The sequence below is a fragment of the Medicago sativa genome, chromosome 8, assembly GCF_051527215.1.
Source record: "Medicago sativa cultivar Bolivia chromosome 8, Bolivia_mono, whole genome shotgun sequence".
In the NCBI taxonomy this organism is placed as follows: domain Eukaryota; kingdom Viridiplantae; phylum Streptophyta; class Magnoliopsida; order Fabales; family Fabaceae; genus Medicago; species Medicago sativa.
This window is the reverse complement of record NC_140756.1, coordinates 66,944,215-67,088,393: the sequence shown is the minus strand read 5'-3', so window position 1 is coordinate 67,088,393 and position 144,179 is coordinate 66,944,215. Positions and strand designations below refer to the sequence as shown.

The 144,179-nt window shown below is 32.3% G+C and overlaps 11 protein-coding genes, 2 long non-coding RNA genes and 1 pseudogene across 16 annotated transcripts; 7 read left to right on the top strand and 7 right to left on the bottom strand.

The window, feature by feature from the left end:
* The first annotated feature begins 12,022 nt into the window (after nucleotides 1-12,022).
* LOC146900738 (uncharacterized) lies at nucleotides 12,023-17,257 on the top strand. 2 transcript variants are annotated; one of them, XM_085739047.1, is made up of 8 exons: nucleotides 12,023-12,269; nucleotides 12,923-14,377; nucleotides 14,556-14,645; nucleotides 14,734-14,788; nucleotides 15,341-15,489; nucleotides 16,040-16,129; nucleotides 16,607-16,735; nucleotides 16,847-17,257. In XM_085739047.1, exons 1-8 carry the CDS (start codon nucleotides 12,186-12,188, stop codon nucleotides 16,937-16,939), a joined length of 2,145 nt encoding a protein of 714 aa, XP_085595173.1. In that variant the 5' UTR covers nucleotides 12,023-12,185; the 3' UTR covers nucleotides 16,940-17,257. The 2 variants fall into 2 exon arrangements, with proteins under 2 accessions (XP_085595173.1, XP_085595172.1); XM_085739046.1 differs by having other exon boundaries at nucleotides 14,457-14,645.
* Nucleotides 17,258-23,604: 6,347 nt separating this feature from the next.
* On the top strand, nucleotides 23,605-24,814 carry LOC146900737 (uncharacterized). The gene has a single exon (XM_085736319.1). The coding sequence runs from the start codon at nucleotides 23,605-23,607 to the stop codon at nucleotides 24,724-24,726; it is 1,122 nt and encodes a 373-aa protein (XP_085592445.1). The 3' UTR covers nucleotides 24,727-24,814.
* A 2,933-nt stretch (nucleotides 24,815-27,747) lies between these two features.
* Nucleotides 27,748-29,423, top strand: LOC146900736 (GATA transcription factor 5-like). The gene is made up of 3 exons (XM_085739044.1): nucleotides 27,748-27,921; nucleotides 28,023-28,352; nucleotides 28,627-29,423. The coding sequence occupies exons 1-3, from the start codon at nucleotides 27,796-27,798 to the stop codon at nucleotides 29,176-29,178; spliced, it is 1,008 nt and encodes a 335-aa protein (XP_085595170.1). The 5' UTR covers nucleotides 27,748-27,795; the 3' UTR covers nucleotides 29,179-29,423.
* Nucleotides 29,424-32,380: 2,957 nt separating this feature from the next.
* On the bottom strand, nucleotides 32,381-32,920 carry LOC146900735 (uncharacterized). The gene has a single exon (XM_085736972.1). It carries the CDS (start codon nucleotides 32,918-32,920, stop codon nucleotides 32,381-32,383), a length of 540 nt encoding a protein of 179 aa, XP_085593098.1.
* A 1,260-nt stretch (nucleotides 32,921-34,180) lies between these two features.
* Nucleotides 34,181-35,111, top strand: LOC146900734 (uncharacterized). The gene is made up of 2 exons (XR_015023173.1): nucleotides 34,181-34,462; nucleotides 34,600-35,111. It is a non-coding gene; the product is annotated as an uncharacterized LOC146900734 (long non-coding RNA).
* A 17,733-nt stretch (nucleotides 35,112-52,844) lies between these two features.
* LOC146900733 (uncharacterized) lies at nucleotides 52,845-54,567 on the bottom strand. Its single transcript, XM_085737378.1, has one exon. It carries the CDS (start codon nucleotides 53,981-53,983, stop codon nucleotides 53,138-53,140), a length of 846 nt encoding a protein of 281 aa, XP_085593504.1. The 5' UTR covers nucleotides 53,984-54,567; the 3' UTR covers nucleotides 52,845-53,137.
* Nucleotides 54,568-70,077: 15,510 nt separating this feature from the next.
* On the top strand, nucleotides 70,078-74,731 carry LOC146900732 (cytochrome P450 84A1-like). Its single transcript, XM_085739043.1, has 2 exons — nucleotides 70,078-71,172; nucleotides 73,852-74,731. The coding sequence occupies exons 1-2, from the start codon at nucleotides 70,231-70,233 to the stop codon at nucleotides 74,470-74,472; spliced, it is 1,563 nt and encodes a 520-aa protein (XP_085595169.1). The 5' UTR covers nucleotides 70,078-70,230; the 3' UTR covers nucleotides 74,473-74,731.
* Nucleotides 74,732-87,468: 12,737 nt separating this feature from the next.
* LOC146900731 (protein FMP32, mitochondrial-like) lies at nucleotides 87,469-92,582 on the bottom strand. Its single transcript, XM_085733090.1, has 7 exons — nucleotides 92,181-92,582; nucleotides 91,866-91,997; nucleotides 90,988-91,047; nucleotides 88,826-88,902; nucleotides 88,669-88,725; nucleotides 88,506-88,572; nucleotides 87,469-87,971 (listed from the first exon to the last, which is right to left on the bottom strand). Exons 1-7 carry the CDS (start codon nucleotides 92,391-92,393, stop codon nucleotides 87,852-87,854), a joined length of 726 nt encoding a protein of 241 aa, XP_085589216.1. The 5' UTR covers nucleotides 92,394-92,582; the 3' UTR covers nucleotides 87,469-87,851.
* A 1,234-nt stretch (nucleotides 92,583-93,816) lies between these two features.
* On the bottom strand, nucleotides 93,817-101,301 carry LOC146900730 (transmembrane and coiled-coil domain-containing protein STS1-like). Its single transcript, XM_085739042.1, has 15 exons — nucleotides 100,930-101,301; nucleotides 100,739-100,820; nucleotides 99,551-100,069; nucleotides 99,230-99,398; nucleotides 98,973-99,125; nucleotides 98,233-98,330; nucleotides 97,961-98,052; nucleotides 97,618-97,688; nucleotides 97,378-97,513; nucleotides 96,062-96,121; nucleotides 95,906-95,988; nucleotides 95,616-95,692; nucleotides 95,454-95,524; nucleotides 94,325-94,382; nucleotides 93,817-94,182 (listed from the first exon to the last, which is right to left on the bottom strand). The coding sequence occupies exons 1-15, from the start codon at nucleotides 101,196-101,198 to the stop codon at nucleotides 94,009-94,011; spliced, it is 2,112 nt and encodes a 703-aa protein (XP_085595168.1). The 5' UTR covers nucleotides 101,199-101,301; the 3' UTR covers nucleotides 93,817-94,008.
* Nucleotides 101,302-103,130: 1,829 nt separating this feature from the next.
* Nucleotides 103,131-107,230, top strand: LOC146900729 (DnaJ (DUF3353)). The gene is made up of 5 exons (XM_085739041.1): nucleotides 103,131-103,257; nucleotides 104,038-104,254; nucleotides 104,361-104,464; nucleotides 105,792-106,236; nucleotides 106,802-107,230. The coding sequence occupies exons 2-5, from the start codon at nucleotides 104,112-104,114 to the stop codon at nucleotides 106,956-106,958; spliced, it is 849 nt and encodes a 282-aa protein (XP_085595167.1). The 5' UTR covers nucleotides 103,131-103,257; nucleotides 104,038-104,111; the 3' UTR covers nucleotides 106,959-107,230.
* Nucleotides 107,231-107,982: 752 nt separating this feature from the next.
* Nucleotides 107,983-114,302, bottom strand: LOC146900728 (putative serine protease EDA2). The gene is made up of 12 exons (XM_085739040.1): nucleotides 114,002-114,302; nucleotides 113,596-113,721; nucleotides 112,846-113,001; nucleotides 111,928-112,110; nucleotides 111,727-111,843; nucleotides 111,533-111,586; nucleotides 111,362-111,433; nucleotides 111,014-111,219; nucleotides 110,773-110,867; nucleotides 110,060-110,134; nucleotides 108,813-108,896; nucleotides 107,983-108,313 (listed from the first exon to the last, which is right to left on the bottom strand). The coding sequence occupies exons 1-12, from the start codon at nucleotides 114,173-114,175 to the stop codon at nucleotides 108,198-108,200; spliced, it is 1,458 nt and encodes a 485-aa protein (XP_085595166.1). The 5' UTR covers nucleotides 114,176-114,302; the 3' UTR covers nucleotides 107,983-108,197.
* Nucleotides 114,303-127,079: 12,777 nt separating this feature from the next.
* On the bottom strand, nucleotides 127,080-134,902 carry LOC146900727 (kinesin-like protein KIN-7F). Of its 2 annotated transcripts, XM_085739039.1 has the most exons (14): nucleotides 134,743-134,902; nucleotides 133,530-133,916; nucleotides 132,895-132,984; nucleotides 132,675-132,775; nucleotides 132,486-132,599; nucleotides 132,333-132,414; nucleotides 132,124-132,191; nucleotides 131,972-132,037; nucleotides 131,756-131,880; nucleotides 130,903-131,239; nucleotides 129,842-129,946; nucleotides 128,338-129,762; nucleotides 127,786-128,084; nucleotides 127,080-127,667 (listed from the first exon to the last, which is right to left on the bottom strand). In XM_085739039.1, exons 2-14 carry the CDS (start codon nucleotides 133,738-133,740, stop codon nucleotides 127,346-127,348), a joined length of 3,345 nt encoding a protein of 1,114 aa, XP_085595165.1. In that variant the 5' UTR covers nucleotides 133,741-133,916; nucleotides 134,743-134,902; the 3' UTR covers nucleotides 127,080-127,345. The 2 variants fall into 2 exon arrangements, with proteins under 2 accessions (XP_085595165.1, XP_085595164.1); XM_085739038.1 differs by having other exon boundaries at nucleotides 132,486-132,775.
* A 3,749-nt stretch (nucleotides 134,903-138,651) lies between these two features.
* LOC146900726 (protein FAR1-RELATED SEQUENCE 5-like) lies at nucleotides 138,652-141,996 on the top strand (annotated as a pseudogene). The gene is made up of 3 exons (XR_015023230.1): nucleotides 138,652-138,693; nucleotides 139,607-141,762; nucleotides 141,870-141,996. The product of XR_015023230.1 is annotated as a protein FAR1-RELATED SEQUENCE 5-like (transcript).
* A 910-nt stretch (nucleotides 141,997-142,906) lies between these two features.
* Nucleotides 142,907-143,687, bottom strand: LOC146900725 (uncharacterized). The gene is made up of 2 exons (XR_015022711.1): nucleotides 143,500-143,687; nucleotides 142,907-143,215 (listed from the first exon to the last, which is right to left on the bottom strand). It is a non-coding gene; the product is annotated as an uncharacterized LOC146900725 (long non-coding RNA).
* Nucleotides 143,688-144,179: the final 492 nt, after the last annotated feature.

Below are 144,179 nucleotides of genomic sequence, written 5' to 3'. Positions count from 1 at the left end.
AACTCGATTTATAGACTTAAATGAAGTTCATTTATAAGTGTTTTATTTTGTTTACGCCAAAAAAATTAGTAGTCAGATCATATACTTCCCACTAGTCTGAAGTGGAATGATTTGGCTATTATATGCATCTATCACTTGGCTGCAATATAAATTTGACCAAGTCCAAAGGTTATACAACCACTTTCTTGCATGACAAAGGAAGCGGTTAAATAGAGAAAAGGCGATAAAATTGACCCCATATTAAGTTTAAATAGCAAAACGTCGTCAAATATCTACTACCTCATAAATTGGAAGGTGGAGAGCATGGATAGATGTCAGCTGAATAGGCATAACAAATACAAAATGCTACAATTGTTTCCTTTGTCATTGGCAGCGATTGCTTTGTACTAGTATTCATCTTTGTCGCCTAATTTAGTGGTAAAATGGGAAGACATGAAAATGTGCTTCCATGATCGGTTTTATAAGCTTTGACATGAAGTTAGACAACTGACTTAAGGAATTTGAAACAACACGAAAATGAGACGGTTGGTGACTTCATAGAAACATTCAGAAAACTAAGTTGCAGGAGCACAAAACAACTTCCAGAGTAGGAGTATGTTTCCTTGGTTATGGGTAACATACTCCCATATAAAAGAAGAGTTGGTTGCCCACGAGTTTTTAAACTCTAGTCAGCTGGTGACCAAAGCATATAGGATTGAAACTTTCATCCAAGAGGGTGAACTGGAAAGATCCAACTATACAACAATCTCTAGTGATGATTATGATATATCTGATGACACATCCGATTATCATAGTCATTAGGCAGCTAATAACACGGAAACCATTAATATGGCAGCCGAGGTCGATCAGAGAAATGTTGAAAATGATATGTAGTTAGAAGAAAGACTGACGCACATTGATTCTTAGCTCCATTTTCTAAAAGAATTTGGTGTCTGACTATCCATTTACAACATCAAAGGTAAATGGAAACAACCAATGTGAAACAATGGAAATAAAAAGGCTCGCCAAGTTAAGGAGATCAAGTGGGAAGACATTTCGTTGTGCCAAACTGATAGCGTACGATTACTATATGTAAACCACCAATATTTGTGATGTTGGCACTACTACAAAATACCCCATTTAATAGCACTCATTTTAGCGTTTAATAGCGCTTGTGAAGCGCTAAGAAAGCCCCCGCTATTAAAGGTTAGAATTCTATAATAGCGCTTTCTAAGCGCTATTAAATTGAAACGTTTCAATAGCGCTTTCAAGAAAGCGCTAATAAAGCCTCATTTTTGTTTAACTGTTGTTTCTTAGCGTTTTACGGAAAGCGCTATTACATAGCAACGTTTTCAATAGCGCTTTCAGAAAAGCGCTAATATAGCCTTATTTTTGTGCTATTTTTAACTGATGTTTCTTAGCGTTTTACATGAAGCGCTAATAAAAGTCCCTATTTTTATTTTAATTATTTAAATGAAATCTACAACCAAAAGCATTATAATAAAATGCTGATCAGACAATACAACAAGATACTGATTAGAAACACTAGTAATCCATTAATCCATTGATAGAAATAAACACTAGTAATTTGTTGATCATAAACTTAATTACAAATGTCATAAATATTAATCAATCCTAAATGACATCTAATGTACACTTGCATAAAAATGGAAAGTTCGTGCACAATACATATATATATGAAAAGCAACCACAACCACAAAAAAAACACCAAACATTGAGAGGACTCGTGACAAGCGATCCAAATTACTCAATAGATCGACCTCGAGCATATTTTTCTGTGTCGTATGGAATGAAAAATTAATCAAGTATCATTATATTTCTAGCATAGCCAACAGTTTAAAATAACTCAAAGGATACTAAAGTGCATATAGAATCCACTTAAAAGTGCATATAGAATCCACTTAAAATCAAAAGAATCTCAGTTGACAAACAATACAATACAATACATCCAGACATTGTGTAATTCATTGTTTGTCTATTAACCTGTCAAACTATCCAGTTCCAATACAAAAATTCCAACAGCCTAATCTTGTGAAATCTAACTTAATTTTTAACATCCAAGCATAACAACTATTTCAAATTATATTAAAAACGAAAATGATGAAAAATAAAAAGAAACTCACTTATATAGTTGGCCATGAAGGAACAAGGAACAAGTATATAAAATCAAAGAGACATAAGGCCATTAGGCCTAGTGATTTCAAAGAATTCGGACAGGTGATGTTTTATAGTAATATAGGCAGCTAGTACATGTGTTTTATCTAACACATCTGCCTCTAACACACCTGTCCACTACCAAGTGTACTGCAGTACATTAAATTGGTGGGCCAGATAAATTAGTCTAAATTTTTACATTGTTTGTTGGTGATTGTACGGTTCTCTGGTACTCACTTTTCAGTGAAATTCATGTGTGAATTATCACGTACCAATATGAAAACGAAATGTGATTCGGTTAGAAAGAGAATTAAGAATGTATACCTTTAAAAATACATTCACCAAAAGCGCGGTAGGGTGGGATAAGTCGAACATCAACCAGTAAACCGATTCAAGGTGATCTTTTTTGTGACCAATTTGCTGCTCTGTAAATGATGAAACAAGTAACAATCAAATCTGGGTTAATATACACCTATAACCACAAGTAACATACACTCAAATCTGGGACAAAAAGAAGAATGCAAATGGAAAAATATATAAGCTTGAGTATCAATCAATGGTAACAAACATGAAAGCACACAAATGAAATGCATTCCTGAAAACCGGTATCTAGTGCCACATTTCAGTGTTATTAAACTTATTAGAAATAATTCAAGCACTGCACAAGTGCTTATGTCCGTAGATACACTTAAATAAGTCAATAAAATCAGGTCAGGTCCTGAATAATATAAGTTAAGCAGCACATTGTCGAGTCGAATCGAGCCGAGCTAAACCAAGTTCAACTCAACTCGACTCATTGCTGCAACTTTCCTAGGTTAATATACACCTTTATGTTAGTATCTGAATGTTAGTTATGGTCAACTGATATTATCGTATACTACATGGTGCTTGTCAAATATTACACTATGTAGTAGTATCATATATATTAGCAGATACTATGATAAATTGCAAAGAAATGTGAGCATTATAATGAAGATTTGAAATCAAAGAAATACAATAAAAATCAAAGAAATATAGCATGGAAGTATACCTCAGACTTTTCAATAATCAAAGGATTTAAATCAGTAGTCTATCACCTAGTTGTGAAAGGGGCCAGCATATCATGTTCAGATTTAGGCATTTAAGCAATAACAGAACTCGACATGTCAAAATTTCAAATATAGGAATTAATCAGTGTCATGAACTTGAAAAATAAACATTGTGTCAGAAACAGCCATATTTTCAACTGAGATCACATGTGATCACATTCAATCAAATCATTTTATTTTCAAATATTTACCCTTGTTGACATGTTCGGTGTCCATGTTTGTGTCCGTACTTCATATACTAAAACTTTTCTAGGTTGATGGCAATTAAAAAATTAGAATGCAACTACAAAAATACAAAAATATTCAATCTTGTGATGTTCCACTTACCCATTTTCACTCTAACCAAGCACATGCTAACACACACCCATGAAGCCATTTTTAAGAAGACAATAGGCACACTTTATGAGACCAAAACAGGGCAAACATTTTAGCAATTTTTCATCATTTGAGTATAGTATATTCTTACATGTACACATAATCAATTGATATAGGTATAGTACTGTTATGCTTATGAGAAAGTCAAAGTCAAATTTAGGTATTCACACCTATAAAATCCAAGTCAAGGATGGGAGCCATCTTTCAAACATTCACCTATTTGAAGTTTTTCAAGTTTTTAAGTTTCAAATAGGTCCTTAAAATGGTAACGGTGTATTGAATTAACAATTTAAAGGACCTATTTGAAACTTAAAAAACTAAAGGACTAACCCGTTATTTTTGTCAAACTTAAATGACTAAAAATGTATTTGGCCTATAATATATTATAATTGTCTCCTTAATGTTCAATATTTGCTAATGAATAAATCTCTTGTAGTAACTAGTATAGTGGGGATGAATCTCCTACCACTAATCTCTTTAATCTACTTAGTAAACAACTTCAAAGAAATTAAATAAATGATCCTAACTTAATTTGAGACAAATTTGGTATTTTGGAGGATCTAAACGCCACTTCAAAGGTCATTTCTTCATATTGTAGATTCCTTCCAATTCATACAATTCCCCTGAATGTTTCTTAGTTGATAACAAACTTAGTTAACTACATTTTTATGTAAAAAAAACTAGCGGCCACCTCATAGGGCATATAAATGAATCATGTGAAATATTTAGTAAGATGAATTTCTCAGCTCATGTATATATTATAAAGGAAGCATCCGGTTCTTGCAGCATTCATTCAAAAGTAAATATTTTGGATACCGTAAGTTACATGAGAAAAGTGTGTCGAGTCTCTTCTGTCTCATTCAACAAAGTTTAGTAAGAACACATGTTATACCCTAACAAAAATCAAACCCCACATCAACAGAATCATTTGGCCCTATATATCAAAAACATGGAAATATAACAAACAAACTATATCAAAAAGAAAAAATGTGAGTGAGACTCATTCAGACATTTAAACAAACACTTTATATACATCAAAATAAAAACAAAAAACAATGCATAATTTCATTATTTGACCAATATATCTCTATTTTCCCTCTTATAGGTTTGAGATTCATTGAGACTTTTGAACAAACAGCAGATATACATCAAAATAAATAACAAAAAAGATTGCTTAAATACATGATTTCACTGATAAAACCCCTATGACAGTATCACATAATTGAGAGCTATTGACTATAATGGATACCAAACCAATGTTACTTACAATTTTCCCAATTCTGAAACCCATATCCACACAGCAATTTTCCAAACGTGAATAAATTCTGAAATCTAAACTAATCCCCAATTTGAAACTCTACAACAAGCAATCAAATAAGGAAGATGAAATTGGTGAATCAATTGGCTTACCTCTTCCAAAAGGCGCAACATCTCTCCGTTCTCGACGTCTCCGACGACTCCTTCCAACGCAACGACGACCGTTTCGAACTCTTCAAAATCTTATCAGTTTTTGTAAACAGCATCATCACTTTTGGAAAACCCTGCAGAATTCAGAAGATGTGTATCTCTTCTACTCAATCTCACGTCGATGATAAGTTTTGTACCTATTCGGTTAATACATGGTTCATGTTGTTGGGCCCCACCTCAAGGAATTGGATCTCAGGCTCTTTTCCAATGATGCTTATTGCTTTGAACCTCCCATTAATCTCTCCGCTTGCATCAATCTAGTCTCCCTCAGGCATAGAGTGAGTCAGATCTGAAAGTGACTGAGTTTGAAGAGGAAAGTGGAAGAGAGCTGAGTTAGAGACATCAAAAGAGTGAAGAGAAGAAGATAGAATTGTTGAACGTGTTTGGAGAATCGATTGGTTGTTGTTTTGTTTGAGAAGAGAGAAGAAGAGATTAGCGATTTCTGATGTGGGAAGAAGAGAGTTGTATGGAGCTTGAGGGAGAGAAGTGAAGACAGGCAACGTGTGTGTCTCTGTTATTTATTTATTTATTATTATTATTATTATTTCAGAATAATGGCCTACAAGCCTTTATTAAAGGGCTAACAAAGGGTAGTTGATCAATAGCGTTTCCAAGAAAGCGCTAACTAAGGGATTCACAATAATAGCGTTTTCTAAGAAGCGCTATGCAACCCTCTTTTATGACAGCCTATAATAGCACTCGACACAGAACGCTATTATAGGTCCGTGTTTTGCATTTTTAATAGCATTTTTCAGAAAACGCTATTAAAGGTCCGTGTTTTGCATTTTTAATAGCATTTTTCAGAAAACGCTATTAAAGTGGTGCTATTAAAGGTCAAAATTGTAGTAGTGTGGAGTTTCCCAGACCGGTTGGTTCATATAACAGTTGGAGGAACTTAGAAATCTCATTCATGCATTGCAAGTCTACTATATGTAAACCTAGTTGATCTAGAAGATCAATTTTCCATTTACAGTTAAGTCATATTAGTTGAGAGTCAAGACAACAAGCATGAACAATTTATCTGGCATGTTGCATCTCTCAACTTTCTCTTGATGTCGTCAGCTAAAAGATGCAGAGGGCATATGTTTACACCAAAAAATGTTGAATCAGGTGAGAACTGGATCACTTGACAGCTAACGTTAAATCGACTGACAACTGAATCAACTATCGACTGAAGACTGAGCATGGCTACCAAGTCAAATGGTCTTTAAGGCTATTATTATTAGCTCTTATCAGGGTTGTGGTGATATTTAATGTGAGCCCAAGAGACTGTAACATAAATTTGACCAAGTCCGAAGGCTATACAACCACTTTCTTGCATGATAAATGGAGTGGTTAAAAGAGAGAAAATGAGATAAATATGACCCAATGGTCAGTTTGAATGGCAAAACACGATCATATATCCACTACCTCAAAAATGGGAAGGTGAATAATATGGGTATATGTCATCCAAGAACTCAGTCGCACTAGTATAATTTTGCCCCCAACTCAGCTGTATGAGCAAGATACATGTTGATTAAGTTCAGATCGCGCATGAAGAATTATCCCCTTAATAATAGGCTGATGGGGGACATGGATAGTTGATATAACTTTTTCAACAAAGCATTTTATGGTTGTAACTTAGCCTATGAGGCAGTTACTTACATTAGTGATGTTAGTCATGACTGTACATGATGTAATATGGTAGATAGTGGGCGAAAAACTTGTCAATCAATGTTAGTTTAACTTGCTTAGTTATTCTTAGTCTATAAATACTCCATAGTAAAGATTATTCAACATACACACACATCAAATCAAACAAATATTTATAGATATTTTATCTTTCCTTTAGCACTTTCACTTACTTTTTCCCAGTAGTTCACCCTCTAACACTCACACTCTTTAGAGTTGTATATGAACCCACAACTAAGAAATAGAGTCCCTTTCTCAGCATAATCGCTCGATCTAAAAATGGGATCATGGTCTAAAATGAAAAATCAGCCTACATGTCATCTTATTAGCTGATAAATCCATAAATCAACCAAGTTGTCATGAACTCGACTGATCACACGTCCACTCGACTCAGCACTAGATTTTGCACCACGACAACAAATTCTAATTGCCCATGTTGGAAAATAAAGTCGAAAATCATAAAATACATTAAATAGTGCACATGACTTACATTTTATTAAAATTAGTATTTGTTTGTTGATTTGAAATTAGGGTAACAAATTAGGGTTCTGAGTCGCAAAAAAGCATTAGACGAGAAGAAGGCGACTAGGAGAAAAACGAAGACGACATGAAACAATGGTCGTTCATGGTGAAGGAAGGTGGAAAGTTGTTCAATAATTGTTCCTCTCAAAACACGGTCTCTTCATTTCACTATCAATCGATATATTAGAAACATGGGATGAGTTTGAAAAAGAAATTCTTCCATTTTTTGTGTTTCAAAAGTAGGAAACAATAACAAGAATCAGAAGAAAATTAGGGTTCTTTGTCAACAACTTATATATGAAACTTAAGAAAACTAGATTAATTGGACGATGAATTTAATGGAGACGATGGCGCATTATAGAAAGAATGATGTAAAAAAAACTAAAAGAAAAAAAGAGAAGAATAAATGTGTTTTAATGAAGATGGAGAACAAGACTTTCCAATCATTAGAGAAGATTTTGGAGGGCGTTTAGACTTTGGTTTTGGGAGATGACTTTGTGGTTTTGAGGTTTTAGTTTTTATTGGTTTCGGGGGCCCTCAGTGGAGGGTGTTTTTGGTTTGTTTGTATAAGTTTGTATTTGATGTATGAATGTTTGTTTGAGTGTTACGCGTATATACGACACACTTTTTCTTTGTATGTTGCTATTTAAGTCTCCTAGCATAGCATTCCTCATGCTAAGCTAGGATTCTTTGCGTTTTGAATAAATTTCATTTTAACTTCTTAAAAAAAAATTCTTATATTTTTTTAAACATTTTTTAATTTTAAAATCCACGTAAGTGTTTTTCACTTGTTATGATGCTAACAAATGAAAAAAAAAAAAAAAGGTAAGATTGGGGGGCTGAAATTGAGCAATTGAATCTTGGTGCTAAAATTGAACAATTAAAACATGTGGGTTCAAATCAAACAATTCTAAAGCTTGTGGGGGCAAAATTGTACTTAAATTGTTTAATTATTGAAAAAAGAATAACATATATAACTTTTTTATTTATGAGAAGTAATTAATTTGGTTCAATTAAAGGAGAAAATATTTCTTGACCAAAAAAAAGAGAAAATATTTATAGAGATAGGATCCGCTGACACCAAATCTTAGCCCTCCGTTTCATTTTAATCAAAGGCTCATAATTACTCACATTAAGTAACGGTGAACTCTTTTGGTGTGCTTTAATTTTGCTCTTTAATTTTATTTTATTTTTGGTAAAAAAATCTCGTTCTTCTTTTTTTTGACAATAAAAAAATCTCGTTCTTTATAATATTATTAAGTGCAATTTATTTGTATGGATGCCAATAACATATTATTGTAAAATTCATATTCAAAGTAGTTATTATTTTATGAAAAATTGACATAAACTTGTTGAAAAGGGGATCACAATGATGTTGGATTGCCTTTTGATTCTTGATAGATAAATTCTACGCTTAGTAAAATATACATCAATCCTTTTCATCCTTTTTCTAATTGAATTTCTGGAAATTTTATTTTTTGCAAATTATCATTTGTATTAAATTTCTGGAAATTTCAATCGACACTCTTTAAAAGTTTCTCTCTTATGTTTCTCTTTCTCTCTATCATGCCCAGATTATGTTTATGTTAAGTGTTCAATTTTCTACAAAATCTCTTTCAAATGAATTACTTAATCTACTTTATAATGATTAACAATTTAACGTAGTAACAATTCAGATTCTTCTATACCAATGGTGTGGTGCATTAGCCGCAATCAGTTATTAATATTCGATTGTAAAAAATGATAATTTGTATTATTACTATTATTATTGTCCTGAGATCCACCATTCGATTCAATTGAATAGTTAAATTCAAGTTTTATTGGGATGCCAAGAAACATGGGATATACAAAATTGGGATCAAATATTGGATTTGAATAGGTAGAAACAATTCATAAAATGATTTTAGTTGATAAGTCAAATTTGCAGAGATCCAAAAAGTTGTTTTGCTATAAAAAAGAAGAGAAAAGAAGAGTATTTTAATTTTGCAGACAAGAGAATAAGGAGGATCATGATATGATCATATTTCCAATTTGAGTTTTTTAATCATTGAATACAATAATAGTGTGTGATTGCAAGAAAGAATACACAATAAAGAGAAATATGGCACTAAAATTAGCCTTTGATTAAATAGAATAAATGGTTGAGATTTGGTGTCAACGAATCCGTTGACACCTGGTGTCAACGGATCCTGACTCATATTTATATTAGCTATAGCGTTAAAATTGATAATATCATTAAAATTGATTTTGGAATTATTTTTTTTTTGAATTGTTTGGAAAGAAAATTATGTTATATTCAAAATTGTTATTAACATAATTATTGGTTTGACAGAATCAAATGATAAAATTTGCAAGAATAAATTTATTCAAGTTAACATAATAGTGTATATCATGCAATATGCAATGAAATTGGCTCAATTTTATTTTTGATAATATCATTATTTATATGATAAATCATTAAAAGTACTTATTTTGGATAGAAAATTATATTATACTATCTATGTTTTTATCCAAAAGCATTTGAATTAGATGATAATTGATCTCTTTTAATTTTATTAAAGGTTATGAGCAGACATGACAATGGGATGGGGTGAGGACGAGTTTTACCTACCCATTTTTCATCCCCAACTCTCATATACTTACCAATTACCCTGCCTATACTTAAGGAAAATAAGAAAGTGAATCTCATCTTTGTCCCCAACGGGTTTCGGTATCCCCGCTCGATCCTCATCCTCACAAGGAATCATTTTTTTATTAATTTTTTTCAGCCTCGAGGGCAATGTTGTAGTGCATTATACAACAATATGCTCATTTTAATATTTCGTTGACTATATGATTTGGTTGGTTCTTTAAATATCAATTGCAAATTTGATGACATGACAAATATCAATGAGTAATAAAGTAATTTTTAACATTCGAGACGGGTTTTATTATGTGTCCAGGATGGGTACATATATCCTTATTACCCGTCCCATACTCGTGATTTGAAATCGAGAAAAATCCAAACCCATACTAAAACCCACTTAAACCAGGGAAAACCCATCAAATCGGGATGGGTTCGGGCAGGTAACTGCATGTATAAGTTTTGCTGCCATGCCTAGTTGTGAGTCAAACTCAACAATGTTAAATCTCTTCAGAAAGAGCTTTGCAATCCGTTAACCAAAATTTGAAAAATTAGTCTATATAGTTGCGGAAAAAAAAAATACAATCTAAGTTTTTCTTTGATCCTTATAAAAAAGAAGTTTTTTTTCATCAGCAAATACTATCTAATTTTACAAAGATAGTTACAAAACAGTAGTCAATAGTGATACTTTATTTAATCACGAGAAATGATAAATACACTCTATTTTCAACACTCATTCTCTTATTCGATGAAATCAATTTGTGACCAACTCATTCCAAAGTGTGAGCCTCATCTTGATTTAAGACATTAAAAAGGTGAGTATTGAAGAATGTTGCTAGCACCACTCTTAATCTCTGAAGCCCATATACTTTATAATTGATGAAGTTTCTTGTCTGACACGTATCTGATACGGACACATCGAGGAAATATCGGGAAATTAATTTTTATTTTTTGGAAAAAAAACGTTCGATACTTTTTTGATACGGCTGTCTTGTACTTCCGATACGGCTTACTAGTCTGATTCATACTCCCGATACATTTTTGTATCCTTTTCCTCTTTCGTTTTTTTAATGCATAGCAACGCTCAAGCACACATATAAAATCAAAACCTTGAGTTTGTCCACATCATATTTATCAATTTTAGCTATGTTTATATATTGTGCATTTATATATGTAATTTTAAATTTATCTTTTTTAATAATGTATCCTAGACCTATGGTATCTTGAATTTTAAAATTTTCATGTATCGCTGTATCGGTATCATATCATATCCATATCGTGTCAAATACGTGAGTATCATAGCTCTTAATCATAATTTTCCTCCTCAATTTTTTTGTTAATGTTTTCCCATAGGTTTCCTAATTTTTTTTATAAGCACCGTTCATATAAAAAAAATAGTAATTTTTGTTAATAATAATATACAGACTTAATTATAATTTTGGTCCCATATTTTTACTCATTCGTGTAATTAGTCTCTATATTTTAAAATTACTTAGTTTTGGTCACTTTTTCATATTTTTCAACAATTGGTGATATGACATATTTTAAAAGACATATCATATGATCTGATGATGGAGAATTATCACAACCATGACATTTAGAAAGAAAAAAAAACCTAGAATAACATCAATTTAAATATGATATATCACAAATTTTTTTTTTTGGTCAATGATATATCATAATTTTTAAGTTCAAAAATCTGACAGATGACCAAAATCATGTGATTTTAAAATTGGAAGACCACTTCGTAAATCAGCGAAAATAAGATGACCAAAACCGTAATTAAGCCTATAATATATAATAATGATATATAATTAAATTCCCAAGGAAATAATTTCTTTTTAGACAAAAAAAAATTCCCAAAGAAATAATATGAAAATATAAACAAAAATGAATATAAAGTAGTCAAATGAATTTACAATTAAATTTGTCCAAATACATTTTATTCTTTCTTCTTTTTTTTTGGTCAAACATTTTACTCTTTCTAGAATTCATTAAAAAGGAATCAGTTAATAAAATAAATCACAAAATTAATAAAAAAAAAGTTAGTCAAAAAAAAAAAATCCAAAAAATACACAAAAACTAGATTATAAAAGAGAGAAACATGTACACCCATTTTTTTGTCACAAACCAAAATGAAATGAAAATGTTACCTCTCTTCCCCACTTCCTTTGTCATGCAGTTCACTGGTTAGAGAATCATTTCATTTCATTCCTCCGAATATTCCTTAAACTGACAGTGGTGTGGTTTGGAAGTTTCTGGAAACAGATCCTTCTTTTCCAGTCATGGGTAGCTCTCTTCCCTCTCCTCCTCCTCCTCCTCCTCCGTGGAATTCCGATGACGATTTTGTCCTCAAGAGCGCCGTTGAGGTATAACTACTCTCGTTACTTTTCAGTAATTTCACTTTTTTTTATGCTACAATTGAAACCCTAGACTCAATTATGCTCTGCGGCGGATGCATGTAGAGTGTTGTTGCCCCAACTGAAGAAAAAATATTTTTAATTTTTTTTTTTTTTTGCCTCAATAAATCAAGTTGTGAAGTAAATGTATGAAGTATAGTAAATTGTATTAATTTTAATCATTTATTTATTTTTCCAGTTTTTATAATCAATCATATAGTAACATTTTTAAATTGTGTATAAATTTTTTTGAACGTATTTTAGTGTACTTTGTGGATTCTGTTCAGTTTTTTTTTTTGTTGTACAAATTTATCATTTTTCTTTTATGAACATATTTTTGTGTAGTTTGGGTGTTTTGATCATGCAATTGCATATTTGTTTTGTAAAAAAACAACATTTTTCTTTTATGAACATATTTTCGTGTAGTTTGGTTGTTTTGTTCATATAATTGTGTATTTTTGCAATTTTTTTTTATGAACATATTTGTATAGTTTTTGTTAAAAAAATGTGTATTTTGTAAAAGATCAATATTTTTCTTTTATGAACACATTTTAGACTATTATTTTACCCTCAGTTTGAAATGTTTCTGGATCTGCCACTGATGATGCTTAATTGCTGTGTAGGGTGGAGCTTCACTGGAATCGTTGGCCAAAGGTGTTGTTTCCTTCTCCCAAAGGTATTCCGTTACGGAATTGACTGAGCGCTGGCGTTCTCTTCTCTACCATTATGACATTTCGGATGAAGCTTCCGTTGCCATGAACAATATGGAGGTTGCCAAGCCTAACGGTGATGGAATCAAGGAAGCAGTCTCTGTGGACCTTGGAATCAAGGAAGCAGCCTCTGTGGATGTTACTGCCCGGAAGAGGAAAACTCAGACCCTTCGCAAGAAGTACTACGCGATGCGGAAGAGACTTCGCACAGAGGTTTTTTTTAATACTTTTGATATGGCTTTACATGATGAGATGTGCATTGAAAATAACACCACTGAAAAAGAAATCGTTGGGTCTGGTAATATTAATGATTGTTTAAATAAGGATGTGAATAATAATTTGCTTGTCAATAGTTTAGTTAATTATGGGAATCAATTGGGGTTAGTGGGAGCTAGGGCGGGGTCATCTCATTCAATGAGTGAAGATCCACTTTGGAAGACAATGGAAGATGTCTCTGCACCTAACATGCCGGTCCATGCTAGTCTTGAAAATGGAGGTTCCGAGTCGAAAGAGACGATTCCCCATGTTTCTGACGCTCTCTTCAAATTGCCGAATGAAGACGAGCTTATGTTTGTGAATATAGACGAGAAAGACGTGACTGCAGTGAATAAACAGTCTGATGCGAATGTTGATTCAATTCTTTTGCGTTCTCCTTGTGACATTCAAGGCGAGGATATGTCTGTTGTTGGTGAGTCTCAGAAGTTGGTTGCAGAAACACGACTTGCTATGGCAAATGGTCCGTCTGCTGAGTTAGAGGTTGTTGCTGACTCGCCGGCTAGCAGTCATGGTGATTCCGGTTTTGTTGCTGATCGTGGAAATGAAGTCCAATCATCTGGTGCTGCGCATGGTTCTCACCCTAAGCCTGCTAATGAATTTAGGGTCTGTTCATTGAACACTGAAGATAGTGTCCCGTCCCCGACCGATGGCATTGAGGATGTAAACGAATCCACTGTAGTTCCTAATTCTGTGAACGTATCTGCTGTAGTAGTTCCTAATTCTGTGACTCCGAAACCCATATCAATTGTTAAAGAGGTGGGTTATCCAGATTCCTCCATCAGTAATCAAAAAAGAAATGAACCAGGTAGAAGTTTGAAATCAAGCAAGGATCATGTTGCTGCTGTAACGAAAAGAAAAGACATTCCTTCGAACTCTTCCTTGGCTTTGCAGTCAGTTCAACCAGGATTAGTGCCTAATATAAGCAAGGAAAACCCTGCTGCTGCTGTACCGAAAACTGAAAATCCCGCAAAGAACTCGATTTGTGCAGTTTCTAGACAGAGTAACAATTTCATTGTCAATACCAATCAAAGTCAAAGCAAATTAGTTCATGCAACCATGAAGCATGCCTCATATGGACAACCGACACAAGAGGTTAGATGTGTCCCTTGCTGGATACACAATTATACTTTTATTAAGAAAAAAGTTTATTGAAGTTATATGTTATTTACAGGTAATTCTTGCTCTGCCTTCACCTGTTAATACACATCCAAAGGAAGAGGAACATAAGACTTTACCTGATTCAGAAGCAAAACTATTATACATCAATCAGGAAATAGGCGATGACGATGATGAGAGTGATGATGATGATGAGAGTGATGATGAGCAAGAAATTCCGTACTTTTCTGATGTTGAGGGAATGGTAAGTATACTATGTTGCATTGAATAGTAATAATTCCCCATATTCATTTGTGTTTGTTTATCTCATATTCTTGATGTTGCTTGCTCAGATTCTTGAAATGGACTTAGGTCCAACCGATCAAGATACCAAGGCAACTACCGAAGGTATGTCACCTGGCACTAGATACAATACAAATATTACAGTTCTATTTAAAGTTCTTAATTTTTGAAAGGGCCTCCTGTTGCATAAGGCTGTTGTCATGTGGGATCTAGGAAGCACCAAATCTACACAACTTACCATGTAAATGGATGGTTTAATTCTGTTTCCAGAAATGGACGGTTTAGTTCTGTGTCCATAACTTATGGCCACCTTGTCATTAGATAGCCAACCTTACTCTTGTGCCTTAGCTCACCCTCTGCATAGGATTTTAAATTTTACTTCTAAGGTTGTTAAAAATTTGAAAATAAAGGTTTAAATTTTTGAATGAAAATGGAAATTCATTGCTTGGTTCTGCGTTTTTTCTTTGTTCCTGTGTGGTTTCTTATAATCGAATAAACACTCCTTATATTAGTAATATGCTGGTCAGCCTTCATAAATGTTTATGAAAACAATTACGGTTAAAATATTACTAATATTGCTCGTCATTGAGTTTGGCCATTTCTAGGTATTATAGTAATGGTTGTTTGTCTACTAATATTATATTCTTTTTACTCCAGTTTCAAGATTCCAAAACGAAGAAACTAAGAGGACCATCATAAGATTGGAGCAATCTTCTCAGGCCATGACACGAAGAGCCATGGATTCTCGCGGTGCACTTGCAGTATTGTATGGGCGCACTATGAAGGAATATATTATACAACCCGAGGTGCATTTATGAATTTGGAGCTCTTGTTTTCCTTTAAAATATGGGGAGAGGAACTTTTACCCATATTGCCTTCCACCTCATATCATCATAATGAATCATGTCATCCTGAGGTGCATGTTTGCATGTCGTCATGATTTATTGTCTTGCATAGTACTGGTCTAGTATCATTGCATTACAACTAATGCCCTAGCCTTGCCAATCGGGAAACAAATTTTGAACAGCTACCTTTCATTTCTTTCGTGACTACGTCTGTTAGATTTTGATATCTTCCTAGGAGTTTCAATGGTTGTTGAGGATAGTACTTTTCTTATCTTTGCGTTCCTTTTATATCTATGATAGTTATATTTAAATTTTGACGAAATCCACAAAAAGATTGACCTTTATTAGGATGAACATTAATGCAATGATGTCCTTTGTGTGTGCCTAGATCTACATTTAAATTTCTGATTTTGGTGTTTGCCTAATTTGGCGCTGCTCCAGAAGTTTGTCGTGTTTGTTCCCAGTTTAAATATTTTTTCTCATACTTTTACAATCTTTTTCTATTTCGTAGGTGATACTTGGCAGATTAACAGATGACGTACATGTTGATATTGACTTGGCTAAAGAAGGGCAATATGCTCACAACATATCAAGAAGACAAGTAAGATAGCTCGGAAACTGTTTCTACCAATTCCTTGCATGGTTGATTTTACTGATGAATTTAATGTCCTTTAAAGTTCATACATATCTATTTTCGGGGGAGGCAGGGTAGAATTGGGAAGGATTTGGTATTATTGTTTGAAAAGTAATGCATGAAATGATCTTTATCCATTCTAGCAAGTAGTAGCAGAATCACTACTACATTTTTGGTGTACTTCTAGAGCTTGTCAGATGACAAATTTTTATAAAGCTTTTATTTACCTATTTGGAGTGTGGTGGTGTTGTGAGTGTTTTTGGTGATTTAACTTAATGGGGTTATTTTGATGTTTCGTTATGCATGAGTGCAACACATAACGTAGACCAGAATAATATTTTGTTGATAATGAAAATCCAGAAATTTTTAATTGAATTTTCTCTTAAATTTCCTCTGCTGAATTTATATTAGAATGAAATGTAAACTACTACTTATTATCTATAGGCTTTAATAAAGATGGCGGCAGATGGTTCTTTCCGCATAAAGAATCTTGGCAAGAGGTCTATATTCTTGAATGGCAAAGAAGTTCCTACAGGACAGATGCGGGGTCTGAGATCTGGTAGTTTGATCCAGGTAACTGCATTTCCTTTTCCCTACGTAACTCCTATATTACAGTAGTGTGGTGATGTTGTTCTTTTTACCTTGAGTGCGTATTGATTTGGTAAATAAATGGCTTACATGCAGATTAGGGCGTTGGCATTCATCTTTGATGTCAATAAGAAATGCGTGGAGAAGTTTATAGAAAATGAGAAGGAACCTAGAGAGATAGAAGGATGACACCGAACAAAGACAAATGACATCAAAGGGTTGTAGAATAGCATTATGAAGCCAGCCAAAAATAGAAGTTATAATAGTTTATTATATCATATTAATGTGTTGTCGATCTAAAGTCAGATCTGTACAAATAGATAGAAGATAGAGAAACTATAGAGATATATGTATAAATGGCTGCTGCTCAATGGGGGGAACTTATCTTGATGTCATTGTCATCAATGTTCTTATTGTTGTTTTAAATAGTTTTGTTTTGGGATCTTACATTTCGAACAATCATCAATAAATTATTCAATGAATAAAGTTGTGTTATGGTTTCCAACATTTCTAACATGTCTCTGTCCCTCTCTCTCACCATGATTTTGGATGGTTGCTTTTAATTTATTGCATGGCTTTTTCCATTAGCCAAAACATTCCAATTCAGGAGCATGTGTCAACTGTCAATAGTACAGCCCTCATGGTCAGTGCCTGTCTCAGGCATCTCGATTACAGAATGAGTTAATTAAGTACTATAGTATTAAATATACCTGTATAAAACTAATTTGAGTCCTAAATCTATCAAACCCTCAATTTTTAAACAAGTGGGACGTTATTATGTCTTAAAATTGGTTTGGTTTGTGAAAGAAATAAAGTGGGTCATATCCAATCCACCACTTGTTTAGTGGTGCATGGATGGTCATAAGGGTAAAATGTACCTCTTGGCCTCTGGCTCTAGATCTGTGACTGTGAAGCATGTTCTGTCGTTGTAAGATGAAAACTAACCACAAAAGAGGAACGTAAATGCCATTCTGAATGGATGTTGGAATCAATTAATTCAGATTTTCATGTATAAAATATTTCGAGCTCAAGTCCGTTGTGGGTCATGTCTAAATTTGATGGTTTTGTCCGTAGTTGACACCTTGGTGGGTAGAGAAGTGTGATTGTTTATAAACTATCTCTAGCCTCGAATTTCATATAGTGTGTGAATTTTTGGTGTATCGTAACTAGTTCTCAGTCGAGGTTAAGTGGCTAAAAGGGTCTATCAACCCTTGATTTTGATAGACAACATCAATGATCAAAGGAGGGCCTCGAGCAGTGATCGAAAGTGATGGAGGGCAGCTAAGGACAATGGTTCTACATTTTCGACGATTGGAGAATGGGCATATCTGCAAACACCTAGAGCTGCTTTGTTCCATATAGGGTCAAAAATGTTATGTTGGACTCAGCTGGTTGATTCAAACATCACTTTGGACAATTGAGGTTAAACTAAGTAGTGATTTTCTTTAATTAGACTATACATATATTCTAATTATCATTTCATTGAATATTAAGCCTAACCGATTTAATATTTGTGTAAGCATGGTTGAAAATTTAAGGAGGCACACAACGCTGACCGAGTATCCTTTTTCCAGATTAAGATTCCAATCCCAAGTATCATCTACACAATCCTTCAAGAAAGTGTTAAATAACAATACACGACACTCTTCTACATGTTTTTCCTCCCAAATTAGTAACTTAAGCTGTCACTTCCGCGCCTCCCCAGCAACACCCTAACCTAAAGAGCACATCTCGACAACAAAAATCATTTAATTTCCAGCTAAGTCTAACAAACGTCTGAACCAAATATTTCCAGCTAAGATGATTTGGTAAAAAAAAACTGATAATTATATCGATAATTATCTCTTATTTCTATCTCTATTTCATGCTCGATACGAGAGAAAATCTTTGATGCCACAAATGAGAATCTAATAGCAATGAGATGAGAGCACAAACAATATTATGTACAAAAAAACTCTAAACACTAAATGCAAAATTGAACTCAACACACAGACCATCCTCGTGAGCTTAGCTGAGTTGGTAGGGACACTGCATAAAATATGCAAGGTCTGAGGTTCAAACCTTGTCCACCACCAAAAGAACGCGACACACGGAGATTTAGGGCGTGTCTACTTCATGAAAGTATTTAAAGTTTTCATTTTTCGACAATAGTTCACAGTTTCAAGTTTTCAAAATTTTAAAAATCTGTTTAAATTCTGTTTCCTGTTTTGAAACTAAACCTCACACATGAAATGTTTGTTTTAAACATATCCAATACTAGTATTTAACTAAACTTTGCACTGAGCCTCTGGTCCTCTATAAGAAATTCACACAAGTAATTTTTTATTTTTTATCAACAATCCTTCCCCTAGGGGACAAAAACCGTTGCGAAAGGTAAAGACAACACCTCCGTTTACCATAGCTGGAAAATCGATCTTGTATCTCACGACACTATTTTTTATTTTTGCTTTAGTCATAGGAATAAGAGATTTCTCGTGAGATACAAGATCGAAGATAAAAATTTACCTTTCACATTGCAATCATCAAGGACATCACCGAAGAAGTTGATATGAAGAATTGGTAGACTCCGGTATCTAATCAACGAGGCAATTATATTGTTTTGGTGCTCTCTTTTGACTTAAGAAAAGATGAAAAATCAAAATTTCCCCTGACCTAGTTGTTGGTACCTTGATTAGATTTTAACAACTCCAAAGGTGGAACATTGTCACTAAGACAGATAATCATCGTTGAATGAAATGCTTAGATCATTAGCTTAAATAATTATATTGTTTATTCAATTGAGAAATGTAAGGGTATAGGCACTCTTCCCTGATTTGATGAACTTCAAAGTTCATTAACAGAACATGAACAAAAGTTTAACAATGTTCATAAAGAAGAGATTGCAGGCACTAATGGTGAGCTCCGATAGAAGATTTGGAGGAAGAAGTGGATAGGAAAAGGAAGATGAGAACATTAATTGAGCAACAAGAGAGTGTTTCAAGTATTATAAACTAGGCCACTATTATAAATGTCTAGATTGGGAAAGGGAACACTAATTATGCACAAAATGAGGAGGAAGAAGAACTCATCTTGGTCGTTCATATGGAGGTGTGTAATTAGGGGTGGAATAGGTCAGGCTTCGAGCCGGACTTTCAAGGTCTAGTCTAACATTTTTAAAGATATGTCAAGTCTGAAAGCCTTTTTAAAAGTCTACTTTTATAAGTTTTGGAAACAATTTTTGTCAAATAAACAAGAAGAATGTTGTAAACATGAAATTGGTGCAGAACATAGTAGTTCAAATGAATATGGTCATATTTAAAGGAGCATAGAGGAAAAATGAATTGTAGATAGAATTTCTAAGCAATGCAACTGTCTTCTAAAATTTACGAATATTTAAAGTATTTTATTTTAATATAATAAATATGAATGTATTATTATGGCAACATAAAATTTCATTGTTATTGAAAATATTGCTGCACCATGGTCTCCATATGTTGCCTTTGTAACAGGTCTGATGAGTCCTCTATGCACCTTTTTCTCCGGTGTCCTGTGTCTTTTCAGTTGTGGGACTGGCTTCTGAAAGGGACTGAATTGTTTCTGGATCTGTCTACCATTACTTCTCTCTTCCTGAGCATCCTTGCTTTGCCTAGTAAGCTGGTGCGTTCTGTTATAAGCTCTGCGGCTGTGCACATCATTTGGTGCATCTGGATTGAGAGAAATGGCAGGCGTTTCTCCAGCAAAGTCACCCCCATGAGTACTCTTTTTAATAACGTGATTGCTGAAGTTAGACTAAGTTTTGTGCTGGATATTTTTAAAGGCTCTTCTGATATGGTAAATTTCAAAGTGGCCCGTCTCTTTGGTATTCCTTTAAAAGCTAAAAGAGTTAATCATATTCAAGATGTTGTTTGGGTTGCTCTTTCATCCGGCTGCACCAAAATCAACTGCGATGGCTCAACTTTCGGGAGTCCCTCAACTGGTGCCATTGGTGTGATTTTTCGTGATTTCTCCGGCAGGTTCCTTGGTGCCTTTTCACAAAATATTGGTATTGCATCCCCCATTGAAACTGAATTTGCAGCTTGTCTTTTTGCTATGGAAAAGGCTATGGATCTTCATCTTTGTGATATTTGGATTGAAACAGATTCTATTAGTGTAGTTAATGCTTTCCATAAACAAGGGAGTGTACCTTGGAGGATGCAAACTAGATGGCATAATTGCCTTCATTTTTGTTCTCAGATTCGTTGTCGCTGCACTCATGTACATAGAGAGGGAAATTTGGTGGCTGATGCATTAGCCAAAAATGGTCAAAGTCTCGCCCCTCAGTCTTCTCAGTGGTGGACGACGCCACCGGCTTTTACTTTACATTTACTGTATAGGGATGCTTTAGGATTACCAAACTCAAGGGTCTCTATGACCTAATTTTTGTATGTGGTTCAGGCTGCTCCTGATTTCATTTTAATGCATTTCTAGCTTTATCCAAAAAAAAAAAAATTAATCGCATAGAGGTATTGAAAATATTACTATTAATTTTTAATTATATATATAAACTACCCTCTTTTTTTTGACAGAATATATAAACTAGCCTCGACATTATGTCCAAATTTATTATAGATGATGTCAACTATAGAAAACTTGTATTGAAGTAAGCATGACATGGCAACGGGTGAACTAAACCATAGTGTGAATCAACTATATCCAACCTCGAAAAAAAGACTCAAGCATTGAAATCATTGATAAAAAACCATAAGCATTAATTTTTTTTAGGGGTCGGTGAAACCATAAAAATTAAATATATTATTAGTATTATTTTATATCATTATTTGTGTATTATCATTTATATGTTGGTTAAAATGTCATTTGTTATTTATTGTTATGTATTACTCCCTCCGTTTTAAAATGAGTGTCGCTTTAGCCAAAAAAATTTGTTTCAAAATGAATGTCACTTTCAGTTTCCAATACAATAATAACTTTTTCTTTTCAATTGTACCCTCCAATTAATACTCTGCACACTACTTTCAAAGTATTACTTTTAAAACTAACCAATAGTTAATAAGGATAATTTGGTAAAATAACCATTCTCTTTCTTTTAATCATTGCATTTCTTAATATGTGTGCAAACACCTAAAACGACACTCATTTTAAAACGGAGGGAGTATTTTGTATTCCATTGACAATATATTTTTTATGTATTTTGTATCATTTTTAATTGTATTAGTATTTAAAATTTGTTTAGGTAAAATTTATTAAAATATTTTTTTACAACTTTAATAATTAATTTTTTATGCATTTTAATCAAAATAGTTAAATTAATATTAATTTTGAATCATAACTAATTATAAATAAAAAATATAAACATTTGAGGTCAAGTTTGAGTTCTTTATAAACAGTCGCTGTTACAGTAAAAACAACTTTTGTTTTTAAACAAAAAAGGAGCATAGTGCTTCCTTTTATATCAATAAAAGCAGAGATACAAAGGAAGAGGGGGCTATGCCAAAATCCTTTAAGCTAATTAAATCTAAAGTTAGGTAATCCTAATTGTTTCTAGTAAAATTTGGCATAATCTCGAAAGGGACTTTATCCAACCAAGTTAAAGTTTGAACATTAAATCCTAGATTTGTCATTTTATCAACACAATGGTTTCTTTCTCTAAAGATATGAGAATCAATGAAGTTCATATTTCTTGTAAGATCCATACGGTCTAACCAACGGTTCCTTAGGTACCAAGAAACTGTGTTTATAGAAGAAATCGTTAGACTTATCAGTTTGGAATCGGTTCCCAGACAGAGATTGTGCCACCCTATATACAATGCAATTTCCAATTGCAAGCATAGAAATTACTAGCTCAGCTCTAAAAGCATTTGCTATGCCTGAGTTGTCAGCAAAACTTCCCATATGACCAGCTTGACTAGATCTAAACATGCCTCCACAAGCTGTTCTTCCAAGCACTCCAGAAGATGCACCATCTGAATTACATTTTATCCAATTAGGAGGAAGAATCTTCACATCAAAGGCTTTTAGCACATCAAAATAACATAGTTTACCCACTTGAGTCATAATGAAAACTTGAGTTTGGTTGATTTGTTAGACCCTCCAATTTCTTTATCCTTGTTGTTTGCTGATAACTGTAGAAGGACCTCCTTCCTTCGTCTTGATCCTTATCTTTTATTGTCATTTCCTCTTGTTATAAATTTAACCTAAATTTATTTTATGGTATAAATTTTCTCTTATATATTTATATACACAATCTATCTTTTTTACTCATACACAATCTTACTAAAATTGGGATTTTATACATACTTTGAGTAAATATTTCTCCGTGTCATCTCACACAAGTATTATGTTATTAATATATTTTTTGTAACCCGTATTAAATATTATTGTACGACAAAATATAAACAAAGAGAAATTTTATGCAAGGAAAACAACGTATTTTGTTAAAGGAAAACATAGAGCTTTTTTTTATAAAATAAATAAATAAAGTTTTTTTTTTTTGGGTTTTTGTTAGTTGTTACCAACTAATAATTACAAGTATGCCAAAAAAAAAATTACCAATCTGTCTATAAGTTATTTTTAGTTCCCTCAAAAAAAAAAAAAGTTATTTTTAGTGTTCGTGATTTCAAGAGATGACAGTACCATACACGGATTTCATACGTTTTTCTAAATTTAGTTAGTTGAAGTTTAATTGAATATCGTGTCACAAAAAACGTTATAACAAAAATGATGCAAGTAAAAACAAATGGTAAAAAAGGCTGGTCACACCTGCTTATAGTTCAAACGTAACTTATAACTTATCACCCGATCACTATAAATACAAATGCAAAATTCATTTTCTAAGTACCAACAATACAAATTTCAATTTCAAAAGCAAAATCTACAAAATGGAAACGCACACATTATACACCAAATCCTTCTTGCTACCCTTATTCTTCCTTCTCCTCACATCACTCATCTCACATTCTAAAGCTTGTAATGCAATAGACAAAGACGCGTTACTACAATTCAAGAACAAAATAACCTCTGACCCATCACAACTATTGAATTCTTGGACATCTTCCTCTGATTGTTGCAAAGGTTGGAATGGAGTTAAATGTGATTCCACCACAGGAAGAGTTGTTAGTCTCACTCTTTCCGGAACCGTCGACGACGGCATTAATTTACCTTTTGATACATATTTGTCTGGAACATTATCACCTTATCTTGGAAACTTAAGCAATCTCAAAATTTTAAGCCTCATTGGTTTAATGCAATTGAATGGTCCAATTCCTGTGGAGTTCAATAAACTTATCAAACTTGAGAAACTTTACCTTAATGATAATAAATTATCTGGTGATCTACCTTCTGAGATTGGATCTTTGGTCTCCTTATTAGAACTTGGTCTTTCAGGAAATAATCTTTCAGGAATAATTCCATCTTCAATTGGAAACTTGAAGCTTCTAACTAGTCTTGATCTTAAAAAAAACAATCTTAGCGGCGGCGTTCCAGAGTGCATTGGAAATCTTAAAAATCTAGGATTTTTAGATTTGTCTGGAAATAAAATTGGTGGAAAAATTCCAGAATCAATTGGTGGTCTTAAAAAATTAAATACACTTGATATGATGCAAAACAAGATTGAAGGAAATGTTCCTATTTCTATTGGTGGACTTGGTTCTTTAACATTTTTAAGGATATCGGATAATTTGTTAAGTGGTGTTTTACCTTCTGAGATTGGGAATCTCAAGAATTTGAAAAATTTGAATCTTCAGAACAACATGCTTAATGGGAATTTGCCTGCTTCTATTGGGAATTTAAGCGGTTTGAGGGAATTATCTCTTGGCAATAATAAGTTTTCTGGAAAAATTCCAGCAACATTTGGAAATTTGAAGGATTTACAAAATGTGGATTTTTCAGGAAATAGGCTCAGAGGGAGAATTCCTAAAAATATGGCTAAAATGTCTAAATCATCTTTTTTGGGTAATCGTAGATTGTGTGGGTCACCACTTCCTCCTTGTAAACCTTTTTAGTGCATGTTTGGAGAGACGGAGCATGATGAAATCACTGTAACATTGTGATTTTGTTAAATACAGAAAGTGTAATCTTTGTAAAATTTATTGTGACATATGATGATTCTATCAAGCTTATTGTGAATTGAGACATGCAGTTAATATATACAATATTATAGTTTTGGATAGTATCCCAAAATTGTATTACAAACTAAAGATTGATCGTTGGTGCATATATGATCATGTGTCTCTCCCTCCGGTCTCTATTATGTGTAACAAATCCACTTTTTAAATTATTTAATATAATATTAAATACTTTAATTATTTAATGAATCTAAAATGTGGATTTTTATTTTTTTTTATAATAAAGATCGAATGAAGTATTTCTTCCCCCTAGCTTCTCTTTCTCACGTCTCTAATCTATATTGTATTTCTCTATTTATGTTACTCATCTATTCTCTCTATTATTTCTCTCGAATATAGTGTATAGACATATCAAATAAGGTGTAATATAAAATTACTAGTCTTGCGGATCAGTGTAAGCGGTTCAGACAAAATTGGAAATCTAATAAAAAAAAGTATCAAACCTTGTCTGTTTAAGTTTGAAACCGAACCAAACTAACATAATTTGATTCAGTTCTCTGTTTTTAAGATCTTAAGAACCAATATACCAAACAAATGCTAACTCCATCGACTATTTTACTAATAGCATCTCGTCATACGCACTTAAGGTTAGGCCAAAATTAAAAAATGAGAGCTAGAATCTCATAGTTAATCACAAATTAACTTTCTCATTAACACTTTTAATACGCAAATACATTCCTATAAATCTCGCATCCTCGTCAAAACGATTTCTCTTCTTCATCTCATTTCCTTTTTTTTTCTTCAAATTCTCAATATTTTCCACCCAAACCAATTGCTCCCAATCCAAAAAAAACCTCTGCCATTGTTCAAAATATTCTTTAAGTGAAAAGCAGCCCATTTCACTTATTTCTCGCCTTGTTAGCCGCTTGCTTTCAACTGTGTTGTTGTCGTAATCCATCTCCGAAGCTTAATTAGAGGGACTTCACATGCTCATTGATTCCAGATTTCTCACCACCACAACCATCATCATCATCATCATATTCAGATTAATCAATTTTTTGTGTCTTTTGAGAAGAAGTAGATAATACATTCGTTTCAAAATGAGTGTCACTTTAGCAATAAAAATTTGTTTCAAAATGAATGTCACTTGCACTTTTCAATGTAGAATTATTACTTTACTTTCAATTGTACTCTCTAATTAATTGAGTGTACACTACTTCTAAAACATTACACCCATAATAAATAAGATTAGTTTAGTAAAATAGACATGTCTTTTAACACCATCATTTTATTTCTTAATATGTGTATAAAAACATTAAACGACACTCATTTTGAAACATATGAAGTATTTGATAGTTAGTTTTTGTGTTAGAAGAATGAAGAATGTTGCGAAATAATTGGAGGTGTGATTGATACATCATTTTATTTCCGATCTATCGTTAATTATTGTGTTTTAGTTTCTTTCTGATTTATGAGTTAGTTTCAAAAAACTTTCTCTAAGATTTCTGGTATGGGGATCAATTTTGGAAAACATCTCATCTATGTTCAATTTTGAAAACACATGATGGGTGGAATATGACTTTGATTTTCAAAAGGGTTAAAACTGATATTTTTTTGTTGTTTGTAGGATATGGGATAGTTGGGGTGTGATAAATGTTTCTTTCTTCCATCATCATCATCTCCCAAAAAAGTAACTCTAACCGTCAGCCACATGCAACCTATTATTTGATGAAGTTGTTTCAATTTGAGTATGAAATGTTTGATTATGCATGGAATACAAATTTGTTTAAAAAATAGAGAGCATGAAAAACAAAATATGTAATACAAAGTTTTTACAAAATATGATCTTAAAGACACTTGTTAGCATTTTCCTTTTAAAAATAATGAAAATCAAACTGAACTAACGAAGATTTTATCGATTCAAACTTTTTTTTTGGTACAAGATTCAAACATTTTTTTAATTGAAATTAATCTAAACCGAACCGTCACACCCCTAGCATCAACCATCAAACACAGTGAAATACAAAAACTTATCCACTACTCATTGTTTTGTGAATGTAACAACATTGCTAAATTGAATTTGGAGAAGTGAAATTAGGGTTTAAAAAAAAAGAGAGAAAGAGAAAAGAACAAATGAAATGAATTTTTAATTTGGCTTAATTGCACTTTTGCCCCCTATATTTTGCCAATTGTGCGATTTTGCACCCCATTGTTTCAAACGAGCGATTTTGGACCCTATATTTTGCCAATTGTGCGATTTTGCACCCCATTGTTTCAAACGAGCGATTTTGCACCCTATAGTTTTCCCCCTTTCTGATTTTGCACCCCAAAAAATAAAAAAAATATTTAGTTTTTTTCCAAAAAATTTAAAAAATCGAAAAAAATTTAATAAAATAGAAAAAAAATCAGAAAATATAATCAGATTTTTTTTAAAATTCTGGAATTTAATTTTCAAAATACAAAAAAAAGTAAATTTTCAAAATTTTAAAAAAAGGTCAGATTTTTTTAAAAAAATTCTGGAAAAAAATTAAATTTTTAAAAATCTGGATACCAATTTAAAAAAAGGTCAGATTTTTTTAAAAAATTCTGGAAAAAATTTAATTTTTAAAAATCTGGATACCAATTTAAAAAAAGGTCAGATTTTTTTAAAATTTTGAATATTTACTTTTTTTGTATTTTGAAAATTAAATTCCAGAATTTTAAAAAAATCTGATTATATTTTCTGATTTTTTTCTAATTTTTAATTTTTTTCGATTTTTTAAATTTTTTGGAAAAAAAACTGAATATTTTTATGATTTTTTGGGGTGCAAAATCGCTCGTTTGAAACAATGGAGTGCAAAATCGCACAATTGGCAAAATATAGGGTGCAAAATCACTCGTTTGAAACAATGTGGTGCAAAATCGCACAATTGGCAAAATATAGGGGGCAAAAGTGCAATTAAGCCTTTTAATTTATTTCTATGAGTAAAGAAACAGGCGCATTGTATAGTAGTAATCCCCCATTCAATGCTTTACCAAACTCACCCATCCACTTCTCTTTCAATTTCACCCCTTCACTTCTTTCACTACTCCTCACTTCTCAACTACACCCTCCTCTCAACTTTCTGTTCACCCTCTCTCTCTCTCTCTCAGGTAAACTGTTCTATCCTACTTTCACCTCAACTTCAATTTCTCTTTTACTTTCCATAAAAAAATAAATAAATTAGAGGACTTATCTTCTTTTAATTTTACAGGCTGAATTAGCAATGGAGTGTGTGAAAGCAGAAGCAGCTTTGAAAAGCAGTTTTAACATAAACACAACGGTGAAACTCAGTCCACAAACGTTGTTAGAAGATTTATCTTCTTTTAATGTCCAAGACATAGCTCCTGTAGATGATTTCTTTGTCGATGATTTTCTTAACTTTTCCAACGAAGAACAAGAACATGAACATGAACAAGATTTTCTCGAAGAAAAACAACAAAACCATACCCCTCAAAACAACACCCAAAACCAAAACGAAATTTCACACTCCATACTCAACAACCAGTTTGTTTCATTACCTACTTCCGAACTCACCGTTCCGGTACTCTCTCTATTCCTCTTACATTAAAAAAAGAAAGATTTTTTTAGTTTGTTTTGTTAAGATTGTTTTTTTAAGGTTGTTGTTTTTTATGTGACATTTTCATACTGGAAACAAATTAGTCGTATGTTATACCGTTCGGGACGAATTTGGATATGAAAATGTCAGAGACTACGTTGGTTTTGTTTTTCTTCGGACACTAAAATTGCTGACATGAAAATTATGAAGGACCAAACTTAGTTTTTGATGAATTTAACCAAAGTTGCAATTTTTGTAGGTAGAAGAAGCTGCTGATTTAGAATGGTTATCATATTTCGTTGAAGATTCCTTCTCAGAATTTCCCAAAACAGAAAATCTCCAACTTCTACAAAAAGCTCATGAACCAAAACCCACGTTTTCAACACCATGTTTCAAAACTCCGGTACCGGCAAAAGCAAGAAGCAAGAGAACTAGAACCGGTATTCGTGTATGGCCAATTTCATTAGCCAATTCATCTTCAAGCTCAACTACACTTTCTTCCTCAAACCTCGAGGAATGTTCAAAGCCACCGGAGAAAAAAGCGAAGAGGATGATTTCACCGGACGGAGAAGCAAGAGGCGTGCTGCGGCGGTGTAGTCATTGTGGTGTGCAGAAGACTCCTCAATGGCGAGCCGGACCAGGTGGGCCGAAAACACTTTGTAATGCTTGTGGGGTTCGTTATAAATCGGGTCGGTTGTTACCGGAATATAGACCCGCTTGTAGCCCTACATTTTCGAGTGAATTGCATTCAAATCATCACCGGAAAGTTATTGAGATGCGGCGGAAGAAGGAGGTTGTTCCTGGTTTTTGATTGTTAGTATTTAACTTACTTTTAGTTTGAAAAAAAAATTAGGTTGTAGAACAAGTTAAATTAATGAGTCTTTTTCTTTTTAGTGGGTACATAGTTGTTGTTTTTAACGTTTGTTGAGTGAGTGAGGTAGGCCTCACTATTAGGTGATAGTGTTACTACTATAACATAAGTTACATTATTATGTAACTTACTAGGATAGGATGTAGGAGACTTTAATATTGAAAAATTTGAAACCTTTAGTTTTATTTTGTTGTTAGTTTTTCTTCTTCTATTTTCTTTTAAAGCAGCGTCGTTTATAGTGAATTTGACAAAATTATGATGATTAATCAATTGGATTTCAACAAAAATTACATTTTAAAGATTCAACAAAATTAGGGTTTTGTTAAATTCATAGTAATTCAAAACATGAACAAAATATCATCCAACTAAAAAAATTAATTTGTGTGCATCCAATTTACACAAAAAAAGAAAAGAATTCTTCATTCTATCTTAGTTAAATATTAACAAAGATCAAAGTACACATATTTAGTTCAATTACAAAACTTGGTTTAATACGGTTAGGTATTATGTGACCGTTTGCATCCTAAAAAACAAAATTATCGACTTAGTTCTAGATCATCGAATCTCAATTGGATGGTCAAGGATCCTTACGAGAAACCCAATTCTATACTCACAATACTTATTTTTACTTATATTTAGGGTATGACATGGTTTTGGACAGGTGGGTGAGTGAGTTTGAAAATGTTTTCAACTTTTGATTTGAGGTAGGGTATATGGTATGGCCGTTGGAAAGCATGTACTTTATGAATGATAAAAGGCAACGCATAAGTGGTTAAGTGCATTTGTTGTGGCGTAATATGGACGTACTTTACACATTGGGAAACCGAAGCATATGGTGGTTACACAACATGATGAAACGGTTCCCATGATTTGAACCTTTCACCATCACTCCCAACTAAAGAAAATGTACCAATGGCTAGGAATTCGAAACCTTGATTTGGACTTTTAGTTTTTGGAGCTACGTAATCGACAGGGCATAAGCATTGATCGGAGAAAGGAGTTTTGGATTTTTTTTAAATATTTTAATGCTCATGTCCGTTCTTATTGATACTATATCCTTTCAATACATCGAAAAGATATTCTCTATTTAACATTATTTTACTTTATTATGGGACCTATAGGGTAAAAAAGTAAATAGCAAATGATTAAATGGGGGAACAAGGTATTTGAATTTTGAATGTTTCATTGCCATGTTTGGAGGCTTATTAGGAAAAAAAGGAAAGTCATAATCTTTGTAATGGGAGTGGCATGCTAAACTAGATTTTAGACTTATTGATTATATATAATTCTAAAAGTCATATTGCAACTTTAATTATCACACTTATGCGAAGAATAAGAAACCTACTACCATATAAAGCACGTCAAGCTTAGAAAGGTAATCATCAAATAAATTAATTTAACTTCTATTTCACAAAATGTGACAAAAGTTCGCATAATAATCCGGTTATAAAGGAAGGCATCTCCGCGTGCAATTACGAAAATTAATTTATGAGTAAAGTTTTAATATAGATTATAACAAAAAAAAAATGAGATTTGTCATCGTTATTTTAACTCAGTTGGCAAAGACATTGCGGTATAAAAGGATCGGAGTTCGAACTTCAGATTCTCCCATTATTCATCTTCTTAAGAGTGGAATTATAACCACTAAGTTACTTAAAAAAATTGACATCTAATTTGTTTCTTCACAATAACAAAATTCAATTTTTTGTTCTTCACAAAAATAAATTGAGACACTTTAATTCCTAGTTATAAAAGTTTGATATGTTGTTGTTAATGTGTATTATTTATTTATTTTCATCCATGTTGTCAACCGACTACGTTGTCTACGTGTTATGTGATCAAATTAAATGACAATATGACCCCTAACAACAATTATTGAAAAAGGTAGGAGTACAATTTAGTCTTCATACCTGCCTGATTTAAATGGTTAACTTATCTTCTTAAAAAATGCATGAAACTATATTAAAGCACTTTAACATGGTCTATTTCATTCTTTTAAAAAAATGGTCTGTTTCATCACTTCTATTTTAAACCCAGTGAAATTTATTATTTTCTGCTTCCATATTCCTCATTGCATTTTCGTTTTGCTACTCACCAACAGTTCAATGTTTTGAAATCTTACTTACCTCGTGTGTAATGTCAATCGTGAATGCTAATCAACCATTTCAATCTTGTTAGGATATTCTTTTAAAAAAGAAACTTGATATATAGCACTTAATTATGAATACATAGAAAATGAATCACTTGATAGATGTTTGCTTCATGAAAAAGTTAGGGCCTTAGTTGTATTTTTATTGTAAAGAACCAAACTATGTCTCAATATTTTTTTATTAAACACTAAAATAATTATCACTCTTAACTTTCGAGATAGTCGAGATCTATTTAAGAGACCGACATCTTTTAACATGTTTTTTTCATACATATTGATCAAATGGTTAAGTAACCTAATTATCTGTCACTTGTGTCACTCTACATTGGTCAAGAAAAAGAACAATTTTTTTACTATTAAATATTTTACCATGGATTCAAAATATTATAGTGAATCTAACAAAATATTTAATAATGAACGGTTAGGAGTCTTTATTAACGTGTATCACCATAAAAAGGTGGAGGGCTGCACATTGTTTTCGATTTTTTTTAATAGCAAAATAAACCTAGTTGATACTTCTGCATTGGTTTAAGTTGAGTGTACGTTAGGATAGGGTTTGGGTAATTAGATAAGCATATGTATTTTGTAACAAAAAAAGAAAGATAAGTATATGTATTTGGTAGCTTTAGTCAAAGTAGGTGATCTTTCAAATTTTGAAATTCAATGCAAAGAACGATTAGTTATTTTGTCATTTATTTAGGCTTTGATTAAAAAGACGTTATTATATAAATAATATTTTTGATCAGGCTATCTTTACCTCCCGACCGTACTCCAGATTATAATACCACTTTCTTTTGGAAATTGGAAGGTTAAGACAAAAAAAAAATGTTATCTAAGTAGCAGGGTAGCATCATTAAAAAAAAAAAGACGTAGCAGGGTAGTGTCTCCTCTAAAAAAGTAGCTACATACAACATAGTGATCTCTGTAATGGATTTCGATCCTCTCAAACACATTATCTTATGTTATCTTTTTTTTTTTTTAGCATAGACAAAATTAAGCCATTTCATTCATAATCAACGAATACAAAGTTGTTGGTAGAATATTGAAAATATAGGGGCTAGTGTGATATAGAGATGCTCTAGCTATATTATGAGCAACACTATTTGCTTGCCTCTGAATATTCGACACTACAAAGTCGGGACTGGTAAGTAAGAGACTTCTACACTGGGAGATGTGGTCATCAAATTCATCAGGATGGTTGGAGTTTGTGGCGAGTGCATCAGCCAAAGATTTACAATCAGCTGTTTCATAAAAGACAGCAGTCATTCCATTCAGGATGGCCGTTTTTATAGCTTCCAACAAGCCTATGGTTTCAGCTTCTAGGATTGTGGTGGAAGAATAAAGATAATCAGATTTGCCAAACAAAAACGATCCTGAGGAATCTCTAAAACAAATACCATACCCCATAATTGAATTATTGTTGAAAGACGCGACATCAACATTGCATTTGATTGTCACTTGGGAGGTCTGCTCCAAGCATGAGGAATATTGGTAGCTTGGATAGACAACTTTGTTCTTTACATACAACTCCATTCGTTGAGAGTGTCCTTAGCTCGGGTAACTATGTAGGCCAGTGAGTTATCTGTGTTATCCCAGTGTTTTGAATTGCGTTTTTTCCACAAACTACAAAGAACCATAGCTGCTAGATATCTTTGATGTGTGGGCAACCTGTCAAACAGATAAAAAACCATGGAAGCAAAGTCATTAGCTGTCACCAGTAGATCGAGTAAAATGTTTTGGATGCCTATATGTTCCCAACATTTGACCGCTTTTGAGCAAACAAAGAAGAGATGCACATGCGTTTCATCCAAGAGGTCACAGCAAACACAAGAATCAACACAAGGGATGCCCCAACTAATGAGATTTGCACGGGTAGGTAAACATTGATGAGCTAACCGCCAGATAAAGGAACGTACTCGAGGAGGAATTTGCATCTGTCATATAGAGTTCTTGCAAAAATTGTTACAGACAGGTGCAACATCAAGTAAAAGATCGGAGCAGAGACGATAAGCTGTTTTGACGGTATAAGCTCCATCCACCATTGACTTCCAAATTCGAGAATCAGTTCTTGATAGAGCAAATAGTGGAACAGACAAAATTGCGGTTACATCAGTAACATCAAACATATTTTGTATTGCAGGAATGTTCCAAGAATTCAGACTCGGGTTTAGCAAAGCGTTTACCATAAGATCTTCATAGTGGAGAGGAGGCGAGGTAGAGGGTTTGTGAGAAGGAAGGTTGCGGATCCACGACATTTTCCACACATTAATATTGGTGCCATCTCCAATTTTCCATATATGACCCTGTGAAAGTAAAGATTGAATGCTCCATAGACTCCTCCAAGTATAGCTTGGATTATGGCCAAGGGTTGCATCCAAAAAAATCCCTTCACGAGAAGTATTTAGCTTTGAGGATCCGGATGAGTAGAGAGGTGGAGTCGGATAAGAGTTTCCAACTTATGTTATCTATTACATGCCTTAATATCAATCATTCATTTATTTTACAATGAATCGGTTGTTAAAGTTTAAGGACGGTTTCTTTAATAAAAAAAAGGTTGCTTAACGATAAAAAAAAAAAGAAAACTTAATTATTAAATCTCAACTAAAGTGAAGTAATAAGCTATTTTGGCTTTTAATTTACTGTTCGTACTATTAGAGTGAAAATTGGGCGAAACTCTGGTATCAAAGATTTCTTGTTGACTCAAATATAAGAAAAAAAGATTTCTTTCTGATAGGTCAAGACAATTAGATGACTAAAATTTTGAGTATTTGTCAGTTCAAAATCTATAACCACAGTAGATCTACCCTTCAAATCCAAACTCTCCTCTCCGATGTAGCTTCTAGTGATGGTGGTGCGACGAGCTTCAGCCTCCGCACCACCGTCGATCCTCTTCTCTATCAGGCGGTCCTCCTGTTGCTGATCTAGTTTTCACAGGTTGTGTTTTCGTTACGCAGCCGTGATCTTGGTCGTGACGGATCTGGCTCTCGCCTACGCTGAAGGGATGAGGGTCGATTTTGTGTTGCCGGTTTTTGTGTCACCGGATCCTTGCCGCCGGCAGGCTTCTTGTCCTCTTGGGTATTTGGTTCTGTTTTTGCTTTTCTTTTCGTTTGTTTTTACTTTTGTTGTTGTTACAGGAAGATGAAGATGGCTGGTGGTATAGTTGTGATCCTATGTTTCTGTTTGATAATCTTAAATTTGGTTTCTAAATTTAGGATCTGGTTCTATAGTCTAACTCTGCTCGAAAGAGCTAGGTGCGTAGATACTCCGTGTTGACGGTAGTTATCGTTTATCGTACCTTTAGACTTTATCTGCCGCGGTTGCTTTTCGCGCCATTGGTGGACTGTGATGACTTTTCGTCGGTTGTTCATCCCATGATCTGGACTTCGACTAAAGTTTCAAGACCTATGCGACTCCGTCTTTGGTTCGTGTTTGGTTGGATTGGCCTGAAAGGGCGTTTAACTTGCTTCATCTAGAAGGGAGTTGTGGACCTTGGATCGTTTCTGTGTTGGCAGACGATTCATACGCCTTCTCAAAAGCTCTGAATGCTCACTCTGCGTGTTTTTTGCAATTCGGTTTCGTGCTCACACGTGGGTTCGCTGGATTGTCCGTGGTTGTGATTGTTTAGGGTTGTTTCTTTTATACCACTTTTGTACCTTATTGTTGTATCACCTGTTTCAGGTTGTTTTGTGGTTTATTGGGTCAGGTACACACCCCCAATCTTGTACTTCCTGGTTTCTCTTTTTAATTTAATTTCCTTTTGGCTTAAAAAAAAAAAATCTATAACATTTTTTCTTGTCCGATATGCTAATTCACTTTAACTTATCCTTCCAATTATTATTATTTTTTAAATATTTTCTACACGCGAAAAGTCAATTTCATATTTGATATATATCAACATTCTTATGATTATTGTTAATTTTACAAATAAAAATGGATGAGATAGTCATATTTGGGCCAAGTTTTATCATAAAAAATAAAAGAGAACAAATCTTCTCATAAGACGTCGACAATGATACTATACAAGTGCTTAATTACAAAATTTTGGTCTTTCATTCCACCAAAATGAAACTAACAAAGTATATAAAAATTCTTTGTAGTTTCGTGGCAATCTTATGATACCATTCTCCCAACTGTTCTCAACAACTTTCGTAACCTCTAGCAGTTCAAAAGTAAATATATTAAGAAAATAACAAATGATTTTTTTCACATCGTTGCTGCTATTGAGCCATTTCATCTGCAATACTAAAATATTTGCTGCATGCATATATATGCATATCGGATTTGCTTACGTGTGTCATGTGTATGCACTAATTGTCTTCTTCGGTCAATTTTAAAGAACGAAAGTACATAAGATTCAGATTATTAAATTAAGGGTTTGTTTAATATGTGCAAAATTGTACATGTTAAAGAATTAAAAGTAACACCTTTACATTAAAAAAAATTATTTATTAAAAAGTTATATATTTAATATGAAATTTAGAAATTTCGATATAATCTTATTACTTTAAACTTCCTAGCATATGCAAATTTGTAAATGATAGAAAAACTCATTTAATAATAATAATAATAATAATAATAATAATAATAATAATAATAATAATAATAATAATAATAATAATGTTATTTTATTTCATTTTTATCTAAATTTAGATTTTTTCATCAGAATTTTGATGCCACATGGTACATAATTTTGGTTTTTGTGTAAATTTTAAATGACCATGCTATTTATTACGAAGGAGTATTTACACAAGAAAGAGAATAATACATGAAAATATGAGTTTTTTTTACCAATTAACTAGATTTTGACCGACCATACATGTAATTTTTTTTTTGGTTGAATAACAAAAGGAAGTGAAAGTTTAGATGGATTAGAAATTTGAATACTACATAAGCTGAATTGGCCAAGGAAATGGTGTGAGTGTTTACAATTTTGTATATGTTTTGCTTTGATGAAATTGAAAGCCACAATCATCTACTTTTCTCATGTTCTATGTCACTAGAAATTTGGAGGTCCATTTTCAATTGGCTTGACTAGTACCTTAAGGCTTTGTTTGCGAGTTTGGAGGGGAAGGGAGGGGAAGGCTTGGGAAAAAAGGAAGGAGCAAGTGGAAGAAATAGAGGAAAATGGGAGGGGAGGACTTTGGGGTGTTAACTTTTCTTCATAATATTAAACCCTCCTCATTTGGAGGAACTAAAAAATTGTATTGGAGGAGGGTTTTGGAGGGTTTATATGAATTCTTCAAATTTAATCTATGTTGTTATATTATTTTTAAAATTAAAAATATAGTAATCATATGCATTAATTTATCATTCTCTATAAAACTACTCTTTTAAAAAAATTGAAAGATTTCTCAATTTTCCCTCATATTTTCCACCCTTTAAAGTCTTCCCTTCTCCTCCCCTCCAAACTCGCAAACAAAGCCTAAGAGTTGGGGGATTGAGGTGGTGGGGTACTTCTTAACTTTTAATTCACTACTGAACGGGGGAAAGTGCAAAAAATAAATGTGTCTCATTTAGTATAGCTTTTAACTTTTTTTTATAAGCCAAAGTTTATAAGGAGATGGTGCAAGTAGTACTTAAAATCCGTTACAACAAGCCTATATCAAATACATTGGAGATAAGTGAGTGTGTTAATCCACCAATTTCAGAAAACAACTTTTTTATTTATACCTTCCCCACCCATAAACCAAGACCATCACAATCTCTTAATCTGATCTACAACCTCGACAATATTAACAATTTTTCGGTTGAAAAGAATATCGTTGTGCTCCAACCAAATATACCATGACGTTGCTAACCAAATTAAATGAGATACTTTTTTTCCATTATTCCCTCTGCATAGTGAGTTAAATATCATAAAATAGAATCTCAAATTATCTTTTTCTTTGTACAACTTTCCAACAAATGACTTGTGGTTTCAATTTCATTAAAACATTTGATTGTAAATGAATGACATCCTGTACTTGTTTTATTGATTTGGAAATGTATAGACAAAAATTATATATTTTCAAAATGGTAGAATATTCATTTATCATGCCTTCAAAGTATATGAAACTACTATATTATATTATAATAGACTTTGAATATCTCTTGTACTTACATCAACATATTTTGCTTATAAAATATAAATAACAATTTTAAATTTAAATGAAGATGAAATTGGTTGAACAAGTACTATTGGCCATGCTAATTTATTAATTAAATTTCTGAAACAGATTATCAGAAGTTCTTTAATCTAAATCTAAAGCTAGATTAAAAGACAAAAAAATAAAATTTGTGCCGCCACAAAAAATGAGAGTTTGAATTCTGGTCACTAGTTGAAGACAGAGAAAACGTAAAGCATATTATAATCATCATAGCAGTAAAAATTAAAGGTTTTTAAAATTAAAGGTTCTTTAAAAAAAACAGTAAAAATTAAAGGTTACATGAGAGATGATAGAGTGTAGTCCTGTTTGAATTGATATTTAACGTAAATTCCAATTTACACCATCGTTATTTTAGTACTCAAATAGTAGATGAGCCAGTCACTATACTATGACTGGATTTTTTATTATATAATGTGATTTTTTTTTTTTTTTTGAAGAAATATAGTGTGAGTTGTAAATATATATCTAGAGCACAGATTCAAACTACGCACGCGCTAAAAAAACTTGCCAAGATAGTATTCTCTAACTTTACTAGTATTTGGACCCGTGCGATGCACGGGAAGATGATTATCTCATTGACTAATAAATATGGTAATTGATCATGAAATGAAATAATAGTTGTTGTTTAGCATGAGTTAATGCTTCGTAAAAGACGACGACAACAACAATAACAACCAAACATTATCCCACTAAGTGGGCTTGACTACATGGATCAAAATATGTCATATTGTTCTATCATAAACCATATTTAGATCCAACTCATTAATCTATAAATATTTTGTGATAGTTTCTCTTATAGTTCTTTTAAGTCTTCCTATACCTCTTGTAATATGACCATCCTCTATTTAATCTACCCTTCTTACGATAGAACCTACATGTTTTCTCTATACATGTCCAAACCACCTAAACCTATTTTCCACAACATTTATACTATAGGTGCTACTCCAACTATCTCTACAATGTTGTCATTTCTAATCTTATCTCATCTAATCTTACCACACATCTAACGCAATATTCTCATCTCCGCACACTTACGTTATTCTCGTGTTGGTTCTTAGTCGCTAATACTTTGTTCCATAAAACATTGTTGTTCTGACTGTTGTTTGGTATTTTGTCACTTCAACTTAAACGACACATTTGTATCACAAAAAACACATGGGGCTTTTCTCCGTTTCAACCATCCAACTTGAATACATTGATTTACATCTTCTTTTATTTCTCCGTCATTTTGTATTATGAACCCAATATTTTTTTGTTGAAAGAATGAAATTAAGATATTTAAACTGTGTAACTTGTATGAAATGATCTCCAACTTTCACCTCTACTTCATCTTTTGCTGAAATTACATTACATATACTATATCTTGCTTCTACTGGAACAAAGGTCTTATGTTTCTAAGACTTGGCTCCAAGTTTCCAACATCCCATTCAATTCTTCCCTTGACTCTCCAAATAAGACTATTTCATCTACAAAACCCATACATCTTGGTGCTTGCTATTGGATGTATTTTTTAACTACATCCAAAACTAATGTAAAAAGATAAGGGATTAGGGTTTACCCTTGGTCCAATCCTTGTTACGAAAAATACAATGATAGGGATTAGGGTTGACCCTTGGTCCAATCCTTGTTATATAAAAGTCATTGATAATGCTTGCAAAAGAAAAATAAAAAAAACCCCGAAGTAATTTAGACTTTAACAACATTTTTGGCTCAAAAAGTAGTTTAAGAGACTTAAGAACTTCTATAAATAAGTAAGATACACAATCATTTTCTAAAACAAATAGAGAAACACCAAAAAATTCGGAAGGAAATGCGCAAAAACTTCTTTGTTTCCAAAAAGTTGTAGTTACGAACTTTTATAAATAATATAAATAAGATTCGCGATCATTTTCTAAAAAAAAGAAAGAAACACCAAAAAAACAGGAAGGAAATGTGCAACAATTTGATTGGCTCCAAAAAGTTGTCTAAGAGATTAAGAACCTTTATAAATAAGTAAGATACGTGATCATTTTCTCTAAAAAAATAGAGAGACACCAAAAAATTAGAAAGGAAATGTACAACAACTTTTTTGGCTCCAAAAAGTTGTCTAACAGACTTAAGAACCTTTATAAATAAGATAAATAAGTAAGATAGGCGATCATTTTCTAAAAAAATAGAGAAACAACAAAAAATTAGGAAGGAAATGTGCAACAACTATTTTGGCTCCAAAAAGTTGTCTAAGAGACTTAAGAACTTTTATAAATAAGTAAGATACGCGATCATTTTCTAAAAAAATAGAGAGACACCAAAAAATTAGAAAGGAAATGTACAACAACTTTTTTGCCTCCAAAAAGTTGTCTAACAGACTTAAGAACCGTTATAAATAAGATAAATAAGTAAGATAGGCGATCATTTTCTTAAAAAACAGAGAAACAACAAAAAATTAGGAAGGAAATGTGCAACAACTATTTTGGCTCTGATGACAGTCAGTCATTCACTATTTTTAGAGTCCTTTTAATTAAGTTTTTATTCTAGTTCTATTAGTTTAATACTTATTTTAGAGACATTTTAAATAAATTGTCGTTATTAATTTATTGAGTCTACTAGTGTTCTATTAGTCAATTAGTGTGCCACTTGAAGGACGAAAATAAGCAGGCATGTCATACCTTTATTGGCCAACCAAGGAAAAAAAAAGTGTGATAATAATTGAAAGAGTGGTGAATGAAAAGAATTCAAGTATTTGCATAATTGGGCTTTATTATGTGACCCGAAAGAAGAAAGAAACAGGAGCTAGGCAACCTGAAAAGGAAAATATAAAAAGGAACACGCACACAAAGGATGGAATTGATTCACGCTTTGGATCTTTGGATCACGGTTTTTGGAAAAGGAGCCGCACGCATCACGAGAGAAGGGAGAAGCACATGGAAATATAGAGCAACAACACCGACTGAATAAAATTGAGGAGCAACGTCAATACGACGGAACTTTATCGGTTTAATTTCTTTACTCTGTTGTTTATTTCTTTTATCATGTGTAGCTAATTTTCTGTGATTAGGTCAAGAGATGATTCTGTACTAGCTCATGTGATGTAACCTGAAACTCTTACGTTTATGAATTTCAATATAGTTTATTCAGCATATTTTATTCTTAATGCTTTTATGATTCTGACCAGATATAATTGATCTAAGAGAATATATGACTACTGACACTAGCGTGTATCTCGGAAATATGTATGTTGTTCTTTCTAACGGACAACCTAGGGATAGAGCGTTGTTAGATAGTGACAATTGAATTAACGCACTAAATAGCCTTTGATGATTATAGGTTCACCTAAGGAATTAGGGAATTATGATTAGATGAGAGGACTTAGGATCAAGGGATTGAACTAAGTTAATTTGTTAATTCGTCGTTGATTTTGTGAAATTTGTAGGCTTAAGAAATAGGTTACTAATGGGTGATGTATAGATGAATCGATTGACCTAGTCATCTCTTTTAAACATTCCAAACACCAATTTTATTTTTCAGTTATTTATTTATCATTGCAACCAAAATCAACTTGCCTAAGGCAACCCCCTTATTTACTTACATCTTAAATATTAATGAAATTGCCAAGTAGAGATTAGAACAGTCCCGGTGGATACGAATTAAATTATTACTTCGATATTAATTAGTACACTTGCTAAATTTGTATCAGGCTCCAAAAAGTTGTCTAAGAGACTTAAAAATTCTTTTATATATAAGATAATATACACGATCATTTTCTAAAAATATAAATAAACAGCCAAAAATTAGGAAGGAAAAGTGCAACAACATTTTTGGCTCAAAAAAGTTGTCCAAAAGACTTAAGACCTTTTATAAATAAGATTTTTGTTTCCAAAAAGTTGTAGTTACGAACTTTTATAAATAATATAAATAAGATTCGCGATCATTTTCTAAAAAAAGAAAGAAACACCAAAAAAACAGGAAGGAAATGTGCAACAATTTGATTGGCTCCAAAAAGTTGTCTAAGAGATTAAGAACCTTTATAAATAAGTAAGATACGCGATCATTTTCTTTAAAAAAAATAGAGAGACACCAAAAAATTAGAAAGGAAATGTACAACAACTTTTTTGGCTCCAAAAAGTTGTCTAACAGACTTAAGAACATTTATAAATAAGATAAATAAGTAAGATAGGTGATCATTTTCTAAAAAAATAGAGAAACAACAAAAAAATTAGGAAGGAAATGTGCAACAACTATTTTGGCTCCAAAAAGTTGTCTAAGAGACTTAAGAACTTTTATAAATAAGTAAGATACGCGATCATTTTCTAAAAAAATAGAGAGACACCAAAAAATTAGAAAGGAAATGTACAACAACTTTTTTGGCTCCAAAAAGTTGTCTAACAGACTTAAGAACCTATATAAATAAGATAAATAAGTAAGATAGGCGATCATTTTCTTAAAAAATAGAGAAACAACAAAAAATTAGGAAGGAAATGTACAACAACTTTTTTGGCTCCAAAAAGTTGTCTAACAGACTTACGAACCTTTATAGATAAGATAAATAAGTAAGATAGGTGATCATTTTCTAAAAAAATAGAGAAACAACAAAAAAATTAGGAAGGAAATGTGCAACAACTATTTTGGCTCCAAAAAGTTGTCTAAGAGACTTAAGAACTTTTATAAATAAGTAAGATACGCGATCATTTTCTAAAAAAATAGAGAGACACCAAAAAATTAGAAAGGAAATGTACAACAACTTTTTTGGCTCCAAAAAGTTGTCTAACAGACTTAAGAACCTTTATAAATAAGATAAATAAGTAAGATAGGCGATCATTTTCTTAAAAACTAGAGAAACAACAAAAAATTAGGAAGGAAATGTGCAACAACTATTTTGGCTCCAAAAAGTTGTCTAAGAGACTTAAGAACTTTTATAAATGAGTAAGATACGCGATAATTTTCTAAAAAAATAGAGAGACACCAAAAAATTAGAAAGGAAATGTACAACAACTTTTTTGGCTCCAAAAAGTTGTCTAACAGACTTAAGAACCTTCATAAATAAGATAAATAAGTAAGATAGGCGATCATTTTCTTAAAAAATAGAGAAACAACAAAAAATTAGGAAGGAAATGTGCAACAACTATTTTGGCTCCAAAAAGTTGTCTAAGAGAATTAAGAACTTTTATAAATAAGTAAGATACGCGATCATTTTCTAAAAAAATAGAGAGACACCAAAAAATTAGAAAGGAAATGTACAACAACTTTTTTGGCTCCAAAAAGTTGTCTAACAGACTTAAGAACCTTTATAAATAAGATAAATAAGTAAGATAGGCGATCATTTTCTTAAAAAATAGAGAAACAACAAAAAATTAGGAAGGAAATGTGCAACAACTATTTTGGCTCCAAAAAGTTGTCTAAGAGACTTAAGAACTTTTATAAATAAGTAAGATACGCGATCATTTTCTAAAAAAATAGAGAGACACCAAAAAATTAGAAAGGAAATGTACAACAACTTTTTTGGCTCCAAAAAGTTGTCTAACAGACTTAAGAACCTTTATAAATAAGATAAATAAGTAAGATAGGCGATCATTTTCTTAAAAAATAGAGAAACAACAAAAAATTAGGAAGGAAATGTGCAACAACTATTTTGGCTCCAAAAAGTTGTCTAAGAGACTTAAGAACTTTTATAAATAAGTAAGATACGCGATCATTTTCTAAAAAAATAGAGAGACACCAAAAAATTAGAAAGGAAATGTACAACAACTTTTTTGGCTCCAAAAAGTTGTCTAACAGACTTAAGAACCTTTATAAATAAGATAAATAAGTAAGATAGGCGATCATTTTCTTAAAAAATAGAGAAACAACAAAAAATTAGGAAGGAAATGTGCAACAACTATTTTGGCTTCAAAAAGTTGTCTAAGAGACTTAAGAACTTTTATAAATAAGTAAGATACGCGATCATTTTCTAAAAAAATAGAGAGACACCAAAAAATTAGAAAGGAAATGTACAACAACTTTTTTGGCTCCAAAAAGTTGTCTAACAGACTTAAGAACCATTATAAATAAGATAAATAAGTAAGATAGGCGATCATTTTCTTAAAAAATAGAGAAACAACAAAAAATTAGGAAGGAAATGTGCAACAACTATTTTGGCTCCAAAAAGTTGTCTAAGAGACTTAATAACTTTTATAAATAAGTAAGATACGCGATCATTTTCTAAAAAAATAGAGAGACACCAAAAAATTAGAAAGGAAATGTACAACAACTTTTTTGGCTCCAAAAAGTTGTCTAACAGACTTAAGAACCTTTATAAATAAGATAAATAAGTAAGATATGCGATCATTTTCTTAAAAAATAGAGAAACAACAAAAAATTAGGAAGGAAATGTGCAACAACTATTTTGGCTCCAAAAAGTTGTCTAAGAGACTTAAGAACTTTTATAAATAAGTAAGATACGCGATCATTTTTAAAAAAAATAGAGAGACACCAAAAAATTAGAAAGGAAATGTACAACAACTTTTTTGCCTTCAAAAAGTTGTCTAACAGACTTAAGAACCTTTATAAATAAGATAAATAAGTAAGATAGGCGATCATTTTCTTAAAAAATAGAGAAACAACAAAAAATTAGGAAGGAAATGTGCAACAACTATTTTGGCTCCAAAAAGTTGTCTAAGAGACTTAAAAATTCTTTTATAAATAAGATAAGATACACGATCATTTTCTAAAAATATAAATAAACAGCCAAAAATTAGGAAGGAAAAGTGCAACAACATTTTTGGCTCCAAAAAGTTGTCCAAAAGACTTAAGACCTTTTATAAATAAGATTAGACGACATAGGACTCGATCGATTAATTGACAATATTCAATTAGAGATAGATTTGAAATAGGATTCCCGTTAGTGTTTCCACGCATTCACGTAATCAAGACATTAATGACTGTTCGGTCTAGATCTAACAACTCAGAAAATGTAGATTTAAATTTTTGCTCTACTATTAAAAAATTAGCGAGTTAGATTTTGGACCATTCGATTTTGATCGAACGGCTTTCGATGTGTGACTTCGTGTGCATGCAGATTGCAGTAAATCAAGGTCCTACAAATTTGATTTTACGTAAAAATTTAGGGAACTATACATCATTTACACAATGAATCTAAAAAATCAAATATTTTTTATAATAAGCATAGGAGAGTGTATAATTTAGTCTAATCCACAATAAGCAGGGTATGGTAGGGTCTTTGACCCTACAAGCATCATAGGCTACCATATGAATCGATTATGAAGCTAATATTTCGATTGACATTGGCACATTTGATTTTTCTAGACTAAGTTGGATTATCTTTCAAATAAGGTTAATGTTAACTTGTGCCCTCAAGACACATGTGTTATACCCTAATTTTGGACCTAAAAATACTTGTTCAAAATTTTCTTTCATCTTTGATACATGTCTATTATTCTTGAAGAATTGCCAATTTGCTATTGTTTACACTGACATTTTACTCTGCTTTATCTCTCGACTTAGTTTTACAAATCTTTTCAACTGTGCATTTGTCCATGTTCTCTTGCATTTCAAGTCATTCAAAATACTTTTCTTACATTTCAAGTCATTTGAATTTTCTCTGATCAATTACATCTTTCTCTGCATTTTATTTCAATATTATTGGCAAAATTCATATAAAAGGGTATTTTAGTCATTTCCTGTGTCCAAGCTCATTTTAGTCCTTTAAAAAATTGTTTGAGTCTTTTCAATTGTTTGAATAAGTTTTTATTTCAATTCTATGTCAAAATCCATTTCAAAAATTGCATTTGGAGTCATTTTGAGTCAGTTTAGCCCCTAGGGGCATTTTAGTCTTTTCATGTGTTAAAACCCTGTCTAATTTCTAAAAATTGTCTCTGAGTCTTTTAGTTTTGCTTGTATAAGCTCTTGCTTTAATTTCCTGTTAAAAATCCATTTTTAAAATTGCATCTGAATCATTTTGAGTCGTTTTAGTCCCTAGGGGCATTTTGGTCTTTTCACACGAAATTTCGACAGAGAGAGGTTACTTTAAAGTACCTCATTTAAGTAGTTGGTTCGTTTTAGTCCGTTTTGTGTCTTTTATTGGTTTCACTTTACGTTGTTTCCATTTACCAAATTTTAATTCAATTTTATTTTTAACTTTTTCATTTTAGTCCTAAAATTCCTAAAATTGCATTTTGGTCCAGTTTTTTTGTTTCTTTCCAGTCCTTTAAATCTTTTTATTTTTTACCATTAAGTCCTTTTAGTCCAAATTTGCAGTCCAGTTTTTTTAAATTTGCAGGTCAGTCCTTATTTCCAACAAATTGCAGAATGGTCCTTTTGTCCAAGTCATCAGTCCAAGTCCACGTGTCATTATCCTATTGGTCCAGTCATCATACACCTCAGCTATAAAAGCCCAGTCATCAGTCAAAGTCCAACAGAATTCAATCACAACACGCCACATCACAAACACAGTTCAACATTCTCTCTCTCTTTCCCAAAGATCAAATCATAACCGTTTTTTCCCCAATTCTCCAGAAACTCAAGAACACATAAACCCTAACCGTATCAATTGAACAAAAATTCAACAAATTAGTGTTGATTCTCAGAGATTTCTTGAGAAATCATCATCATCGAATCCAAATCTCTGCAATTCGAGCTTGAATTCATCACAAAGGTGACAAACTCAAACGATCACAGAGATGAAATAGTGAGAAGAAGAGGAATCGAAGTAGAATTGGACCGGTTAAAGAAAAGAAGAGAGTTTCACCGATTTATTTTCGGTTCAACGCTTACCAGAGGAGTCAAAAACTTTCTCAAGGATCTTCGTTCGAATCTCCGTTCAAAATCCAGGTAAACATATAAAACCTTCTCGTTTTCACTTAGACTCATCATCGAAGGCTCAAAACTGTAAATAAACGGTGAATCGAAGAGAAAACTTCGAAAAGATTCAAAAAAAAGTTCGAAACGAAACCCTAAAAAATGTAAATCCTCAGAGATTCACCGTTTATTTCACGAATCAGAGTTCAAATCCTTAGTCAGTGTAAAAAATAGGTTAGTTTAGGGTTTAGTTTCAAGAAGTTTAGGAAAAAGTTTGAAACCCTAGAAACTGCAAAGTATAAGTTCCGATCTACGTAGATCTAGACTTATTTCATGATTTCTGGTGTTAGATTCGTGTTCAGAACGAAAAATAAACGATGAAAAGAGTTAGAACATAAAGATTTGATGAAGTTAGGGTTCCGTCATCACCGGCGGTGGTCAATCCCGCCGGAGGAGATGATCGGAGAGTCTAGAGAGAAGGGAGAGGAGTTTACAACATAGAGAGAGAAAGATAGAAGGGAAATGAGTTTGGACCGGTCCCTTTCGCCTTTATAGGATGCTTGAACCAGACCGGTTCACATGAACCAGTCTGGTTCACCCTTGGACCAACATCCATGCCGTCTGATCTAGGTCTTTGGGATCCTGGATCAATCCAACGTCCCTGATACGTTTGGATAGTCCAGGATCCTTTTTCCCTTGGGCCTGGGCTTGCATCCCTGTGCAGATTGTTTCTTTCTTTGTTTTCTTGCTATCTCGCATGATGTTCTTACTTTTTACACCTCTTTTGACCCAAAAATCCTTTTTAAAAATATCTAAAAAAATACTGTGTTTTCAATATTTTTTTTGATAAATTTGTAACATTGTTTTACATGTTAAAATTGATGAAAATATGTGTGATGATTCTTTGATTAATATCTTGTTTTTTTGTTGAATTTGTGTGAAATTTTGCTATGATTTGGCCACATTACTTTGACATATGACATGAGTGCTTGATGTGTGATTTTGTGATGGATATGCCTCTGAATTTGTGGTTGTTTTACTGTCTTGTGAAATGATTTGTGAATTTCTTGTTTTGCAAGTTATGTAATTACTTTAGTGTATGAATAAAGTGCCAAATATGCCTAAGACATATCATAATTCTTGAGTTGAGTGTGTACTTCTAATCCTCATATTATTTAGTGTGATAAAACCCTTAGAAAAGTTGACATGATGTGAGGATTGTAGGTCATGCACTTGTCTTGACATCATGATAAGTTTTAGGAATATCTTGCCACCTTTAGGTTAAGGATTTCATTACATTGTGGCAAGTTTTTTAGTGTTTCTTTTGCTTATGATTCCCATTCTATAATACCCTATGCTACTAACCACTCTACTTCATGTTTCATGCATTCCATAGACATTTCATCTTCCATCTTATATTCTTGGTCCTTATTATCATACACTTTAATTTTCATGCAAAGCTTAGAATGTAAAAACCTAGGGATTCTTGTACTTTACTTTTATGCAATTTTCAATTCTTGCAAGACCATAGCATGTATCTAGGCCAATGATGTAATAAGGACAATGGACTCTAATAATGTACACCGACACAAGCACCGACACATGCACACACATCACATAGATATCTTTAGATATATGCTTAGGTTATGCATGTTTAGATGTATGTTTAGGATTGTATGTTTAGATGAATGCTTAGGATTTACACTTAGGAAAATCAATTTTCCAAAAAAAAAATATATGAACAACATCACTCAAATGTTTTTCTAAATAAACCTTGGGATCAAAATCCCATTGAATTTTCCCTTTCTTTTCTTAAATAAAAACTTAATGAATTTTAAACATACTTAGACTTCTTTTGCAAAATAACTAATTCAAACTTCACAATTTCACAATCTTATGCCCTTGAGGCCTCTCTCTCTCATTCTTCAAAATCCGATTTTCAAACTTAAAATCAACCAACAAAAACAAAAATATTTTGGAAGAGAACTACGGTGGATTTGATCCCTTAAAAGGGTACGTAGGCAAGGAAACAATATTCCTTCAATTCAAAATAAAATAAAAAATCCAAACACATTCTTCTCCCTCCAATTCTTCACTTAGAATACTCTTAGGCTTAATATCATCTTTCAAAATAGCATTTAAAAATAAAGCGCGCGCGTAGAAAGTAAAGACGGTTCCTATAGGATACTATAGTCGTTATGGGTGCCTAATACCTTCCCGTAGCGAAAACAACTCCCGGACCTCGATTCTCAAGGGTTTTGCTTACTTTTTCCCTTCCCAAGAAAAAATAAGATATCACCGGTTAAAAAGGTTCAAACGTAATCAATGTTTGACACCCGAAAACCAAGATAAAACAACATGTTAAGATACTCATTATAGAAATACACATATCAAAAGGCGTGCATTCAACTTCTTAAAAGTTGTTATATTGTGTTTTCCAATACAAAATTGTTTTATTTAGATTGCTTAACATGTGCCCTAAGGGCAGAAGTTAACATAACCCTTCAAATAAATGACCCTGTAAATGTGATTTTTTAAGGAAAGCCGCGTTACCAACTTTTCCACACATGATAACTTGTATTTTAATTAGGATGAAAATATAACCATGAACAAAGACAAAGTGCATATCACTCAAGTAGTTCTGTAGTTGGAAAGTACTGACATCTATATTCTTACTATAAATGGGGGAATTTGCTAGGAGTTGAAGTTTCTCGAACATTGGATGATCATGTGTGGAGAATTGGAGCATCTCCTATTGGGTGATCATGCGAGGAGTTAAAGCATCTCGAATATAGAAAAGGTGGTACAATGCTTTAAAATTAATGTATTGTACACGGTCTTACCTTTTTTATATAAAAAGATTGTTTCTAGAACTTGAACCTATGATCTTTCAGTCACGTGACAACAACTTTACTGATGTGTCAAGGTGAGTTTTAGCATGGGCCAATTGTAAAATTTCCCTATGTTAGGCTCATCTATCTTTACTGGCTAGAACTTGTAATTTCCGGTTCAGTGGTATTTAACCGGTTATGTACAGCAGTGTTTTTTATACACAAATGTCAACAAATAAAAAATGGAACAAAATTCCTCTTTTAAAAGAAAAATAAAACGTCAGTTTTCAAACTAAATAATTCTTTGTCAATAATATATAATATATATTTATATAAACTTCCCTACAAAAATATATATTTATATAAACAATGAATTTTTTTTAATGACAATATTGCATTTTATTTTTTTTGAAAGAATAATACATTTTTGTTTTTCATAGTTCTTTTAATTTTGCTAAGACATAAAATCCACATAAATTATTTATAGGATAGTAAACAACCAAAACGTGATTTAAAAAATAGAGTTAAATAAACTTTTAGTCTCTAAAAATATAACGAATTTTAATTTTATTTCTAAAAAATAAAACGGAATATTTTTATTCTCACAAAAAGTTTTGTTTTGTTTTTCTTTTTGTCTTTAGGACAATTTATGTTCATATTAATGTCAAGATTATCACTCTTTTATGTTTAAGATATATCTCTGTTATGTCTATCTATTATGTTCAACCTTTGTATGTTTATATTATGCTCAAAAAATGTAAAAAAAACATGTCAAAATTGTATTTATTAAGGACAAAAAAAATGAATCTTTTTATTTAGAATAAAAAAAATTATGTTTTATTTTTTTAGAGTAAAATAAAAAAATTGTTATATTTTTAGAGACAAAAATCGTATTTAACCCTTACTAATATTTATGAAAGACCCCTCAAAAAATATTTACGAAAGATACGGTAAACAATACTTTTTGTGTTAGCCCTTCTATTCTTAGCGAAAGAGGGTCTAATAATCCCAAGTTCATATGAATGTAACTAAAGTCTGATAAAAAATTGTTGATATACCCAAAAATTAAATTCATATTCTCTAATGATTAATCATTTGAGTTCAATTACTTGATTTTTTTTTCTTTCAACTCAAAATAATAAATAAAGGGAAATGCTAACCGGTGCCCCCGGGGCACTGGTTAATGATGCTAAAAAAGGAAATTTTATAGTAATTAATGTAGTGAAAATTGTGTAAGACCATCTACAATGCAGCACCCCGCTTGGGTGCTTAAATGAGTCCCAACTGTACACGTCATTCGTTTTATAATTAATACTTAATAAGCGTCCAATCTCTCTAACCCAGCACCTCAAAATAATTATTAAATGGGTCCCAGTAATAACTCTATATTATTAAATGTTAACAGTAATTTCTATACTAATTCATAATTATATAATTTTAAAATATTGAAGTAATTTAATTCTAAATTATAAAAAAGGAAAAAATAAAGTAATTAAATACACGATTTTTTTAGGAGTAATTAAAAACAAGAATTTTTTTGAGGGAGTAATTTAAAATATTGAAGTAATTAAATACAAAAATTGTCAACTGCTAATTGTGTAAAATTTCCAACGGCTATATGCTACAAGCAAATTCAAATTCAACTATTATTTACAACTATTATATAATTTATTTTTTAATATCAAAATAATACAATAATTGAATATAAAGAAAAAATATAATTAATTGAATACGTGGGACCAATGAGCAATAGGAGAGAGAGGGTGCCTATAAAAGCATTCATCCTAGAGCATCCACATTGGTAGGGTCTTTACCATTTAAGACCCGGTACCTAATAGGTACCTCCAATGTGAAAAAAAAATTGGGGGTCTCTTAAGACCCAGGTATAACTTAAGACCCCCAATCTTAAGTGGACCCCACATTACTTTTCAATAAAATAATCATTATTTGAATTGTTTTTGTTACTTTTCATTAATAAATAGTTATTGGTGAGACCCATTTAGACCTTTTGACAGAGGATCTCCATTGGAGTGGTTGAGTACTTATTAGGTACTATTATTAAAAAATAATAAAAAAGTGATGTGTCCATGTGGGACCCGTTTAAGACCTCAAATGTGAGGGTCTCCATTGTGGATGCTCTACCATATTCATTGATGTCACAATGGGGGTGTCTATTTAAAATGGTGCTAAATATGGGAAGAACCCCTCATTGTAGATGATCTAATTAATCAATTAAAAGTTAAAAAAAAATTCCTTTTTAGTAATGATTTCCTTTTATGGTGTGCTTAACCACCTGATAGCACCGGTTAGCTTGACCAATAAATAAATAATCCTAACAGTGTTAGTAATGGTGTTAGTAATGGAAAAGTTAAAACATATTTCAATAACTCAAAAATTCATTTATAAATGTGCGATATTTCAATTTTATATTTTTAAATCCATATAAAGTGTGGGTTAAAACAAATACATATAAATTAAGGTCACTTAATATTTCAACCTTACAAGTAGAGCTGTCAAAACGGGCGGCCCGGTCCGTTTAGGCCCGGCCCGGTTCGGCAACGGGCTTTTTAGGGCCGGGCTAAAAAGCCCGATTTAAATATGGGCTGGAATATTTGAGCCCGAGCCCGGCCCTATACGGGCTCCCGGGCTAACGGGCCAGCCCGGCCCGCATGTGTTTTTTTTTCCATCATTCTTTAAGGTTTTTAAGTACAATTTTAAGCCCTGATAATGCAGAAGTAGTTCAATATGTGTTTGTGTATATGGAAGTTTTAAGCAGCCCGACCCTATACTGGTACTTCAAGCCCTGATAAGTGATAATGCAGAAGTAGTTAATTTTAAGTACAATTTAGTTTTCAATTTAATTCAATATTTGTTTGTGTATATGGAAGTTTTAGAATTCTGATGTACTATTGGAGTAAGTTAAGAACTTGCTTTACATAAGTCAGATCTATCATAGTTTGTGCATATTAGAGATAAGCTTAGTTATGACATGAAATGGAGAGTTATAGCTAGAACATATTACATAAAAAGAACCATAAGAATTTATAACCAAAATAAGCCCAAATTATGTACTAGTAGTACACATTCTGTACAACGCATAATTAGCAAATAAGCAAATAAATTCTGTACTAGTAGTACAATCACCCAAATTCAGCTTACCTTTCATAGACCATATATTATAACACACAAAAAAAAAAAAAGTTTTTTTTGGCGGGCTGGCGGGCCGCCCGAAGCCCGAACGGGCCAGCCCTAACGGGCCACGGGCTTTTTCGGGCTGGGCTAAAAAGCCCTGAAAAAATTCGGGCTGCAATTATTCGGCCCAGGCCCTCCAAAAAATTCGGGCTTTCAGGCCGGCCCGTACGGCCCGGCCCATTTTGACAGCTTTACTTTCAAGTTATCGGTCAGCAAGACAAAGCAATCCTAACCATCCCTATTAATTTATTATTAAACCAGTGGTTGAGTTTAGATGAGCCCAAGATGGAGAAATTTTACAATTTCCCCATGCTAAACGTCGCCATGTGTCAAAGCTCCTCCTTAAAGCATCTCTAATATATTGGAAGATTATTTAGAGATGCTTTATGACTTCTAGAACTTGAACTTGTGGTCATTTGATGTGTAAAATGTGAGTATCGTTGATTGATGGTAACTATCTTGAGTGGATTAATCAATGACAAAACCGGTAAAAGATTCATATATATTTGTACTATGAAATGAACTCATAAAAGCTTTGTATAATCAATAGCATAATTGATATCTCACTCAATTTTATTTTCTCTATAATTACATTACATGTAAGAAAAATATTTAAATTTTTGTCCAACAATATAATAAAAAAAAGTGTAAAGATTTGATTTGATTATAGAAAAACAAAATTATTTGCCTCTTGAAAGTGGGAACTACGTCCAAATGAGGTCATGAAAACACAAAAATAAAGCTAAAGCCACAAGAAAAGAAAAGTTGCATTCCTTATTTTCTTTCCTCATCCACCATGCATGCATGCACGATTATCCCTTGGAGTTGGAAGAACGAATTCCATTTCTTTCTTCTGATTTTCTTTCCCCACCACCACACCCCCATACCCAACATTTAAAATTTCCTTTACCATTTCCTCCTTCTCCACCACCCCAACCCCATCCTTCACCACCACCACTTCCTCCTCCACCTCCACCGCCGCCACCTCCTCCACCACCTCCTCCACTTCCACCACCACCACCGCCACTTCCACCACCACCCCCTTGACCGTGACCATTACCATTTCCTCCTCCACCACCGCCACCTCCTCCACCACCTCCTCCATTTCTACCACCACCTCCGCCACTTCCACCACCACCACCTTGACCATGACCTTTACCATTACCATTTCCTCCTCCTCCACCACCACCACCACCGCCTCCTCCACCTCCTCCACCGCTTCCCCCTCCCCATCCATGACCTTGTCCACTTCCTCCACCCCCACCACCTCCGCCTGAACTTCCTCCTCCGCCACCACCACCACCTCCACCTCCGCCATTGCCCTTTCTGCTCTTTCTATGTCCACCTCTCCCGTTTCCCCCTCCATTGCCTCCACCACCACCACTACCTCCTCCACCTCCAGCACCTCCTTTTCCACCATTGTCCTTATTGAGCTTCCTTTCAACTAATACTTTTTCAGATGAGTACCCTGTCTTGCTTCCACGAAAATCTTCCACAAAACTATGGTCCCCACGTGAAACTTCATTAGTAGAGTTGATGCCATTGACATCCATTGTCTTCTCATGAAAAAAGTTTCTCCCATTAACCAACCAAGGATTTACAACGACCACCACAACAACCAGAACCATCGCAAATACTACTCTCCTCATAATCCCCATCTCTTTCCTTATTATTAAGCACTTCCCAATAATGCATATATCACAATATTGCTACATACACCATCCTTTTATACCCTTGGCATTGCACTAGTTAGTTACTAGCTAGTTTGCATTACTTAGTTCCCACTACACTAAACAAACAATATCTCCATAAGGTGCTACAAAGTGATGATGAATAGTATATTGATTTTCCTTCTAGTGCAATCTGTCCCCACCACGTTCAGAGCATATTGTCTCAAATGGTACATATCATGGATTAAGGTTGTTTTAGTCCAGCTAGTTTATTAGCTTCATTATAATGATATATATAGTAGCCACTAGCTAGTGCGCTTGTGTTTGCTAATTATATATGTATGTGATACACTGATACTTATAGTGAAAAATATTGATTATTGGCACATGGTTGAAAAGTTGGAGCTATTTTTGCAAATGCATTTATAAGTTAAGAAATTCACCGAACTATATATGTATATAGCGTAAAGCACATGGTGGAGATGTTGGGTGTGGGGGTGTTGTTGCCTTTTGCTTGACGATTGGAAATTTAGGACAATCTAGTGGTGGTGTGATGAAGATTCCAATGGGAAGGTGGATTATCTGTTCATGCCATCATCTTCTTCTTATTCTCTTTTGTATATGGCTTTCTTCTCAAGCTAGCTATTTCTTCTTTTTAGGTTTGTTGTATGATACAGTTTTGGGCCAAGTGGACCGTTTTCATTTTAATTTTTGTAGTGCATTTCCTTTTTGCTATTTTTCACTCCAAGTATATATTGGTAATTGCTTTAATTTATAGTCCTTCGCATTGCTGAAAAGGTCATTGATTTTAACATATCGTAACTCTCGACCTACAAAATCAATTGGAAGTACGATCCAAATCGTAGATTTTTGGATCGGAACATAACTCCTGATCAACTTCTTTCAAAGGTTGAGCAATCGGAGGGGCCTATATCTTTCTTTCTCTCCTACGCACCTTGTGATGCCTATGTGCAATCAGCGATGCTATTTATCTAGACAAATTGTGTCCCGAACAGCTAGCGAAAAGTAATTGTCCAATAAAGTTGTTTCCTGGCCACAATTCAAGGGGATGGTGGGGCATAATTTAAGGAAAAATCAGAGTGCATTCTCTCTCGTGAAACAGTCGGGACCAAATATGTCGTGATACTTAGCATTTTCCATGTAAAATTTACCCTTGATCCATTATTAAAAAAAGTTAACTCAACGGGCTATTATAGCTAAACTAAAGCCTTTATTTAAATAAATTTTAATGAGAGGGAGTGAGGAAGTGAGATTGGATATAAAATGGAATAAATTTGTACTGACAGAGTTTGGCGGACTAGAAATAACTTTTTTTTTAAAGAAACTTCAATGTGGCTAGCTCTTTTGGGAAAATGGTGTTGGAAGCAAATTAAATAGTGTTGAAGATTGAGATGTGATAACAACGCTCTATGCAGGGGGAAACAAAAATTTAGTTTAGGGGAGACCGAGTTTAAGAGTATAACTTAGTAAAGAAAAAACAAATTTTTATATGTATAATTTATACAAGAAATTTAAGAAGTTATAAAATATTATCAAATAATTTTTTTTTTTAATCTAAAATTATAAGAAATTTCAAAGATATAAGAAAGATGAGTTTCGTGAGGCTTGCTTGAGTATGATGAGACTGAAGAAGATTTTTGAATAGTAAAGAAAGAAAACATGAAACAACAAAATGCAAAGGCGGAAGAATAAATTCAAGATAAAATCACGAGTACCGGATTGTTGGTATATATAAGAGTGCACAAATAACACTGCATGTAATAAATCAAAAAATTTGAAAGAAATTGCAACAAGAAATCATAAACCGATATTGATTGATGATTAAGATTCTTCTGTAAATTGCAAACAAAATTTCACTTTTTTTTCCTTGTTATACATTCTAGTTAATGATTAATTTATTAAAATTAAGTGTTCAATGCTAAATATATTGAATCACAAAAAGTTCATTATAGAATATCTTATAAAGTTTACAGAAAATAAATATAGTGACCGAAAAATATAATAGCATACTAATATGAAGAAGAAAAAAAAAATGAAGGAACTGTGACAACTGTTGAACCACCTTCTAGCTTCGTCTTTGAGTCTTTGATACAATTGTATTAAAAATGAATATGGGAAAGGAGAGGGAGAAGTGGGGGGGGGGGGGGGGGGGGGGGGGGGGGGGGGTAATTAGTTAGAATTACTATTTTGATTGATTACATTAGATTTAGTTTGTTATAGAGGATAAGAGCATAACCATCCAAGTTAGTTATATTGTTACTTATCCTAGTCTAGTAGTCTGGGTTTCCCATTCTATATAAACCTCACTCATCAATAATACTATCATTAACGAACAATTCTTCTCCACGCTATCTGATGAAGTATCAAAATTAAGTATTGAATTATTATATCTATACGGATTCAAGCGATATTATGGTGTTAAAAAGTAATAATAATCTTAAGTTACAAGAACAAGAGTGAATTTTGTTTGGTTGTGAATAAAATAATAATTATTTTTTAGTTTCCGTTATAAATCAGATAATTATTCATGAATCTAAATAATAATTTTTTTCATATGATAGAAACCGGAGGAAGTAATAAAGAGTAAATTGCCACAAGATGAGCATAGCTACTCAAACAATAGCATACTCCAAAGAATGTAAAAGTAAGACCTTGTGGATTTTATGTTTGTATTAGAAAGTATTTAAAATTTAGGGTTAATTAAGTAAATGGTCCCTATAAATATTCAGAATTTTGTTTTTAGTCCTTACAAAATAAAATCGAACTTTTTAGTCCCTATAAAATTTTTCGTCAGCATTTTCAGTTCCTATAAAATTTTTCCATCAACATTTTAGTCCCTGTCAAAAATTTCCATCAAGATTCTTGGTCCCTAAAATGCTTAAGAAAAATGTCACAGAGACTAAAAAGTGTGATTTTATTTTGTAGGAACTAAAAACAAAACTGTGAATATTTATAGGGACTAAAAACTTAATTAACCGTAAAATTTATCAAGACAACACCTTAAACCTAATACTCATATCATAACTCAATCCTAATGAGAAAGATGCAATGGCGGTAGAATTCATCTCCATATAATTGTAAATTAATTCAACAAGAGTACTTGACAAAGTAGAAGTTATATGTTTTCAACATGATGTTTTGGACAGCGATATTATATGACACAACTCAATAAGCATCAATTAAATATACTTGACCAAATATATAAACATACACACACACTTGTATATATGTCAGCAAGTCTATTCATAGAAACCCTTAATTCAAATCTTCATTCTCAAATACCAAAAAAAATTATCATTCTATGGTTGAGATTTTCAACAAAGAGAAATGGAGTGAAAATTCCAATTGAAAGAATCCAAACCTTATTGGAACAGAATAATGTCATTGTCTTACACTTCACTTTCAGAACTAAGTCCAGCAGACATGATCATCTATTGTTTTTTGTTGAATCTATCCACAAATCCAGAAATTCAGAACTGTCGACATTTACTATGTGACATAAACTTATCGCTAATTTTGTCTACACTCTCACTCTCATAAAATAACTCTCCTATTCTGATTAATTATCTTCTACCTCATATATATGTCAGCAAGCTTTGAATCTTTATTGGGGATGACTATATCATGGGAAGAAAAACCTGCAAATTCAAACCAAGCACGAAATGTTTTTTTTTTTTTTTTTTTTTTTTTGTAGATAGAAGAAATGGCAAAGCCATTATAAACTCACACACACAAGTGTAGGTACCAAGGTTCGAACCCCGGTCATAGCGTCTGGCTAACAATTTCGGCATTTTGCCAGTTGAGTTAAGACTTGCAGACAATGTAACTTTTATTATACTTATTTGGGAATTATTAATGTCTCGGATTTTATATCTACAAATGTATTTGTAATTTACCCACTATTAGTGTCTGGGAATTAAGTTCTCAAGTTATTGTATATTTAAAAAAAAATAAAAAGTTTACGAGTATCTCGGGAACACTCTTTAAACATTCTAAATTAAGTACCGATTATTCTTTAAAAAAGTCAAACATTTAAATTTTCAATGAGCAAAATTTCATAAAAACTTACTATTTAAAGTTGAATGATGAAAGAGAGATTGAAATAAATACTAAAATGTTGAATGTACGTTGGAGTATATTTTTTTGACAAAGAGTGTTAAAGAATATGAGATGTTGAAAGATCTTCTATAAAAATTTAATCGTCAATGAGTATTACAATATAGATATATAAAGTATTTTTCATAATGAAGTAAAATATAGTCTAGCATTCATTTTATCCGCTTACAAATTATTTTGAATTATTTTCGCATGAGAATGCAAGAAACTTTTACCCATATAAATATACCACAAACAATCAAGCTAGTTTTTTCTCCTTAGCATGACTCAAACGTTGAGCTACGCAAACCCCTCAAACAATGAGGCCATTAAGATAAAATGATTGTTGTATTTTAATTAATGACGAATTGTTCAGAAATACTAGGTCAATTTTTAGCTGAAAAAAATCATCGATTAAACTTTGATTATGTACCATTCTCCTAAAGAACGAGATGTTGGATTAATTATTTAATTAATCAATTATGGATTGACAATAATCAATTATTATAAGTTGATGTCATAATATAAATTATGGTCTATTGTGTTAAGCACTAATTATATGATGAATTTGAGTGATTGGGCTTTTGTTACTAAATGGACCGTGATGGGTTGGACCATTTAGATAAGCCCAATGAGAGGTCCCTGCCCTCAGCCGTTTAGCTATTTAAACGTCATCCCATTAGACGGTTAATTATTCTGAATATTGGTGAAAACCTAGAGCTAGACGGAATGAGGGTAGTTACCCCTCTCATAGTTGTCGGCGTTGTCTACGGTTATCCTCATCAATCTAATTCAAAGGTACACAATCTCTAGTTCTTTCTTTGTTATTGATGATATGCTATAATTTGTATCTAGTGATCTATGGCTAAAAATCTAAAACTTTCATAAAAATTGGTATCAGAGCCAAATAGATACAATTTATGGCTATTGTTAGATTGAACCATATTTGAATATCGATGCACTGAATTATCCATCGTACTGTAACATGGCAATCATACTTTGTTTTATTGAATAGATAAATAAGTTAAGGGAATTGCAAAAGCATATGCCTTATTTTATTATTTTTGCGATCCCTTTGGTGATTAAAACTTCTATGGCCACTATTTCTAGACCTTTTGTGAGGCTTGCTTGCTTATTTATCATGATTATTGTATCGATTGCCACAACAAATTAATTCAATCAGTATGAAAACCGGTGTTCTACAATTCTGTTATGCCATAAAACCCCATTCCCTTCGATCTGTGTCAATTCTATTTTGATCGGTGATTCCTGAAATTAATCAAGGGCTTCTTTCATTCGAAAGCATAACGATCCCAACCCAGGCAAAATGGTTATCCGCCGCCGCCGTATATTGAATGAAACCCGTCGGGTCATGTAACCAAACAACCGGGTTAAACCCGTTTACTTTCTGATGACTATGGCCAATATTTTTTGCTTAAACTTGGGGCATTTTATCATAAATAAATAAAACAGGCCACGTACGGCTATAAAAATTCCAAAATTTTATTTTATCCAAAAATATTATTATGTATTATATTCTGGTCATATTGGCATAATTTTTCAATTTTTTTTTGATACTTAAAGATATTTTATATATTATTATTTGGGGACAAACTATATTTCTAAATTTACTCTAAGATTCCTTACTCTTTTACGACACTTTGAAAAAATTCTCGTTCTCTTGGTCGATGTGTCAATGAGGAATTATTTATCCCCTAATTAACTTGTAAATATTATATTATTTTGGAATAAAAATATAATTTCTTTTATACCCAAAATATTTGCAAGATTTGATTTATTCTTTACCCTTAAAATTTGGGATTTAAATTGCTTTATGAAATCTCTAAATATTTGATGTAAATTAATATGAGAATCGTATACTCTTTTAAATCTTATATTCATTAGATTTGAGTCTATAATATCCTATGAGAAAGTATTCTTTTATGGTAATAACACTTATGTGAATTAGTTTTAAAGTGTTATGATTGTGAAAATTCTTAGACTCAGACTTATATTCTTGCATCAAATATTCTACATTAATATATATATTTTGCGATTTTTTGATACCCTCAAAATTATTTGTCTTGTCAAGTATAACTTGACTATTATACTATTATACTATTCTTGATCTTGATTTATGGGTTTCAAAAATTTTGTCAAATTTTAAAAGGATCGTTGAGAATAATTTCTCTTCAAATCATATATTCTCAATATTTGAGCCTAAACTATTTTGAAAATTCACTCTTACATTAGTAACACTAACTATTTAATCAATTGAAATGTTACTATTGTGAATTTCTAGAAGGTTCAATTTATTAATTCTAATGCCAAATATATTGAATATAATATATTCTTTAATTCATATTGTTTTAGCATAAAGATCCAAAATTTACTAATTGATCATTTTTTGGCGACATATTTAAACTAAGACACTTGTCTTTGATTCTTGTCACAAATTGTTTTGATGGGTCCTCATAATATTTTGTTTTCAAAATGAGTATAGTGAGTTGTATATATATGTCATTTATATTAATTGAATCTAAAATTGACATATTTCTCTTTAATATACATTATGTTTTCTGCTATACTCTCTAATCTAGACCCTTAATTTATTACTCTAAATTTTGTGACAAACACCATTAACTATCTAATTATGTGTCTTGTCGCAATTAAATATTTGGATCACAATTATGTTGAACTATGAATGAGGCGTGGTTACATTTTTTTTTATGCTAAAATTCTAATGATGAATTAAAATTTGTAAGCCTATTTGTTGTTTATCTGTTAACTATTATCATAACAACTTGTTAAGAATTGAGACAATTTTGAAAATATGTATCATCCTTATATCTGAAGTCTTATAGAAATCATATTGATTTATAATTAGAGTCTCACATATGTTTATTTACAATTGCTTATTCTCCATTCATGATTATTTTGAGATGACTATATTATAAGATATTCTCGTTAAGTCATCAAAATTCAGTGGCTCTAAGTATAAGGATGAACGTCACACTCTGCGAGGTAAGTTGTTATTTAATTATTTTATCCTCTTGTGACTTATTGCTTATTATTGCACATATGAAGAAATTTAGTCTTTCTTCTCTTTTGTTGAGCAATTATGATATCCTATATAGAAGTGAAATCCTTTTTTTTAGAATATTCTAAACAGAACTCTGTTGTTATATACTATTTTCTTACTATAATACTCCATTTTTGTATTTGTGTTCTTTCTAATTTATAGTGGGAGTATTGAAAAAATTTATTCTAAGAGTTCTTTTCTGGATAAATTAGAAAACTATTTGACACACTTCTATTCCAAATAACAACTTTTGTTATTATACTACTTCATAGAAAATAAATTCTAAAGTCATATTTATGATGTGCTAATTTAAAATATTGTTAAGCACATTTTTCTATCATTTGAATATGACCGAAGTTGAGTAAATTAAGTATAATTGTTTATGCATGATATTATTGTATCATATTCTCTTAAGCATAAACATTATTTATTTGTATAATTGTAATCTCACCTATCGTGGGTACAATTATGCGAATTTTGTTAAATAGATTAGCATTATATTGGTAACAGTCATACCCTATCGGTGTGTTGTTATTAATATAATTGTTATTATTCAATGTACCTAAAATGTTTATACTTATGTCAATTATAATACTCTATCAATGTCTAAATTTTGTAAGACATAAGAATGGTACATTGTGATGATATAGTTCTTACTTATTATCCTTAAGATCTTTGAATGAGATTAATATAAGTAAGTTATTTTGTTAAAAGACATGTAGAAAATTGTATAAATTTTGCAATCCAATATTATTATATTTTGAATTAAATTTATAACTATATGTGATTTTATATATATATATATATATATATATATATATATATATATATATATTTTGGATTGCCACTATCCCTTTGTTATGTGAGTGGCGGACATACCCTATCGGTGTGACGTTACTTAACATATCATTTTGTGATAGAGAAATAGTTGAATAATTTATTTAAAATATTTTCAAACTTTTTAATTCAACTATCATTGTTTTTTCTCTATCAAGTGGGAGAATCGTTGCTATGTATTGTGTAACGTGATGGACATACCCTATCGGTATGACATTACTTAACATAATCATCCTTTTGTGGGTAAGATAGTTTAACTATCATTCTCCACCAAGTGGAGAAAATATCATTCTTCAACAAGTGAGAAAAATTCTACATGTTAACTAACTATATCTCATAAACAAATATATTTATTTGTTTTCATATTTTTAGATATGAAATTTTTGTAGAGACCTATATTGAGGATATTAGTTATGCTATTGCTATTCTTTAATACTTATGGAAGCTTGTGACTATTTTCTCTTATATCCTCAATAATAATAAAATATAAGTCTTGTGTATTTCCGCTGCTTGTAACCTAATTGTTTCTCAAATTTGTGTAAGTATAATTATAACATTTGAGTTTTGAGTGAGTTATTAAAATTGTGAATAGAGTCTCATATCCTATTTTATAATAATAGAGACTTATCTCACTCATATGATGATAAACCTTTTATATAATCATCATATTTGTCGTATAGAGGTTACTATATTTATAAAATTCTTTGGAATTTTAATTGTGAAAAAGGAGATTTTGTGTTATAAAATTCTTAAATGAAAATTTACGTTCTCCTTAATTCTAAATGCAGAATATGTGGTTAACTACGAAACCCAATTCTTGATAATATCTGCTATTGATAAAATATGTATTTATGGGGGTTTCATATTATTCTTGAGTTACCACTTGTGTTAATAATTCTGCTATGCTCATGTGCAAAATATGTGGTTGAGTTCATGAAACTCTATTGGCTAAAATTATATAACCACTTATGTTGATAATCTTGCACTGGTAATTAAGTATCCCACTGTTGAATATTACATTATTATAATATTTTTTTTGTATCAGTGATCACTAATGAGAATCCCACTTACTCTTGTTTATATATATGTGGGATCAGTGGGAGTGTGTACACAACATTATATATTATGAGCTCAAATGAGAAATCTCACTCTTGTTTATATACATGTGAGATCAAGAGAAATGTGTACACAATATTATTCTCGTTATCGCCATATACTCTTGTGCACACTATAAAATATGGCATAGTTTAAGAGACTTTAAACTTTAGTCTCATTCTATTATATTGAGATATATGTTAAAATTCTATCAATCTCAATGAGCATCATAATTGGATGCTTAAGTCAATTTTGTTGGAATATGCACAATAACTTCTTGGCATGCAAATATATATTGTGCTTCTGTTTTACCAACATTCCATATTTTTTGAGGTCATAAATAGTAAGTACAATGTATAATATCAATACTCCTATCGAGTATGATATTGTGTTCTTGTGGTACTTATAATTTGAGATAATCATAAATGTTCTTTTGTTATTGACATTTCAGTGGCCACATTAATCCACATCTTTTTCTTTAAACTACGTGTCTATGTTAATCCAATTTGGGATTATTGAATTTCCTATTTTGCTTTTATGGATTTTCATAGTCACATTTTTTTTATAAAACTTGGATTAATTGAATGTCATAGAACATTTATCGACTTTGACTAAATGTAATTACTCTCTCTTTATAGGCTATCCCTATAAGTAATTACTATTCTTATACATATGTGGATATATGACTTTTATGGAATTGAAAACTCATTGGCAGAACCATTAACCACAGACTTATATATATGAGTATTGTAACTCATAATGATTTGATCAAGTCTATGTTATTTTGGGTTAGTGGGAGTTTGTTATAGCATTTTTTTAAAATGTTTGGGCTATTCTTTAGTGACATATTCTTTTTAATTCAAACGTGTCACTATAGATTCATCATTTGTTAGAAAAGTGAGTCTTTGATCTGTATGATTTGTTTTCCTATCGGATTCAATTTCTGCAGCATTAAAGCTTACTTCTCTTTTGAATGATTAGTGCTTTGACCATACATGTAATTTTAAATTTTAAATTCTTTATGACAAGTGAATTTTTTTATTCTTTCAGTAATTGAGTATTGTCATCCAAGTGGGAGATTGTTGGATTAATTATTTAATTAATCAATTATGGATTGACAATAATCAATTATTATAAGTTGATGTCATAATATAAATTATGGTCTATTGTGTTAAGCACTAATTATATGATGAATTTGAGTGATTGGGCTTTTGTTACTAAATGGACCGTGATGGGTTGGACCATTTAGATAAGCCCAATGAGAGGTCCCTGCCCTCAGCCGTTTAGCTATTTAAACGTCATCCCATTAGACGGTTAATTATTCTGAATATTGGTGAAAACCTAGAGCTAGACGGAATGAGGGTAGTTACCCCTCTCATAGTTGTCGGCGTTGTCTACGGTTATCCTCATCAATCTAATTCAAAGGTACACAATCTCTAGTTCTTTCTTTGTTATTGATGATATGCTATAATTTGTATCTAGTGATCTATGGCTAAAAATCTAAAACTTTCATCACGAGATAATTTGTTTTTTCAGGAAAAAAGAATGAGAGAATTAAAATTAAGGAAGTTCAGTATAATTTTTTTCTTTATTTATATTTAAGTTTTGGTTTATTCAATATTTCATCAATGATTTAATTTATATGTGCCGTCAACATAAATATATTTTACACATATATCAAATAATGTAATGCTAATATCATTTAATATGCTCAAAAATTCATTATTTATCATATTTCTTGAATACATGTGTAAAATAACTTTAGACTATATAGAAATAAACTTTTTTATAGACTCTTTTATCATATTTCAATGCAAAACTTTTTTTTTTTTTGTTTCTTTAATTAGTGTCCCGGGCCCTAACTAACACGACTCATATTTATATGTACATTATCACCGTAACAAAATTTTAAATATTTATTTAATGGTATGTAGTCAAATTAGTTAATGAGATATATGATAAATCATATACTTTTAATTTGTTAAATGATGTGTCAACATATTATTAAATACATGTGTAAAAGTTTATTGTATTATCGGTATATATGCAGGGCGAATGCTTGCATATGGATGGGGTAGCATTGGCTACCCCAAAAGAGAGAAAAAACTTCAATAATTAGTATAGATTTGTAAGTAGCTACCCCATTATTTTTTACTTGGCTACTTCAAACAATTTTGTTAGTTTAAAAAGGGATGATATTAATAAAATATTGATAATTTATTTAGTTTAATGTCAATTATAGATAAATTTGATTTATTAAAACTTCACAGAGCTCAACTTTTATACATAATTATTTTCAGATTTTATTTTCTTCGTTGTCATTTCATTAAATATAAGTAAAAATTATTGTAAATTTATTTTATTTATTGATTAAGTTTAATATATTATTTTTTAAAATATATTATATTTCTTGTTTATATTTGGCCTCCTCATAAAAATTATTTTAGCTTCGCCGCCGTAGATATGCATGTTTTTGTATAGAAGGTACCTCTCAAATCTGAAATCTTAAATCTTAAATAAATAATAAATATAATAACAATGCATAAAGAAGGACCGGCGAACCACTACTTGTGCAGAGAACAGATCAAGTCGTAACCTCCAGCTAAATGCTAATTAACTTACGCAAATGCATGAATTGTTGCATTGAGAATGTGACAAATTAGGTAACTTGCAATTAAGCAAAACGGCAAAAACGACAGCTTGTCTTTTTTACGTGAGCAGATTAAAATATTGCATGCTTTAAGAAAAAAATTAAAAGGCAATTGTGTAGTTTCCTTTTAATAAAGACTACAAATACAGTAATGATTTGACTATACAAAACACGAAAAATATGTGTCAAATTAGATAGTAAAAAAAAATCTCGTGATTGCTGAAAACTAGAGTGACTTAAAATTTGATACTGTTGGAACATATGTGGAAATTGAGTAATGACTAAACACAAATTTTCACAATGGGTAGAATTAGTGTAGTGTAAATTGAAAAAAGTGGAAGTTCCACATCGGATGAATCACACATTATTAGTGTTTATATAGTGAGGGTGTACCTGTAATTAATGGGGATACATAATTAAGTGAACGAAGTAAGCACTAGAAAAAATATATATTGATATATATTTTATTATTTGGAAATGATAAATTAAATGATTAATTTAATCATTATTAGAAAGTGTTTTCTTAGTCCCCAAGTTTTGCTAAAAATATTTTGGAACACAATCTAGAATATTTCGGAATACAATCTGAAATATTTTGGTAGGCAATCTAATATATTTTAGTGCATGATCTAAAATATATTTTGATACTCAATAATATATTTATGTACTGAATAATATATTTTTGTACTCACTATGATATATTTTGATGCTCAATTTGAGATATTTTTGTACTAGATCTAATATGAGAATTACTTGCTCTCAAAGTTTCTCACTTATTAGTTGTGAACTTTCTCTATAAATAGAGAGTTCACACAGTGCATTCCACACACCCAAATTCACAGTTGATGCTTCCTGTGTTTTTCCTCTCTTCTCCCTCCTTCGACTTGTGTTGACAAGTCCTTATCCTTTTTCTACTCCTTTCTGTCCCTTCGGAATTAAGAGTGTTCTTAAGACCATAGTCCATCTTCGGTTTATTATCCTTTCGGAAATAAGAATGGTCTTATGAGCATAGTCCCTTCAATTGTTAATGTCTCTTTAGAATAAATAATATTTTAAGATCATAGTCCTTTTTGGTACAATAAGAATGATCTTAAACATATATATTCTTCTTCTAATCATGGAGAAGTTTGATGTTAGAATGGTCGTAGCACCATATTTGAGTGGTTGAAGTACCATATTGATACTTGGAGAAGTTAAAATTAGAATGGTGGTAACATCATATTTGAGTGGTCTCAACACCATAATAGAATGGTAACAATACCATATTGGTTTCAGTATTAAAGAGTGGTCTTAGTACCATATTAGAGGGTGTTATTTCTCGAACGATCATTTACGGTGCAATATTTAATTGAACAGGTGAACTGGGCTGTTTTATCCTGGAGGCACACGGTTGTTAGTCTATCTTTCACAATTTCGGGTAGTGCCTTGATTTGTCTTAAAGAAAGCGACCTGGTCGTGACTCAACCCAGTAGGACTTCAAGAAGACTCAACATGGTAATATCTTCGGTGGTGATTTCAATTATGGTACGTTTCTGAACCCGAAAAACAACAGATACCGATAATTCTTCTAAAATCGTGACGCGATCAAAATCAATGTTCTTAACGCGATTGATGTTGTAGGGAGGATAGTTTGGTTCATCGAAAATTGCAACACAATTGGGTTAAATCGCAATGCAATTGTGCAAGCTGACAACAACAGTATTGGGTACTTCCTTGAAATCGTGGTGCGATTTGTTGAGGATCATGATAAGTAGTCTTTGATCCATTTGTTGAAGTATTTTGAAAATCTCATGTAACCAAATGACGAAACTTTTAGGGGAACTTAGAGGCTTAAGATTTAGGGTTTTCGGATGAGATTCAAAGGGCTAAGATGTTAATCTTAAAGAACCAAAAGAGTGGATTCTTGGAAAATGGTTGGTGCATTTTGGGGAAAGATTCATAGCTTCGGAAAGATGGTAAATGGTAATTCTTCCATTCAAGTTGCAGTTGCCTTAGAAGAAGATGGTTATGAGAGTGCAAGTGCACTAGTAGTCACATATGAGAACTGGAAAAGAGTTGGATCTTGGGCTCGAGTTGCTCTTATCACATGTGTCTAAAAAAAGAGTATTTTATACTTTGGTGTTGAAGGTAGGTGGAGATGTTTACCTTGAAAACAACCAATCTTGCAAGGTCCAAGGCAAAGGTACCATTCTTCTAAAGATGTCGGGTAATGTTGAATTCCTTTTAAGGAATGTGAGTTATGTTCTTAAACATAAGCGAATTTTAATTTTAATAAGCATTGAATTACTTGTCCGTTAACACTCTACCAATTAGACGGTGCTCAAGGATTGTAGTGTTTGTTGCATTGGCCTCCAAATTCAGAGTTATGCCACCATCCTTAAGGGTTAGACCTTCAAGGTTGGTTTCCATGGTTAAAAGGCAAAAGAGGGAGATAAAGGTGATTAAGGTTAATGTTGTTTTTTGTGTTGGATATCTGGGAATTATTAGGGACATGAACAAATGAGTTGCTATTGTGGGAAGAAATTAAGTTGTGTGACAAAAGTCAAGGCACAACTGACCATTTATATTGATCAAGGCACGTCTAGGTTAAGGAAAACCCTAACCTGAATCAAACAGACTCACAACAGTGGCGACTACGACTCAAAGATGGTGGTTGCAACCCAAAAAATATCTAGTACACACATAAATCTTAGTTTATGCGACCAAACTCTAGGAGAGCATCAACAATTTTCAGATTATTCGAAGTTGACCCAACTATCTCATAGTTGTTTCCAACATACTCATTTATGAAAACAAATTTTCTCATCCCCAGCCACTAACATTACTAATATTTGCCTATAAAAAACCATTTGATATTTCAATGAGATATATCAAAACTAACTCATTTGATAAAAATTTATAATTAAAACGTTAGATTTTAATGTATCTCATACACGGTGTATATTTTAATAAAAAATTATCATAGGTGTCATTTATTAAATTTCACATATGATTTCAATTGATCAAGTTTGTAAATAAAGGGGATAAATTGACATCTCACACGTGATTCTCACATTTTTTTTTAGGGGATGAATCTCACACATGATTCTCACAGTTGTTTTTATATGTATTCTGCTAAGAAAAATGCTACTTCTCAAGAAAAATAGCTTCAAGAATTTTTCAAGAAATAGTTGGCAAATTTTAATTGGATGATTTATTTGTCCACTTCATATTTTTCAGCCACACTTCCTTGAATTGTGGCAAATAGTGCATTGTGATTGGCTATTCCATTGCTCTTCTGCTAATTATAATTAATAGTGATTCTCGCTTTTGTTTTGTATACTTCTTTTGAAAACTTTTCATATATATTCTACTAATTATAGTTAATGGAAATTTCACTTTTTGTTTCTTTTAATTAGGTTGTCGTGTTTTCTTTATTTTATTTAAAAGAAAATATTAACCTCTTTCGTTATATTAGCACGTGCCATAAATTTTATTTTAGTACTAGTTCCCATCTTTGCACGCGTAGTACTAGTTCTTTTTTCTTTTTTGGTTAGATAGCTTAGTAGTTAGATTCACACATATGTATGGAGAATCTGGAGTTCGAACCCCGACACCTGCACATAATATCGTTGGTAGCTACCAACTGAGCTACACTTACGGGACTTACTAGTTCTTTTTTTATAACTAAAATTTATTAAGAAAGTGGATACTAAAAATACTCAATCTATGGATTGATCTAATTGGTAAGAGATTTAGACTTGCTTAAATATGTCGTTCGATTTCGGACTTTTACATTGGACGAGAGAACACACCTTATATATTTTATTGGTTTCCAGCAGATTAGCCACTACTTAACGGACGGTAAAAACTTCCTGCTAGTATCATTTTTTAAAGGATTTGTACTAGTATCATGGTAAACCAAAAAAATAAAATACTCAATCCTTCCTTAAAAAAATAAATAATAAATACTCAATCCATTACAAGAGAATTCTCATATGCCTCACAAACATAAAGAAGTTACATACCCCGTAGCAAATGTTCAATGTCCACAAATTTTCCAATGTTCATTACCTCAACAATCGTAGTAATGTTATAGTAGTGAGTGCATATAACCTGAATTCCAATTATCAAGCATATCAAACGTGTGTTAAATATCTATTCTATCCTCAAATCTCAATGTTACGTTTTTCCCCCAAATGCTTTATTAGTTGCGTCCACTTACATTATATATAATATATTGATACATATATTTTTCTTAACCAAGGTTTACACTCTTCAAGCAACTATATATAAGACCCCATAATATCTCTCACAACTCAACAACCCTTAAAGTTGCAATCTCACATCAACTCTCATCACCCAACAACAACACACTCATTTCTTTCATACCAAGTAACCAATAAGAATCTTCACTCTCTATATTCTATCCAAAAACCAATTAGAGAAACCAAAAATAGAAACACACAAGTTAACATGGATTCACTTCATCAAGCAAAAACAACACTAGGACAATTCCAAACAACTCTACTATTAGTTCTCTCAGTCACTTTGTTTCTACTACTAAATTTAGCATCAAAATTTCGTAAAAGAGCACCATATCCACCTGGACCAAAAGGGTTACCCTTAATAGGCAACATGAACATGTTGGACAAACTCACACATAGAGGCTTAGCAAATTTAGCAAAACAATATGGCGGGGTTTTGCACCTCCGCATGGGGTTTATCCACATGGTGGCAATTTCAAATCCCGAAGCAGCGCGTGAAGTGTTACAATTACACGACAGCATCTTTTCAAATCGGCCAGCGACCGTAGCCATAAGTTACCTCACTTATAACCGTGCTGACATGGCGTTCGCACACTACGGTCCATTTTGGCGCCAGATGCGAAAACTTTGTGTCATGAAACTCTTTAGCCGCAAACGTGCTGAGTCATGGCAATCTGTTAAAGACGAAGTTGAGGCCGTTATCACCAACGTTAACAATAACTTGGGAAAGTCTGTTAACGTTGGTGAGTTGGTTTTTAACTTGACAAAAAATATTATCTATCGCGCGGCTTTTGGGTCGTGTTCAAAAGAAGGACAAGATGAGTTCATTTCGATACTTCAAGAGTTTTCGAAATTGTTTGGTGCTTTTAATATTGCTGATTTTGTTCCTTGTTTGAAATGGGTTGATCCTCAAGGTTTTAATGCTAGGCTTGTTAAGGCTCGTGGTGCGTTGGATGGTTTTATTGATAAGATTTTTGATGAACATGTGGAGAAGAAGAGGAATATGAGTGGTGATTGTGGTGATGAAGATAGTGATATGGTTGATGAATTGTTGGCTTTTTACAGTGATGAAGCTAAAGTAGATAATGAATCGGATGATCTTCATAACTCCATCAAACTCACCAGGGATAACATCAAAGCCATTATCATGGTATGGATATATTTTTTAATTAGGTTTTGCATTTTCAGCCACACATAATTACTAAATAATTTATTTTTGGGTGAACATTCAAGATGAAAATAAATAACTTGAGAGGGTTAATTTAATTGATGAAACATATATTTATAAGTGATGATAAAAAATAATAATAATTTACACTTGACTAACTTTTATTTTTTGACGCGTAGTAGTATTTTTTAGAAATGAAAAATAAAAGAAAACTATACTACTATGTATAGTATTTCCACTTAAATGTTTACGTGACACTCACGTCATATTGTTTTCTTATTTAGATTTTAATAAGTAACCTAGGTTTATTTGTCAAAATAAATAAATAAGTAACCTAGGTTTACTTTTCTTTATATACATGGTACGTACAGTTAATTAATTAATTAAAAGTAAAGAGGTTATGCAGAAAGAAAAAAAAAATTGATTTTTTTAAACTTGTGTTCGATTTGAACTGAAACAAAACCATTCCTTCTGTTTTCTTATTATGTATTTCCTTCCTTATTAAAAAAATTATTTGGTCCAATAAAAATTGATGTATTTAATCCATATTATAAACTAAATACATCAACTTTTATTGACTCATTCGTCTCTTACAAAAATTAAAAACCAGAGGGAGTAACGTTTAAGTTTTTGTTAGAAAAATTCATAAAGAAGTTGATGAAACTAAGTGTTGTTTTTTTTTTTTGTTACAAACTAAGTGTTGTAATATATGCAACAAAGGCAGTAATACAATTATGTGATCCGTAGGTAGATCTGCAAAAAAATAAAATAGCTTGTTTCTTCGACAACAAAAAAACTTAAATAAAAAATTCAAACGTGCAATAAATAATTAAGTATATTTGTGGGGATTAACCATCTTATCAGGGATTATAAAATCATAATCAACTTTTCTGCCACCAAACCAATTTTTTTAATACAACTACCAAACCAATTTGTAGGGGTGAAGAAAGTGTTATTTCAATGAGATCTAGTCGTAGTGATATATATTTTTTAATTAGAATGTCAACAAAAAGGATAAATGAATGAAAAGGTAATTTAAGGTATTTTTGCTTCACACGATTTAGCATGACAATGTTAATATGGTTAATAATATACTGTTAGTATATATTAGGGAGTGGGGATCAAACCATCTTATAGCCATGCATTACAATACAATATATATTCATATGAATAATTTTTTTATTTTAGTACAACACACAAACTTTTTAATGATAAAAAAACGTTACTCCCTAAAAAAAATTACTCTAAAAATATCACATTTTAAGCAAAAAAACACACAGAGCTTTGACCCGATCATGGGCGGATCAAGCTCATGGCATGGTATGCCTATAGACACACCTGAATTTTCAAAAAAATTTAGGAATTTTTTATTTAGCGGCTGAATTTTCCGTTGATAAAGACGGAAATCGGTCGCTAATACGATTAACGACAGAAATTGTGACTGATAAGTCGGTTGTTAACATATGAAATAGTAAAAAATCCGTCTCTGATACATTTAGCGACAGAATTACTGACCCAAATTTCGGTCGCTAAAGTAGAAAATATTAAAAATCAATTGCAATTTCGGTCACTACTTATTTAGGCACACTTAAAATGTATTAATGGATCCGTCCCTAGATCCGATGAGATTTTTTTAATAGATAGACAAAATGATAAACACCATCTAAAACTTATGCACAACTGTAATGTTTCAAGTTCGAATTCGGATGATTAACAAAATTAATGATATACTGAATTATATAAATTAATGATATCTTGTTCTTCGCTACAACCATATGCAAAATTGTATAAAATAGTTTTCTCATAAAATTAGGCTCAAGCAATTTTGACAATTAAGATAATTGTTACCAAAAGAAAAGACAATATGATAATTTTATAGTCTAAGCAGTATTATACCTAAATTATTTTTTAATAAAAGGTCCACCTTTTCATTTTTTAAACGTAATTTTATTTTTATTTTTATGAAAAGGTAGATTGCTCTAGATTCATTTGTTAAACGCACTAAGAAGATACATCTAAAAAGTATTTTTTGATCAATAAAAAAAAAAAGCACTAAGTATCACATTTGACATGAATATTAGAAACAGACATAGATCACCCGGTCTATCAATTAATTGTCATTTTTTAGCAACAGATAATTCAGATTACATTTTTCATGTCAATAATGGAAAAAATAAATGGTGTGAATTGAACCCTCAAAGATAAGAATTCCCATTGTGTCACTTCAGTGGGTTAGTGTTTTTGATTGGTTCAGTGGGTTAGTGTTAATCTCAATTTTCTCTCAATCCATATCAAATACTAGTAACACATTTCATTTTCCATTTGAGTTTAATTTTCATATGCACTATCTATATTTTTGTAAAATATTTTCATTCTCAAGCACAGCACAATCATTTACTTGTATGACTTTATACATGGTTAATAGAGATAAAGTAAGGCTAGTGATCTTACGGTCATGATCGATGGTTTAAGAATTATTTACAAATTATTCATTGTGTATATAAATTAAATTATTTCCATTTTAATAATTGTGAAACACAAAAATAAAAACATCATTACTTTTTGTTTATAAAGAAAAACACTACTACTTTAACATTAACTTTAAAACCAAGGTATATACATTGAAAATAAGTGACAGTGGACAACGTTCCAACAATACAGGATGTGATGTTCGGAGGAACAGAAACAGTGGCATCAGCAATGGAATGGGCAATGTCGGAGCTAATGAGAAATCCAGAAGAACTAAAGCGTGTGCAACAAGAAATCGCCACTGTGGTTGGCCTAGACCGGCGTGTGGAGGAATCAGACATCGAGAAACTCACTTATCTAAAGTGTGCCGTCAAGGAGACGTTGCGTCTCCACCCTCCCATCCCCCTTCTCCTCCACGAAACCGCGGAGGACGCGACAGTTGGTGGTTATTTTGTTCCTAAGGGCTCGCGTGTGATGATAAATGTGTGGGCTATAGGCAGAGACAAAGAATCGTGGGAAGATCCAGAAGAGTTTAGGCCTTCGCGATTTTTGGATTCAAGTGCACCCGATTTTAAAGGAAGTCATTTTGAGTTTATTCCATTCGGATCAGGTCGAAGGTCTTGCCCCGGGATGCAATTGGGCCTTTATGCTTTGGATTTAGCTTTGGCCCATTTACTTCATTGCTTTACTTGGGAGTTGCCCAATGGGATGAAGGCTAGTGAGATGGATACGAGTGATGTTTTTGGACTCACTGCTCCGAGAGCAAGTCGACTCATTGCAGTTCCAGCTAAGCGTGTTGTGTGCCCTCTCTGAAGCAACAAATCTAAATTTGGAAAAGTCCAAAATACTCTTAGTTTCAACAAGAAATGGTGTGAAGTTTATGAAGAGCTTCTGGGAGGGACTTGTTATTTTACTTTTTCTTATTATTGATGTTTGAGAAGAACATGTAAAATAAAAGGAAGAAAAAGATTGTGTGAGCACATTAGGTAAAGTTTGTATCTTGATATACTTTTGTTGATTTGATAGAATGCTATATATGTGAAATGATATATTTTTGTGGTCGTTGTCATTAGTGGTTGTGTTTGATGATAATTTTTCTTAATAAATAAATAAACTTAAACCGCAATCAAAGTGAAAAGTATAAACAGTTGGGGTTCAATGTTGACGTGGGAAATTGTATGATTGTGATTAATTTTTAGAGTTTAATTAATATATTCTTTCAGTATATAAATATTTTACATATGTATTTAATAATGAGTTGTTATACTTAAAAGCGCTTAGATGGGATGACACATGTCTCTTCTAACTTAATCAATGTTTTGGGTTCCAATAGCAGCGTTAAAACTCTTAGGGAGAAAGAGATAAAAAAAAAAGGTATAGAGATATAAAAATTAAGTGAAATGTTAAGTGAGTGTTGGGAAATATAATGTGTATACAAATCATTTTTATTTTTTTTAAGGGAAACGTGTATACAAATCATTGTTGTCAAGTAAAAGTGTCTTTGATATTGAAAGTTTTAAATAATAATAGAATATTTTGTGATGAATATGAATGAGAAGGTAATTTTTATGGAAGTGCTCTAACCTTTTAGTTTTGTAGGATTTTCTTTAAAAGCGTAAAGTTTTGTTAGATACAATTTTAAGAAAAATAATGATTTCAAATAATTAAAATATAAAAATGATGATATGGTATTAAATGATGGAATGATGGTCCTCGTGAGCTTAGCTCTCGGTTGGTAGGACAATACATAAAAATATGTAAGGTCTGGGGTTCGAACCCCAACCACCAAAAAAAAAAAATGATGGAATGATGATAGTATCTAAAAAAAAATAGAATAATACAGTGCTCACCCAGTGCAAAAGATAGTGTGAAATCAAAATCACAGTTTTCGTTGAATTACATGACGGGGTACTAGTTGTTGTCTCTAGAACTTGGTTGCTTCACTTCATGAATGTTGTCTCTAGAACTTGGTTGCTTCACTTCATGAATTTAATTTGAGGTTGGTTTCACTACTAAACCCTTATTCTGTATTTTTCTTCCAAGTAGTAATAATTATAAGATGTGGATCGCATGTCATATCCTCTATAATCTTTTGTTTTACTAAAAGAAAACATTTTTACGACAATATTTTGCGCTGCTGTACACTTTTTCTTTACTAAAAAACAACATTAATCATTTATTTAAATTTATAAAATACATCGAATATGATTCAAATTCAACATCAGTAAAAACAAAAAGGATAAATCTGTAAACAAACTTATAACACTCAATTTAATAGGTTAAGATAAAGAGAACAAAACAACGACATTCATGCTACAAAATCATAAAAAAATGAAATAAAAATCAAGTCTATCTAAAAAAACTATTAAAAGATAGAGAAAAATCATGAAGAGTAGTGATGATTTTGAAAAGAGAAAGAAAAAAAATCTCTCTAATAGATGAAAAGTAGAAAAGTGAAATTAGAGGGGTTGTGGACCATATATTATTTTTTTCGAAAGAAAGGTTTTTTTGACAAAAAAAACTTTTCTTTCAAAAAAAAATATATTTGGATATATTTTGACTCCATGTAATAAATCTATTTATGTAGAATTAATTAAGCTAAAATGTGTATATTTTGATATCCATCTCACTTCTATAGAAGGGATGTGTTGCATGACTATTTTTGGGTTTTTAAGGGAATTTTTTTTTGTGATGGTCGGGGTTTGAACCCCGGATCTTGCATATATTATGCATTGTTTCTACCAACTGATATAAATTTACGATGACTTTTTGAGAGAATATGGCGGGGAAAGATTTATTCTTTTTATTTTTAAATTAAAGAAATTATAAAATGTTAGAGAAGTGATTGCAAACATGTCATGAGCCTTGGATTGGTTTGGGAGAGTTAGGGTAGTAGATAGATTTCAACCTTGATGCTATATGGTTGTTTTTATACTATCTTGTGTAGTAGTACTATAATAACGTAGGATATCATTGATTAATTCAAATTATATCCACGTACGTCGAAGTTGATCACTTAATGAAGTATTTAGAGTTTGGCTTGATGTAAATATAGCTGTAGATTATTATTACTTTATTAGTTACACTCCTAATTAATTAAGGATCGCATAAACAAGTAAATGCAAAGAGCATGCAACTATACAAGTGTGGAAGAACAAAACGATTGACGTACGTAAGCATGAGGGTTTAGGTGAGATCGATACTGAGGGGGACGTGCAAGGGAAGCCTATTTCTTATTTTAAATTCAAATCAAAATTTCAACCATGAATAATTTAACCCTTTTGTAGGCCCCATTGTGTTGTATGTATGTATCTTTTGAGAGGATTTGGTGCTAGTCACTTTTCCAATGTGATAGTTAGGTAATGCATTTCCTAACATGTGTATTGTATTGCTTGTCTCATTTGAGTGTTTATTGCTTGGTCGCCCTCAATCTCGCTCTTATGATCAACATGAATAAAATGATGCAAATAAATGAACGAAATATGCAAAATAAATGAATAAATTGTAATTAGGCAAATTTACTTATGTGATTAATTAGAGGACTAATTTTATGAAGAGAACTAGGAGTTGAACAATAGATAACTAGAAATACAGGTTTCGAAATTATTAGGGATATTCTAATTTCTTAACATTTGTGATGGAAGGTGTGTCTTGTGTGTTTCGACACCGATAAGATATCAACACATGTGATTAGATTCTATTCATTGTTATAAATTTTTACCATTGTCAACTTGTCCGTGTCAAAAACAGAACACCAATTTTCATAGGACTTTTTATGAATTATGGCAGAACACACACATAGCACACTCATTTTCCTCCGAAATCACTAACTAGATTATGATCCCCTAAATTTCAAAGTAAACAACATCTAAGTAACCCCCAATTTCAAGTGCATCTACTTTAAATTTCAAGTACTAAATCCATTGAATTCATAGACTCCAGAAACAGAAATTCATAGACTGAAATTCAAGTTTAAGAAACACTTGATGAAAATTCTAAATCCATTGAATTCTGAATTGTGCATTGCTGTCTCTAAGGATAAACTAATCTAGCCAGAAACAACCACTTGCTTAATTCATCTAGATTTATAACTTTTGTTAAGATATTAAAGGGGTTATAATATAATTCAAATAGATTGAAAGGGCTTATTGAATGCATCGAAGTATATGAAGGTTGATGAACTAAAGCCGAATATGAAGATTTCTCCGAAGTGTTTATCCAGTCCATCTTGTTCCGGAACCAGGAAATCAACATACACCTGTCGAATAGCATCAAAGGAATTTACATTAAGTGAAACCGAAATTGTTAGAAAACTGGAATAGCATCAAGAGTCGGAAGCATTTTATACATAAATAAATCCTAAAGCCCAGTATCAAGGAATTTGTTTATATAACTCATTTGTGCGCCAATAATTTCCAAGGAATTTAAATTGTGAACTGTTGACTTCCAATCGGGCCACGATTTTTCCTAAATTGAAATCATCAATTTATCTCCAAAATCATGTTGTGATCTCCATAAATCGCGGCACAATTACAAAACTTCAAAACATGATTTTTCTTTTTCAGCTCCAAACCGTTTAAAACTTCTAAAAACACTAGCTAAAATGCATAATAAAAGACTAAAAAACATCATATAACAGTCTGTCATCATCGCCCATATGTCAGGTTTCCGATATGACCCACTGGTCCAAAGGTGTTTTAAAACATAGATAACGACAACAAATCTAGACAACGTGCCCTACCATAAATTTAGATTTACTTTGCTTTCTTTTCCCTAGAATGAAAAGATCAATCTAAATTTGCAGAGATAATTGGAATCAACAAATATTGATTTTTATTTTATCTGCAAAAGCCGTGATATGTTTTCAATGCCATGTTCTTTCTAAAATAATGCCACTTAAGATTCACTCCATTCTTTTTGGCAATTCCCAATTGTGTTTTAAAACGTAGACAAAGACGACAAGTAGTGAGGATGATTTTGGGACATGACAATCGGCGGCGTGGCATGTCCTCTTGCTGAATGTCATAATCGAAGAATAAGATGCAGTGAACGCATCAGAAAACAAATCAACACAACATTACTGATGATTTTCCAAATTAAGACTGAACCAGCAGTTTACATGTTGTGCGTTCTTCAACTTCTTTAAAAACCAAGACCTCATTTTGGGCAACAATCTCCGCTAAGGACAAGCACCAAACGACTAATCAGAATGAAACTCTGAGGAAAATTAAGACCAGGTATGCACACAACCTATGAAGCACGGATATGGACTCGAACACGGGACACGACACAGACACTGACACGCAGACATAGCTAATAATTTGAAGAAAAAAAAAATCACATAATTCAGTGTATTACAAGTGTCGGTGTCGTGTCGGATACGATTCGTGTCCAACACTTTAATGGAACATGTAGAGTAATAATGTTTAAAATGGAATTTCTGTCATAATAAGAAGCTCCTTATAAAGGCTCATTACAAAACATTTAGAATGTCAGCTCTAATATCTTACTAGTCAAGAAAGGTTCAAACTGGCCCCAATCCTAAATTATAGATAAGGTGCCTTGCCTCATAGCGATTAGCAACAATGACTGATTTTATGAATTGTCTTTTTTGAAGATTTATGAAATATATGTTTCAATATTTTTTTGATGATTTATGAAATGTATGTTTCAATCTAAAATGCAAAAGGGGTAGTATCATAATCCGAATAGATTGAAAGGCTTATTGAATGTGAGGGTTGATGAACTAAAGTAGGGTTTTTCGAAGTGTATATTCAGTTCCTCTCATGCTTCGGAAAATCTAAATCAATATACACTGACTATATATCAAGCATCAAAGGATTTTTAATGAAGTGAAACCGGATGTTTTAGAAAACCGGAATAGCATCAAGAGTTAGAAGCATTTGATAGTTGTGTCTACTTTTATTTATTAGTCCCACATCGTTAGCACTCAAAGCAAATTATTTGTTTATATAAGTCATTGAAAATGATTGAAATTAAATGTGGACATCACATCAATATCATTATGAGATGCATATTGGTTCTAGTTTTGCATTTTTTGTTTTTTTATTCATACACAAAAATTGATACCAATGTTTTTTTTCTTTTTTACCAAAACTAATTTGAACATGTGAGAGTTCCAACGATGTATACTTAATTCTTGATAATTCTTGATTAATGATCTTATTTCTATTTATAGGATTCTTATCTCAATTTGTAAAAAGAATATCTCTTTATATTTACTCTAATTTTTATTGGTCAATTTTACCCTCCACTTACTATTGAAATAACAAGTTGAATATTGTCTTCATTTCTAAATATTTTTGATTGAATGGAGTAATAAAAAATGTCATTGTCATATTTTGGGCAACTTTTATTAATTTTAATTTGTGTGGACCAAATTTAAAAATTGAAATTACGGGTTAATATGCAAATTTCAAAAAAATTAAGGGATCAATTTATAATTTTGATAATTTTGACAAAATGCAAAATTTGAAAATTTATAAGAATGAAGAAATTTGAAATTCTTAGTTTTTAGATGTCATTTGAAATTCTCTAAATTTAACATGAACAACGCGTTATAATATTCTAAAAATTAAATGAATCATAAGTATTCTCTTATTATTCTCTACAAAGTTACTCTTTTTAACAAGGTGAAACAATTCTCTATATTTTTCTCTCTTCCTTCTCAAAAGGTCCTCCCCTTTCCTCCTATCCAAACTCCCCGCCCTCCCCTTTGTGTAAGTTCTTATCTTATGCGATGAAAGTTTCTTTGAGTAAATCAGTATTAGAGTGGCTTTTTCCCTAAAAAAAAGTATTAGGGGGCGTTTGTTTAGGGGGATAGAGAAAACATTCCCAGGATTGTAGTGTTGGAACTAAATATACCTTTATTTGGTAGATGGGAACAAAACAAAATGCCCAGGAATCAATGTTTCCCAGGAACTAAAATATAACCTCTTTTACCCACGTTTTCCTCCATATTATTCCCATCATATGGAGATGGGAAAATTGTATTCCCAGGAACCCAAACCCATTATCTCATGTGAAAAGCCAATTATGCCCTTAGTTGATACTAATTATATATTCGGTTATTTTATTAAGGATACAAGTAACTGCCACTTCTATAGATTTTGGACTTCATGTTCACTTCGTACTGCCATTATCCCAGCATGTTCAGAAGAAGGATAAAAACAAGAACCAATTAGAATGAGCAATGAAAATTAACTCCAACTAGATTTTGTATACTTTTTCATTTGCAGGTTTGGAAAATCTCAAAGGTTAATAGAACACAAAATGGTACACTTTCACCACATACACAATAGGGGTATTTTTATAATTATAACATTCATTCCCAGGAATATACATTGTAAACCAAACATATTTTATTTATTTCTTGGATTTTTTTTTAAGTAAAGTTCCCAGAAATTAAGTTTTTTACCAAACACTTTTTTCTATATTTTCCTGGGAATAAAATCATCACCTATATATTCCTAGGAAAGTTAATCCCGGGAATAAATTGTGTATCCGGCAAACAAACGCCTTTATTGAGTGTGTTTGGACGTGGGAATGTTTTGAGATAATGTAATGTTTTGAGGGAATTCAAATACTTTTAGGTAAATTTCATTGTTTGGATAATAATATGGAGAATTTTCAAAATAATGGAAATTTATGAAGTATTTTTTTTTAAATAAAAAAAATAATTCATAAATTTAGGGTGGGGAGTTTGGATAGGAGGAAAGGGGAGGACCTTTTGAGAAGGAAGAGAGAAAAATATAGAGAATTGTTTCACCTTGTTAATAAGAGTAACTTTGCAGAGAATAATAAGAGAATACTTATGATTCATTTAATTTTTAGAATATTATAACGCGTAAAAGAATTTATCTAAGCTCTCAAACCCTCTAAAAAAATACATTCAATACTTTCTTTGAGATCAAATAAGAGAGATTTTGTCCTCGTGAGCATAGCTCAGTTGGTAGGGACAAAAGCATAATATATGCAAGGTCCGGAGTTCCGGCCACCACCAAAAAAAAAATAAGAGAGATTTTATATTATGAAGAAAAATGAGAAAAATGAACTCCTCAACACCCTCTCATCTCAAAGCTATGTTTTCCTTCCATTTCCTCATTTTTCTTTCCAAAGTCTTTTCTCTTTTCCCCTTCAAACTTACAAACATAGCCTAAAAGTCATGCACTCCTTCCATAACAAAATATCAGCAAAATATATTTAAAAAATCGATTGATTTTGCTATAAATTTTGTATCAAATACATTTGAATTTTTAAATCTCTTTTGCTTGTATTTTGTTATAGCCTATAGGAGTATGTGATACTTTTTGTAACGCCCTATTTTTATTCTATTATTTTTAGTAGATGTGTGAATATTTTTATATGACTTGATTGGTTATATATATGATTTTATGTGAAATATATGACTTTTGGGTGTGATGTGTTTTATTTAAATATATGTTGTTTTGTTATTTAATAAAATAGAAATAATATAGAAATATATTTATTTATTTTGGTTAATGGGAATTAAGTAGTAATTTTGTGAGTTTAGTGGGAGTTAAGTGAGAAAAGGAGAGGTTATAGTTCTGAGTAAAAGAAAGAACGTCAGACAAAAACTGTTTTCACGTACAGTTGAGAAAAAGGTGAGTTTTTGAGAGAAGGAGGAGAAGAACCAAGAGAGCTAGGAAGGAATCAATTGTTGTAGCTTTTCGTTTCGTTTTACTGAATTAAGGTAAGGGTGGGATTCCTTTCACTAATAATATGTATAATTCTGAAATTTGATGAATTGTTGTGTTCATGGTTTTAGGTTTAGAAGTTTTAGGTTAATTGAGGAAAATACGATGAATTGTGTTGTTTGATGCATGTTTCTATGTGGTTTTGGTTGTTATGTTGTATATAGAACCTGTAAACATTGTTCTAATTCATTTTGGGTGATTGGGGGATCAAAAATTGGGTTTTTGGAGTGAAAACTGGTATTTCCCGTAAGCTGTGAATGTCCAAAATCGGGCCCCGAACTGCCGAAAACGGGCCCCGAATTCTGAGCTGATTTTTCAGTTCTGGTTCGACAAAAATCGGGCCCCGAACTGCCGAAATCGGACCCCGATTTCCTGTCAGCCAAAACTGGAAAACACTCACTTTTTCGCCCGTTTCTGTTTTGAATTAGCTTTCGGCGTAAACATGAAAGTTGTAGATAATTGAGTTAGCTTTCTAATGGCTTTGGAGTGACTAGAAAATTATTTGTAGATTTTGAGTTATGATGAAAATAGTCCAAGTGGGTCTTCAGAAAACCTTAAGAAAACTTAGCATAACTAATCCCAAGATAGTCCAAAAACTTATGGTTGGTTTCCTAACTTCAAACTTAAGTGTTAGGGATTTAGTTGAGGTGTTTCAGGGGTATTTGGCTTATGTCCTATTGATCCAAACTTAATTGCTTTTGAAGGATGTTTTGGACTTTGAGATGAATGTAATTGATTTATATATATGCTATGTTGTTGATTTCTGTTGTTGACGTTGATGTATCGTCTAATGTCGAAGTTGGGGAGTGTGTCATAATTGTTGTAGGCACATATGTTGTTGTTGTTGTAGTCGTTGTTGAAGTTGTATGTTGATATACACGAGTCGAGTCCATATGCAAACTCATGTTCTGTTGGGGGCTTATGCCCTGGAATGTTCATCATTCAAACCGTTGGGGGCTTATGCCCTGGAATGTTTATCATTCACCTGTTGGGGGCTTATGACCTGGGATGCTTTAACCATCCAAATTGTTGGGGGCTTATGCCCTGGAATGCTTAGCATTCAACGCGCGTAGATTGGTACCACATGCATGATGCATTAGTTGTTGTCGTTATTGCATTGTCGAGTTGTTGTTGTCGTTGTCGTTGTTGATCACGAAGTTGTTGCTGTTGTTGTTCATTGTTGTTGAAGATGATTATGTTGTGCTATATGTATACGTTTATATACATTCTTAATGATGCTTGCTATGAGATGTTGTTGTTTCATTAATTTGATGAATTATATATTATTATTATTGAATGTGTTTCTCACCCCTTCTGCTTGAAAATGTTGCCCTTCGTATGGGTAACTTGCAGGTAATGATGGCTTGTAGGTTGGTTGGCTCAAGTGTCTAGGGCTCTGATACATATTAGGATGGGGATCGTCGCGAATGTTTTCTTCATTTCTTTTATCTATCATGTTTTGAAAAGACCTTGCTGATGGAGTTTATCATTGTTGAGAATAATGTTTATTATCTTGAGGCCTTTGTGCCAAGAATTACATTGATGTTGAATTTATATTTTCTAAAAGAATTATTCCGCTGCAGTTTTTAAGATATTTTAAAAGTTGGTTTGAATAAATAGCTATTTTCTATTTACGAAATTTTGAAAAGCAGTGTGACACTTCATTGTATGATTTACTCTGATTATTATAATTATTATTACGTTGTTGTGAGAACGGGGTGTTACACTTTTCCTAACATGCGTATGAATGGGTCAATTGCTTGTCTCTGCAGTCTAGCTAGGTCAGGTTCTTTCTCAAGAAAAATGCTTTTTTGACATTGAATACTTCCTATTGACACAAGTAAATGACAAAATAACCCCCAGCGGCAGTTAACTACCGTTGGTTAAAGCGCCGACAATTAACTGCCGATGGAGCCAGAGGTAGTTAACTGTCGTTGAGTTCTGCGAATAAACAAGAACAGAACCCTCATTTTTTCATTTTCCAGAAACCCAAACACTACTCAACTCTCTTCCAAATTTCACCAAACTTCAATTGCACGAATTTGAGCCCAATTTCTTCAATTAAATTACAAGTAAGTTCTCTTCTTCTTATTTACATGCAATGTAGTTTGTTTAGGGTGTTAGTTTTCATAATTTTGAGCAAAATGTTAGTTTTAGGTAGTTTTAGGTTAGGTTAGAAAATTGCAAATTATGCATGATTTAGATACTTTGATGGATTGTTTATGTTGGAATTGATGTTTAGAGTAAGTGTATGTACAATGTAGTTGAATTTGATGTTGAAATAACACTAATTGTGCTAGTATTTTGAATAGCACTTAAGGTGTTTGATGAAATGCCTAAGTGAGAGAATCTTGTTTTTTTGTGTAATTTTTTTTTTTTTGCAAAAATGTTAAATTATGTAATGTATATATGTTATGGTGTTTATAAGTTTGTTTGTTTTTTTTTTGTTACTTTTTTGGCAAGTTTGATGAATGACATAATGATGAATGACATAATGTGCCTAAGTTTAATTTGTCATATGCTTAAGTTTAATTTGTGATAATGTAAGGGTTAGAACCATTGTTCCATAAATTTGGCATAATGATAACCATAATGTAGAATAACCATAATGTGATAATGTAGTTAGATTAGGTTTGATGAATGCATAAGTTAGATTAGATTAGAACCATTGTTCCACATATTTATGTTTTTTCAAATTTGTTTTGTACAAATATGGCTAGGGATGAGGATGAGCGGCAGCGGGTTATTAGAGAGGATAGGATGCGCAAAGGTAAAGCGGCGAGTACCGCTAGCGCTCAGAGAGAAAAGGAGGATCAAAACCTGTATGTCCCTAAGACTCGGAAGCGCGGGGACCCGAGGATAGTTGAAGAGGGCTCACATGCACAGACAAATTACTCCTCCCAGGTGGTTGATCCGACACCAGCGCATGATTATGCTGGGTATGCGGATGAGGGTTTTGTTGGATATGATCGGATGGAGGAGGATAGGATGTTTTATTAGCCGTAGGACGAGGCAGAGGATGAGGAGGTGGGAGATGATGAGGGGGTGCCAGAGGATGTTGTGGCGGATTATCTTGAGGCAGAGAATGTTGTTCTTGAGGGTGACCCTGAGCCTCAGACTCAGCCACGACGTCGTCGTGTTCCTTTGATACCACCGTATCTTGTTGAAGGGCCTCCCTTTCCTGGAGGACCTGAGACCACGTCACTGTTGTCCGACTACGCGAGGCACGTGGCGAACCCTCTTTGGGTGAACCATCATAATGTAAGTGTTTAAATTGTTTAAAATTCTTTAAATGCTTTAAAGTGATTATTTAAAAGAATGTAGGGTAAGTGTTTTAATTATTTAATATTATGTAGCGTAAGTGATTTAATTATTTAAAATTATGTAGCGTAAGTGATTTAATTATTTAAAATAATGTAGCGTAAATGTTTTAATTATTTAAAAGAATGTAGCGTAAGTGTTTTAACTGCCGCTGGAGCCAGCGGTTGTTAACTGCCGCTGGTGGCCAGCGGTTGTTAACGGCCGGCGTATCTTTGAGCGGTTGTTAACAACCGCTGGAGGCATTTTAGTATTTTACTTGTGTCAATAGGAAGTTTTCATTATCAGAAAAGCAATTTTCCTTTCTCAATTTGGGAAGTTATACCCCACACCCATACATTTATACCTTCACCCCAACATTTAACACAAAGTTCCAATTTTACCCTTTATATAAAATAAAACACAATAACTCTTTCAATTGTTCACCCCACCCTTTTTCTGGAAAACTCACAACAAACTTTCATCCCCACCTTCTTCTGGAAAACCTTCACCCAAAATTGCAAACCATAACTCTTCGAGAATGATTTCCTGATTTTTTACTTTGACTAAATTGAAGATTACTCTAATTTGAACTACCGCAACCCATAACCAAAAGGACTTGCAATCCGGAATACAATTGGAAGGGTTTCCGAAATTTAACAATGTTAAATTTATCATGTACCCCTCTTTTCGTGCTCATCTTTCAAACTAATTGGATTTATTCATATCAAAATAGCGATAGACTATTTGTGGCTCCGTCTAAAAATTTAACAATACTGCTTTCTTCAATGTTAAAAGTCACTTCTATAATGGATCTAATTTTTAGAAGATTGGGATGTGTTGGAATGTATATCTACTTTTTTATTTTATAGATTGATTGTTTTTAGTTGTAGCACCAGACTTGAATTTTGCCCCTTTACTTTTCATTACAATGATTACTAATTAAATAAATCACTGTATAATTTGCAATATCTCGAACAAAACAAAAATCAATATATCCTTTGGTAAAGAAACTGACTATATTGGAAGCTCTCTCACTTATTATTGTTATGAAAATTCAAATCCATTGAAGAGAAGAAGAGTGATGAACGAAAAGAAAGGTAGAAAATGCACTTTAACCATGGTTTAAATTTCCCGAAACCTTTCCATTGGTATTCCGGTTTGTTAGTTCTTGATTCTGGTTTGCAATTGTTCAAAATAAAGGACTCTTCAATTTTAAAGTTCGGAAATCTTTTCCCAAGAATTCCGGTTTGCAATTTTGGGTGAAGGTTTTCCAGAAGAAGGTGGGGGTGAAAGTTTGTTGTGAGTTTTCCATAAAAAGGGTGGGGTGAACAATTGAAAGAGTTATTGTGTTTTATTTTATATAATGGGTAAAATTGGAACTTTGTATGAAGGTATAAATGTAGGGGTGTGGGGTATAACTTCCCTCAATTTGGGATAGTTCCGTTAGTTTTGGCATGTGTACATTTTGCTTCTTCAATCCGACAAAAGGGAAGGATAAAAATAGATTTTTCATGTCAAGGGAAAAAAATGAAACGAACCAAGATAAGAGATGACAATTAGAGCATGAGACGGTCACATACAGATAATCTAAGACATTTATAATCAATTTGTGAAAGTAAAGGCATGTTTCAGATACTTTAAAAGTTCAAACCGGGACGAAACTGCGATTTAACCGTTCCAATCGCCAAACCATAGCTGATTGAATCATCTGATTTAGTTTTTAAAACATTTCAAAATACATATGCGCTTAGACTACTGGGCAAAAAAAATGAAGAAATTATATTTTGAGTGTGTTCAATTCATAACTTCATATATGTAAAGCGTGCAAATACATAGAATCTAGATTCATCTGCTAAACTGAAGTAGATAATAATCCAGGCCTCTAAGATGCGTGTGTTTATCTCATACTATCATCACGTGCAAATATGCCACAAGCATGGCGAATGAATACACGAAAGGAAATTGTAAAAAGAATAGGGCATAAAAAAAAAGGCCCAACTTTGCCTAATGGGGAGCTAGTTCCTTCAGCTCCACTAGTTATGTACTGTAAATTTGCAATTGTTTCTGACAGAACATACAACATCTTCCAAATAGCTACTCTTGATGTTTTTCCACCTGGTTTTATAATGTTAACTGAGACACCAGTCACCCTGTTTACATCAAGATGCGGAGAACAGCAAGCCCAACGGCAGAGATTGAAACAAGTGTTCCTATGCAGTATTTTATGACCTCATATTTAGCTGCTTCCAGTTGTGCTCTTAAAGAATGAATCTCCTGAATATCATGACGCAAATTTAGATCAAGAAAAGATGCCCAATTTTTGGCATGAGCTGCAAATAGCAAGAAAATCGACTTCTACTAAAAGTCACATGTAAGCTTTGTATGTGATTCTTTGGATGAACATTTCATAAGTGCAATTTTCAATTAAATATATTGTAAAATTATTTGCCAAAAATTGAGTTTGAAATTAAGCGTTTTATGTTTAGATGATTTTATGATAAAAGCAAATTTCATGTAAAACATAGTGTAAATTTTTTAGCTCCAAGCATAAGCTACATTTGATCACTTATAGTCAAATAGGTTTGGTGACAAATTGAATTTTATCTGATGTAGTAACAAAAATCTGTACTTTTACTAAAATAGACAGAATTTTTGGTAAATTCTCAATATGCCCCCTATATGCTCAAAGCCCCCAAAAATACACTACCAGAAGCGTGCTTCCATAAAAAAGACACACTTTAGAGGGGCAGGTTGAAAAATTACCCAATTTTAATGGTTTCTACTGTAAAATCAAACGCGCACACTTACCCTATCAAGTTTGTTGGTCAGGTTGTTAGTTTCAGCACTCTGATTAGACAGTTCCTCCCTAGTTCTCCTGTAAGTGAAGTAAAATATCAACCATAGCAGTGAAAACAATAATTTCAATGAGTTCTGTAATTTTTGACAAACAGCACATTTGTTCTTCACTTACCCCCTTTCAAGGTTCAAATCCAATCGCTGTCCAGCAGTGACTTTGTCCATCTCATACCTGCATCACAAACCATACGATTGCACTATAAAACTCATAACAAATCAAATGAGCACAGCTATGGTGGTTGGTCAAGATTTGCTCAAACCGGTGAATATACCTCAATTCACTACGCATCTTCTCTATATCATTCCTAAGCTTCTCAGTTTCATGTTGCAACAGTGAAAAATGGTGCCCCTGAATCATAAGCTTTTCATTATATACAGCACCAGGCAAACAAAACCATTCTCACCAATAAATCAAATGAATTAATGCAAACAACAATTACAAAGATAAAGAAAAATATAAAATTATGGCCAAGAAAAAAAAAACGGACGCATAATAGTTCCCATTTTAAGACATATGCCCTCCCAGTCCCAGCAGCAATTTCCTCACATAATACACAACAACATACACGTATTCTCCAACCACTAGATTTACTCTCCTAAAGAATTGATTTAAAAGATAAGCAACAGAAGTACGTTCTCCATGTATCAACAGAAGTATGTTCTCCACATATCTATGAAGTATTATTTTGACAGGTATCATTAACATACGAAACATATTTGAATATTTGGAAAAGTTAAAATCCTATTCTCCCATGATTAAATGAGATAAACCTTGAGGAGGATCACAATCAATGACCCAAGAATCCTATCATAGCAACGGACACACATGACTTGTTTTAATAGCACGAAGTCACAAACACCCCATTTGGTCTGATGATCTTCAGATATAAAAGGTAACCAGACAATGAGACTTAATGAATTTTCCCGTCTCTTCTCTTGGTTAAAATTTGAGTTCATTTTCCTTTGCTTTCTATACTATCCGGTTTTACAAATATCGGATGTTAATAAGCTTCCCCATGGAAGTTTAAACTTTTGAAAAGTCATTGAATATCTAACGCAGCAGAAAAATAATAACTAAAAGATTAAAGACCCATTTTGGTTCCTCACAATTTCCTTACGGCCCAATTATATCCTTCACACAAAATAATACCAAATTAGTCCTTGATGTTTTCATACGGGGGACAAATTAGCCCCTCTGTTACAATGAGTCAGGGACTGAATTGGGCCATTATGAAAATGTTAGGGAGTAATTTGGGTATTGAGTTTTGTCGGGGACTGAATTGGGTCGCAAGGAAATTGTGAGGGACCAAAATGGGTCTTTATTCTAATAAAATGAATACAAAATGATTAAAAAACAAGGCAACAACAAAAGTTTGAGCAGGAACAATATCCGACATCAGAAGTTTTGTCTAAATCTTAAAATTGAATCGATTCAAGAAATCCAATTTCACAAGTGCCCAAAATACATTGTTTTGAAAGTCAGTGACAACTTCATGTTCATTGCATGCAATGCAATGCAATACAATCGAAGCAGTGAGTGGAATGAAATGGAAGAAAAGAATAGAAAGAGAAGTCATCGTTGGAAAAGTTGGGATTATCCAAACATCCACTAACATGTTTTATTGATGTACAGAACAAAGACAATGATGGGTATTTTATTTTAGGGAAATGCTAACAAGTGCCCTTAGGGTATTGTTTAAGCATCTAAAATTAGTAAATTTTACTCCCTCCGTTTCAAAATGAGTGTCGCTTTAGCCAAAAAAATTTGTTTCAAAATGAGTGTCGCTTTAAGTTTCCAATGCAATAATAACTTTTTCTTTTCAATTGTACCCTCTAATTAATACTCTGCACACTACTTCCAAAGTATTACTTTTAAAACTAACCAATAGTTAATAAGGATAATTTGGTAAAATAATCATTCTCTTTCTCTTAATCATTGCATTTCTTAATATGTGTGTAAACACCTAAAACGACACTCATTTTGAAACGGAGGGAGTACATTGAAAATTGTGTAATTATGACTTTTTCATGTGTTTGACTTGCATTTTCAAAACAAAATTTCTTTTTGTGGGTTCCTTACACAATACTGTTCGGGCACTTGTTAGCAAGACCCTTTATTTTAACCTAATACTTGGGGGAAATGATGCATCTATTCCCTAAAATGTTTTGCCAATATATAAATGCAAACAATATTGTTCATCCTGAATTAGTGTATCTAGCTCATTAAAAATTTAAAAACCATATTTATGGCATGGCATTAGTAAAGTAGGATGCCTCCCCTTCCTGCAATGATAAATAATGCACAAAAGTCGTTTCTACAGCCCTAGCATGTTCACTACTATTACGAATGCAACTTTGTGCCTAAAAATCATACAACTTCAAAATCCACACATAACAAACACTTCCTCATAAGTCATAATTAATTAATAAATACCTGTGAGCTCTGCACTTCTGATTTGAATTTGGACAGGTTGGACTCTTGAATCATTTCAGTCTAAAAAAACAAGAAACAAAATAGCTCACATTAGCCGGATTCTAAATTAAAGTCAACCACAACATTTGGTAACACAAACGCAAAATGTACAACCCACAGAGGGCCCGTTTGTTACGGATTAAAATAAAAGTGATTTTGATATAAAATAATTTAGAGATTATATTTTAGAGATTATATGAAAAATCAGAATCTATTTTGCGTTTGTTTACTGTAATAAAAATCACTTTTTTTAAACAAATAATCTAGTTTGTTTGGATACAACTATATAAAAGGGATTTTTTTGTTACAAAATTAGTTCAATCTTTTAAATTATATTTTCTCTCTCCTCTAAAAAAAATCTATTTTATTTTAAGCTGCTCCTAACAGCTTCTCATTTGAAGCTGTTTTTAGATTATTTTTAGATTCTGATTTTTTTAAAAATCTGTAACAAACGGATGCAAAACTCTTAAAAGTGATTATTTGTTTAAAAAAAGTGATTTTTTTCTTAAAAAAACTATAACAAACGGGCTCAGAATCACATAAAAAAGGAACAAGTGACTTGACCACCAATTTAGTCCCTAAACTCGTAAAAGTTGAGTAATTTGATCTCTAAAATTAACAAACTTCCAAATTGATTCAATAAATCTCAAAATTCCTGATCAAACTAGTAATTTTTCAAAATTACTCGAAGAAGTTAATATAATCGACGGTTTTCAATTTCACGAATCACTTAGAAACTTCATTAAATTCAAAGATAAAATCATCTTATTGCTACAATTTCATAGCCTAAATTAACGATTCACTAAAAAAACATTATATTTGGCATTAAACGAACTTACTTTCTGCATTTCTCCTTTTGACACCAAAGCTTGAGAAACATTTTCAAGACTATCATTCAAGACTTCAGTTATAGCAGCAGTTATAGCCTCAGCTTGCTTTGAAGGCACTCCTTGCCCTTCTAATCTCCTAACCTACAAAAATCACAATTCAAACCAATAAGTCAAATCATGAAATCAATAAATAAAACAAAATGCAACTATAATTGCAATATATTTGGATTGAAGGTGAGTTTAGCAGAATCACAGTGCATCACGTGATTCCAAACATGCACAGAGAGAGGAAATTAACAAAAAAGGGGAAAAAGTGAAATTTACAAGAGCCAATGTGTCAACGAGGAACAAGTGTTTGCCATTGGATTTGACCAATTGAGATTGTGAAAAAGATCTTGTTGTTGAAGCTGAAGATGAAAAGTATGGATCGAAAATTGAAGTTTGAATTTGAAGCGAAGACGATGATGGTGCTATTCTCGAAATCCCTAATTCTCTTAATCCAGATAATTGTCGCATATGTCTACATATCGCGGCCATTGAATAATTAAAGAGTGAATTTCAGGTTCTGAATTCGAAAACCTTCCCAACGATACGATGAAAAGAAAAAAAGTATAGTTATATTCGCGGAAAGAGGGAAAATGAAGAATTAAAATCAATGCAGAGTTAGGTTCTGTAAGGGTATGAAAAAAAGATTAAAATAAATAAATAAATTTGCATAGGGAAATGTGAAATGTGAAATGGACGGTTACGTTTTTATCTAAAAATTGACCAATCAAATGAGAAATCCTACCACACGTTACAATTTTTTTTTTTTTGGAGTGTTGTTGTTGATTGAGATGCGATGAATCACATCAAGGAACTCGTGTTAAAGAAAAAAAAATGTTTGTACTACATCAAAAATATGTTTCTTTTTAAATTTTGTCTAATTTATGTGCTTGTTTGTTTGTTTATCAATAGCTCAAAACTCAAAAGAAATAACTTTATTTTTTAGAAAAAATAATTACTTTTTAATAAACCAAAAATAATACCTTTTAATTTTCATAATTTCTTTTTAGAGATTAAAGCATTGAATTATATTGTATGAAATTTTTCTTGACCTCATAGGGTATGATTGAAGGAGAAATGAAGGGAAGAATATTTTAATTAGATGTCATTTTTGGTTGAGATAAGAAGAGAAGAGAAATTTTAAACAAGAGAAAATGCTAATTTACTTTGTTTTTACAAAAAAGTTAATAATAATATAATTTACTTTATTTTTACCGGGAGAATATAAGTATTTCTAAATAGAACAATTTTTTATCAAACTTAACTTACCTTTCAATCGAACTATGAGTTATCAATGTTTATTATAATCGACAAGTCGCGCGAGTCAAAAGTCTAAATTTATTTTGAAGATATTATTTATTTCCTTTTAACCAAAATGACGTTTAGCTTTTATTTTATTTTTTATCAAGTGGCAAGAAAATCTTCTCTTAAAAGGTGAATAGGTAGAATGTCCAACGTTAAAACTTTGACGCTATATATCATAATACATTGTCCCTACCAATTGAGTTAATGACATTTTTCTTAATTCAAGCATAAATGACTTTCTTCGTAAAAATGATACAAATTTAATGTAAAATACAGTGATTAAATTAATTAGGTTTGCATGTTAAATTTCAGTTTTCTTTTTGCAAAATAATTTTTGTAATACAGTGATTAAATATAGTGGCAACTAATTACTGACTACTAACATTTGTCTATCCAAAACAAAATAGATAGCACAAAACACTGAATAAAGTTAAAAATAGAAAATCGTTCTTTTTTAAAGTATGGAACATCTGATGTTACACTAATAGATGAAACTAAGATCCAGCATTGATTACAATTGCTTTTAAGAAACGTATACAGAATATTAGAGCCACCTCCATGGCATAGTGATGTCGTGATAACCTCCAAGAAAGAAAAAAAAAATTGAATGTTTATATCTAAATTTTGTGGCCTCCCCTCGCCACTTAGCTTGTATTAAAAAATATATGAAAAAAGAGGTCATGCTTTTTTTTCTTCCTATCTATATAGTCTATTCATTTACACAATATAGTTATTATTTTTTCACAGATAAGAATTTTATTATACTTTGTATATGTAATACATGCGAAAATTTATATTTTTACTATTTTTTTTTGTCTTGCACTCCCTTCATCCAAATTTCTGGTTCTGCTTCTGATTGTATGCAAGAGACACCGTTATAAACAGGAAAACATGTATCCAACTGAAGTTGGTCCAAGATATGCTGTGTAGCCCACAGATAAGATGAATGGCCTTCAATGTGATCTGTGACATCAACCTACAAATCAAAATAACACGCATTTTATTAAATAATATGAACATTTGAATTTCATGAATGATGTCAATGCTGTCATTATTCATAGGATTGCAACTTGCAAAAATATTTATACGTTAACAAAGAGGATGAAGAAGCATCTTACATTTTGGATCCCAGGAATATCAACTGGCTCGATTCCAGCTAATCCTTTTGTAAGTAGACTGCTCAAAGTAAAATAATTCAGTATAATTATAATTTCAACTTCCTGTCTATTAAAATTGAATCTTGTTACAGGTTACTGAAAATCACTCTGCACAAATTGATCAAAATAATAATTCTACAAAAGTAACGTAGTAATTACTAATTAACTATGCACAAATTACCTAGATGTAAGTTTAATCACTTGAAATTAACTCTGTCATATTATTATGACTAAATCCCTCTAACCACTTGCACTTACTCATCTCTAAACTGTGGCAGGCACCATTGCTATAAAGGAATGTGAGAGGAACAACTATCCACATATGAAAAAGGTGCATTGTGAAAATCAACGACAGCCATGAGACAGATATTGGTGCAGATCAAATAGCCGAAGTTGAGTCTATAAATATACGGAACTACGTTCTCTTCTAATACTTACAACTTCATACATACAAAAGCACCTATCATGCTATGATATTTTTAATGTGAACTTTCAAAAGTAGGAGTAGGAGTGTATATGAGCTAATGTAGTAGTAAGGTAGGTAGTGTATTATTTGAGCACGATTCATTATAAGATCCAACAAGTTCAATTATTTTGTTTGTCAAAAAAAAAAAGTTCAATTATTTTGTTAAATAACAAGCATAGAGATCCATAACTAAGTAAGCACATGTTTTCATTTATTGGTTAGACTAAAACAGAAGGCCTGGGATCAACACATGGCATCCCATGACTTTCTTTTGACTAAGAAAATAGAATAAAACTCAATTATTTAAATTACCGGAGCTCTAACTTTGTAGGGTTGACATTAATAACTTCAGGCTTGAAATTAAACTCATTATTATAATACAGAGAAGGAAATGATTGAGCCATAAAGGTGTTAAAACTTAAGTTTCATATTTTTTAAGCAAGCCAAAACCTAGCTTCAGACTTGAGTGAAGCCAAACTTGAGCAAGTTTTTTCACTCACAAGCCAAGCTTTATTATACCTCTATTTGCAAGCATTTTATTGGACCAAAGGTTATAGTAGTGAAAGTGCACTTCAAGTGCCTACGACTTTGCATTGCAAAAATTTTACCACTATGTTTATGTACCTGGCACGGAAGGCCACACCAAGCATCCAGTCATTCCTTGAATATGCATTTACAAACCTTCCTGCTACCATCTACAGAATACCATGGTTTTTAGAAAAAGTCAGTCACATAAAACAGGTGAGGAAATTCTATGAAGAGAAAAATTATATCCTCCATATAAACCTTTCTGGCAGCTTCCCAGTTCTCATCCCTGATTGAGATCGGTGCTCCAAGAAGTACAACTCTTTCTACTAGTTCAGCTGCCAATAAAAGGGTAAAACCCTAAAATTAATAAGAACATCTTATTCAACAGATAAACATGAAATGACTACCAAGGGACGTGAAATCATATGCACCCCTCGCAAGAGTTAAAAAGATAAAGGTGCATAAAATAAAGCTATCAATTTAATATACAATGTCAAATAATTTAACTTGTCAAAGAAAAACTAAAAGAGGAAGCTAGAAATGCATACCTCCATTTTCTGTTTTAGCCAAACACTGTAGGCAACTGAAAATAACTCTTGCCCCAAGAGAGTAACCTACAAGTGTCACAGGCCTGAAACGCATAGATCAATATTATTGCATCATCTGCAATTCCTAATAATTCAAGTAAAAAAATAGTAAGATACCTATTTCCCTGCAATCCTTTTAATAATACTTCGGCAAGTAACTTTCCTGCTTTGTTTGATCTGAAAAATAAATTAACTAAGATAAGCATATCTAAGTGTAAACTAGGAACAGAAACTGTTCACAAACTATTGAGCCATCACATTTAAAACACCCTTGTAGCCAAAAAGACAAACATAAACAGATCTGGACATCATATAGACCATCCAGTAAATTGTTTTTAACTAGAAAATTATGGCGTTTAACCCACACAGGTGTAGATTTCATTTTGGCAAAAGGTCAAATTAGGTGTAGATTTCACCTTAGATGTGAAAAAGGTGAGCAGCAGAATTCCAATTTTGTGGAAATAGAAAGAAAAAAAAAATAATACGATTAATATAAACGGATTGGTGGTTGGATTTGGATATCCATCCCATCCATGAATCCTGAACAGGTTAAATTTCCTGAATAATATGTTAGTAATAGGCCTCCTATCACGAAGGCATATGTTAGAAAGAAGCCTATAGATCCAATTAGGCTTGGGGAAAAAGTTATATAATAGTAGTAAATTGTTTATTCAATATATTATAGGGTTGTTTGTTTAATTATTAGTAGTTGCTATATGTGCAGTAACTGCTATGGGAAGTTAGAATAATAAATAATGTTTAAGAAAAGAGGGGCATTCAGATACTTGGAGACTGGTTGGGAGAGACTAGCTCTCAAATTCCTAGGGCATTCTCATCCTTTTCATCATTTCCTTTGAAATTTACAGTTCAATGTGTTGTATTCCTCTGTTGTAACGGTTGCTGAAGTTATATCAATAATAAAGAAGTCTTTTCAGTGTGTTTATTTTAAATTCCAACCAGTTCAATCATAATATTTTAATAATTTAAAATATACTATTAGTTTATTTTTACACATCGATTATGACCCAATCCAAAATCTGTTTGCCTTAGGTTAGATGAAATCTTAGTTCCTTGCAGTTGTCAACGTCTATGACTCGGTTAAGTTTGATAGTAATACACCAACTATCCAGCAAAATCAACTGAAACCCTTGTTAGAACATCAAATGTAATAGTAATCTGTAGATATTTGATGAGATGCAAAACATAAATCTTATACACCTATTTTACAATTAACTTTCTACGTCAAGCACTATAGTAGTGTAACATAATGACATTGCAAACATAATGACAATTCTAATTCCTAATACTCCATGTGTCTAACATCTTGAATTCCATACACGACATCAAATGCTAAAATCACACAGAAGTTTTTCTCACAGCCAAGCACACTTTCTAGTCTACTCAGAATCAAGAAACAAAGTAACAAAGTAAACCTGTTAATAGCTATTGTCCATTTACTGTCAATGAAATCAGTTGCTGCAAGTAATACAGCTGGCCAAGCCAGAGCAGTTACAAGTGTGCTCAAAACGGTCATCATTGCCCCTTGCTTCATCAGTTGCATTGCAAGTCCTGATGCAAGTGATGGAAATATTAGCATCATACACAAATATACTTATATATATATATACTAATAATAACAGAAGTGGCAGAAACCTAAAGTCCAAACCAATTACTTGAAGTAAGCCAATCCTGAATCGCAGTGCTCACAGCAATCAGATTTTTAGACTCCCATTGAAGTGAATACCTAACGTTTGGCAACGCCATAAAAGGTCATTTTTTTGTGGGATCATCAATCATAAGAATGATATCAGTGCAATTTCTAGAATCAAGACAAATTGAATTAAAATATATATATATATATATATATATATATATATATATATATATATATAAGGTAATTTCAGTAATAAGAAATTTATTTTAATCGACAAATTGCACCCAATCCAAGCATTCCATGCTGAAACAACCTCCCTTGACTGGCAACAATTGTAATGAAATAAATATTCACTATTTTACCTTTCCAAATTGTCATTCAGTCCTTCCCATGGTCTAATAAAATCTTCTTTCTCAAAGACAAATCCGGAGATCAAGATCTCTACCCCTAGCCTCTGCAATCAAAAGTTCAAGAATAAACTAATTTCAACAATAGACCAAGTGCCAAAATATTATCTGATAATACAAGAAAGGTGAGACAGGTTCATACATGAGAATGCAGAATCACAGATCATAATTCAATTGAGGAAAGTCTTGGAGCAAAAAAACAGGAATATGAAAGTATAAAAACTTACGCCTTGGTTATGGTTTTCTCCAATAGGTATAAAATCAAACTCATCAACACCCCCTACTCTCCTAGCCATTTTGCTTCCCGTAAGTCCAGCACCAGCAGCTGATAGAAGTAGAATAAATTGATAGATTAAAAAAAATCATCGCCTGAAAACAGAATATCACCCACATGCATAAAACTTAAAATAAATAAGAAACCAATTGTTCCACAGATGCTGATTTAATCATAATAATAGTAAAACACAAACCAGCATGTACTGCAAAGAAATCAAATGCACTGTCTTTAGGATATTTCAGATATTAATGGTAACAAATCACTCCAACAGTCAGTTAATTTCTAAAACGAAAGATAAACTCCTATGTTGCCTCTTTTGTATATACTCTTCTAAACAATCAAAAGATGAATTTAAAGAGTTTGTATTGAAGTGTGACGGGGAGTTATCTTCTTTAAGCAATTACTGTAAGCATGTCAATCTATAATTATAGCAAAAAAATATAAACTACCCTTATGTCACAACACTTTCTTTTAGTCAACCAGTAAAGTAAACCAAGAACCGCCATATTGAGGACAGATTCAAAATCCAAAATAGAATACATTACAGTGCACCTATAATACACATTAGCATGACAAAAATGACTTGGTGATACCAATTATAACTGCGAATGAAATTCAAAAAGAAAGAGTGTAGAAGAAATATTAACATAGTGTGAGAAAATTCTAGCAAATCCAATCACATATTTGTACCTCCAAATGATGCAGCAACAGCAACAGAACCAGCAACAGTTCCTGCAGCACCAGCAGCTGCAGCAAATCCACCGGCACCGATTACAGGAATCAGAGTACCCAGAGTTGGAGCTAGAGCTCCAAGTCCAGCAGCAATTGCTGGTGCAGCCAACCCTGTTGAATGGTTTATAAAAATCATATTCATGTGGAAAATGATTCATTTATAAATACTATATATTCCATAGTACAGTCAAAAAGATATATTAAGGTTTCCGCACCACCAGTAATGGCCAACAAGGTTCCCCCAGTAATTGCAGCAGCACCAATAATACCACCACGCTTTAACTTTGCCCATTTGCTTCCTTTTCCTTGAGTTTCTTCTTTATTTGATTCTTGCTCTTTGATGATAGCCATTGCAGAACAAGTAACCATGGTCTCAATGGCCTCCTGCAAATTGAACATTCATATTCATCCTCAGAAGATATCAAACCAGGAAACATGCAAGTCATAAACTTAAAACAGTTTGTTTTACTATCAACAAATTTCTATATTGAAAAACATTCATCAGTTTGTTAATCCAGTAAAGACTGTTAACAAACCATTTTTGTCCACTTCACATCAAGCCATGTTGCCAGCAACCTCAGAGCGACACGATGACGAGCATCATAACCCTTTCTCCTCCGCTTACATTCTTTGTCGTCTTCACGCAAATCTGAAAGACAAGCAGAGAGAAGTTCATAGAGAACCGTCACTTTCCTCTGATCACTAAGCATCAGCACTTCTTCAATTGGTCTCTCATCAATTTTACTATTATCAGATCCCTGTTCTGGGTCTTCCATGTTTATTAAAGGGGCAGCATCAGTGTCCTTCTGATTGTCCAAGTTTACATCAACATCAACCTTTTCAGAATTAGATTGAACATCAGGAACCGAATATTTTTCACGACAGTGATGCTCGTATTCATTAATCCTCTCTCTTTTAGAGTTAGAAGGCTGCAAATTCTTTTTCATGTCAAGTACTATAGCATCAACAGCTTTTGACAATGCAAGTTCTTGTTCTAGCCTTTGAGCAGATTCAGCAGAATCATCATCAGATTCTTGTGATAGCAATCTCATAAACTGAAACATTCACATGCATGTATATATATATAATCATAATGGGATACAAATTCATTAAAGTGAATGCGTAATTACTAAAATAAACCATCAATTCAGCCTCTAAAGTATCAATGTCTCTGCAATCTAGTCATTTTAGTCCTTGATATCATATTAATATCATTCTCCCCAATTTTAATCCTTAATATCATACTAAAAACATTTTAATCAATGCAGTCCTTAATATCATTCTTTTAGTATATGAAATTTGTCATTTTAGCCCATAATATCTTAATATTGATAGCAGTGACTAAAGTGATAGAAATTCCATATACTTTATTGTTTTTATATAATTTAGGGACTAAACTGAAGACAGTGTTCCTTTAAGGACTAAATTGATGATTTATTCTAACTACAACAAAGGGCCTATTTGGATTGGCTATGACTATGAGAGCTTATATATTGGCATAAAAACTGGTAAAACTGTTTGAAAGGATTTATGAAAAAAGCTTGTGATGTATTCAAAAGTTGTTTTCAGCTTACCTTCATAAGCTATCTTAGAGAGCTTCTTCTGAAAAATAAGCTGAAAAAAACTTATTAAAACAGCTTATAGTTTATACGAAAACAGTTTAACTTAATTTTATGTTTAGTGATGAATGCACGAGAAATGAAGAAGTTAGAGAAGAGACATACAGGTCCAACATGGTGTGTAGCAGTAGAAGAGCCAGCAGTTTCCTCTAATCCATACCATGCAGATGAATCAATATCTAGAAACCTATTCAAATCCAAATTCAAATTCAAATTCAAATCCAAATTCAAACTAAGAATAACTAACGAATAACTAAGTAGAAGAGGAAAAGAGTGGGAGTTATTTAATGACGAACTTGAAAACGGGTCGGAGTAAACCGGAATGGTGGTGGACCCAAAGATGGGGATCATCGGAAACAGAATCGGAACTGCTAGAGCTGCTACTACTAATTCGATTGATGTTGGAGATGGAGTCATCGGAAGCGGGTAAAGGTAGAATGCGGGTTTGGTTGATTTGAGAATCGTGAAGGGATAGTCCGAACAATGCTGCGGCAGCGTATCTTTGTGTCGCTGATAGAAAAGACGTCGGCGTTGGTGTCGACGTCGTCGGCGACGCCGTGTCCATCTGGGAAGTGATTGTTACGGAGATGAAACGTTGTCGTATTGTTCAGAATGGGATGGTGTTGTTGTTTGAGAAGTGAAAAATGAATGAAGTGGATCTTTGAAGTGGGTTGAATTGAAAGTGAAAGGGTGTTTAAACATTACGCTCGGTGAACATTGACGTGGCGCACCGGGGATTTTCTCGTTTCAGAATGCATTCCTGAAAAGGATTAAACCAATTATTGACGGTTGAAACAAATTTGCCACACAATTAATAAAAATATTTAAAATTGACACATCAATTAATATTTTTAATTCATACAATAATTTTAAATATTTTGATTGTTTATGTGTGTAAAACTATTTTATATTATCAACTCACCATTATTGTAACCAAAAAAATCAACTCACCATTATTAAAGTCTTCTTACCTACAGTAGACGCAACAATTCAAAATAAAATTTATTTAAGCAGCCTTTGCTACAAAAAATTAAAACTAGGGTCACATATTCTTTTAACATATTACCAATTAGAATTGGCCTAATCACCCACTTTTATTTTTCATTTAACTCTTGGTTGCCTGTTGTTCAAGTTGTGTGAAACAACTTTTTGTTAATTTTTTTATAAGAAAAAAAAAACACTTTGGAGAATGAATTTATGTTCATAAAAACAAAAAACTGTAATCTTTTACGATGTTGTTCTCTCTGGTATGTTTTTTAATAGTCTTGTAATAATGTCGATTGTCGTGAGTGATTAAATCTCTTTGGTTAGAATTTCACGATGAATTCATTCTCATTGCTCCAAAATATAAGGTGGCATGTGGTTTTGGGGCAGTCCTCATATAGATGGAGGTGGAGCTTGCTTAGGCGATGCTTCTTGTAATTTGGAGATATGTTTTATGTAAAGTTGTGAGATACCTTTTCAACACTTCAATTTGCACAAAATTAAGGGTTCGGAAAGATATTCGTGGAATCAGACTCAGTTGTAGCGGCAGCTGACTTTATTTTAGATGGATGTTCACACCAACATCCTCGTTTGATTATTGTCGTCCTTGTCAGTTGCCTTAAGATATGCATGGTTGACAAATCAGTTTTAAACACGATTATAGGTAGAAAAATTAGGTGCATACTGGCTTACGAGTTTCACTTTTAATTTACCATGGATATCGAGTTGTTAAACCACCCTCCGCAAGGTCGAATTAACCTCTTATTGCAAGATATAGTATGGGTTTATTACAAAAAAATTTCTAATTTTTTTGTTAAACTACCCTTCGATTTATTCTGATAAGAAAACTTATATAATTTTTTCTATTTTTTTCTGACATTCAATAAATGAATTACAGAATTTTTTTTAAAGAAACTTATCTAAATTCTTTTTCTAATTTTTTTCAATTTTTTAATTTTCAAAAATTAATTTTTGGAAATTTTAGATTGTTTTTTGTTTTTTAATTAAATATGATGTATGTGGTAAATGAATTACACACATGACCGACGAAAAAAAATTAAAAAACAAAATCCATGTCAGCGTCAAGTAAGAGAATATGGTGAATCAGCTGGTTCGGAGGTATACTTGAGAATCTTTATTTTACAAAGACAAATTTAAACAAAAAAATTTACATGAGAAAAAAATTAGAAATGACCTATATTGCAGGGTTAAAACATTATTAACCTTTATTTTTATCACAGAGTTCTCATGTATTCTTACCTAAAAGCTCCGCTTATAAATCTTTACTTTTAATCATTTATATTTAAAAAATATAAATAAAAATCAAATAATAATATGAAAATTTTGATGTTCAAATTCCTTAAAAAAAATTGATGTTCAAATATTTTTTTTTATTGAAACTAAGGAAAAAAATATTGGGTAAAACCAAATGACAAATTGTTAATTTTTATAAAATAAAATATTATCCTCCAAAAAAATGTAAATAAATGAATAAATATTAGATTGAGGAAGCAGGGTTTTGGTGTATGCCCTTTGGAAAGTGTTTATCCCTTCTTCCCTCTCCATTCTCAAAATCATCAGGACGATGATTCAATAACCCAACAACAACACTTTCCCCCTTTTTTTTTCTAACGCCGAAGGTAAACACGCTTTCCACTGTTATCAACTTCTCGTATCATTTCAGTTGCATTTCAATTCCACTTTCATTCTCTTCTACTGCACTAGTTATTCAATTTCTCTCTTAAAATTTTACTTTTTTTTTAATTTATTTATCATCATTTATACGAGGTTCTATTTTGTGTCCTCAAATTGCATCGATTCTGTCGTTTATGTGGGTTCATTTTGCTTATTTATTTTTCGTAATAAAATTCGCTCTTATTTTTATAGAATGAATTTGGGTTGTACTTGCATTTGTTGAGTTGAACACACTAGGATATGGTTGTATTATCATGTGTCTATAATCTTATGTTTTTCGTGGTCCAATACTAGAATATGTTGTTGTTGTTACCTTGCTTATGCTAAATTTGCATCGTAGAAATGAGTGTATTTCAACAAATTGAGCGGTGTTTTATGGTTGATTTTGTTAAGATTTTCACATTGGATATGTTTATAAGTGGGGTAGTACTTGTTTTTTTTTTTTTGAAGAAGCTAAATTAGCCAACCTAAATTGACACCGAAGATAATTGAACCAGAGACTTTGAGGAGGAGCACACTCCCAAGTCCCAAGCCAATTCCACTAGGCCAACCCAAGTGGGTTAGGACTAGTACTTGTTATTTTTATATATTTGAGGAACTAAGTAGGAGAGACAGCGTTAGTTTAGGGATTAAATCGAGGGTTTACTCATTGCATAATTACCATATTTATCTTTGTTTACCTGATGTTGTTCATCAGTTCTCTTTTGCATGTTTGAATTTTACAGCCTCAACTTGTGTTCTCTATTCTCACAAAGCAAAAACAGATAGGGTTTTATTTCCTGGAGATTTTTATATAACAATGATTGTATCTGGGTTGAGTGGTAGTCTCTCAAGATGCCCCCAATTACCTCCTCGTTGCCTCGAATCACGCCGTGTTCGGGTCATGTCATTTTCTGTGGCTGGTAAATGTATACAAAGGACAGCGTTTCCCAGTGTGGAAAGGTATGCCCAATGAATCATTACTTTTTGAACTTGGAACTTTATGTAAGGTTCATGTTTTGTTGAATGGTAAACAATTCATTAATTTCCTTACCCTGTCAATTTACAGAACCAGTTTTTCATCTCCTAGATTAAAATGTGATAGACGACAAGTTCAATTGGTCAGAAGTGCTATGGGTGCTTCATTTGGTGATATGTCAAATGATTCTGCTGGTAACTTTTCTATCTTGACGAACTCAATTCTTATATTTCATGATACATAAAATGGATCTAGTAAAACTGGTATTCAAGTTAAATAGTATGTTTTCTGAAACAATACGGGTAGTGAAGATGAACTAAACTTGAAAATGATTCTGTGATCATTATGGATGTTTGGTTCTCTTGTGGATGCTAGATTACATTTTTTTCCTGTGGTCTTGCTCATTTGGTTTGCTAGGTTGAAGCTATTTCTTCGTCTTCATAATTGTTGGTGCCTGAGAAGCTGAACTAAAATAGGATAAAAATAGAGTGATACTGTTAGAGATAATTATTGTAGAAGAAAGTATAGGAGTATGGGAAATTAGGAATCAGTTTTCTTGGTAGTTAGTTAGTTAGGATTTGGTTAGTGGTTGGTTTTTTTGTTTTAGGATAGTTGCTTTAGATCCTTTAATCCTTATTGTGCACAGGAAGTCTATAAATAAAGACTTACTTCCTTGTTTGATTGATGTTTTGTAAAACTTATTTGACTTTGTTTTATCCAGTGTGAAGAGAGTATCTTTTACCTTTCATATCAATAGATTTACTGGGACGGATAAATTTCCTTTCTGCTTTTGTTCTTTTAAAAGAACCCCAAGAGATGCATTACAAGTCCGAGAGGGTAGGTGGCTAAACCAGAAGGAGTTCAAAGGGAAAATTGTTTTTCAGTTTGGTTTAGTTTCTTTTTCTTGACATGTGGGGTGGGGGGAACTGTTTTTTCAGTTAAACAACTGCTTTATGGGTGACAGACAGATGTTGGCTTACTGTTTGACCACAATGACTGTTTCCCTTCTTCCCTACCCTTGGGCAGAGACCCTCTCGTGTTAAGTTTTCACATGAATCGTGACTTTCTTCCCCACCCTTAGGCAGAGACCCTCTTGTTAAGTTTTCACATGAGTCATAACCTTATCATATCAGAATCTCTCTCTCTCTCTCCCCCCCTTTCTTGATAGTTATTCATAAGTTATAGAACCCACTTATTTAATGTTTAGTGTGTGAGAGAGAGAGAGAGAGAGAGAGAGAGAGAGAGAGAGAGAGAGTGAGACACAAAATTTTCACATAACCATGTCATATGTGAACATTTTACACGAAGTGATCCATTTGTGCCACTCCCAACCCTCTGGTTTAGTTGAAAATTGTGAAATGTGTTTACTTGCATGTCTTAGGGGCATCCTCTCTGTATTGCACTAACAATAATTGAATTATTTTGCACCTTATCCGTATGATATTTGAATCACCTTATATAAAACCAACAATAAGTTATAGCTTAACTTATTATTTTGCTGCTCCTTTGCTACAAATGCAGCTGTTTTCCCAAGAATTAATGTGAGCGATCCGTATAAACGACTTGGAATAAGCAAGGAAGCTTCTGAAGAAGAAATTCAAGCAGCTAGGAACTTCCTGATTCAGAAATATGCAGGGCACAAGCCAAGTGTAGATTCAATTGAGTCGGCGCATGACAAAATAATCATGAAGAAATTCTACGAGCGCAGAAACCCAAAAATTGACATCAACAAAAAAATTAGGGCAGTCAATCAATCCCGATTCGTTCAGGCTGTCAGAGGCAGATTTCGCACTCCATCCACTATATTCATTATAAAAACTTCACTGGCATTTTTGTTACTTGGTGTTCTGACCGTTCTCTTTCCAACCGAGGAAGGGCCAACACTTCAGGTTGCAATATCTCTGTTCGTCACAACGTATTTCGTATATGATCGGCTGAAGAGCAGGATAAGAGCTTTGCTTTATGGGTATGTAAACATTGATTTCTCTCACTCTTCTAAATTTGTTAAACGTATAGTACTTCACCTGATGATATTGTCTGCTAGACCATTGTTGAGCACTTTTCATTTTGATAGCATAACTTAGGGTGCGTTTGTTTCAACTTTAAAAAAAAATAGATTTTGAGTTGGAAGAATCTAGAGATTTTTTTTTAGAGATTTTTAAAAAAATCTAAAGCTATTTCTGTTTGTTTACTATCATAAAAATCATTTTTTAAAGATTTGAAGCTCTTACACTTGAGTTCCTTATGTTTAGAAAAAAATAGATTTTGGAAAAGCTACATGAAATAGCTTTTCATTTTGAGGCTAAAAATGATTTTTTTTAATGGATTTTTTAAAAATCTAAAACAAACACTACAAAAATAAAAAAGTGATTTTTTTAGATAAAAAATAGATTTTTTTTAAAAAAAATCCAAAACAAACGGGCCCTTGTTCTCATTGTATGACATTCTGATATTAATATCATTTTGATGCCTTTATGGTTTTTCTCTCAGCTTCTTAGGTTCTGCTTATTTATATCCGTGCTTTGGTGCAGGGTTGGAGCATTTATCTTTTCGTGGCTGTTGGGAACCTTCTTGATGGTGTCAGTAATTCCTCCCATTCCTATAATCAAGGGACCAAGGGCATTTGAGGTGATCACATCGTTGATAACATATGTTTTATTATGGGTTTCATCGACCTATCTTATATGAAGGCTAAAGCTATGTATCTCAATCTGAATGCAGCGGCGGATTTTAGCAGAAGACTAGTTTTTGTAGTGCAAGTTTACATAATGTTATGCCGTTTTGTTGAATCGGGATTTGTTTTCTTTGTTGTATACATTTTTGAATGAGCATACATATTTTGGGATTTTAGAGGCATATATGGCGTTTTGCTTCCAAATTTACGTACATTGGACATGTCCTTATTTTGACATGAGTATGACCAAAGCTATTCTTGTTGCCTATAACATCATAGTTATTGACTTGTTTGTTTATACAAATAGAATGCAGAGTTCTCTTGCATAATTGTGAGTGAATTTTTTTCATGAGATTGGAAACTATTCAGAAGTTTTGAAATGACCCTTTGCATGTTCGATATATTGAAATTGAAAACTACTAAAACAAGCATCCCTATGAGAAAAATGATAAAAAAAAAAAAATTATTAATGTAAATGTTTGTTTAGGTAGAAAATTTCAACCGGATATTCAAGCAATACGCTTTATTTTAAGGCTTATCATCCAAATATATACATCCATCTGGTTATTTTTAAATTTTAGGTCAATTAACCTGACAGATTTCATAACCAGATCAATGCTGATCTATTACTTGATTAAGATGTCAATACATGCATAGTTTTGATTTATTTGGCAATTGTTGATCAATTTCCTTTAGAAAAATCTGTCTACGGAAAAAAAATATTCTGTTTATAGCATTTCTTGTATAGTTTTCTTTAAACACAATAACATAAAATCAATATAGTAATTTGAACATAAAAGGAGTTTCAAGTGTTTTTAAAACCAAACATCTCCTTAATCAAATAGTTTAGTTGTGTATATAATGTTTGTTATGCAAAAAACAATTCTACAAACTGGTTTTCAATTATCAAAAATACATTAGGAAATGCTTGGATGGTTAAAGCAAGTCAACAACCAGCATTGTTGAGACTCTTATTGCAGTATATGTAAGGATGCATCCAAAATATAGAAAAAAGAAGTGGGCAACACATTAACAAGATGAGACAATGGGGTTAATTAACAATAAATGGAAGAAGCAGAACTATTATCAGGGGATGAAATCAGCATACACTCGATACAAGAAATGTCTTAGGAAAAGCATTACGTGTACACATATCTTCTGCCTTATGATTGTTCAGTTGATACAAAGGGTGATATATTTCATGGAGTCATAAGCTATTGTATTGTATCATGATGTAGCTTGTACGCAATTAATCACATAGAACTCCTTCCTGAATCGATGCACTCAGACAGCCACAAGTCCATATCTTCTTGAACCTTTTGCCTTACTTTGTGAACTGCATCAGGGGAACTGCAATTCTTCTCATTACCTGGAGAAAGAAAAATCATAACCAGAATGTTGGTTGGTATGTTACAACCTTGCATGTAACAAGCAACTAGCACATTTTTTATCCACCCAACATGACATTTTCATTTCAGAAAAATTAGTTTTAGAGGAATTGTGTTTTAGGGGCACACCGCAAGCCTAAGGTTCAGAGAGCGCTGACAATAGTACTTACATATCATCCACCAACGAGGTCCTCAAATTAACAGCAGGATTTGAACCCAGATCCTTGTGAGATCTGAGCCGAATCCTTACCAACTGGACCAAACTATGTTGGCAGCTAGCATGACATTTTACTACTATTAATTTTCATAATTTTTTCTTGTAACCATGAGATATGCTATAAGACTCGTATGTGATCATGCAATTGACAAATTGATAAAGGATAATGGTACGAAGTTAACTCCTAAAAAATTGCAGGTTATAAATCGGCAATCTAAAACAATTCAAAAAAACAATAGTTTGAGTGAAAATGTTGCACATACCTTCAATGACTAAAGGAGATTGAGGACACCCTCGCAAATCAGTACAATGGCCACAATTATTACACTTGATAAGGTAGGAAGGCACTGAAAGGTTTCAAGTCATTAAGCAGCATTCAGTGGACAGATAAATAACAGTGTTTTGCATTGGATACAACAACAACAACAACAACAACAACAACAACCACCACCGAGCGTTATCCCGCTAAGTGGGGTCGGCTACATGGATCAAATTATGCCATAATGTTCTATCATAAACCATATTTGGATCCAACTCATTAACCATATTTGGATAAACTAAATATTTTATATGCGATACTCAACTCTTCTTTTCACCCTTTATTCAGTAAACAAACCAAAGACTAGTACTCCCTCCGTTTCAAAATGAGTGTCGCTTTAGCCAAAAAAAATTGTTTCAAAATGAATGTCACTTTCAGTTTCCAATGCAATAATAACTTTTTCTTTTCAATTGTACCCTCCAATTAATACTCTGCACACTACTTCCACAGTAGTACTTTTAAAACTAACCAATAGTTAATAAGGATAATTTGGTAAAATAACCATTCTCTTTCTTTTAATCATTGCATTTCTTAATATGTGTGTAAACACCTAAAACGACACTCATTTTGAAACGGAGGGAGTATTAGATACCAATTGAACCATAGCCCAAGATCATGTGGCTAACGTACAAACAACTGAGATTGCGTTTCCGGTACACAGCTTAAGTTTTGGACGTAAACTAAAGTTATGGTGGCAGGATGAATCAGAAAAACACTCCAAGCAACAAACCTCGAGGTGGAGCACTTGACTGTGTTGCCGGTTGGCTAAAGCATGACTACAGGATCTAATTTCATAAAACCATGGGAGATGTTATGCAAAATAAGAGAATAGTAATGGAGTATGGTGTGGCGGCGAAGGCACAAGACACAAATCGGTGGACAGGTAGGCCAACATATCCCGAGCGAGAATAATGGTTGTGATGCCAAAACTACGTTGTGGCGACAGTAATCAACAATTTGGGTATTGTTAATCAAAACTTAAGTTATGTACCATAAACCCCACCATCAACTGAACACATTACTTGGTAATCGTTGATAGGAAATCAGTCATTCATTTGTCAAAAGATAGCCATCAAATTAACAATCCATGAAGGATTCTAGAGAAATGTAGATTGGACATATTGCCACAATGATGGCAAGGATAAAGAATGTTACTGACTAAACTGATAGAAAAAATAAATGGCAACTCACAATCAGGGGATGAAGTTTGTTTGGAAGCATGACGCCATGGATCCTGTGAGCCATTTGTAAATATTATTTTTGAACCTGTTCATACACATACATTATGAGATATATTAAATCAGGTGAATTTGAGATGATTGAATAAACGTATATTCAGAATAAAACCATAAAAGAAATGCATAATATGTAGCATCCGGACATGAGAGGCCCGCAAAAAAGTTTTATTTCTAAGAATTTACCTTTCGCCGCTAACTTATAATGACCAGCTTATTCAAATATGCAAGCAAAAGAGAAATTTGTTTTCAAAATGACTTTTAAGTTCAGATCCAGGATAAATCAAGAACGTACAAAGATACTATTTAGCTCTCAAATAACACAAATGATAACGTAAAAAGAAAAGGTCGTGTTAACTTGTGCCTTAAGGGCACATGTTAAACAATCTTAAAATAGAAATATTTCATTAATATTTGTGCATTCAACTAATTAAAAATCAACAAATTAAATACAATACACAAATTCCAATAAAAAGTTTCAACATTTGACTCATTAACTTGTGCCTTGAGGGCACAAGTTAACATTTCCCAAAAAGAAAACATGTGGATAGTACGGTAAAGTAAGAGAGTCATGTAAACGCATTGTTAAAAAATTTGTACATATATCATTATTATTAAGGAAAAAAAGAGAGTATCAGAATAAAATCAGGCATAGGTTAGTTTCTAGACCAGCAATTTTTGTGCCTCCATAGTATAAATTAGTGGCATCAACATCAGGAAAGACACCATCTCCAAAGACATTTTTGCAAAGGTCCAAATGGTATCTGCAATGTATGAGAAACCATTTTGTAGAAGTTAATAGGATCCCAGAGAAAAAAAAGTTCAATAAAAGAAAGATGTATGAAACAATGGGAAATAATCCTGTCAAAAGAGGAGTACATCAAGCGAATAGTAGAGATCGGGAAGTTACTTTGTGTCAATTTTTGAGGAACGTATGCTATCATTTGAGGGAGCCACCTGAAAGTACGCAACTTCAGTGCAAACTTGAAACCACCATAACCGAGTAGAACTGTCTTCATTGATTGCAGTTTTTTTCAAATATTCCTGGTCATAAGTTTTTGCAGTGATGCCAAAGGTTCCAACGTAGTACTCTTTGACATATTTGGCATATGCATCCTGTATAATGAATTATATAGTTTTCAGCTAGAGAACATAAGCACCCACTTATATTTGGCATAAGCATCTGGGAGAGGGGTGAGAACATGTACATGGCACATCTTCAGAAATGAATAAATAAATATAACAAGGAAAACCATACCACCAAATCCTCGTCAGCGTTCTTTGCATCAGCCAAAGGCTTGCATAACTTATCTGGATTTCCATACTGAAACTGTACATTCAAAGATCCAGAAAAGAGAAGATGATGTCATGAATTTGAGTACAAGTAATTGCATTGCATAAGAAAAATAGCTACTATCATATGAATTACCGCTATAACAGCAGCATCAGCCAGGTAGTACAAGAAGTCTCCATCAATTTCAAGCTGCAAAATAGGGCAAGTCAGCACACAACACGGTAATCTAACTAAAAAGTCTAGTAAAGAACATGATTTGTGTTCTGGTGAAAACTATAATGTAATTTTGCAAGGAAAGAGTAACTAAGTAACTAAGGAACAAAGCATACATCATCTGCATTAAAAATTGATCTCAGTGCCTTTCCATCGGTTGCAAGTTTTGTTTCAACGAGTTGAGTAATTTCTTGTAATACTGCTTTACACTCAGGACCAGCCGACTCACCAATCTGCATATAGATAGAACTCATAACTCAATTTTTCAGAACTTACATAAGAAGGAACTTTGAGCTACTAAAAAGAAATATCTTCACCTGTTGATCGAATTCGGCGAAGTCTTGAACAGCAAGAACAACGGCAGAACTGGCAAGACTTCCGCATGTTAAATGGGGAAACTTAAGACGGAACCATGCACTGAGTGCTCCAGAATATGAGCCACCGAAAAAGAACCATGGATTTTCAACTCCTGATCTATTCAGCTTTGCATTTAAAGAATCCTACACAAAAATTACAAGAAGAAACAATTAAAATGGGCTGAAATCTAATAAAAACCATACAGAACAAGGAATTGCTTAAAAGTTTGACATTTTCCATCGTAAAAATCTGAAGAGAAATGAAAAAAACAAACAGTGAGTAGAAAGTAATACAGTAAATTGACAGCTAGAAATTTTTAAAGAACTATTGACACAGAAATTGTTTGACTGATTTACCGTACTACAATAGCTAAAATAGAAAATGTATGTAGGAAGCGGTAAAGGTAATGATTTAACCCCAAGTAAAATCATTAAATACTCTAAGCTCGGGTCTGAGTACCCAAGCAATAGTTACTAACAATCAACCTCATTTCCCATTTTTCATGATTTCAAGTTAAATTTGTTTCTTCTTTCATAACAACTTTGAAGTCTTCGAAGCCAATTCAGGTGTAGATGTCATTCTTGGTGTGCATGCAATGGTATTCAACTAGTAGATGAAAAAAGGATAAATTGTGACAAATATCTCAATGTCGTTGATCATTACACACCTTCTTCAATATGTGATTCGGAATCATATAAATCTCTTTCATAAATATTTACAAACCCTTTAACAATATGTGAATTGTGAAACGAGCCAATACCTTACATCAAGTATTTTAAAATCTTTTAACAAAGAAATGTCTGTAATTTTTTGTTTTCAACCAAATTTCTAAGGTAACTGTCATCAGCCATGGAAGTAAGAAAAAAGGCAAAGCTTGCCTGATAATACTGGCGAAAAACAGCCAAATCAAAGAGTGCCTGTTTGGATGAAAGATATTTCAAATTTTCCGTCGAGAAAGTATCAAATGGGGTACTTTCTCCATAATAGCGATGTTCAAGAGAAACCACAGCTGCTCCGAACTTCTTTGCCAGTACCTATAAGTAAATCAAGGCACAAACATTTATGTTTCCATCATATGATCTTAACATCCACAAGGCAACATTTATAAGAGCTTATTTGACTTATCTTATGATATAAGTACTTACATAAGTGTTTGCATGAGTTTTTAAAAATGGTTTACAATATGTCCAGTAACTATTCTCAGCTTATTTTCATAAGCTCTCAAGAAGCTTATGGCGAGTTTCTCCTTATTTCCTCTTCAATTATAGAAACATCTTATACATAAAAATTGAATGATAAACACCTACTTATCGTTGTGTATGGCTCGTAATTTCTGACCAGTGGATACAATTCAGAGGTAAAATTGTAAACGAGACTGTGGTATTATTTAAACACACAAGTTATAATCATGTAACCCCAATCATGATTAATAAAAACCACAGCAGCTGATCTGCTGTTTGAGACATACGCACAATTGGTCGAATTTAGTGTTCAAATCAACCAGCATAAGCCACAAAAGAACTAAACCCTCTGGTCAATCACTGTTATAAGCAAAAAATGACTTTTCAATCCATCGAATAACCAATCAAATACAAGTTAGTAAATGTAGAAGAATTGCAGCAACTTACACCAATATAGTCATTTACTATCCCATTGCATGTTCCTTCACCACCTATCACCAGAAAAATTGGTCCATCCGGAGCCCGGAAATAGTCTAGGAATTCATAGTAACGTTGCCGGAATTGACGATGATCCTACAATGCAACAATCAATATTTAGCAAATGAAAAGAAAAGAAACAATAGAACTTTTTTTCATATAAAAAAAAAAAAAAGGAATAAACATTCAATTTAGTACTTAAACAATAAAAGTATAATAAATAGTCTTTATAATTATTATATTTTTCGAGTTCATGAACTAAGTTGCTAAATTTAATGTTAAATAAAAAAATAAAAAAATAATATTATTTTAAACCAAAGTAAAATTTAAGTTGAATTTAGAGAGAGAGAGAGAGAGAGAGAGAGAGAGAGCATACATATGGAGAAAAGTGATCGAGAGTTTGATTGAACCATAGAACATCAGTGCTGAGGAATCTTCCTTCAGACAATTTGTCAAGAAGCAGCGTACGAGGTGGAATGAAACCAAATACGAATGAGGAAGAGAAAGAGAAACACAAAAACAGGAACAACAATGAAGAAGCTGGTTTCATCGTTATTGCTTCTTCTTCTTCTTCTTGCGATTGATTCAGTTAGGATTTGTTGAAGAAGAAATGGAATGTTGAGTCTAATAAATAATGGAAATTATTAACTTAATTTAATTTCGAAAATGAAATTCATCTTCAAACAAAAATAGCATATTGTTTGTTTGTTTGATTGATTTTGTATGATGACGATAGTCAACAAATTTACGAAAGAAGGAAGAGGTGTGTTAATTAATCAACGACTCAACGTGCACCATTTTCATACGCTTTTTTTTTTTATCTCTTCCCTATATTTAAATATTTAAACATATCCCCTAACAACTAGGGTGTTTGTTTGATTCGGTTTTGAGACTAAAAATCATCAAAACTGCAAGATAAACAAGTATGCGGTTTTATTTGATTTGGTTGACTTTTAAAATAAATTCAAATCAAACCAACACGGTTTGAATTGGATCGGTTGATGCGATTTTTTAGCAATGATTTATTTTGTTTCCAATGTTGAAATCAAATTAAAAAGCTAAAACACAACATATTTTAATGTTTTAAATTTCATCTAACATTACAATTTTATTTTCATCCAACCATGTTTCCAACTACGTAGACCAAATTAAAAAGTGGGTAAAAAGTAATCCAACTTTGTAAGAAAAACAAAAGACTAAAATTTTTATCATTCTCTAAGAGTTCAAGTAGCACATAAATACATTTTTGAAAGAAAACGCAAAGAATAAACTTAACACGAGAAAAAATATGTCATTTTATTAAAGTTTTCATTGAGTTTATATGAGTATTTGTTTAAGTGATATAGATTTAATTAGTGTTTTTCTTATATTGCGGTTTGATTTAGTTTGGTTCAGTTGGTAAAATCAAAACTGCAAACCGAACCAAACAACGCAGTTGATTAAAAAAATGATCCGAACACATTCGAACCAAATGCAATTTTTTACGGTTTCATTTTGGATTGGTTCGTTTTGAATACCCCTACTTACAACTATTTCTATAAAAAAAATCCATACCATTTTATTATATACTATACCATAATTCTCCCATATTTTTAATCAACTAATCATATTGGGTTTCCAGTTTCAATATGAGATGTGTTTTTTTCAATCAATTGTTTAATTTAATTGATGGAGATGCAGCACGAGGTGTCGGGGAGGTGAAACACGAGGCACGCGAGAGAAAGGAATTTTCTTTTTTATGAAAAATTTAACATATTTATCATATCTTATCTCATTTGTGCACCCTAATATCTTCAACTAATATCTTTTTGAACTATCATTATTCATTATTAATTGTTCAACTAAAATTAGTTAAAAACAACATTATCTCTTTTTTTTTAAGCAATCTAATAGGTGTCTAACAAGAGTAACTGAAATCAAAATTTATCCAAAAAAATAGTAGAAGAATAAAACATACTCATAAAAAATAGATGAGTTCGATTATTATTGATGACAAAAAAAACTCTTTAATAATTGTTTTACTTACGTTATCTAATAATTGTCAGTTTTTTAAGCAATCTAATTATAGTAAACGAAATCAAAATTTATAAATAAAAAAGTAAAAGAATAAAAAATTGCTTGGATTAAATGGGATAATATTTGTTTACAAACGGAGAATGGAGGACTGGGGGTGAAGAGGTTGAAGGAATTTAATATTTCTCTTTTAGGCAAATGGGTGTGGAGGTTATTAGAGGAGAGGGAGAGCTTGTGGAATGTTGTTCTTCGAGCAAAGTATGGTGAGGAGGGCGGTAGGGTGCGGTTTGGAGAGGGAGTAGGTTCGGTTTGGTGGCGTAACCTAAACCAAATCAGGAGAGGAGTGGGTCTTGTCGATACTGGTTGGTTGTCAGATAACATTATTAGGAGGGTGGGGGATGGTCGAGATACTTTGTTTTGGGTGGACCCGTGGCTGGATGAGTGTCCTCTAGCAAGATCCTTTGATAGACTATATTACCTTGCAGACAATAAACTAGCTACGGTGTCAGAGATGTTTGAGTTAGGGTGGGGGGTTGGTGGTGAGGCGTGGAAATGGCGGAGGAGGTTACATGCGTGGGAGGAGGGGCTGGTTTTGGAGTGTGTGTGGCGGGTGCCTACTTGTGTTTTGCAGGTTGGCACGATCGACAGATGGGTGTGGAAGCTCCATACATCACAGTGTTACACTGTTAGTTCAGCATATTCTTTTTTGACGGCAACTGATACCAATCTCAATGAAGGTTTTGATAGTTTCTTATGGCTTAAAGCGGTTCCTCTCAAGGTGACTCTTTTTGTTTGGCGCCTATTCAAGAACAGACTTCCGACTAAGGATAATTTGTATCGGCGTGATGCTATTGATGAGTCCCAGCTTATGTGTGCAGCCTTGTGTGGTGACATTGAAGACAGAGATCACTTGTTTTTTCGCTGCGATGTTTACGGTCGCATTTGGCTCTTGGTTTCAAATTGGTTAGGAATTGATTCGGTTTTTAATGGTAATATTTCCACTCATTCTGCTCAGTTTCGCGGTATTGGAGGTTTTTCAAATAATTCAAGGACTGCGTTTACTATTATCTGGATTGCGGTACTTTTTGTTGTTTGGAAAGATCGTAATAATAGAATTTTCAACAACAAGTCCGATCAGCTTGCGGCTCTTGCAGAAAAAGTGAAGCTCCAAACGTATTGGTGGTTGAAATCGCACTATGTTTTGTTCGATTTTGATTATCCCTATTGGAGGTTAAATCCATTAAGCTGTATTCAAGCAATTGTGTAATTTCTTTTTCGCTGATTCGGCTTGTCGTGGCCTAACTTTGTTGTAATTATTGTGGTCGGTTTCTTTAGCACACCTTGTGCTTGAGAAGCTGTCTGTTTCTTTAATAAAATTTTGCTTAGCTTCTTCAAAAAAAAAAGAATAAAAAATTTATCAATAAAAAAAAGTAAAAGAATAAAAAATAGACGAGTTTGATTATTATCGATGACAAAATGTGTTAATTTTTGTCAAATATCCTAACAGCACAATCTCACACACATTAAAGTGTGTAGAAATGGGAATTTGTGTGTTTCAATCTAAATAATAGTAGTCATTTAAAGTTTATTCACGATTATTAAAGAAATATTAATTGTGTTGATTTTGATTGTAAAATTAGTATCATTTACTAAAACACTCTTATTAATTGTAATTAGTGGAATAGTTAAGTTTGATGAAATTCAATAAATAAGGGTATAATAAAGGAAAAAAATAATAAATGTTGCATTGGTATTATAAAGTGATAATTATTTTAAAAAAAGAAATGATAAAATGACAATTATTGTGAGACGGATGAAGTACACTCCAACATATTAAAATTCCCTTAAGTTACAATATGAATTGTATTTATACAACAATTGTTTGATGTATATTATTAATTGTTTACTTAACCTTTACTTAAAAAAAAATTTGTTAACTTAACTTTAGTAGTTAGTACATTATCTAATAATTTTTGAAGGAAGTACATTATCTAATAATTGTCTCTTTTTTTAAGCAATGTAATACTACTGGTAAGTGTCTATTGATAGTAAATAAAAGAAATCAAAATTTATCCAAAAAATAGTAAAAGAATAAAAGATACTATAAGAGTTCGATTTCCAACGCTAATTATGGCCCCTTTCCTCATCACTAGTAAACACCACCTTTTATTTTTCTTATCAAAACTATTTACAAACTCGTGCTTCGCACGGGTTCAATAACGTATTCGATAAAAAAATTCTTCGAAAGAAGAGATGTTAAAACGACGGAATATTATGATTCAGCATAAAATATGTATGGGCTAATTAAGAGAGCATATAATCAGTTTGTGATATTAGGAATTGACATAATATTTAGGATGAAAACAATTAGAACCAATAAAGGAACTAATGATGTGTGAATTATGATTACATATTATCCAAAATTATAAAAAAAAGAGTGTTGTTGTTATAGAGTTACCAAAAAAGGATTGATACCCATATTTACATCAGATGAAATCAAGCAAAGAAGTAGCATCGGTGAGTGAAGATAATCTAGTATAGGATTAGAGTTAAGGTGATATGTTGAAAGTGCGGATCATGAACACCAAATCTTTATTTAGGAACGACTTGAACATGCATATTTTTAGGTGGCTTCTCTAGATCAAAAATTAACTTATCACCTACCTCTAACATATGTTCTCGGCAAAATTTGAACCATTGGCCGCCTAAGTATTTTTCGTAACTTGCTCTCTTTGCCGTTATCAAGCAACACTTATACCTTTTTTGAGCCTGTTTATCGATGAGTGTGATTGTTTTCCGTGTTCCTTTTAGAAATGTCCTTGATATCTCATTTGGGAAGTGCTAGGTACATAACAAATTGCACTGTTAATTAGATGTTGTATATATATGTACATTTCTAAAACATTTACCAAAGCATTATAAAGATTTGCTGTAGGAAAAGAGCATGTTTTATTTTGTTCAAGAGATTAGGAAAACAACATTATAACTAACATGATACTAATTGGAACCAATGATGGAACCAACAATGTGCAGATTAACGTTACATAATAGTTAGGTTTATAAAAGAGACTGCAAGTGTCATAGACTAACCAAAAATGGATTTTTGCCAATATTTACATCAAACAAAATGAAAAGAATAAATGACATCCTAAAGTCAAGATAGTCTACGATTACAGTCCAAAGCGATACGTCAAAATAGTAGAAGTTCAAATAGTTCAGCAGCAAAGATCTACTTTGGAACAACTTGAACGTGCAAGTTCTTCGGTGACTTTTCGAGATCAAAGATGAGCTTACCACCTTCTTCCATCACACGTTCTCTGCAGAAATTGAACCACTGCCCAACCAAGTATTTTTCATAGCTTGCTCTATCGGCGGTAATGAGGCGACACTTATACTTTCTCTGTGTCTGGTCATCATGAGAGTGATTGTTTTGCGCTTTCCTTTCAGAATTGTTCTTGACACCGCGTTTGGGAAATGCTAAACAGGGAAATAACTGCAATATTAGTCTAATGCATATTAACATGGATAAGATGTATGCGAATATAGTTACATATAATTTATAAAATAAAGGAAGCATGGCTGATTTTAAGCTAAAGAAAATGTACCATTACTTCTAATTTTCTTCCTATTATCTTCCTATAAAGTCTAGATAAATGCATGCATGTACATTATATGTACCCCGTTGACCAATTAACATTGTTGAAACAAATGGAAATTAAGCATCACTCCCGCATGTGCATCTATAGCTAGCACCATTTGAAATTGATGTCTTCGAACATTTGGTGCAACTCTCATAAGACAATCCAAACTGGTTAGGATTGAATTTAGTTGTTTTCCAAATAGTGATGCAGTATGTATTTTTAATTTGTGCGTAAAAAAACTCAAAGCATGTTTATGCATAAAAAAGCAGACATTGACTAAGTTTATAAATTCAGCAATTGGCCTAACCTGAGACAGATTGGAAAAATCGTTGTACGAAGTACGTTGAGAAGAAGTCGAACTCTTACTTATGTTTTGACTGAAGTTTTGACTTTGAGCTTGAGAAGTGTTAAGGTCACGACAACATTTCAAGAAACATGGCCAAAAAACAATCAAATCGGATTGTGAAATAATAAGTTACTCTAACACTGTATTGTGAAGTCATAATGCAAACTTACTAAGTCTTAAACTTCTTAACAACCGGATGATGTAGGTTGATGAGCAGCCTCAAACCTGACCAATTGTTACATATATTTGGGTTGTCATTGACTACAAAATGGAAGCAACGAACTCAAGGTAAATAGATGGTAAATGATAAAGCTACAGAGTATTTTTTCCATAGTATTACATCAACTATATTCCCACTACATAAGGAAATACATCTTTCAGGTCATTATCAAACTTATACAAAATCCTATCATCTGATGCTCACAAAATAGAAAATAATACCTTTTCTATTTAGCAATGTTTAGTTTTTTTGAATAAGAAAAAGATATGCATAGTTTGTTACAATATAAAGGTGCAATATATATATATATATATATATATATATATATATATATATATATATATATATATATATATATATAAGATAAGTATAATTTTTTTAGGCACCTATACCATTTTTGAAGAAAAGACATCTACAATTTTACTTTTAATTAAAATCAAAATTTTATAAAAATAATCATACGCATTATGCAACGGCAAAAAAAATTATACGCATTGGTGTAACAAAAAAACTGACACACATAAAGTATTACTCTAAACGCTAATATGTGTGTGTGTATATATTTGCGAGGTTGAAGAAAGAAAGTAAAAATATTTGGTATCATTAAATGATAGCGTGAATAAAAATATTTGTGAGGTTGTGATGATTAAACGATATTTAAATTAAATATATAAGTGATAAAAAAGATAATAAAATTCATTTGAAAAAAAGGTAATAAAATTAAATGGAACCTCCTTAAAAAAAATTAAGTGGAACAGTTAAAAAAAAATTAAATGGAAGAAAAAAACATATTGAAATATAATATTAGAAAATAAAAGAAAAGGTTCCCAACGTGAATTGAAGAGAGTTGTTTGTGAAATAAATTGTCGAGAAGTAGTTTTTTGAAGTATAGCTTTCAACAACTTTTGGCCAAAGCCCGTTCCATTCAATTTTATGCATTAAAAAAAGAGTATTTTTTAGTAAGTACTTAATTGATATTGTATTTGGTCTAACTTCTTCTTAAAAATGTAGAGAAGTTGAAAAAAAACCGGGTCAAACGGTATCTTAATCTCCCACAACGGCAGTGTAGAAACAACTGAATTTGGGAGAAAAAAATTGGAAAATAGTTAAAAATAAAAAAATTGGAAAATAGTCAAAAGTTTTTAAAAATATAAAAATTGGAAAATAGTTTAAAAAAATCGGTGAGGTAGCACTCAACCAAGCAACACTAAAAAAAATTATATGCATTAACGTAACAAAAACAGACAGACGGACATAAAATATTACTCTAAACGTTAATGTGTGTGTATATATTCGCGAGGTTGAAGAAAGGAAATAAAAATATTTGGTATCATTAAATGACAGCGTGAATAAAAATATTTGTGAGATTGTGAACATTAAACGATATTTAAATTAAATATATAAGTGATAAAAAAGATAATAAAATTCCTTTGAAAAAAAGGTAATAAAATTAAATGGAACCTCCTTAAAAAAAAATTAAGTGGAACAGTTAAAAAAAATTAAATGGAAGAAAAAAACATATTGAAATATAATATTAGAAAATAAAAAGAAAAGGTTCCCAACGTGAATTGAAGAGAGTTGTTTGTGAAATAAATTGTCGAGAAGTAGTTTTTTGAAGTAGCATTCAACAACTTTTTGCCAAAGCCCGTTCCATTCAATTTTATGCATTAAAAAAAGAGTCTTTTTTAGTAAGTACTTAATTGATATTGTATTTGGTCTAACTTCTCCTTAAAAATGTAGAGAAGTTGAAAAAAACCGGGTCAAACGGTATCTTAATCTCCCACAACGGCAGTGTAGAAGCAACTGAATTTGGGAGAAAAAATTGGAAAATAGTTAAAAATAAAAAAATTGGAAAACAGTCAAAAGTTTTTAAAAATATAAAAATTGGAAAATAATTAAAAAAAATCGGTGAGGTAGCACTCAACCAAGCAACACTAAAAAAAATTATATGCATTAACGTAACAAAAAACAGATAGACAGACATAAAATATTACTCTAAACGTTAATGTGTGTGTGTGTGTGTGTGTATTTGCGAGGTTGAAGAAAGGAAATAAAAATATTTGGTATCATTAACAACGTGAATAAAAATATTTGTGAGATTGTGATGATTAAACGATATTTAAATTAAATATATAAGTGATAAAAAAGATAATATAATTCCTTTGAAAAAAAGGTAATAAAATTAAATGGAACCTCCTTAAAAAAAATTAAGTGGAACAATTAAAAACAAATTAAATGGAAGAAAAAAACATATTGAAATATAATATTAGAAAATAAAAAGAAAAGGTTCCCAACGTGAATTGAAGAGAGTTGTTTGTGAAATAAATTGTCGAGAAGTAGTTTTTTGAAGTAGCATTCAACAACTTTTTGCCAAAGCCCGTTCCATTCAATTTTATGCATTAAAAAAAGAGTCTTTTTTAGTAAGTACTTAATTGATATTGTATTTGGTCTAACTTCTCCTTAAAAATGTAGAGAAGTTGAAAAAAACCGGGTCAAACGGTATCTTAATCTCCCACAACGGCAGTGTAGAAGCAACTGAATTTGGGAGAAAAAATTGGAAAATAGTTAAAAATAAAAAAATTGGAAAACAGTCAAAAGTTTTTAAAAATATAAAAATTGGAAAATAATTAAAAAAAATCGGTGAGGTACCACTCAACCAAGCAACACTAAAAAAAATTATATGCATTAACGTAACAAAAAACAGACAGACAGACATAAAATATTACTCTAAACGTTAATGTGTGTGTGTGTGTGTGTATATTTGCGAGGTTGAAGAAAGGAAATAAAAATATTTGGTATCATTAACAACGTGAATAAAAATATTTGTGAGATTGTGATGATTAAACGATATTTAAATTAAATATATAAGTGATAAAAAAGATAATATAATTCCTTTGAAAAAAAGGTAATAAAATTAAATGGAACCTCCTTAAAAAAAATTAAGTGGAACAATTAAAAAAAAATTAAATGGAAGAAAAAAACATATTGAAATATAATATTAGAAAATAAAAAGAAAAGGTTCCCAACGTGAATTGAAGAGAGTTGTTTGTGAAATAAATTGTCGAGAAGTAGATTTTTGAAGTAGCATTCAACAACTTTTTGCCAAAGCCCGTTCCATTCAATTTTATGCATTAAAAAAAGAGTCTTTTTTAGTAAGTACTTAATTGATATTGTATTTGGTCTAACTTCTCCTTAAAAATGTAGAGAAGTTGAAAAAAACCGGGTCAAACGGTATCTTAATCTCCCACAACGGCATTGTAAAAGCAACTGAATTTGGGAGAAAAAATTGAAAAATAGTTAAAAATAAAAAAATTGAAAAACAGTCAAAAGTTTTTAAAAATATAAAAACTACAATTTTGGCCTCCTAAGATTTAGCCCATTTACAACTTTGATCCTTTTTGCTAATTTTGACTTTTTCAACGCCTATGTGTCATTTCATTTAACCAGTTGGCACGCCACGTGTGTAAATAACCATTTAAAATAAATTAAAAAAGCCACGCGTATAAAAGTATGAATTAAAAAAAAATATAAAAAGGAATGTCACGTGAATCTGGGTTTTCAACTTAGAATTCTAACAGCTTCATCTTCTTTACCCAGAAAAAAATTAGGAATGAAAATAAAAATCAATTATGCAGTACATTTTCAATTCATTCTTTTCCTTTTCCTCCTCTTTTATCTTCTTCACAAATCAGAACAATTAAGAAGGAAGAACAAGGGTTCACAAGCAAGGGTTTGTGGTTCAGTGGCGATGAATCAACGGTGACGAATGCTCGATGACAGACGATGAACAAGGGTTCGCAAGCAAGGGTTTGTGTTTCGGGAGCAATGAATTTGAGGTTTTTTTGTATGGAGGAAGACAATGGAAGAAGACGATGGGTTTATGGTTCACAGATGAATCGATGGATTGATTTAGCAAATTGATTCCACTGTTATGAGAAAAGGATTGTGGGAAGATGTGAAAGGGATTGGGAGGAGTTTGAGATAGGAAGTTGTGTTACCTTTCAGAATAATTGCTGGAATGCTTTGTGTTATGGGTAACGCTCAATATTACATCCACAAAGCTGCTCACGGACGACCTAAGCACATCGGCAATGATTTATGGGACGTGGCCATGGAATGTATGGACAAGAAGCTCGTCGATCAAGCTTCTTCTGAATTTAACAGGTTGTTTTATCTGGGTTTGTTGGGTTTTGTGAAAATTGTTTAAAATCAAAGGGAGATGGTTTGTTGGGTTTGATGAAGCTGATGTGTTGAGAAGATGGAGATTGATGAATGTACATTGTAGAGAGAAAGAAGATTTGAAAGAATCATGGGAAGAAGAAGATTCATATTCATATTTTTACTCTATTTTTTTTTTCTTTTCCTTTTCATTTTCTATTTTTTTTTTTATTTTTCTGATTTTTTTAATTTCTCAATTTCTTTTTTAATTTATTTAAGGAAAATGTTAACCAGTGCCCCGGGGGCACTGATTAAGAAAGCAAATATAGTAGCTTTTGTATTGGAAATTGTGTAATCAACTTTTCAAAAGTCAAAAAAGTGTTATTTTTAATTCAAATTTTCCTTTTTTGGATTCCTTAACCCGTGCCCCGGGGGCACCGGTTAACAGGACACTTTATTTAATTTAGAAAATGATTATGGGTTTTTTTATTTATTTTTAATTTATAATTACACATGTGGCATGCCAGGTAGGCGTTGAAAAGTCAAAATTGACCAAAATGATCAAAGGTGCAAAGAGGCTAAATTTTAGGGGGCCAAAATTGTAATTTTTGTTCATAGGGGGCCAAAATCGCAATTTTTTAAAACTTAAGGGGGGAAAGTGCACTTTAGCCTTTTTTTTTATACTCTTAGTTAAATTAAAAATGACAAAATTTATAGTGCAACAACCACATTTCCTCCAAATCTCGACCGTTAGATTTGTCACAATCGATACTTAATAGTAACGGAAAAAACTGACGAGTAAATACTCAAATTCGTCCTTGAATTTGTAAGGACTAGCCAAATTTGTCCTTCAATTTTTTGAAATATCAAATTAGTCCCTGAATTTAACAGACGTCCATCAAATGCATCCCTCCATCCAATCCCTCCGTTAGTGAGGCTTACGTGTCGTCCTGCATGCTGTATTGTGATGTCCACGTGTCATCCATTCAGCCACGTGTACAAGGTCCAATTTGATGGAAACGTTACAAATTTTAGTTTTAACTTTTCACTTTCAACTTTTTCTGTTTTTCCTCTTTTACCTCTTTTAAGGATCGATTTGATAGTAACTGTGATAATTTTGGGACTCGTTTGATTGAAAATTTTAGAAATCTAGGGACTAATTTGATCGATTTTATTGCAGGGAGTGAGTATAAGGAGATATGGCATGAGAGGACCAGTTATTTCAACTGAGAAGTCTACGCGAACACCAGCGAGGGATCATGCTCCACCACATCCAACTGCTCCTAGAGTTATTAGAATGACATATCCAAGTTATGAGCCAATGGGTTCTACTCAACTATAATTCATGGAGTTTATCCCAACCCCGAGATTTCCAAAGAAGTGATGCTTGATGCCTGATTAAATTATGTTTTTGGACAATGTAATTTTTAGACTTGTTTAAATTATGCCTCCTAGTTAATGTCCCTAGTTGGGTTTCTTTTTGGATATTTAATATTCCTGCATTTGTAGTGTAATGACTGAATTACGACTTATTTGATGGTATAATCAAGGATAAAATTATGTCTCTTTACTTTTTTACTTTATTCTGCACATATATGTACCAAAGATCACATTGACATCTGTTTAAATAATTCAAGGACTTATTTGATGATATTTTTATATAATGTAGGGATCAATTTGATACTTAAACAAATAATTTAAGGACTAATTTGATGGAAATATTTTGACAGAAAGGTTGCCTTCATTCATATTCAACCCCTTTTCACTGCAACAATACACATACCTAGTACAATAAAGTACAATGGCATGTTAAACAACGCAAACAAGCAAATTATGACTATCAAATACTTAATCAACCTACACTCACTTCCTACACAGTCAACTTTGTCCATCAATCTTGCCCTCCAAACCTCTTCATTGCCACTTTCCTTAGGCCATCTATTATAGTTGTTTTTGCCTTGGGGAAGAACGTTGTCATCAATTCATGGAAGAAATTTAGGAGATTTTGAACCCTAGGTGACAAATTATAAAATCAGGGTTCCAATTTTATAGATTTGGGGAAGAAAGGGACGTTGGGTAACTGTTATTTTTTTGCGAAAGTGAGTTCGAATTTTCTGTAAATCAATCAATTTTTTGTTATTGAAAATTTTGTCATTTTCGGCCAAATTAGTCCATGCTTGCGTGGCATCTGACATGACAAGCTTTGTGAGAGGTTAACAATACACATCACCTCGTTAATAGCCCAGCTTAACTGAGGGACTGATTCGATTGACATTTGGTAAATTCAGGGATGAAATAGACATTTCGAAAAATTTGAGAATGAATTTCGCTGGCTTGCAAATTCAAGGACGAACTTGGGTATTTACTAAAAAAAATGACGGATTTTATTCATGAAAACAACTTTTCCTCCCTAGATTCGTTGAAATTAGTTAGAGATATTTGATTCCGTCTCAAATTTTCATCACTAAATTCCGTTTTTCGAAGTATTGGGTTTGTATATGCTTCCATAGAAAATGAGTGCTAATATTGTACTCTATAACATACATTTTTTAATATACATTTTTACTTGTTAAAATTTGTATGGATCACATTAAATTATATAAATTTCATTTAAATTTGGTGGATCTCATATCAATTTTGACCGATAAAAAATAATGTTAAAAAACGTATGTTAGAGTTTGTTACTAACCATTATTCTTCTTCCATTGAAACAAAGAGAGTTGTTTATTTTTTTTTTTTTTTTGGTCTCATTCTAATAATTCATGGGAGAAAGTGATTCGGTAATCTAGAGTTCAATAATAAAGTTTGAAAAATGATTTTTTCAGCTAAGATTCAAACTCGTGTTGTCCTAAAAATTCTGTCTTTAAATTAGACACATTAACCACTTAACTAAATCCCGTATTTTCAAAGTGAAGAATAACCTTTTTATGCTGGTTGTTTTACAAATAGAGATGGACGAAAAAGTTATTACTTTGTTGAATTTATAAAATTATATCTTTTCATTTTTTTTTCTTGGTTCTTGAATTGTGATTCTAAAAAATTACTAGAAAAATTATTTTCAATCATGAACACATCGTTTCTTCTTGAATCTTCATCTTATCTTCACATAAAAATATCATAATTTTTATCTCCATCTATACTCTGTATGCATGGGATGGTTCTGCATCCTTCAACCTCTTTCCAGTCAAATAGGAATTAGAGTCAGAAACATATAGTAAAGATCAGATTGTTTATGGAAGGGGGGATGACATATTTTTCCTATATTAAAATGGAGCCAGGGGAAATTTTTACATGGCCCAATCAAACTTCCTATACAGTAATCTTGTTCCAACACAATCACCTTCACAAGATATGCTTCATACTGGACGTCCAACCGAACGACTTCTTTCTTCTGCGTCGTGGTGCAAAGTTGAGGCCAAACATCTCCTTGAAAGCCTGATCTGGCTCAACTGTACCAACCAGCTTTGCAACAATGGTTGCACTCTCTCTAACATGGTTTATATCTTCTGTTTCAGACCATAGGCGATGAGCCAATTGCAACCTCCTATGCTTTGAACTCATACTTATACCCCACTTCAAATACATGTTCTCTCTTTCAGATTTTGATAACTTTCTCTGCATTTGCCTGCTCAGCATTTGTCTCTCTCTTCGAAGATATCTCTTGCTGTTTGCAAAAGAAATACATTATATGTTTTGTATTAAGCAAAATGTAAACTTTAGTTAAAAAAAAAAAAAATCAAAATCGGCCTTTAATGAAAGCAAATACTTTGGAATATTATTACCTTGATTCAGGGGTAAGGGTCCGTCCATCTTCTAAAATTTGATTATCTTTGAGATAGGACAGCCTTCTCAGCTCTACCTCCATATAGATAGAATCTGAGGGTTCCCCTTTGAATAGAAGGAAAAAGTAAGTCCTGTGGACCAATGAAACATTACAAGAATGCCATAGTTCAACAATCTCTTTCTGCAGCCGCTTAAATTCTGAAGACCAAACCAAATGTTTTTCTTCATCAGATTGCAATGTGTTCAACCCAACATCTTTGAACTTTTTGGAAGAAACAGTGGACTCACGTCCTGTCTCCTGCCATGCAAAACAACTTAAAGAATCAGTTGCTGGATTATTTCAATATAGTAACAAGGGCTTTGGTAACAATAAGCTGCTTACATCATCAGTAACTTGGTTAAATGAAAAAATAAAGATGAATCTATGTATATATGATCAGAAACATTTTAAATTAGATAAAATAGCTTATATTGGTCATCAACACATGAGTATAAGATCAGTAAGAGAGACACAAACAAACAAACAAAGGAGGTGAAATATTGAAGCATACCTCATGGTTCGCTAGTAGATTTGAACTTCCACGTTCTTTCTTTTCCCTTCTTACTGGAGATAAATCACTATCATCGTCAATTTCCATTTCAAATGATGATTTCACATTTTGTATGTCAGCTGTAGAACATCTCACACAATTCCCATAACCAGCCCAGGATAACCTCTCATCATTGGGATTATAGTTTAGTGTATAGGTCCTCTTTTCAAATCCCTGAGGTCTTCCAATGTAGTCTTTTAGGGTCCCTATTGGGGATTTATTCTGAATTATTTCATCCTGGTCAAACCAATCTGAAGATGAATCCTTCATGAGACTTGCTTTACAGCTTCTACTTCTGGTCAATTTCAAGATTCTAGAACTAGATGCACGTTTTTCTACCAGCAATGGACTTATTTTCTCTGAAGAGGGTAGAACAAAACCTTGGTGCAAGCTATTCAGTTTTTTGTTTTCCTTTAACTCATATGAGCACAAGTCTTGATTTTCTTTATCGATGTTATCAACTTCTGTCAATCCTGAGACAGCTGTATTTTCCCCAGGAGATAAGCACAACTCTTGATTTTCTTTGTCGATGTTATCAACTTCTGTCAAACCTGAGACAACCGTATTTTCCCCAGGCGATGAGTACCAGTCTTGATTTTCTTTGTCGATCTTCTCAACTTCTGTTAATCCTGAGACAGCCGTATTCGCCCCAGGAGATGAGCACACGTTTTCATTTTCTTTGTCGATGTTATCAACTTCTGTCAATCCTGAGACAACCGTATTTTCCCCAGGAGATGAGCACCAGTCTTGATTTTCTTTGTCGATGTTCTCAACTTCTGTCAATCCTGAGACAGCCGTATTTGTCCCTGGAGATGAACACAAGTCTTGATTTTCTTTGTCGATGTTCTCGACTTCTGTCAATCCTGAGACAGCCGTATTTGTCCCTGGAGATGAGCACAAATCTTGATTTTCTTTGTCTATGTTATCAACTTCTGTCAATTCTGAGATTGCCATATTTTCCCCTGGAGATGATGCATTCGAGTCTGTGTCTTTATTTGGACTCAAAGCTGCTGGACGTGAGTGTGTATCTGTGTTTGTAAATTGATCTTCTGACTCAACGCACCTAATTTCCTTACAGCTGTCGCCTAATTTATCACCGGGCTGTTCTTGAACTGTCTTCTGATCCACGTGATTAGCTACAGCATCATGACTTACAACCAACACCCCTTGAAAAGAATTCCTGATGGGAAGACTCTTTTCCAAATCAGGGAGCTGGAAATAGTTCTCTTCGGAACTAACACTATGTCCATCTGAATATTGAGAAGCATCAAAAGATCTAACACTTTCCACGCCGTCAAAATTTAATAAATTTGGTTCCTCTGTTTGATCTTCAAAGTCCATTGAACTTCGCACACGTAGTTTGGGATACTGAGAACCCAAACTTTCCTGAAAATTGGGTTTGAACATAAATGAGATTGAAAATGAATGCAAATTTTAATGCTTTAGAGTACACAAATACGCTTACCAAATCACATGAGGACATATCGTCTCCAACCACTTGAAGCATGTCCTTAATTTGAGAGTGGGCTAGGTCCCGCTGCATTGCCAGATCCATGATCTCTTTCTTTAACTGCAAGCACAGATAGTAGTCCATATTTATAGCTCAAAAACACAATGCTCAAAAGTAAGTTAGTCTCCTCATTCCTTGTTACATAAAACTGATGTGCTCGTTTCACAAAAATATTCAGTAACCATAATATACATAATAGGAAGAACACTTGTGTCCTCCAAATCTTTTTCCCTCGTTTTTAAATATCAAACTGAAATTGGCTAAAAACTGAAATTTTTCAGGCAGGGTATTACAACATATATTGACAACTTTGAAATGTTTAAAGTCAGAATAAGATTATCTGTATTGTCCTCTTAGTTTAAGAATGAGTGTGCAACACATTACTTTGTAAATAAAAAAAATCAGAAACAATCTCAAGTATATACTTTATATTTGAAGTCTCATGGCAGATTGAAGCATGGAAAACATAAAATTAAGTCAACATATTCTAAAATGACTAGCACCCCAGGAAAATTTATACAATCCCCAATATTTAAACTCAAATATCAGTATCAAGGGGTTGCCACAAACCAAATTAAAGCTCACATAATTTGCGACTGAAAGTGCATCGAATGACTACTATTTTCCACAGGGCGGTCATAAAATTCGAAAGTTTAAGTTTTAATCTGTCAAATTTTCAGCATAGGGTGAAATATTTCAAATAAAATGACAAAGCATGTGAGTTATCAAATGTAATAAAATCACTTAGTATGATAGATAAAACTCAACAGGTCGGCTCACTCATGAGGAAAGAGCAATTCAGTGCAGAGCGTGAATGAAAATGTGGATTTCAGGACGTTACAGGACTAGTAACAAATAGTTGAAACAACAATCCAGTGAGAACAGCTACTACCTTACAAAGACTACAGTTTACCTTTCAAGAACAGGCATATAACATATAACATTGTGGATAATATAGATATTGTACTTCTATGCATAAAAAGTAATGAATCTGTTGCAAAAATCTTGATGATTACCATCTCAATTTGGAGGTCTTTTTCCCGCAGCAATTCTGCAGAATCAGGTTTACGCTGGGTTGACCCTGACTTTTTCAACTCGCTTTCCAGCCTAGCCAACTCTCTTTGCAATTGTTTGACCAACAATTTATCAGACACCACTACATTGACTTTTGCATTAGTTGACACTTCTTTAGCGCAACTTGCAAATAAGAGGGTGTTTCTGGTTTGTTCAACATAGCTCCGTGCAGGACTCATGGTACAGATGATTGCTGTTCTAGCATTGCCTCCTATTGAAGACTGCAGTATGCGGGTTAGCTTTGAATCTCTGAAAGGAATGTGTCCATTTCTCCCCTTGCTGTGATCAAAATCATTTTTTCTACTTTTTTAGATAAAATCAAAGGATACATTTCATGAAAAGTATATAACATTCTTAATACATCAAACAGCAGATTCAATACATTTATGATAGTCTGAACTCTGAAAGAGTTTCATCTGATTTTTATTTGAAATTAATAAAGTAACTAGTAACAGAATCTGTAGGCTAAGGATGAGTGCATAATAAGATTCAATGTTTGTGAGTTCATGGTAATGGAAAGCACTAGACTTTGGAGCATTTATGGTAAATCATAGAGTTTCTTCTGATGCTTGCAAATACTCGATACTTGCTGCCTATAATTTTTTGTGACAAAAGTAGAGAACGATCTTGAAACACCATCATTAAATAAAAAATGTGTCTCTGTGCTCTTTTAAACGTCTCCAAAGGAAAATTGCATGTATGTTAAAGTTATGAGTAAGATTGAAAGAATATGGAGACAAGTATTATACATTTGTGTGAGTAAACACATTTGAAGTGCAACCATTTCAAGCTAACCTGAGTTTGCGGATGACAGTTCCTAGAGTCAGTAAACTACGGTTGATGTGGCATCCTTCTTTCAACCTTGTACCAGCTGAATTAGTTTGTGATGCTCGCTCACTTCCAGCAAGATCAACAAAATTCTGTATCCAGGAAAATAAGTATTATTGCTTTGATTTTCAATTGAAGTACTTTAACGTAATAAAGTGATTCTCATTATTTTCCTTTATATACCACAGAAGCAGCAAGAGCGCTCGATTTGTAATTTCCCAGAAATTCACGCGCAGAACTTTCAATCGTCTGAAAAGCAACATTATTTAGGCAATGTAAGCAATGAAGTACTGAAAAATTTAACCTCCCTTCAACAAACTTAGGAACCCACGTACCAGTCTTAGAATTTGATGTGATCTGGAGCTTACTTCATTCAAGGATGTCTCTCCTATCTGCCGTTGTGCTGAAAAAGTTGTTGGATAAGTATATGCAGTCAGCTCTAGGTGGACAAAGGAATGTAAAGGAGGAAAAAAAATAATATAACGAAGATAATCTGTGAAATTCCGTCAAAGCAAGAATGATTATAACTATCCGCAGTCCTTACTTTCACAGAAAGAAATAAGTTCTGTAAAATGGTTCCAGTCACGTAAAGTTTCCTCGGTGAGTTTCTCAACAACGGTGCCTTTCTGTTTAAAAGACAAACTGTCAGCAAATTTTCACACATTATCATTTTTGAAAAACTGGTAAAGATATTTACCTCTGGATCATCAAGAAGTCTGAGTGGTGTAGTGTCGGTACTAAGGAGGTCCCTGACAGATTCATTATAGATCTCCATCGCTGAAAATTTCAAGACAAATTCCCTTTCTTTGTGCTGTAAAAAAAATCTAATCAAAACAAGGTTTTCAAAATGAAAAGGTGATGCAGCAATGTGTTCAGTTTCATATACCTTTTCTATGTAATTAAAAATGTCAGCTACAGCATACTCAGTTATACCACTCATGGTGTATGTCTTTCCACTGCTTGTTTGTCCATATGCAAATATGCTAGCTGATCAAATAAATAACCAAACACTTAATAGGCACCGTGAAAGATGCTAATGTAGAAGTTGATTGACACGGATGCATATGATGGAGGAAAGCTAGATTAAAGGAAGAAAGAAAACTCACAGTTGATGCCATTGAGAACAGAAAGAGCTACCTCCTTAGCCGCTTCTTCGTACACTTGCCTTGTGGGGCAATCAGTCCTAAAAACTCGGTCTACATTGAAAAGATATGAAGGTGGATCAAAAGAGGGAAGCAAATAGAGATTTTATAATTTTGAGATCTGATGAAATAAAAGCCAGGCATGGTCTTGTTAAACTTCCTTAACCAAAACAACATTAAACAACCTTCCACTTCCATGTTTAATACAACAAGATTATGATATTACATAATTTCCTTCAATGCAGAAAATCTCAACTACATAATATGCAAGACAACAAATATCCAGGCGAGATTTTAAGGCCTTGTTGGAAACTCATAACATTCCAGAAACTTTTGTGATTCAACATCACTTATCGTGAATTGCCACCGTATTCTCCAAGTTAATTCAGCCTAATCTTATAAATAAATAAAACCGTTCAAACAAGTAAAAGTATACGCGACTCAGGCAGCAATGTAACTAGGAATTAAATTAAATTGTTGGTTTTCAGTCAAAATTCATCAGCATTTGGAATTTTGGATCTATCACAAGCTCTTATATAAAGTACAAACACCAAGTAAATAAATCTATGGATGGATTTGTAACATAAGCCTCTTCATACCAAATGAATAGGTTGTTGGATACAAAGACCTTTCAGAAGCTGAAAGGTTGCTCCTGTACATAATGGTATTGTCATTAATGCATTCCCATTCAGACAGATCATTTTTCCATAACTCCTTATCGTTCAGGGGACGCACACGAACAGAAACAAAAATCCTCTCCTCACCACCTGTTGAGCCTTGCATTGCCTCCTCCCCTGAATTAGACCCCATTTTCACACTTCCTTCTCAACCCTTTTCTCTAAACCTTCAATTCCACCTTCACCAATTCGGCATTCAATTATTTCATTACATTTCAAGTTCTTTCATAAAGCGTACTCTTCTTTTGTTGGAACTTGGGATGGCGTAGAACACACGGGCCACCACAACTTTTAAGCTCCAATCATTATCTGCAGCAACAAAATCATCTAAGGTTACCTCATCATAAACAAAGCAAATAAAACAAAAAAATGATAACATTCATGCAATTTTATATTCATGGGATCATATAGAAATTGACCAACTTCACAAACTCTTATAATATAACTTTGATCCAAAATGCGGTGCATTTTGTATTCTAATAGAAAATTTGGAATTTTCTGGGATGGTCTCCAAGACAAGGAAACATCCTGTCAAATTCTCCTTCACATGCAACATATAAAAAATTAAAATTTGTACAAGAAAATTACCTACACCGTGACAAAAACTTGGGATTCAATTTTTCAAAGAAGATTCATAACAAATTCAATGTGGTAAGAAATTCAGAAACTAAACTCTGAATATGGATTATCAAAATGGGTAAATAATTGAATGGATGTAATAATATTACTAAAAATCCTAGCTGTGATATTTTTATTTTTGGAGTAATTTCAGTTTAAACTTAATTTAGCAAGTAAAACAAAATCCAAACAATTCATGAACACAAATTCCAAAAATAGTACATGAATCAGAAAAATAAATATCACAAAAATCCAAAAAAAATATGCTAAAATTGCAAATTCCTTAATGTGACAGCGAATTTTACCATGTTTAGAAAGAAACCGTTAAAATCAAAACTGAAGATCACAAATTCAAATTCAAATCCGAACTTCATATCGCAATAAATATCAATATATTATTATTATCTATGAATCACAAGTAAATTATAGCATTTTCATGTTTCATATTAAGCTAAAATCTAGATCAAAATTCAAATTATAATTTAAGGTTAAATAGAGAATAATTGCAGAGATTCACCTATGAAATGCGATCTGAAACGGAAAAGTAGAAGAATGCAAGAAAGAAGATGAAAGGAATTGAGAATTGAAAAAGGTTGAGGTGTAGAAAAAAGTAAAAAAGGAAAAAGAGAGAGAATGTGATTGAATTGTAATTGTTTGAGGAAATGTCTCTGTGATGTGATGATTTTGAAAATGTGAAGAGAGTTATGGCGTCTCCTTCTTAGTTTGTTGGTAGTTGAGTTGCACTGCATGCTTCATTTTCTGCTTTTACTTTTTCTCTCTCTCTTTTTTTATCATTTTCAAACTAACAAAGCTTAACTACCGCGCTAAAAAAAAACTATCATCCTAGCCTAGCCGGGTATTTAAGACTAATCTTTTGAATTGGACCGCAATGGGTTTGATTAGAATACCACTTGAAATATAAGTATAATCATGTTGAGTTAAATGATTGATAATGTTTTAAAATATGATGATATTGTTATGTTTAATATTAATTCATATTAAATATGATAAGGTGTTTAGAAACTATATGAGAAGTCAAATTTGTTTAAATATTTTAAGGATTTATTAGTATTTCATAAATTTGAAGAGGTGTATCATAATTTATATTTTATACTAATGTTGTAATCATATAAGAACTTTTCTTTTTATGGATCACAACTGTATAGTCATAAGTTGTTTTGCTTTTTATCTATGTATCATTTATTCTTTTTAATTAGAGTTAGAGGCATTCATATGTTCTGTATAGTCATAAGTTGTTTTGCTTTTTATCTTTGTATCATTTATTCTTTTTAATTAGAGTTAGAGGCATTCATGTTTCTTGTCAATATTATTGGTGGTTGTCTCTTTTTCTCTCATATTTGTTGAAAATGCAATTTGTGTGTTAATACGAATTTTCCTTTCAAATTTTTACTTAGTGGAATTTGATGCCGACTTTTATTGGTATGGTTTTTTTTTAATCTATTATTTGGTTTACCATTTTTTTTATTTACTTAATTCTTCCTTTATTAAAGTGAATAGGATAATAAGCAATTAAAAAATGTAACTCATCATTTTATTAATTTAAATTTTGCATTAATATAGTATTGAGTGAAAAAGTTGTCAATAGTTATGGAATATGAAAAAAGAAAATGGTAGTTGAAAGATTAGTGAAGCAAGCAGATGATTTTCATATATTTTTTTCAATAACAACCGTTGAAATATTTTTATTGATTCGGTAGTTTCATTAATACATAAGTAAGGTCCAAATAAAAAATTAAGGATCTACGAAAGATATTATTTAAGCAGACTATTTTGTTAATTAATTTAAAATGTGGTCTATAATAAAGACTATATACATCATTAGTATGTGGTCTATAATAAAGACTATATACATCATTAATTCAATGAATCTAAAATGTAATTTTTGCTTATAGTAGTGACCGGATGGTAGGGGTGGCAAAACGGGTCTGACCCGCCGGGCCGGCCCGTTTGGCCCGCTATTTTTGGCGGGCTGAGTCGAAGTTTTGAACTCGCTTTCTATAATTGGCTCGGCTCGTCTCGTCTCGCTAAAATACGGGGTGGGCACGGGGCGAGGCGGGGCGGCCCGCTTAACTCGTGTTTCAATTTGTTATTTTGAGTCTTATTTTATGCTTTTGGTTTTGGATTTATTTTGGTTGTTAGATTTATTTTGAGACTTATTTTATGCTTTAGGATTTATCTTAGCTGTTGAGTTTATTTATTTTGAGACTTATTTTGTAATTTGGTTGTTGAATTTATTTTATGATTTGTTTTATGTTGCGGATTTGCCTTATTTTGCTATTAGTTATGATGTTGAATTCGACAATTTGATAATTATCTTGTTTTCACAAATTTACTTGCCACCTATTCTTTTATATTTTTTTATGACAAAAGCAACATAACTTTTTTTGTAACAATTAAGTTGTAAAAAAAAAAGTTTTTTGTTTGGCGGGCCGACCCGCCAACTCGCATGTCCGCAACTAAACGGGGCGGGGTGAGATTTTGGACTCAGTCAATAAATTTGACTCGGCTCGTCTCGTCTCGTTTTTAACAGGCTTAGATGGGGCGGACCTAAATGGGGCGGGCCGGCCCGCTTTGCCATCCCTACCGGATGGTGTACACATTAAGGTATACAATAGGAAATAAAGTTGGCAAAATAGACTAACAAATATTGCATAAATAAAAAGTCGAGCCATAACATTTGGTCAATCTAAACAATAGAGTAAGTTGTCCATATTCTACAAAAAAAAAAAAAAATTAAGACATGTATGATGAGTAAGAAAGAGAAACAAAAACTAGCATACACAGTTGAAGAATATCACCCGAGAATTGCTTAGAAAAGTGAAGATGACCTAGAATCACATATTTATACACACAATGATCATAAAATAAGATAATAATATAGTAAGAAAGAGTGAAAAAAACATTACATAAATAAAAAAAATGAGCTACAATATTTGACCAATCTACACAATAGAGTAAGTTGAGTCAATATTTTGCAAAAAAAAATAAAAAATTAAAGAAGATCAAGACATGTGTGAGGAGAAAGAAAGAAACAAAATCTATCATATACACTACGAAGAATATCACCCAAAAATTGCTTGAAAAAAGTAAAGATGATCCAGAATCACATATTTATACACACAATAATAATAAAGCAAAACAATAATTCGTAGTAAAAATTACAACTGATCAATCAACTGATTGTTATTTTTTCATCGATCAATAATGCAATGTGTGAGTAGAAAAAATGAGTAGTGCCTATGTGAAACTTTCAAATGTATAGAAATAGAAATGAGTAGAAAATGAATATGGAATTAGGTGTGGTTATAAAACGGTGGGAATGAATATGAAAAATTAGACATTAATTTTTTTCGTTGGTTATATTTAGAGGATTGTTATGAGACACGTTCAATATCCGATGGTGATAGTGTAAGAAATTGGAACTGTTTTATAATTTGTTAGGAGCATGAAAACCGTTACAATTTTTTTATATAACTTTGGTAAATCAATGATGTTTATATTCATTAATGTAATGTGGTTGTTCATTTTTTTTCTAGTGCGATTACAGGTAATTCAACCTTGAATCTTGCATATATTATCCATTGTCTTTACCAATTGAGTTAAATTCATAGGGACAAAAGTTTTTGTGACTCTCTCAAAAAAAAAGGTTTGTGACTTAAATTTATTAAAGAGATATATAGATATAATGAGAGAAAATATAACATGTTTATTCTTTTTTTTGTCCAATGTGTTTATTAATTTTTTTAACTTAAACTTATTATTATTATTATTGTTATTATTATTAGATTAGATTGGATATAGATTATATTATTAGATAGAAATCAAAAGAGGATGTGGAGATTATATTTTAACTCATTGAATCGAATTAAGAGAGGCGGTAAAACTTTTTATGAGGTGCCACATCGCCAAAATTCTAGCTCTTAGATAACTTAAATTTACTTTACAATATAGTATAATATAATATATAGAAGATAGTATAGTAAATAGATCGATAGATAGATATATAAAAGATATACTAATTTTTTTTAGCAATAATTTTTTTAATAAAATAAAATCACAAATTTTTTTATATAATAATAATAATAATAAAAACTCATTTTTATTACTTCAACTATAATCAAATAATAAATAATGTAACATATAGATTGTTTATAATAAGAATCATAGTACACGACTAAAGGGGGAAATAATCACAATGCCACTGGGAATGAGTAAATAATGACTAATCATTTAGAAAGAAATTATATAGTTACAAAATTGAGAATTAATCAATTCTTTAAAGACGTAGAATAAGAGAGGATGTAACCAAGTTGCTTGGGCTCCAGTGGCAAGGAGCTCCTTCCAAGGACGTACTCGGAGAATACCGGGTTCGATTCCCAGAGGGAACAACGCTTGGCTAGTGGGCATGAGCCGGATTAGTCGCACACCTTTGGTGGTTCGGAAACTGGTACGAAAGCAACAAACAAAAAAGAATAAGAGATGATGTTAAGTTGTTAATAGTGTTAGAAATTTTTTTAGAGGTGCCACATATGCACAATTCAAGCCTAAGGTTAACACAAGTTTAGAATATATATATATATATATATATATATATATATAGGGGATGTTTCAAATGAGAGGGATTTTTAAATGAGAGGGTGAGAGGATTAAATAGTGGTCATTGGATTAGATAGATGGTTGTGATTAAAAGAGAAGATTAATGAGTCACGTGACTCTCTTCTCACCAATTTCTGATACGCGCTGCTTTCTCTCATATTTTGCATGACGTTCCATGTTCTTCTCATTACTGACCTTCTCACTTCCCTCTCACTTCACCTCCAACCAAATACATCAATTTGAATTGGATAACTTACACTTCTATTGAGTTACGTTCATCATTCTCCATGGACAAAGATACATCAACTTGTTTTCAAATTCCTTAGGTATATTATAATTAGTTTGGCTTGAGGTTCAACATTATTGTTCTATTCTTGTTTCTGTTTTTTTCCTAAGAGATAGTTGTTTTTTGTTCCTATTTTTTTGTTGGTTCTATTTCTGTCCCGTGGTTCTATTTGGTTGTTGGTTCTATTTTTTTGTTTTTTTTTCTTTTGAAATAACAACATTTAATCTTTTTTTTTCTTTCTTTTGTTCCTATTTTTTTTTCTTAGTTTGGTATCACTATTTTATATGTAGAATTTGAAAGAGAAGCCCTGCATTAATCTTAGGTGGTTTTGCATCATATTACTATTTTGCAATGCTTTGCGTCACATTTCTTGTGCTGCTGTTAACAGAGTGCAGTATTTATTCTTGTTTCATCCTTTTTATTTATTATGTTTTCCTTTCTATTATTTTATTGAAGATATTTATTTTGTTAATTTTAGGAATATGAATGTGTGCCAAATTGTGATGATGAATTAAAGCCTACAATTGGACAAGTATTTGATACGTTAGCAGAAGGTAAAAAAATTTACGAAAAATATGCACTCTCTGTCGGATTTAGCGTGCGTTCATCATCATCGACTATAGATAAAAACGGCGTGAAGCGTTGGAAGTATTTTGTTTGCTCGAAAGAGGGTTATTTGCCAAATAAGAAGGATGGTAAGGAGCAAAGTGAATCTACTGTCAAGGTTAAAAGAAGAAGGGCTTTAACAAGAGAAGGATGCAATGCAAATGTTGTTTTCAAATGGGTGGGGGAAGGAAAGTATGCGATAGCTCGATTTCATGAAAGCCATACACATCCACTTGCTTCACCTATGAAGAGACCGTTTCTCAGGTCTGCAAGGAAAGTGAATTCAGTTCACAAAAGCTTATTACATGCATGTAGTAGAGCAAATATAGGAACTTCAAAAGCTTTCCACTTATTAAAAGAACAATGTGGGGGTTATGAAAATGTTGGATGCACGCAGAGAGATCTTCAAAACTATTCCAGAGATTTAAAGACTTTGAATAAAGATTCTGATGCACATGTTTTGATAGATTACTTTAGAAGGAAGCAAGAAGTTAATCCATCCTTTTATTATGCGTATGAGGTAGGTGAAGAAGGCCGACTGAAGCATGTTTTTTGGGCAGATGGTATTTGTAGGAAAAATTATTCCTTATTTGGGGATGTGGTTTCATTTGATACTACGTATCAAACAAATAAATATCATTTGATTTTTGCACCTTTCACCGGGATAAACCATCATCGACAATCTATTACCTTCGGCGTAGGACTTATAACAAATGAGAAAAGTGATTCATTCGTATGGTTGTTTGAAAAGTTTTTGGAAGCAATGGGCGGACATAAGCCAACTCTTATAATAACCGATCAAGATCCTTCCATGAAAGTGGCTATAGAAAATATGTTTGATTCTTCTACTCATAGATTGTGCATGTGGCATATCATGAAAAAAGTTTCTGAAAAAGTAGGTGTTTCCATGAATGATGAGGATGAATTCAACAAAAGTTTCAAGTCATGTGTTTGGGGTTCAGAGACACCAAATGAGTTTGAAGAGACTTGGGTGTTTTTGATGACAAGGTTTGAGTTAGAAAAGAATAAATGGTTGGCACATATGTTTGAGATTCGAAGCACTTGGATCCCATCATATTTCAAAGACACTTTTATGGCAGGGGTATTGAGAACAACATCAAGATCAAAAAGTGAGAATTCTTTCTATGGTAATTTTCTGAATCCTAATGTTAACTTGGTTGAATTTTGGATGAGATTTGATTCATCAATAGAAGCGCAACGACATAAGGAGTTACTAGCTGATAATAACTCAATTCATTCTAAACCAAAACTATTGTTGGAACGTGGTATCGAGAGGCATGCAAGAGATGTGTATACTCGTGAGAACTTTTATATATTTCAACATGAATTATGGATTGCATGCGTGGATTGTGGAATTGAAAATAAGAAAGATGAAGATGGGATGGAAATATTTCATATATAAGATAATAGTGAGATCAATGGTAAACTTCGAGAAGTTGTGTATAACTTGTCAGATCACAATGCAAATTGCTCATGCAAAATGTTTCAGGCTGAAGGAATACCTTGTAGACACATACTTTGTGTTTTAAAGGGAAAAAATTTCAATGAAATACCAAGTAAGCACATTGTGAATAGGTGGACTAAGTTTGCAAACATAACACCTATTTTTGACATAGCTGACAATGTCTTGGAAGAAGACAACAAACTCATTTCTGATGTGTGGAACCACTTACATAGCTGTGTGGAGAAGGCTGGAAAAGATAAGGAAAAATTGCTTCTTGTGTTAAATGGGGTTGTTAACATGGAAAAACAATTGGATGGATTTGAAGGGAGTTCTAAGAGAACCAGGACAGATGATTTGATTCTTGGGTCCAATATTCCTGACGAAGTAGAAATCCTTCCACCAAAATTTGCAAAGACTAAAGGTAGTGGTAAAAGAATCAAATGTGGAAAAGAGAAGGCTATTGAACAACAACAAAAAAAAAAAGCAATACTTTGTAAGTCATGCGGTGAGTATGTGCATCATGACAGCCGCAATTGTCCCCAAAGATCATCTCCATAATTGCGGTAAGAAATCCCTTTCAAAATGTACTTATTTTGATCTTTTTGTGGTCATGTTTATGGTGCACTTGTTTTGATATATTTGTGCTCATATTTTTACTTGATGTTTTTAGGATTGGAAGAATGGCATAGAAGAAGGATGAAGGAAGTTAGACAAACAAGATGAATGACATAGAAGAATGAATGTCACTTCCTGTTCTTTTTTATATGATTTCAAAGTTTAGTTTTGTGATCATGCTGGCATATTTTTGTATCAGTAACTTAAAATTCTGAATGCAGAATTTCAGTTTGTGATCATGCTGGCTTATTTTGTATCAGTAACTTATTTTGGTGAATGTAGAATTTTATTTTGTATCAGTAACTTATTTTGGTGAATGTAGAATTTCAGTTACCAAGTACTACTCCTATTATTATGGTGTGCCTACTTTTATGCAGCTCATAACAAAATGCCTATTTTTATGTCAAAATTAACTAGAATAAAGTAACAGGATTTTGGTGTGTTTTGGTGGCTGATAATTTTGTTCAGCAGGGTGTGTTTTTTGCTGCCATTGATCAGCAGTTGTGCTGTTTTTCTGCTATGTATCAGCAGCTGTATTTTGTTCTCATGGTGTGTTTTTTGCTGCCATGCGAGCCTTGCAAGTGGTGTATTTGTTTTGCCAACTTTGGCTCTTTGTAATCTTGGCCTTTTGCACTTGTTGTTAGATAACATTTTAAAAGACTTTGATAGTTAGATAAGTCAATGCTTTGATAGTTATGTATCAGTACTGGTATATCAGTAACAAATTTTGCATTATTAATATTCATGTTAAAAGTCTTTCATAGTTAAGTAATTTAAATTGCCTTTTAATTCATGTCGTAGTTTCAAACTTATGTACACTAACTTTCTGAGTAATTGTACATATTGAATTAGCAGAAGCTAATCTAGTTTGTCAGTTCACATAGCCATTAATGAGTGTTACTGGATTTAAGGGTATTACTTGATATCATCACACTGGTATATATGCTCTATGCGGGCATTATTAACAATAAGAATGAAAATGAATAATGAGTTACAATATTAAACATTCATAAATTAGTATCAAAACACAACATAATGTGTTCTCAATCAGGGCCAAGTAACCAAGAAGTGAATGTTGCTTTGAACTCATGGTTTGTGAATCTCATCTCATTTCATGTAATATATAATTTGCTTACAATACAAAGTATCACATCACAAAATAGAAATTACATGTTGCAGACAAGAAAACTCTAACAGTATCTATAACTATGCCTATTCTAAATGAAATTTCTTTTTTCTTATTGTTCTTCTTCAATTTCTTCTAACTCTTTGTCTGTTGTCTAGCATATAAATTGTCTTGAGAAGCATCCATGCTTGACCTTTATGTCTGTTAGCTAGTAACCACAAGCACATCCAATCCATTTCTCACATTGCCATCATCTTATCCACTGAAAATTGAACCTAAATCCACATGAATTCAATAGTTTTTTTTGAATATTATTGAATCAGTATCAAACTCAAATTTGCCAATCAAAGTTCATTTCCAATTTTCCTTCTAAAGTGAACCTAAGTGATTCACCCAAACAAAAATCAAACCTGAAAAATGTGATAATCAAATAGAACAATATGTGAAAAATTGGGGTATCAAATTAAATTGGGGAAAAAGTGAATCAAATTAAGCTATTGAATTAAATTGGGAAAAAATGGATCAAAATTAGGGTTTGAATCAGGAAACAATTTCCCACCTGTTAATAACAGAAACAACAGATGTAAAAGTTCACAAGAACAATATGGGCATCGCCGGATTTGAGTACTGGTTGTCGAGATATCGTCGGAATCACCATATTACCGTTTCAGAAAAAAAGAAAGAAAGAAGAGAGAACGATGAGGCTTAAAGAAAGAAAGAAGGAACGTTTCAGAAATAGTTTGAGAAGAGAGAAAGCAAAGCGCGTATCAGAAATTGGTGAGAAGAGAGACGTGACTCATTAATCTTCTATTTTAATCACATCCATCTATCTAATCCAATGACCACTATTTAATCCTCTCACCCTCTCATTTAAAAATCCCTCTCATTTGAAACATCCCCTATATATATATATGGGTTATGTTACAAGCCACCCTTTGGTGGTGTCTTTTATCAAGTCACACCTCAAGGTGTGATTTTCACTTTTTAGTTATAACTTTGATAAATGACACCTTCATAAAAAGTAGTTGGTGTCTTTTAACAAATGCTCATAGAGTAACTTGATAAAAGACACCTTCATAAAAGGTGTCTTCTATCATAACCCTATATATATATATATATATATATATATATATATATATATATATATATATATATATAGGATATATATCCGAGAGAGGTGTTCACATTTTATATCCGATAATGTTTTAGATTATCTCCAATAGAGGGATCTTATGATAA

Coding starts and splice junctions, on each gene's coding strand:
- LOC146900732 (XM_085739043.1), top strand. CDS start 70,231: ATGGATTCACTTCATCAAGCAAAAACAACACTAGGACAATTCCAAACA. Junction 71,173..73,851: donor ACATCAAAGCCATTATCATG/GTATGGATATAT, acceptor CCAACAATACAG/GATGTGATGTTCGGAGGAAC.
- LOC146900736 (XM_085739044.1), top strand. CDS start 27,796: ATGCTTTACCAAACTCACCCATCCACTTCTCTTTCAATTTCACCCCTT. Junction 27,922..28,022: donor CCTCTCTCTCTCTCTCTCAG/GTAAACTGTTCT, acceptor TTAATTTTACAG/GCTGAATTAGCAATGGAGTG. Junction 28,353..28,626: donor CTTCCGAACTCACCGTTCCG/GTACTCTCTCTA, acceptor CAATTTTTGTAG/GTAGAAGAAGCTGCTGATTT.
- LOC146900738 (XM_085739046.1), top strand. CDS start 12,186: ATGGGTAGCTCTCTTCCCTCTCCTCCTCCTCCTCCTCCTCCGTGGAAT. Junction 14,646..14,733: donor TTTCTGATGTTGAGGGAATG/GTAAGTATACTA, acceptor TTGCTTGCTCAG/ATTCTTGAAATGGACTTAGG. Junction 16,130..16,606: donor ACAACATATCAAGAAGACAA/GTAAGATAGCTC, acceptor TATTATCTATAG/GCTTTAATAAAGATGGCGGC.
- LOC146900727 (XM_085739038.1), bottom strand. CDS start 133,740: ATGGGGTCTAATTCAGGGGAGGAGGCAATGCAAGGCTCAACAGGTGGT. Junction 129,763..129,841: donor ATATGTCCTCATGTGATTTG/GTAAGCGTATTT, acceptor CCCAATTTTCAG/GAAAGTTTGGGTTCTCAGTA. Junction 127,668..127,785: donor ACCCTTACCCCTGAATCAAG/GTAATAATATTC, acceptor TTTTGCAAACAG/CAAGAGATATCTTCGAAGAG.
- LOC146900735 (XM_085736972.1), bottom strand. CDS start 32,920: ATGGAGTTGTATGTAAAGAACAAAGTTGTCTATCCAAGCTACCAATAT.
- LOC146900733 (XM_085737378.1), bottom strand. CDS start 53,983: ATGGGGATTATGAGGAGAGTAGTATTTGCGATGGTTCTGGTTGTTGTG.
- LOC146900730 (XM_085739042.1), bottom strand. CDS start 101,198: ATGGACACGGCGTCGCCGACGACGTCGACACCAACGCCGACGTCTTTT. Junction 95,989..96,061: donor AAAGGATTGCAGGGAAATAG/GTATCTTACTAT, acceptor TATGCGTTTCAG/GCCTGTGACACTTGTAGGTT. Junction 94,383..95,453: donor GGTGTGGCCTTCCGTGCCAG/GTACATAAACAT, acceptor TACTTTGAGCAG/TCTACTTACAAAAGGATTAG.
- LOC146900728 (XM_085739040.1), bottom strand. CDS start 114,175: ATGAAACCAGCTTCTTCATTGTTGTTCCTGTTTTTGTGTTTCTCTTTC. Junction 113,722..114,001: donor TCGATCACTTTTCTCCATAT/GTATGCTCTCTC, acceptor GTTGCATTGTAG/GATCATCGTCAATTCCGGCA. Junction 111,220..111,361: donor ACGCTGACGAGGATTTGGTG/GTATGGTTTTCC, acceptor TTCATTATACAG/GATGCATATGCCAAATATGT.
- LOC146900731 (XM_085733090.1), bottom strand. CDS start 92,393: ATGGCCGCGATATGTAGACATATGCGACAATTATCTGGATTAAGAGAA. Junction 91,998..92,180: donor TCGTTGACACATTGGCTCTT/GTAAATTTCACT, acceptor TGATTTTTGTAG/GTTAGGAGATTAGAAGGGCA. Junction 88,903..90,987: donor CAGAAGTGCAGAGCTCACAG/GTATTTATTAAT, acceptor CTTATGATTCAG/GGGCACCATTTTTCACTGTT.
- LOC146900729 (XM_085739041.1), top strand. CDS start 104,112: ATGATTGTATCTGGGTTGAGTGGTAGTCTCTCAAGATGCCCCCAATTA. Junction 104,465..105,791: donor TATGTCAAATGATTCTGCTG/GTAACTTTTCTA, acceptor CTACAAATGCAG/CTGTTTTCCCAAGAATTAAT. Junction 106,237..106,801: donor ATAAGAGCTTTGCTTTATGG/GTATGTAAACAT, acceptor GCTTTGGTGCAG/GGTTGGAGCATTTATCTTTT.
- LOC146900737 (XM_085736319.1), top strand. CDS start 23,605: ATGGAAACGCACACATTATACACCAAATCCTTCTTGCTACCCTTATTC.